This window comes from Salmo trutta, chromosome 26, assembly GCF_901001165.1.
Source record: "Salmo trutta chromosome 26, fSalTru1.1, whole genome shotgun sequence".
In the NCBI taxonomy this organism is placed as follows: domain Eukaryota; kingdom Metazoa; phylum Chordata; class Actinopteri; order Salmoniformes; family Salmonidae; genus Salmo; species Salmo trutta.
Genome location: NC_042982.1, coordinates 48,568,623 through 48,681,122, shown reverse-complemented (window position 1 = coordinate 48,681,122; position 112,500 = coordinate 48,568,623). Strand labels below are relative to the sequence as shown.

Below are 112,500 nucleotides of genomic sequence, written 5' to 3'. Positions count from 1 at the left end.
AGATGAGCATTTCCATCTAAGTAAAACCATTTTTCAATAAACATGTATAATAGAAAATCGTGTTTTAAGTTGGCGAAAAAAAGTGTAGGTGGCGGATCTAATAGCTTCCTATGGATGCAAACTTTTTTACTTCCCGAGGGACATCTAGCCCCTCGGAAAGTATTTTTAATCATTATTTGAAAATTTCTGAAATTGTTTGAAAATGTGACAAGTCCAACTGCGGTCCTGGTGTTTTTTTGGGTTACCAAGACCGATTTTTAAAACGGTTTTAAATGCATTTAGGGGGCATCCAGACCTCCTTGCCCGCTATTGGGAGCACCCTACTACAGGCCCAAGTCAATGGGGGCCGGCCTGAATGATTTATGGAGGTTTGAAAAATAAAATGTCTGTCCATCGCCACACCTTTGTGGGCCTGGTGATTGAATGGTAACAACATTTTCAAAATGATTTTAAATGCATTTAGGGGGCATCCAGACCTCAATGCTCACTATGGGACCACTCTACTACGGGCCCAAGTCAATGGGGGCCGGCCTGAGTGATTTATGGAGGTTTGAAAAAAAGTTCAGAAAAACGGCTAAGTCCCCGCTTCTCAGAAATCAGGCTATGTTCTACTTCTCAAAAATTGCACTGTTTTATTTTTGGGTAACCAGGCAAAAATTTGCAAAACGGTTTTAAATGCATTTAGGGGGCATACAGACCTGGTGATTGAATGGGTTACCATGCCCCAATTTTAAAAACGTTTTTTAATACTTTTAATGCATAATGACACAAATACAAGAGTGAATTTCAAACAAATATACTTTATTTAATCAGTGAATCATGGATTGATTTGTCCCTCAATTAGTGACCGGGCCTGGCTGGCGTTAGGAGGCAAATTATGGTACCAGTAGTGCCTTGCCTGTGTTTCAAGGGAATGGCACATATGGCTGGCAATGGATCCACGGTCTGTAACCGATTCTTGATTGAAGTTCATTGTAGCAACGTTTTGTCGAAGTGTACCGAAAGTCACTTTACTTCCAATGCCAAACTCGACAAATATCTGGCCCACATCCTGACCTAGATTCATGTATGTTTTGCCGCAGGACGTGAAAAAGAATGCTTCTGTGTCTGAGCAGATTCCACTCAGATGAGGCCTGATCTGATGGAATCGTTTAAGCCAAAGCCAAGTGTATTCCTCCTCCGACATCACAATTATGCACTCACCGAAGCTATAATTAATTTTGTGACTTGAAACACAGAGCTGAAAACCCCCACTTTCCTGGGTTACTTCCAGAAAATCCCTCTCACTGAACATCATCACTGGGGATCTAGTGCCATTAAATACGGCCAACCTGCTGGTGATGAGAGCCGCAAACCTTGTGCTCTGTACTTTGCCTGAGTCTGCCGGGAATCACAAACCATCTTTGCCAGGTAGAGTAACACCAATCTAATTGCACTGGCTTTAGCCCGCATACTTTTCGGCTTAAACTGAACAACATATTTGAGGAAACTTTGAACATCGGCACGGTACATTTTTAATGTGGATGGGGCTATACCACCCAGAAACAAGTATGTAATTATCAAGGGAACACAGTCCTTTATCGGCCTTGCCCTCTGACATAACACGGAGGAATCCCTTTACTCGGGAAACACTACTGCGAGTGTTATCAATTCATTTCAATTAAGGGTTTTTACCCAGAATAAAGTGCTCATATTCAGTCAAAATTGCATTTCTCTCACCCTCAATGCTGGATGACTCAGCAAATTCATCACTCTCGCTGTTTGTTGAAGTCTCCCCAACGCAGACTTGCTGCATCGGTTCCAAACGTGGTTCACTGGGCTGCCCTGATTCGGCCTGCTGTCTTGCGGTAGAATACTGGCTAGCTAGCATAGCTTGCTTCCATTCGATAGTCCCAAACTTAAGAGCATGGGCGGACTTGAAATGTTTGCCTATCCGCACGATATTCTGCTTGGAACAGAGCCCACAATCACGTTTTTTCCCTGCTCTTCATAGCTTCTTTTTCCTGCCTTCCCGCGCTTCCCTTTGTTTACTCGAACGGCCGCCAACGAACTAATCAACACGCAAATTATTATTCTGGGTGTGCGCCAGCTCACCATGGTAACAAACTATACTTGGCTGTTGGTTTATGTCAAAACACACCATGGACTGGTGATAAATTACACGCGGTATATGTCAAAACATACCATGGTAATAACCTATACTGTTGGTTCATGTCTAAACAGACCATGGTAATAACCTATACTGTTGGTACATGTCTAAACAGACCATGGTAATAACCTATACTGTTGGTACATGTCTAAACAGACCAGGGTAATAACCTATACTGTTGGTACATGTCTAAACAGACCAGGGTAATAACCTATACTGTTGGTATATGTCAAAACATACCATGGTAATAACCTATACTGTTGGTTCATGTCTAAACAGACCATGGTAATAACCTATACTGTTGGTATATGTCTAAACATACCATGGTAATAACCTATACTGTTGGTTCATGTCTAAACAGACCAGGGTAATAACCTATACTGTTGGTATATGTCTAAACAGACCATGGTAATAACCTATACTGTTGGTATATGTCTAAACATACCATGGTAATAACCTATACTGTTGGTATATGTCTAAACAGACCATGGTAATAACCTATACTGTTGGTACATGTCTAAACAGACCATGGTAATAACCTATACTGTTGGTATATGTCTAAACAGACCAGGGTAATAACCTATACTGTTGGTATATGTCTAAACAGACCATGGTAATAAGCTATACTGTTGGTATATGTCAAAACAGACCAGGGTAATAACCTATACTGTTGGTATATGTCTAAACAGACCATGGTAATAACCTATACTGTTGGTATATGTCTAAACAGACCATGGTAATAAGCTATACTGTTGGTATATGTCTAAACAGACCATGGTAATAACCTATACTGTTGGTATATGCCTAAACACCCAATGGACAGGTAATAAAGTATACATGGCTACATGAGCAAATATATTGGCAATTACTTTAAAGTGGGTCAGTTTCTTGACTCAAAACAGAATCATTGTTTCCCTCTAGTGTCCGGATGCAGGCCCTGTGTACTGACATTTCAACAACAAAAATATTTCATTCAAAATCATTGGACTTAAAGTTTTTTATTGAATAACTTTTTTTCCCAAACATGTACACAGAATGTATTTTAAATGATACAGTATATATATATATACACACATACATACACTTCAGTGTATAGAATGATCTAAAAAGTTGAGGGGACACGGCAGCTGGACGTCTGAGCCATACATCTGCAAATGGGCAGAGTCACTGGTAGACTAACAGTGGAGCGGATTGGAGCATCACACCAGTGCTTGGCCTTGTAGCAAAGCAGGTCGGGAGAGAAGAGGGGTTGTGCAGGAGCTACCAGGAGACTGACTGGCTGAGCTGAAGAGTTAACATGGAGAGCAGCAACAGGTAAAGAAAAGGGGAGAGAAGAGGTGCAGCAGTGCAAAAATAACAACAGAACAAGGATCAGCTTTGTTGAATGTGAAGAACAACATACATGTAGAACATGTGTCTAAACCATCTGACTAGTAGGAATGAACAGCACCGTGCAGAGTGAGACGAGCCAAATAACCAGGTTCATGTTTTCTCCTGAAGATGGAATCATAGCTACATTTTCTACTGTAAAAAAGAAGACTTTAATAAAACTATGTACCAATACTGTAGTACATACTGCTCTCACTCCCCAACCAGAGACACTATAAACTGAACAGTATAGATATACTGCTCTCACTCCCCAACCAGAGACACTATAAACTGAACAGTATAGATATACTGCTCTCACTCCCAACCAGAGACACTATAAACTGAACAGTATAGATATACTGCTCTCACTCCCAAACCAGAGACACTATAAACTGAACAGTATAGATATACTGCTCTCACTCCCCAACCAGAGACACTATAAACTGAACAGTATAGATATACTGCTCTCACTCCCCAACCAGAGACACTATAAACTGAACAGTATAGATATACTGCTCTCACTCCCCAACCAGAGACACTATAAACTGAACAGTAGGTCAACCAACAGTATGTTTTACAGTAGCAGAACAGTTTTACTGCTGTGACAGTGCGGATCATTCCAGTTCTTTGGTCCAAACCAGCTCCATACAGTATCAAAACTGTACCATGGAGGCTGCTGAGGGGAGGACAGCTCATCATGATGGCTGGAACGGCATCAACCACATGTTACCCTAATCAACCATTATGATACAGTATGATTAGGGTCAGAGCCAGTATTGAGCCACATACAGTATGGTTAAGGTTAGGTACAGTATGATTAACCAGTCTAATCACTTCAAACCCAGCAGCTCCAAAATGGATGCTTCAACACCAAACTGGCAGGGGTGGTTGGTTATCAATAGCCAGGAATTGGCCATACACTACCATGTTGTCTCTTCCTACCTACCATGTTGTCTCTTCCTACCTTAAATACCATACCCTACCATGTTGTCTCTTCCTACCTACCATGTTGTCTCTTCCTACCTTAAATACCATGACCCTGCCATGTTCTCTTCCGACCTTAAATACCATTACCCTACCATGTTGTCTCTTCCTCCCTACCATGTTGTCTCTTCCTACCTTCAATACCAATACCCTACCATGTTGTCTCTTCCTACCTTAAATACCAATACCCTGCCATGTTGTCTCTTCCGACCTTAAATACCATTACCCTACCATGTTGTCTCTTCCTACCTACCATGTTGTCTCTTCCTACCTTCAATACCAATACCCTACCATGTTGTCTCTTCCTACCTTAAATACCAATACCCTGCCATGTTGTCTCTTCCGACCTTAAATACCATTACCCTGCCATGTTCTCTTCCTACCTTAAATACCATTACCCTACCATGTTGTCTCCTCCTACCTTAAATACCATTACCCTACCATCTTGTCTCTTCCTACCTTAAATACCATCACCCTACCATGTTGTCTCTTCCTAACTTAAATAACATTACCCTGCCATGTCTCTTCCTACCTTCAAAACAAAATACCCTACCATGTCTCTTCCTACCTTAAATACCATTACCCTGCCATGTTGTCTCTTCCTACCTTAAATACCATTACCCTGCCATGTTCTCTTCCTACCTTAAATAACATTACCCTGCCATGTCTCTTCCTACCTTAAATAACATTACCCTGCCATGTCTCTTCCTACCTTAAATACCATAACCCTGCCATGTTGTCTCTTCCTACCTTAAATAACATTACCCTGCCATGTTGTCTACTCTGAAAGAAACAGGAGGGATTATCGGAAGTGGACACAATTCGCTTCCCATTTCTTCCCCTTAACAATAACCCTTTGATTTCTGCAGAGCAGTAAGGTGACAGTCATATGGTGAAAGCTCCATCACTACAGTGCTGCTCTAGAAAGATCAAAGAGTTTGGGCCAAGGGGAAGGGAGCTACTCAGGACTGGCTGGGTGAGAGATATCCCATGGAGCACAGTATGGACCAGTAGATAAGGGCATGTTGTTGTGTAAGGGCTGGAGGGAGTGGTGGCTGTTGTTGGCCAGGGTCAGGGGTCAGACTGAGTGACTTGGGCTTGGCCTCTACATCATCCCCATCTGCATCAGGGAGTTGGCGTACGCCATGGGCTTCACATTCGGATGAGGCTGTGGAGGGGAGAGAGACCGAGACAGAGAGAGAGACAGAGAAAGAGACAGAGAGCGCGAGAGAGAGGTTCATGAGAGTAAGGAGATGTACTGACCACAGCAGTGAACTGGGTTAGTATGGACTGGCTCACAGTAAGGACATATCATATATAATAGATGTACTGACCACAGCAGTGAACTGGGTTAGTATGGACTGGCTCACAGTAAGGAATATATCATATATAATAGATGTACTGACCACAGCAGTGAACTGGGTTAGTATGGACTGGCTCACAGTAAGGACATATCATATATAATAGATGTACTGACCACAGCAGTGAACTGGGTTAGTATGGACTGGCTCACAGTGAGGACATATCATATATAATAGATGTACTGACCACAGCAGTGAACTGGGTTAGTATGGACTGGCTCACAGTGAGGACATATCATATATAATAGATGTACTGACCACAGCAGTGAACTGGGTTAGTATGGACTGGCTCACAGTGAGGACATATCATATATAATAGATGTACTGACCACAGCAGTGAACTGGGTTAGTATGGACTGGCTCACAGTAAGGACATATCATATATAATAGATGTACTGACCACAGCAGTGAACTGGGTTAGTATGGACTGGCTCACAGTAAGGACATATCATATATAATAGATGTACTGACCACAGCAGTGAATTGGTGAAACTGTGGTTTGAGGTCTGATCCACTGAGATGGATGTACGCCCCTTTGTTACACATCTGATCACTTTGGTGGTGGTGGGGGTTGGGGGGGACGAGAGGGAAGGAGAGAGTGGAAGGGTGAGAGGTGAATGGGAGGGAGAGAGAGAGGTGAATGGGAGGGAGAGAGAGAGGAAGGGAGGGAGGGAGGGGAAGAGAGGAAGAGAGGGAGGGAGAGGAGGAAGAGAATACTGTTACTGTCATCTTAAACTAAGGCTTTAGAGGGGGGTGACATTTGAAAGTCTTACAATATATGTTATTATTTTAAATATGGCAATGCAGATGGAAACACTAAAGTAGGATTGAATAGTGAGTCTGTTGCCATAGTTACCAGTAGTTGGGCGCTGAGAAGACTGTGATGCACTTCCCTGAGTGTGTGACCTCATAACCCTCTGCCTTGACCTCGTGACTGCGGACGATGTAATCCAGATTGTTCTGGTCTAGGAACCGCTCGGTGACGTCAGGACCAAACTGACAGCTCACACCTCGCTTAGAGACACACCGGCCATTCTGAGACAGATGGAGCCGAGGAGAGAAAATATTCAGGATTATCATTTAAGTAGATAACTGTACTACATGATGTCATCTATTTGAAGCAGATTATTGTTGATGACAGTGTATTTCGAGTGTGGTGCTGGACACCAAACCTGTGGCTGTGGATCTGACCAGAGAAGATCACACATAGGACCTGAAGAAAACAACAACAAACAAGCTTATTCCTAGGTACAGGACAATAAAGATATTGATAAAGATATTGATTAATTGATTGATTTTACCAGAGTCTGGGGGCTGTCTGTTCCTGTCGATCTTCCTCAGATCATCCAACGTCACGCCGTCCTCACTGAAGAGCCCCCCGTGCATCACCTGGCACAGATAACACAGCTATAGACAACAGTCTTCAAATGTCCAGTTGTACCACTGGAAGCCTAACAGGGAACCTACCATGTCCAGTTGAACAACTGGAAGCCTAACAGGGAACCTACCATGTCCAGTTGAACAACTGGAAGCCTAACAGGGAACCTACCATGACTGTTGAACAACTGGAAGCCTAACAGGGAACCTACCATGTCCAGTTGAACAACTGGAAGCCTAACAGGGAACCTACCATGTCCAGTTGAACAACTGGAAGCCTAACAGGGAACCTACCATGTCCAGTTTAACCATTGTAAGCCTAACAGGGAAGCTGCCATGTCCAGTTGTACCATTGTAAGCCTAACAGGGAACCTACCATGTCCAGTTGAACAACTGGAAGCCTAACAGGGAACCTACCATGTCCAGTTGAACAACTGGAAGCCTAACAGGGAACCTACCATGTCCAGTTTAACCATTGTAAGCCTAACAGGGAAGCTGCCATGTCCAGTTGTACCATTGTAAGCCTAACAGGGAACCTACCATGACTGTTGAACAACTGGAAGCCTAACAGGGAACCTACCATGTCCAGTTGAACAACTGGAAGCCTAACAGGGAACCTACCATGTCCAGTTGAACAACTGGAAGCCTAACAGGGAACCTACCATGTCCAGTTGTACCATTGTAAGCCTAACAGGGAAGCTGCCATGTCCAGTTGTACCATTGTAAGCCTAACAGGGAACCTACCATGACTGTTGAACAACTGGAAGCCTAACAGGGAACCTACCATGTCCAGTTGAACAACTGGAAGCCTAACAGGGAACCTACCATGTCCAGTTGAACAACTGGAAGCCTAACAGGGAACCTACCATGTCCAGTTGAACAACTGGAAGCCTAACAGGGAACCTACCATGTCCAGTTTAACCATTGGAAGCCTAACAGGGAAGCTACCATGTCCAGTTGTACCATTGGAAGCCTAACAGGGAACCTACCATGACTGTTGAACAACTGGAAGCCTAACAGGGAACCTACCATGACTGTTGAACAACTGGAAGCCTAACAGGGAACCTACCATGACTGTTGAACAACTGGAAGCCTAACAGGGAACCTACCATGTCCACTCGTACCATTGTAAGCCTAACAGGGAACCTACCATGTCAAGTTGTACCATTGTAAGCCTAACAGGGAATCTACCATGACTGTTGTTGTTGTTACACTGTGCCAGAGATTAGGTGTCAGAGATTAGAGGTCAAGGTTACCTACCAGGGGAGAATCTCAATTGCATACTCCTCACCTCCTTTTCAGTCCACCTGGCCATGCTGCTGCTCCAGTTTCAACTGTTCTGCCTGCGGCTATGGAACCCTGACCTGTTCACCGGACGTGCTTGTTGCACCCTCGACAACTACTATGATTATTATTATTATTTGACCATGCTGGTCATTTATGAACATTTTAACATCTTGACCATGTTCTGTTATAATATCCACCCGGCACAGCCAGAAGAGGACTGGCCACCCCTCATAGCCTGGTTCCTCTCTAGGTTTCTTCCTAGGTTTTTGGCCTTTCTAGGGAGTTTTTCCTAGGGAGTTTTTCCTAGCCACCGTGCTTCTTTCACATGCATTGCTTGCTGTTTGGGGTTTTAGGCTGGGTTTCTGTAAGCACTTTGAGATATCAGCTGATGTACGAAGGGCTATATAAATACATTTGATTTGATTTTGATTTGAATAGAGAGGTTCAGAGGGACCACTGGCTTTCTCATCTAATGGGTTTTGAGGAGGAGGCGAGTAGAAAGGATGCGAGGAGTATGCAATTGAGATTCTTCCCAGGACTTTGCAGTTGATACGGTATGTGAGAAAACAACTGCTTCAAAGGGGGTGTGACAGTTATCAAAACTTCTGTGAAGGACTCCTATCCTCGATGAGGGGAGGACTTCTGCCCTTCGCCTACTAACAAATTGACACTCTTCTTGACTATTGGACTACTATTTGTTTCCGGGTCACGGAGGAGAGACGGACGGACCTTTGCCCAAATGAGAAAAGGCCCAGGACTTTGCCATTGATGCATTGTGCCAAAGGTTAGGGGTCAGAGGTTAAAGGTCAGGGTAATGCTGCTTTCACAACATCTCGTAAATACCAGCATACGACTGGGAAAAATCCACTTGAACGGCCCTCCAACTGGTGATTACTAGTGAGAAACTCCTATCATCCAACAAGTTTACCACTTGCAGCTCTTCGATGTCATTTGTCAACAAAAAAGACAGCAAGCATGGCGGCATCTTCAGCAGTTGTTTATGGTAAGAACAAAATATAGATGGTTGATATATTAATTGTTATTTTTTTCTTCTGATTTAGAAAGCAGCTTGAGATATACTTATGGTTAATGCTAAATTGTAATTATTTCGCCTCTATGGCCTATTTAATGCCTTACCTCCCTACTCTTCTACATTTGCACACACTGTACATAGACTGTTCTATTGTGTTATTGACTGTACGTTTGTTTATGTGTAACTCTGTGTTGTTTTTGTCGCACTGCTTTGCTTTATCTTGGCCAGGTTGCAGTTGTAAATGAGAACTTGTTCTCAACTAGCCTACCTGGTTAAATAAAGGTGAAATAAAATAATTAATTGTAAAAAACAAGCAAAACAATCACAAGCCTTCATGTTTGATAGTATTTCCCCGGGCTCCCGAGTGGCGCAGCGGTCTAAGGCACTACATCTCAGTGCAAGAGGCGTCACTACAGTCCCTGGTTCGAATCCAGGCTGTATCACATCCGCCCGTGATTGGGAGTCCCATAGGGCGGCGCACAATTGGCCCAGTGTCGTCTTGGTTTGACCGGGGGTAGGCCATCATTGTAAATAAGAATTTGTTCTTAATGTTCTTAACTGACTTGCCTAGTTAAATAAAGGTTAAATAAAAAAATAAAATGAGGGTTGTCAACCTTGGCTCTATGGCATTAAAGTACCCATAAAAACACTGAAATACAATGGTATCGGCCCCTTTTTAAAATGTTGTTTTTTAAAAGATGTCAAAAGGAGACAGCTAAAAAGGAGCGCTATCGTAAGCTTGCCTGCTATGGGAGGGACGAGAGGAATCATGACAAAATATATTTTAGAGCCAAATCTGTTTATTTGCGCAAGTGGCCTCACTGGCTGTGCGTTGTGTGATGGGTTGTAAATCATCAAGGGCCCGGCTACAGAGCACACAACTCTGCTGTCCCCAGAACTGGATCATTATACAATGATATGCATTTTTATCTAATCTTCCTCTCTTATTAGGCCTAGGCATCTGTATGTTGTAGGTAGGTTGTAGCCTACATTGTTAATAATGGAAATAGGCCTACTATACACGTTGTTCCTTCATAAGCTTTGCTCAGCTTTAAGTTCTTTGGACAAATCATTCCAGATGTCTTCATATTGTTTGCTCAATTTCACTTCTTGTTACCTGTAATATTTGTAATTCAAAATAAAGCTGTGAGAGAGGCTTGCCAAAAGACTGACTTTCAGAATTGTTCCTATTTGAAAGCTGCAACTTTAGGACAATACCTTTAACTTGTCTTAATGCTTTTGATAGGCCATTTAAAATTAGCACGATTTGGCTTTTGGCCGTTTGGTTAGGGTTAGGGTGGAGGGATGCATGATTAACTGTAAGGTTTGTTCAAACTACTCGTTCGATTTTTCTATCTTGCTATTGTTTGTTGTACCCCTCATTATTACCTTAGGCCTATCATGTTTTTAGGTTATTCAAAAACAACTTCAACTAAAGAGCCCAAAAGTCTATTAGATAAATTGTTTGCCGGCATGCATAAAAACTTCACTCATATTCATATCAAATGGAGAGAAAATACAAAATGTAGCGTTTAAAATAATAACACATCAGCAAAAAAAAAAAATGTATCTGTCCGAGATCATCCGACATCATAGAAAAAGACTTCTGACTGGGCATTCTGCTCTGCTTTAGGGAACAGTTTAGCTCCGCCTACATTGTTCTCCGGAATTCTGTAAAAGACTTACGCCATATTTATTCAAATAGGTTATGCAGGCTATAGCAAAGGAATAAGCCACTTGACATGGCCCTGCTGTGGGCTGCCTGGCCAGCTCTTTAATGTGCGGTGCCAGACAAGTTGAAATACGCTATACACCGTCTGTCACATCACGATATCGGACAGTCATCTTCGATATCGTAATATGGCCCAACCCTATTTCCCAGTTCAAAACGTGAATGTACCAACTCGTATTTACGACATTCCCACTTGGTTATGAACGCAGCATCACCTACCAGGACTTGCCGTTGATGCACTGGGCTAGAGATTAGGGGTCACAGGTCAGGGTTACCTACCAGGACTTTGCCATTGATGCACTGGGCTAGAGGCAGCCACTGGAAGACCTCACTGAAGAGCGTGAACATCTGAGCGGTGTACTTGGCCTTCACCTCCCCCTCAAAACCATACATCTGGTTCATGTTGTCAGTCTCGTGGTTACCTAGTTACACAGGAACATATGGACATTAGTTAAAAATACAATTTACCCTTCTCTAAGCCCCGCCCCAGAATTTTGGGCAAAATTAAAAATGGCAATGCTCTGATGGATACCAACTGTCGTCGAGTCCGACACCTCAGACAAGCTTACATTTCAAACCCTTGGAAGCACAGGAGGGCAAAAACAGAGTTTCCATCCCAAAATAAATGGTTTAAAAATGGCTAAATAATTGAACAGTGCATATAGTTAAATACATAAAATACAGCCTGTTGAAGCGTTTTTTTTTTATCCTAAATGATACTGTTGAATTGTTTGTTAGCTAGCTGGTCAGCTAGCTGGTCAGCTAGCTCTCATTGAAAACAATGCCAGTGCTAGTAGCTAGCTAGCCATAGTTAATATAACTTGTTTTTCTCCAAATGCATGTTAGCTAGCTAAATTGGCTTTATTAGGAATAGAACTTTCATCTGCTGTCGACATGGACAAACAATTTAAGAGAAGCTCCAAAATGAGTTAGTCGTTTGACTGCAGTGCATTGAGCCATCCAGTGGCTAGCCACACTACAAACTTAATTTGACCAGGTTCCTGTGAAGTAATTGTAATAACAGTCCACCACAACATACCCAAGAGTCTCCTGATTGGCAAGGGGTAATCTGTGTTTCATTTCATTGTGTATTAAAAACACCATTTGAGATCATTGTGAGGTGTTTTCTCCAGTGGTTTGAAAGGGGAATTGGGTTTCCTGGGAAAATGTTGACCAAGGTTGCAACAGTAACCAAGGGGGCAGGGCTTAGGGAAGGGTCAATTACACATGGGAATAGAAGACTGGACACTGACATACAACACTTTTTTATCAACTTTAATGTAAGAGCAGGTAGAAGGATTCAGGGAGCAGCATACTGACCACTGAGGAGGTAGAAGGAGTCAGGGAGCAGCATACTGACTGACCACTGAGCAGGTAGAAGGAGTCAGGGAGCAGCATACTGACCACTGAGCAGGTAGAAGGAGTCAGGGAGCAGCATACTGACCACTGAGGAGGTAGAAGGAGTCAGGGAGCAGCATACTGACCACTGAGGAGGTAGAAGGAGTCAGGGAGCAGCATACTGACCACTGAGCAGGTAGAAGGGATCAGGGAGCAGCATACTGACCACTGAGCAGGTAGAAGGAGTCAGGGAGCAGCATACTGACCACTGAGCAGGTAGAAGGGATCAGGGAGCAGCATACTGACCACTGAGGAGGTAGAAGGAATCAGGGAGGAGCATACTGACCACTGAGGAGGTTGAAGGAATCAGGGAGGAGCACCCTTTAATGGTTCAAACAGCCGACCAATCAGCCTGTTACAATTGCTTAGTAAACTTTTGGAAATAATTGTGTTTGATCAAATAAAGTTATTTTACAGAAAACAAAATAAAAACACTTTCAGCATGCTTATAGGGAAGGGCACTCCACATGCTCGGCACTGACACAAATGACTGATGATTGGCTGAAAGAAATGTATAGAAGATAGGGGAGCTGTTCTGTTAGACTTCAGTGCAGTTTTTGAGGTCATTGATCATAAGCTATTGCTGAATTTTGTTTTTAGGTGTTATGGATTGCGAGTTACCCATCTAATAGAACACTGAGGGTTTTCTTTAATGGAAGCCTCTCTCATGGAAATTTTGTTGAGTGCGGTGTACCGCAGGGCAGCTGGTTAGGGCCATTATTTTTTTCTATTTTTATTAATGACCTTCCACTGACCTTGAATAAAGCCTGTGTGTTTATGTACGCTGATGACTCAACAGTATACACGTTGGCTGCAACAGTCAAATAAACAACAGACACTTAACATAGAGCTTCAGTCCATTTTAGAATGGGTACCTAGCAATAGGCCAGATGTGTAGCAAACTCACCAGAAGTGGCATTAATAAAGCCTCACTTGAAAAAGCCAAACCTTGACACAGAAAATATTTAAAAAGAATAATAAATAATAAATCCGCCTGTATCGAATCTCCCATTCCTCTGAACTTCTTTTGAAAAAGCTGTTGAGCAGCAACTCACTGCCTTCCTGAAGACAAACCCATTATAGCACTGAGACTGCACTCGTGAAGGTGGTAAATGACCTTTTAATGGCATCAGATCAAAGCTCTGCATCTGTCCCCGTGCTCCCAGACCTTAGTGCTGCTTAGTGATACCATCCATCAACACATTCTTTTGGAGATATTGGAAACCCAAATTGGTCTACACGGACAAGATCTGGCCTGGTTTAGATCTTATCTATCGGAAGGTCGCAATTGTAAATGAGAACATGTTCTCAACTGGCCTAACTGGTTAAATAAAAGGTGAAAAAAAAGATGTTTGCCTCTGATGAGCCTCTGACAAATTAACTTTAAATTTCGGTGTTCCTCAAGGTTCCGTTTTAGGACCACTATTGTTTTCACTATATATTTTACCTCTTAGTGATGTCATTCGGAAACATAATATTAACTTTCACTGCTGTGCGGACGATACACAGCTATACTTTGATGAAACATGGTGAAGCCCTGTTCCCCTCTCTCCACTGGGATTCTCTGCCTCTAACCCTATTATGGGGGCTGAGTCACTGGCTTACTGGTGTTCTTCTATGCCGTCCCTTGGAGGGGTGCGTCACTTGAGTGGGTTGAGTCACTGACGTAATCTTCCTGTCCGGGTTGGCGCCCCCCTTGGGTTGTGCCGGGGCGGATATCTTCATGGGCTATACTCGGCCTTGTCTCAGGGTAGTAAGTTGGAGGTTGAAGATATCCCTCTAGTGGTGTGGGGGCTGTGCTTTGGCAAAGTGGGTGGGGTTATATTTATATCCTGCCTGGTTGGCACTGTCCAAGGGTATCGTCGAACAGGGCCACAGTGTCTCCCGACCCCTCCTGTCTCAGCCTTCAGTAATTATGCAGCAATAGTTTGTGTGTCGGGGGGCTAGGGTCAGTCTGTTATATCTGGAGCATTTTTCCTGTCTTATCCAGTGTCCTGTGGGAATTTAAGTATGCTCCTGCTAACTCTCTCTCTCTCTCTCGCTCGCTCTCTTTCAGAGGACCTGAGCCCTAGGACCATGCCTCAGGACTACCTGGCCTGATGACTCCTCGCTGTCCCCAGTCCACCTGGTCGTGCTGCTGCTCCAGTTTCAACTGTTCTGCCTGCAGCTATGGAACCCTGACCTGCTACTTTGTCCTGGATCTGCTGTTTTCGACTCACTCTCTCTACCGCACCTGCTGTCTCTAACTCTGAATGATCATCTATGAAAAGCCAACTGACATTTACTCCTGAGGTGCTGACCTGTTGCACCCTATACAACCACTGTGATTATTATTATTTGACCCTGCTGGTCCTCTATGAACATTTGAACATCTTGGCCATGTACTGTTATAATCTCCACCCAGCACAGCCAGAAGAGGACTGGCCACCCCTCAGAGCCTGGTTCCTCTCTAGGTTTCCTCCTAGGTTCCAGCCTTTCATGGGAGTTTCTCCTAGCCACCGTGCTTCTACACCTGCATTGCTTGCCGTTTGGGCATTTAGGCTGGGTTTCTGTATAGCACTTTGTGACATCGGCTGATGTAAAAAGGGCTTTATAAATACATTTGATTGGTGCTAAATATCTCAAACGAAAAGTATAATGTTTGGGACAAATCACTCGCGCAACGCTAAACCTAATAATAATGTGGTGATTGATCAAGTTGAGGAGACTATACTGCTGGGTGTAATCCTAGATCGCAAGCTGTCATTGTCAAAACATATAGACTCAATGGTGGCTAAAATGGGAAAGAAGGACATAGGTAAATTGCAGTTGGTCCAGAATAAAGCAGCACCTATTGCACTTAGATGCACACAAGAGGGAAAGTAACATGCATGTCAGTCTCTGCTGGCTTTAAAGTTGAGGACAGATTGACTGCATCACTATTGGTCTTTGTGCGAGGTATTGATGTATCTAAAGGTACCGAACTGTCTGTTCACGCAATTTGCACATACAGTACCAGTCAAAGGTTGGTACACACCTACTCATTCAAGGGTTCTTCTTTATTTTTACTATTTTCTATATTGTAGAATAATAGTGAAGACATCAAAACTATGAAATAACACATGGAATCATGTAGTAACTAAAAAAAAGTTAAACAAATCAAAATATATATTAGATTCTTCAAAGATGCCACCCTTTGCCTTGATGACAGCGTCGCACACTCTTGGCATTCTCTCAACCAGCTTCATGAGGAATGCTTTTCCAACAGTCTTGAAGGAGTTTCCACATATGCTGAGCACTTGTTGGCTGCTTTTCCTTCACTTTGCTTTCCAACTCATCCCAAACCATCTCAAATGGGTTGAGGTCGGGTGATTGTGGAGGCCAGGTCATCTGATAAAGCACTCCATAACTCTCTTGGTCAAATAGCGCTTACACAGCTTAGAGGTGTGTCTGGTCACTGTCCTGTTGAAAAACAAATGATAGTCCCACTAAGCGCAAACCTGATGGGATGATGTATCTCTGCAGAATGCTGTGGTAGCCATGCTGGTTAAGAGAGCCTTGAATTAAAAAAAAAAAAATGAAATCACTGACAGTGTCACCACAAAACACCCCCACACCTCCTCCATGCTTCACGGTGGGAACCACACATGCAGAGATCATCTGTTCACCTACTCTCACAAACACACGCCGGTTGGAACCAAAAATCTCTAATTTGGACTCATCAGACCAAAGGACAGATTTCCACTGGTCTCGTGTTTCTTGGCACAAGCAAGTCTCTTCTAATTGGGGTCCTTTAGTAGTGGTTTCTTTGCAGCAACTCAACCATGAAGGCCTGATTCACGCAGTCTTCTCCGAACAGTTGAAGTTGAGATGTGTCTGTTACTTGAACTCTATGAAGCATTTATTTTGGCTGCAATTTCTGAGGCTGGTAACTCTAAAGAACTTCTCCTCTGCAGCAGAGGTAATTCTGGGTCTTCCTTTCCTATGGCGGTCCTCATGAGAGCCGGTTTCATCATAGCGCTTGATGGTTTTTGCGACTGTACTTGAAGAAACGTTCAAAGTTCTTGAAATTGTCCAGATTAACTGACCTTCACGTCTTAACGTAATGATGGACTGTCGTTTCTCTTTGCTTATTTGAGCTGTTCTTGCCATAATACGTACTTGGTATTTTACCAAATAGGGATATCTTCTGTATACCACCCCTACCTTGTCACAACACAACTGATTGGCTCAAACACATTAAGAAGGAAAGAAATTGCACAAATTAACTTTTAACACCTGTTAATTGAAACTGGTTGAGAGAATGCCAAGAGTGTGCAATGCTGTCATCAAGGCAAAGAGTGGCAACTTTGAAGAATCTAAATGAATAGGTGTGTCCAAACTTTTGACTGGTACTGTAGTTTTGACACTAATCGGTACAACAAGACATACAACCAGATGTCTCTTCACAGTCCCCAGGTTCAGAACAGAGGCTGGGAAATGCACCATTTTTAAATAGAGCCATGAATATATGGAACTCTGCCAGCCCAGGTAACGCAAGCTAGCAATAAAACATTAAAAAAAACAGATAAAAGAACACCTTACGGCACAAAGGGGACTTTAGAGAGACAGCCATTTTATATACACTATCGTTCAAAAGTTTGGGGTCACTTTGCTTTTCTTTCAAAAACAAGGACATTTAAAAAATGTTGTCCATTAAAATAACATCAAATTGATCAAAAATAACAGTGCTGACATTGTTAATGTTGTAAATGACTATTGCAGCTGGAAACGGCAGATTTTTTATGGAATATCTACATAGGCGTAGAGGCCCATTATCAGCAACCATCACTCCTGTGTTCCAATGGCATGTTGTGTTAGCAAATCCAAGTTTATCATTTTAAAAGGCTAATTGATCATTAGAAAACCCTTTTGCAATTATGTTAGAATTGAAAACTGTTGTTCTGATTAAACCACATCACCTCCCCCCTACCTGACACCCTAGACCCACTCCAATTTGCTTACAGACCCAATAGGTCCACAGACGACGCAATCTCCATCACACTGCCCTAACCCATCTGGACAAGAGGAATACCTATGTAAGAATGCTATTCATCGATTACAGCTCAGCATTTAACACCATAGTACCCTCCAAACTCGTCATTAAGCTCGAGACCCTGGGTCTCGACCCCACCCGGTGCAACTGGGTCCTAGACTTCCTGACGGGCCGCCCCAGGTGGTGAGGGTAGGTAACAACACCCCGCTGATCCTCAACACTGGGTCCCCACAAGGGTGCGTTCTCAGCCCTCTTCTGTACTCCCTGTTCACCCACGACTGCGTGGCCATGCACGCCTCCAACTCAATCATCAAGTTTGCAGACGACACTACAGTGGTAGGCTTGATTACCAACAACGACGAGACGGCCTACAGGGAGGAGGTGAGGGCTCTCGGAGTGTGGTGTCAGGAAAATAACCTCGCACTCAATGTCAACAAAACAAGAGATTATCGTGGACTTCAGGAAACAGCAGAGGGAGCAGCCCCCTATCTACATTGACGGGACAGTAGTGGAGAGGGTGGAGAGTTTTAAGTTCCTCGGCGTACACATCACGGACAAACTGAAATGGTCCACCCACACAGACAGCGTGGCGCCTCTTCAACCTCAGGAGGCTGAAGAAATTCGGCTTGTCACCAAAAACACAAACTTTTACAGATGCACAATCGAGAGCATCCTGTCGGGCTGTATTACCGCCTGGTACGGCAGCTGCTCCGCCCATAACCGGAAGGCTCTCCAGAGGGTAGTGAGGTCTGCACAACGCATCACCGGGTGCAAACTACCTGCCCTCCATGCCACCTACACCACCCGATGTCACAGGAAGGCCAAAAAGATCATCAAGGACAACAACCACCCAAGCCACTGCCTGTTCACCCCGCTAACACCCAGAAGGCGAGGTCAGTACAGGTCCATCAAAGCTGGAACCGAGAGACAAAAACAGCTTCTATCAGACTGTTAAACAGCCATCACTAACATTGAGTAGCTGCTGCCAACATACTGACTCAACTCAAGCCACTTTAATAATGGGAAAATTGATGTAATCAATTTCACTTGCCACTTTATATTATTTATATTAGATAAATAATATAACCTACATTATTCATCTCATATGTATATACTGTACACCATACCATCTACTGCATCTTGCCATCTTCATGTAATTAGATGTATCATTAGCCACTTTAAACAATGCCACTTTATATAATGTTTTCATAACCTACATTACTCATCTCATATGTATATACTGTACTCTATACCATCTACTGCATCTTGCCATCCTGATGTAATGTATCACTAGCCACCTTAAGCAATGCTGCTTTATGTTTTCATACTCTACATTACTCATCTCATATGTATATACTGTACTCCATACCATCTACTGCATCTTGCCTATGCCGTTCGGGCATCACTCAGTTATATATTTTTATGTACATATTCGTATTCATTCCTTTACACTTGTGTGTACAAGGTAGTTGTTGTGGAATTGGTAGATATTACGGCATGGTCAGAACTAGAAGCACAAGCATTTCGCTACACTTGCATTAACACCTGCTAACCATGTGTATGTGACAAATAACATTTTATTTGAAGAAGCAATAAAACTGTCCTTCTTTAGACTAGTTGAGTATTTGGAGCATCAGCATTTGTGGGTTCGATTTCAGGCTGAAAATGGCCAGAAACAAAGAACTTTCTTCTGAAACTCGTCAGTCTATTCTTGTTCTGAGAAATGAAGGCTATTTCATGCGATAAATTGCCAAGGAACTGAAGATCTCACACAATGCTGTGTACTACTCCCTTCACAGAACAGAACAAACTGGCTCGAACCAGAATAGAAAGAGGAGTGAGAGGCCCCGATGTACAACTGAGCAAGAGGACAAGTACATTTGAGTGTCTAGTTTGAGAAACAGACGCCTCACAAGTCCTCAACTGGCAGCTTCATTAAAATAGTACCCGCAAAACACCAGTCTCAACGTCAACAGTGAAGAGGCGACTACGGGATGCTGGCCTTCTAGGCAGAGTTCCTCTGTCCAGTGTCTGTTCTTTTGCCCATCTTAATCTTTTCTTTTTTATTGGCCTGTCTGAGATATGGCTTTTTCTTTGCAACTCTGCCTAGAAGGCCAGCATCCCGGAGTCACCTCTTCATTGTTGATGTTGAGATTGGTGTTTTGCAGGTACTATTTAATGAAGCTGCCAGTCGAATTTACTTTTCTTTCAAAAACAAGTGACACCAAACTTTTGAACGGCAGTGTATATTGTATTGTAATTTACACTGTACCATGTATTAGACCTAGATATTGTGTGTACTGATATGTAGGCTGTGTGTGACATTTTAAATGTATGTATTTCAGTCCTTGACTAATAATGTTCTGTACTATGTATTATGTCATGTTTCATGTGGACCCCTGGTAGAGTAGCTGATGCTTTTGCAGCGGCTAATGGGGATCCTAATGAATACCAAAAATCCAAATACTGACCTCTGAGGAGGTAGAAGGAGTCAGGAAGGAGCAGCTTGAAGCCAAACAGAGTCAGGATGACCTCTAGGGAGAACGAACCACGGTCCACAAAGTCTCCATTAAATAGCTGTGTTTTATTGTTAAGTGTTATAATGTACATTTCAATGAATACTAACACACACAGTTTTACTGCACATGTCACTGAACAGGATACATAGGGGTTGGTCTCAGAGGGTAAGCCGTTCAGCTCAAAGATGTTTATAAGATCGTAGAACTGTCCATGTGTGTCACCACAAATGGTTATCTTTTCTGTCTGTTGGGGAGAAAACAGAGGACAGGTTTAGACACAGGACAGTTCATCTGCTGAAGGGGATAATCATCTTGACAATTGGAGGACAGGAGGGGAGGCAGAGCAATACCAGGAAGTCAACATATATCATGGATGTCTCACCTCTTTTAATGTGATCTCAATTAGACTGGGTAGTTTGGATAAGAGTTCTTTGACTTGGATCAGAATCTGAAAGGATACATTTTATTAGGTAACACAAATACAGGATTACATGTTTTATAGAAGGATTTGTATTTCATAAGGTTTAGGGCAATGCGTAAGTTTAGTAAACTAGGGGCCTCCCGAGTGGCGCAGTGGTCTAAGGCACTGCATCGGTGGTGCTTGAGGTGTCACTACAGACACGGGTTTGATCCCAGACTGTGTCACAGCCAGCTGTCAACGGGAGACCCATGAGGCGGCGCACAATTGGCCTCAGTCTACACACAATACCCCATAAAGACAAAGCAAAAACAGTTTTTAGGAATTTTTGAAAATGTATACAAAAAAATACGGAAATATTACATTTTAATAAGTATTCAGACCCTTTTTCCAGTACTTTGTTGAAGCACCTTTGGCAGCGATTACAGCCTTGAGTCTTCTTGGGTATGACACTACAAGCTTGGAACACTTGTATTCTTTGCAGATCCTCTCAAGCTCTGTCAGGTTGGAAGGGTGCCAGGTTTCCTCCAGAAGCGACGCTTGGCATTCAGGCTAAAGAGTTCAATCTTGGTTTCAACAGACCAGAGAATCTTGTTTCTCATGATCTGAGAGTTCTTTAGGTGCCTTTTGGAAAACTCCAAGTGGTTTGTCGTGCCTTTCACTGAGGAGTGGCTTCCATCTGGCCACTCTACCATAAAGGCCTGATTGGTGGAGTGCTGCAGAGATGGGAGAACCTTCCAGAAGGACAACCATCTCTAGAGCTCTGTCAGAGTGACCATCGGGGTCCTTGGTCACCTCCCTGAACAAAGTCCTTCTCCCTCGATTGCCCAGTTAGGACGGGCGGCCAGCTCTAGGAAGAGTATTTGGTGGTTCCAAACTTCATCCATTTAAGAATGATGGAGGCCACTGTGTTCTTGGGGACCTTCAATCCTGCAGAAATGTTTTGGTACCTTTCCCCAGATCTGTGCCTTGACACAAACCTGTCTTGAAGCTCTATGGACAATTCCTTCGACCTCATGGCTTGGTTTTTGCGCTGACATGCACTATCAACTTTGGGACCTTATATAGACAGGTGTGTGCCTTTCCAAATCATGTCCAATCAATTGAATTTACCAAAGGTGGACCCCAATCAAGTTGTAGAAACATCTCAAGTATGATCAATGGAAACAGGATGGACCTGGGCTCCATTTCAAGTCTCATACCAAAGGGTATGAATCATTCTGAAAAATGTTTTCGCTTTGTCATTATGGGGTATTGTGTGTAGATTGATGAGGAAAAACATTTATCTAATACATTTTAGAATACGGCTGTAACGTAACAAAATGTGGAAAAAGGGAAGGTCTCTGAATACTTTCCAAATGCACTCTATAATATTTAGCAAATGTAAAGAAAACATTTAAATTAACAAGTCTGACAATATTAGCCCATCACTTGTGAATGATGTAATTCTCCTGTCTTATCTGGTGTCCTGTGATCTTAACTGTATATATCTCTCTCTCATTTTTTATTAATTTGTAAACATTTCTAAAAACATAATTCCACTTTGACATTATGGGGACTTGTGTGTAGGTAAGTGACGCAAAATCTCAATTGAATCCATTTTAAATTCAGGCTGTAACAACAAAATGTGGAAAAGGTCAAGGGGTGAGAATACTTTCTGAAGGTACTGTATGTGTACCTGATAAGCACACTTTCTGTGCAGTTTCTTCTGGTCTTTGAAGCACTCCATCATCTCTTTCATGAACCTCATTGTCACCTTCCCTTCTTCCAGCTTCGGTCCTGTGTACTGGTCCTCGATCACTGCATGGTGGCACAATCAATCAAACAAACCATCAAATGTATATAGCCAATTTTACAGCAACATTTGTCACTAAGAGCTTTACAGTAACTTGGCCTTGAAGGGTCGATTAAGCACCATGTATACAGGCAGTAGCCCATTATTTATAGACATTAAAATGACTGGTGGATAATATATAGTTTTACAACAGTTACGACAACAAATATTTTACAAAAGTAATTAATCATAAAATATGAGATAAGAAACCACTCACTCATGTTTTCAATGTCTAGGGAGTCTACAACTGATCTCTTCATCTCGTCGCTAGCAATGGCTCTCTCGAAGGCTTTCTGTTTCACGATCTTGTTGCACTCCTGGTACTTCATCTTAGCGTCCTTATCGTTGGGCCGCACACGCACTACCTAACCCCACACCAACAGTCAGACACACAGGGACAGGGGGAGGAGCAGAATTAGTCAGTCTCTCACACAGCAGCATAACACCCTGCATCCCACTGTTGGCTTGCTTCTGAAGCTAAGCAGGGTTGGTCCTGGATGGGAAACCAGATGCTGCTGGAAGTGGTGTTGGAGGGCCAGTAGGAGGCACCCATTCCTCTGGTCGAAAAAAATATCCCAATGCCCCAGGGCAGCAATTGGGGACATTGCCCTGTGTAGGGTGCCATCTTTCAGATGGGACATTAAACGGGTGTCCTGAGTCTCTGTGGTCACTAAAGATCCCATGGCACTTTTCGTAAGAGTAGGGGTGTTAAACCCGGTGTCCTGGCTAAACTCCTAATCTGAACCTCATACCATCATGGTCACCTAATCATCCACAGCTTATAATTGGCTCATTCATCCCCCCCTCCCCATATCGTTGCTATAAATGAAAATGGGTTCTCAGTCAACTTACCTGGTAAAAATAAGGGTAAAAGCACTATTACATAAAAGGTCAGTCTCACACATAAACAGTATAACATAAGGTCAGTCTCATATAGACAGTATTACATAAAGTCTCACAAACAATATGACAGTATTACAAAGGTCAGTCTCACATAAACCACTATGGCAGTATTACATAAAGGTCAGTCTCACATAAACCACTATGGCAGTATTACATAAAGGTCAGTCTCACATAAACCACTATGGCAGTATTACATAAAGGTCAGTCTCACATAAACCACTATGGCAGTATTACATAAAGGTCAGTCTCATATAGACAGTATTACATAAAGGTCAGTCTCATACAGACAGTATTACATAAAGGTCAGTCTCATATAGACAGTATTACATAAAGGTTAGTCTCAAATACTATATCAATACGCTGCTCGTCCTAGCACACGCGCAGTTCAAAAACACTGCTATAACTCTGATGAATGTGTTTACATGTCCTAATAATTCAGTTTAATATCTCATTATTAGTGTGCAGGTAAACATACTCAATAATGTCATCTTGAAGTAGTACCTTTAAGCCTCCTCTCCTGTCATCTGCTGAGTCTAACTTGAACTCTACTGTCTCGTCTAACCCTGTCCTGTCTTACCGTCTCGTAGTCTTTGAGTGCAGCCTTGAACTTTCCCAGGGCCATGTTGGACGTGGCTCGGCGGTAGTAACCCTTGATGTAGTTCTGGTCAATCTCCAGACACTTGGTGGCGTCGGCCAGGGCGTAGCCATAGCACTCTGTCCGCAGGTATGCCAGGCTGCGGTTGGAGAAGTAGATGGCGCTGGACGGGTTGAGCTCCAACGCCTCCGTGTAGTATTTGATCGCATTCTCATAGTCTCTCTCTAGAAAACATCACATTTATTCTCATACTCTTTCTCTAGAAAAGGGTTCAAAGGTTGCATTGTAATGTATACCACTGCAAGACACATACCCACAATAGGAAGTAGGGATGCACAATATAATCGGTGAACATATCGGAATCGGGCGATATTAGCTCAAAATGCCAACATCGGTATCGGCCCGATGTCTAGTTAAACGCCCATGTGAAAAACCAATGTCAACGCATACATGCATACCTAAACTCAACAAAAAAAGAAACTTCAAAGATAATTCGTAAAAATCCAAATAACTTCACAGGTCTTCATTGTAAAGGGTTTCAACACTGTTTCCCATGCTTGTTCAATGAACAATAAACAATTAATGAACATGCACCTGTGGAACGGTCGTTAATTAGGGCCGATTTCAGGTTTATATAACAATCGGTAATCGGCATTTTTGGACACCAATTGTGGCCGATTACACTGAACTCCACCAGGAGACTGTGTGGCAGGCTGATTACCTGTTACGCGAGTGCAGCAAGAAGCCAAGGTAAGTTGCACGCTAGCATTAAACTTATCTTATAAAAAAAACTATCAATCTTAACATAATCACTAGTTAACTACACATGGTTGATGATATTACCAGTTTATCTAGCTTGTCCTGCGTTGCATATAATCGATGCGGTGCCAGTTAATTTCTCATCGAATCACTGCCTACTTTGCCAAACGGGTGATGATTTAACGAGCGCATTCGCGAAAATAGCACTGTCGTTGCACCAATGTGTACCTAACCATAAACATCAATGACTTTCTTTATAATCAATACTCAAGTACAGTGAGGGGAAAAAGTATTTGATCCCCTGCTGATTTTGTACGTTTGCCCACTGACAAAGAAATGGTCTATAATTTTAATGGTAGGTTTATTTGAACAGTGAGAGACAGAACAAAATAATCCAGAAAAACGCATGTCAAAAATTGTAGAAATTGATTTGCATTTTAATGAGGGATATAAGTATTTGACCCCCTCTCAATCAGAAAGATTTCTGGCTCCCAGGTGTCTTTTATACAGGTAACGAGCTGAGATTAGGAGCACACTCTTAAAGGGAGTGCTCCTAATCTCAGCTTGTTAACTGTATAAAAGACACCTGTCCACAGAAGCAATCAATCAATCAGATTCCAAACTCTCCACCATGACCAAGACCAAAGAGCTCTCCAAGGATGTCAGGGACAAGATTGTAGACCTACACAAGGCTGGAATGGGCTACAAGACCATCGCCTAGCAGCTTGGTGAGAAGGTGACAACAGTTGGTGCGATTATTTGCAAATGGAAGAAACACAAAAGAACTGTCAATCTCCCTCGGCCTGGGGCTCCATGCAAGATCTCACCTCGTGGAGTTGCAATGATCATGAGAACGGTGAGGAATCAGCCCAGAACTACACGGGAGGATCGTGTAAATGATCAAGGCAGCTGGGACCATAGTCGCCAAGAAAACAATTGGTAACACACTACGCCGTGAAGGACTGAAATCCTGCAGCGCCCGCAAGGTCCCCCTGCTCAAGAAAGCACATATACATGCCTGTCTGAAGTTTGCCAATGAACATCTGAATGATTCAGAGGACAACTGGGTGAAAGTGTTGTGGTCAGATGAGACCAAAATGGAGCTCTTTGGCAGCAACTCAACTCGCCGTGTTTGGAGGAGGAGGAGGAATGCTGCCTATGACCCCAAGAACACCATCCCCACCGTCAAACATGGTGGTGGAAACATTATGCTTTGGGGGTGTTTTTCTGCTAAGGGGACAGGACAACTTCACCTCATCAAAGGGATGATGGACGGGGCCACGTAGCATCAAATCTTGTTTGAGGACCTCCTTCCCTCAGCCAGGGTATTGAAAATGGATCATGGATGGGTATTCCAGCATGACAATGACCCAAAACACACGGCCAAGGCAACAAAGGAGTGGCTCAAGAAGAAGCACATTAAGGTCCTGGAGTGGCCTAGCCAGTCTCCAGACCTTAATCCCATAGAAAATCTGTGGAGGGAGCTAAAGGTTTGAGTTGCCAAACGTCAGTCTCGAAACCTTAATGACTTGGAGAAGATCTGCAAAGAGGAGTGGGACAAAATCCCTCCTGAGATGTGTGAAAACCTGGTGGCCAACTACAATAAACGTCTGACCTCTGTGATTGCCAATAAGGGTTTTGACACCAAGTACTAAGTCATATTTTGCAGAGGGTTCAAATACTTATTTCCCTCATTAAAATGCAAAACATTTTATAAAATATTTTACATGCGTTTTTCGGGATTTTTGTTGTTCTGTTTCTCACTGTTCAAATAAACCTACCATTAAAATTATAGACTGATCATTTCTTTGTCAGTGGGCAAACGTACAAAATCAGCAGGGAATCAAATACTTTTCCCCCCCCTCACTGTATACATTTTTAAACCTGCATATTTAGTTAATTTTGCCTGCTAACATGAACTTCTTTTAACTAGGGAAACTGTGTCACTTCTCTTGCGTTCCGTGCAAGCAGTCAGGGTATATACAGCAGTTTGGGCCGCCTGGCTCGTTGCAAACTGTGTGACGACCATTTATTCCTAACAAAGACCGTAATTAATTTGCCAGAATTGTACATAATTATGACATAACATTGAAGGTTGTGCAATGTAACAGCAATATTTAGACTTAGGATGCCACCCGTTAGATAAAATACGGAACGGTTTCATATTTCACTGAAAGAAACTTTTTTTTCGAAATGATAGTTTCCGGATTTGACCATATTAAGGACCTAAGGCTCGTATTTCTGTGTGTTATTATGTTATAATTAAGTCTATGATTTGATATTTGATAGAGCAGTCTGACTGAGCGGTGGTAGGCAGCAGCAGGCTCGTAAGCGTTCATTCAAACAGCACTTTCATTAGTTTGCCAGCAGCTCGTCGCTGTGCTTCAAGCATTGAGCTGTTTATGAGTTCAAGCCTATCAACTACCGAGATTAGGCTGGTGTAACCGATGTGAAATGGCTAGCTAGTTAGCGGGGTGTGCTAATAGCGTTTCAAACGTCACTCGCTCTGAGACTTGGAGTAGTTGTTCCCCTTGCTCTGCATGGGTAACGCTGCTTCGAGGGTGGCTGTTGTCGATGTGTTCCTGGTTCGAGCCCAGGTAGGAGCGAGGAGAGGGACGGAAACTATACTGTTACACTGGCAATACTAAAGTGCCTATAAGAACATCCAATAGCCAAAGGCATATGAAATACAAATCGTATAGAGAGAAATAGTCCTATAATTCCTATAATAACTACAACCTAAAACGTCTTACCTGGGAATATTGAAGACTCATGTTAAAAGGAACCACCAGCTTTCATATGTTCCCATGTTCTGAGCAAGGCACTTAAACGTTAGCTTTCTTACATGGCACATATTGCACTTTTACTTTCTTCTCCAACACTTTGTTTTTGCATTATTTAAACCAAATTGAACATGTTTCATTATTTATTTGAGGCTAAATTGATTTTATTGATGTATTATATTAAGTTAAAATAAGTGTTAATTCAGTATTGTTGTAATTGTCATTATTACAAATAAATAAATAAGTAAAAAATATAAAAATATTGGCCGATTAATCGGTATCGGCTTTTTTTGGTCCTCCAATAATCAGTAACGGCGTTGAAAAATCATAATCGGTCGACCTCTACTGTGTACTGTAGCGTACCAGTGTAGTATAGCAGGGTACTGTAGTGTAGCAGGGTAATGTAGTGTACATGTGTACTGTAGCGTACCAGTGTAGTATAGCAGGGTACTGTAGTGTAACAGGGTAATGTAGTGTACCTGTGTACTGTAGCAGGGTACTCTAGCATACCAGTGTAGTATAGCAGGACACTGTACTGTTGCAGGGTACCATAACAGCGAACTGTTGTGTACCAGTGTACTGTAGTGGACCAGCTTGTCTAGCTTTACATATTTTCTCATCTATTTACCAATAAACTTAGATGGTTGATATGACAAATGTGCAGACACTTGCATATCAAGTTATGGCCATGTAGCTAGTTAGCTATTGCAATCAGTGCACTTAAATGTTTTGGAAACTCTGATTTGCCTTTAACATAAACCATGATCTAGCCATTCACTTCAACCTATTGACGTGGCATCCCGAGTTACTCTGAACACACTGCAAGAGAATTGTATTACTTAATTTGCTAGATAAATACCAGAGCTTATCCTCCTGTTAGCTACAGAAGTAAAGGCAGCGAGCTAGCCAACGTTAGCCGATCATTATGCGGGAGATAAGCTATGTGCCAAGCTACCACTAGTAACCATTTGTTGTGATTTAGGCTATTATGTGCAAAGTTAATGATTTCTCGGGTGAGACAGGTTTTGTTTTCAAACGGCAAAGCTATTTTGACGGGTGTCAAATTCCAAAATGAAAACCAAAACAGTGCTAGCTACAGTAGCTAACGTTGGGAATGAATGACTTGATATGTGTGCACGCGCCAGTGTGATAAAAGTTTCTGATACAACACATACCGTTAGCTAGAAAATTCTGGTTGGTGTCATCAAGATAAACTACGACATACTGGATGATCATATCATTTCACACAATTATAAATATTACATGGAATATGAATGGATCGTGTTTTTTACAAGACCCGAGCTGACGACAACGCCACCACACAACTCTGAGGTACTTTTTCACAAGCGTTGGCTAGCATAGCATACCGCAACTGTCCATTAAAAGCAATGCGCCGTTCAGCTAGTTAGCTACTTAACGTTAGCATAGCAACCGTCTCATGTGTGCTAGAAAAATCCACTGTTGTTGTCCATATGAAGGGCACTGGATTTTGATCATTACAGACTTTTTCCATATTGAAAGATAACTTTACATGGTTGAAATCCTACCTTTAAAGTAATTATTCGCTTTCTCCTTGAATTTCTCTGCATTTGTATCTTCCTCCGCCATCTTCTCCCTTCTACCCCTTGCGGACGTTGCCGTATCGTTCGCCATTGACAGTATAGTCGCAAAGGGCGCACGCTGCAGTCCTATGGTCTCAAACTGTACACAGAGTTTCTAAACCCAGAGGTGCTACACCACGAGACTTCCGGGAACGCTAACGAAACAGACCAGGTCGGGGTTTGACAAGTAAAAATGATTCCTTGGTTGTTAATTTTCTCAAAATCTTAAGGCACAACCTAGATTCGAGTCAATGCAGCCAAGTAGTTGAACATGTTATTATTACATCATCGTGAGTGACAAACTGACACGTTTTCATTTTCGTAAAAAACAACTATCGAACGAGTGCCTATGATTTTTGACGGTTTGCCCATGCGCAGTTTGGTGCGAGACGACCGGGAGACGTATCTACGCATGAATTTCGCTAGCCAACGTCACCATTAAAAACGCCTACAAGTGTGATCAGGGGATTCTATTGGAGAAGCAGTTTAAGCTTATCTTCATACTGTAATGTCTTTTTTTTGCAATACTTTTCCAATGAGGCCAGATCCGTGGTCAGTTTTCAATCGCTTCCCTAAAGTGTGAACTGACTGGGGTACCAGAGTTGTCCTAATTTAAAAAATAAAATAACAATAATTATCTCAATTATTGAGACTAGGTTTTCCCAGAAATAAGCAGATTTTTTGGGATGTTATTTTTTAAAGACGTGAAACTGAAAGAATGTGTAGTCTACAATGACGTAACAGATTGGAATTTGCCAAATGTTACATCCACTGTAGCTGCCTGTCATTTCATGATAATTCAGAATAAAACAACAGCCTTTACTGTTTTGTATATATTACCTATACTAGCTCATTATTAGGCCATACAGAATTATCACAGAGGCTGCAAGTAACAGGGGGAAACAGTGCGAATCAACCTCCAGGGGGCAGAGATCTGCAGAAGATAAACCTGGACAGATTGTAAAGTGTGGAGGTTAGCTATAGGTTTAGAGAGGGTGGAGCAGGTAAAGGAGATACACCTGACCAGATTGTAGTGTGTGCGTATGCCCCTTAACCCATGTCCTACCCCTTGCCCCATCCATGACCCCTCTACCTCCTACCCCATGTTCTACCCCTTACCCCCTCTACGCCTGCCCATTACCCCCCTCTACCTCCTGTCTTATGTCCTGACCCCTCTACCCCATGTCCCTTACCCCCTCTCCATTACCCCTCTACCCCCTGTCATACCCCCTATCCCTTACTCCCCTCTACCCCATGTCCCTTACCCCCCTCTACCCCCTGTCCTGCCCCATGTCCTACCACTTACCCCTTCTACCCCCTGTCCTACTTCTTACCCCCTCTACCCCTGCCCCATGTCCTGACCGCTCTACCCCCTTCCCCCATGTCCTACCCCTCTACCCCTACCCCTGCCCCATCCATGACCCCTCTACCCCCTGCCCCTTACCATGTCCTACCCTTACCCCCTCTACCCCATGTCCTGACCCCTCTACCCCCTGCCCCATCTATGACCCCTCTACCTCCTCCTGCCCCTTACCCCATGTCCTACCACTTACCCCCTTCTAGCCCCTGACCTGCCCCATGTCCCTTACCAGATTGTAGTGTGTGGTATACACCCCCTACCCCCTGTCCCTTACCCCCCCTCTACCCCGTGCCCCATAACCTGACCCCTCTGCCCTCTGTCTCTGCCCTTCGCGTCTGGTCCATCTGTGCTGACTGAGGTATGAGGATGTTGTGCGTTTCCTGCCAGATGGGCTCAGCACGTGGACCATGATGCTGCGAGAGGAAGAGAACAGAACTACACAGGTGTCTCTCTCCATACCCTGAGTCACCTGACATCTAACACACCCTCGCCACAAATGACTGGCTGGCACAAACAGCACGCATCCTTTAACCTGTTGGGGATAGGGGGCAGTATTTGCACGGCCGGATACAAAACGTACCCGATTTAATCTGGTTACTACTCCTGCCCAGTAACTAGAATATGCATATAATTGTTTGATTTGGATAGAAAACACCCTAAAGTTTCGAAAACTGTTTGAATGGTGTCTGTGAGTATAACAGAACTAATTTGGCAGGCCAAAACCTGAGAAGATTCTGTACAGGAAGTACCCTCTCTGACCATTCCTTGAGCTTCTTGGCTCTGTTTATTGAAAATGTATGATCTTTGCTGTAACGTGACACTTCCTACGGCTCCCATAGGCTCTCCGAACCCGGGAAAAAGCTGAATGATGTAATTCCAGCCGCTGGCTGAAAAACTTTAGCGCCTTTGGTAAGTGGCCGATCAGAGGACCATCAGACTGAGGCGCGTGCACGGGGCGACCTCATGTTTTTACTTTCTCTCTCTTTGAACTAAAACACAGATTCCCGGTCGGAATATTATCGCTTTTTTACGAAAAAAATTGCATAAAAATTGATTTTAAAACAGCGGTTGACATGCTTCGAAGTACGGTAATGGAATATTTAGAAATGTTTTGTCACGAAACGCGTCGGGCGCGTAACCCTTATTTACCCTTTCGGATAGTGTCTTGAACGCACGAACAAAACGCCGCTATTTGGATATAACTATGGATTATTTGGGACCAAACCAACATTTGTTATTGAAGTAGAAGTCCTGGGAGTGCATTCTGACGAAGAACACCAAAGGTAATAACATTTTTCTTATAGTAAATCTGACTTTGGTGAGGGCTAAACTTGGTGGGTGTGTAAATAGCTAGCCCTGTGATGCCGGGCTATCTACTTAGAATATTGCAAAATGTGCTTTCACCGAAAAGCTATTTTAAAATTGGACATAGCGAGTGCATAGAGGAGTTCTGTATCTATAATTCTTAAAATAATTGTTATGTTTTTTGTGAACGTTTATCGTGAGTAATTTAGTAAATTCACCGGAAGTTTGCGGGGGGTATGCTAGTTCTGAACGTCACATGCTAATGTAAAAAGCTGTTTTTTGATATAAATATGAACTTGATTGAACAAAACATGCATGTATTGTATAACATAATGTCCTAGAAGTGTCATCTGATGAAGATCATCAAAGGTTAGTGCTGCATTTAGCTGTGGTTTGGGTTTATGTGACATTATATGCTAGCTTGAAAAATGGGTGTCTGATTATTTCTGGCTGGGTACTCTGCTAACATAATCTAATGTTTTGCTTTCATTGTAAAGCCTTTTTGAAATCGGACAGTGTGGTTAGATTAACGAGAGTCTTGTCTTTAAAATGGTGTAAAATAGTCATATGTTTGAGAAATTGAAGTAATAGCATTTCTAAGGTATTTGAATAACGCGCCACAGGATTCCACTGGCTGTTACGTAGTTGGGACGATTTCGTCCCACTGGCCCAGAGAGGTTAAAAATATTTCTACAATGCATACTTTCAGTTTTTACGAACTCACTTGCGCAAAAGAAGGACGCTATCGCTGCTCGTCCTAGCACATGCGCAGATCAAATACACCGCTATAACTCTGATTAAGGTGTTTAAATGTCCTAATAATTTGAAAGATTAGTACAGAAAATCTGGTGTTTTAATCGGTGTATGTTTACTTCGATTATGACCCTACGCCGAGGAAGATAAGTAGAGTAAGGTGTTCACGTGACTAATGCCATAATCGGTATCTAGTTATTAGTGTGCATGTAACCATACTGATATAGCTACTGTAGCACAGCACAGCAGGAAGGCTCTGGTCTGGATACTGTAGCACAGCAGGAAGGCTCTGGTCTGGATACTGTAGCACAGCAGGAAGGCTCTTGTCTAGATACTGTAGCACAGCAGGAAGGCTCTGGATACTGTAGCACAGCTCTGCTGCAGCAGGTGCAGCTTTTCAACCATATTTTTTTACCTTTATTTAACTGGGCAAGTCAGTTAAGAACAAATTATTATTTTCAATGACAGCCTAGGAACAGTGGGTTAACTGCCTTGTTCAGTGGCAGAATGACAGATTTTTATTTTGTCAGCTCAGGGATTTGATCTTGCAACCTTTTGGTTACAAGTCCAACACTCTAACCACTAGGCTACCTGCCACCCCAGTGTTTCACTCATCTATACACCCTCTTTTATTTAACCTTTATTAAGAACAAATTCTTATTTTACAATGACGGCCTACCCCTAACCCGGACGGCGCTGGGAAAATTGTTCGCCGCCTTATGCAACCCCTATATTATCTATGGAAATTGTGTTTCCATAGCTAGGGCTGACACTGAGGACTTGTGAATAGGGAGAATCAACAACCAAACAATTGCTTTGTGAGAAGGTGTTAAAGTTCAGTTAGCCATTGTTATGTTAACTCCATCTGCCGGCCTTTGGGCTATTGTTATGTAAACGCAGGCTGAAAATACCAGTGGCCTGGCTTTGGTCCTAAGTGAGAGCAGGTCTGCCGGAGCCATGGCCCAGTGAGACATGAATGTTGGCCGGCGTAAACTGAAACAGAAAAGTCTGAGCCTTTAATTTTGGATAAAACACGGGTAAATCCTGTATGGAAATAAATCAAAACATGTACTTGGTGCTGAAATCGATCCGTCTGCGCCCTCTAGTGGAGAATGTATGTAAAATAGAGGCGCAGAAGAGCTGAATACATCATTGTCCATGTTTTATGCATTACCGAAAGTCTCTAAATGCATGGTTAAACATGCATTGATATCAAGGAAATATCTCGAAAAATACCTTTGCTAGTCACAGCATGCTGAGCGATGTGACCTTTGGTCAGATATTCTACATTTCCTCTAAATGCATGCTTCATTCAACTCCATAGGAATAGTATTTTATGAAAAGGCCAATGTGTGTTCATTTTTATATACTATATGATTTGACTCCAGCGTCAAAATGAACTAGAACCTTCTGTAACGACACACAATTTGGCCAATTATTTCTAGTCCCCATTCAAATTCAACCAATCACTGAGTGTAAACAACAAAACATACCACGCCCCCAGGGAAAGTATATATTTCAACTTCCTAAACTTTCCCTGTATGCTGGAGGTAATTTCCCCTTGTCATGAGTTAAATGACCACCGCCTTTTTATTTGCTGGATATTTAGCTTTCGGCCAATCACATAACAAGCTATATTTAATCACAAATAAAAGAGCTTTATCACGAAAGCAGCTCTGACTGAGGCAAAGGAGGATAGCCGTGTATTTGCCTGTAACTTCAGTATGGTGGTATTTAAATCCTGTTTACCCCAATACCCTGGTTATTACCACAATTTCAGACATAACATGCAAATAGCATAACCTCAACCCAGTTAAATGAAGTGATAATGTTTCCATTCGTTTCTAACAGTGGATATAAGCTTATAAAGCAATAACAACAATAATGCATTACAAAACTGCACAATGTTTCAATATACTTTGTTTGCGGCTATATAATTATCTGTATGACAGAGCATTCCTTTTTACGTCTATGGTATAAACTGGATCATTGCCTGTTGCACGGGGATAAAGGAGTTACTATGACGGATAAACTGGGTTTAAGGTTCATGGAAGGTTGAGGGATTTGTGAATTGAACACAACAATGAATTTGAACAGGCGAACAGAACAGTCGTCTGTTTCCTGCTGTAGCTGGGTCCTGTATGGAAGCCCGTGCGAGGCTGTCCTGGAGACCCCGCGCTGCCTGCACCTCTCGTCTTGGGTGAGTTTGTGACAATGTAGCAATTTCTCTATTAATCTCAATAACTAGAATAAAGCTGCAACATTTGCAGACTGCAAACCTCGATCAAAATTCCGTAGTCCTTGCATGGCAAGGCGTTTCATTTTCCAACAAATTCCCAAGCACACCCCCTTGTCCAAGACTATTCCAACATTAACTCATATTTTGCTTGCAAGGAGATAGCTACGCAATTGCATTTAAGGCAAACGAAATAATGCGTCATGCAAGCTGAAGTGCAACATAAATGTGTTGATACTAAACCCGCTTGTGATGTTTTAAATGTCAAATGTATACTACGTCGTTATCTGTTAACACGAATGTTGATAGTCAGTTAGCTACCTAGCAGCTAATGCTAACGAAAAGGAAACTGCACCAAAAGCTTCAAATAGTTAGCAAATTCAGACAATTAGCTACATGCATCAAACGAACATGCGAATTATTTTAGAGGACACTGTAGTTAGGGAAAAACGACTATCATGTAAATACATTAGATACATTCAACACTAGTTAGCGTCTCGCAGTGTCAATCCTTTCATATGCTGTGCACCGCTCTTCTCTGCCCTGCTGGCTGTGCAATGGCTCCGACTGCTTCAGCCTGCTAGCAACGTTCTGGAGAGCTGCAGATGGACCTTTCTGCCCTTTATATAGGACACTGGTGTTATCAATGGCTCCGACCGCTTCAGCCTGCTAGCAACGTTCTGGAGAGCTGCAGATGGACCTTTCTGCCCTTTATATAGGACACTGGTGTTATCAATGGCTCCGACCGCTTCCGCCTGCTAGCAACGTTCTGGAGAGCTACAGATGGACCTTTCTGCCCTTTATATAGGACACTGGTGTTATCAATGGCTCCGACCGCTTCAGCCTGCTAGCAACGTTCTGGAGAGCTGCAGATGGACCTTTCTGCCCTTTATATAGGACACTGGTGTTATCAATGGCTCCGACCGCTTCAGCCTGCTAGCAACGTTCTGGAGAGCTGCAGATGGACCTTTCTGCCCTTTATATAGGACACTGGTGTTATCAATGGCTCCGACCGCTTCAGCCTGCTAGCAACGTTCTGGAGAGCTGCAGATGGACCTTTCTGCCCTTTATATAGGACACTGGTGTTATCAATGGCTCCGACCGCTTCAGCCTGCTAGCAACGTTCTGGAGAGCTGCAGATGGACCTTTCTGCCCTTTGTATAGGACACTGGTGTTATCAGCGTTAATCTGCTGCTCTAGTGTCCGCCTCCCTACACTCACAACCTCATCTACCGTTAGCTTGCTACTACTCGACTTGTTTTTATCAATACTCGATAAGATCATAGTAGAGATATTTAAAACAGCTGGTTTCAGCAACATCTTTGTACAGCTTGCATCAATATTTGGCAACTCTGAGTTGAGCTTCTTTTCTTTGCTTGTATTAAAAAAAGCTATAAAAGGAATGATGACGGAGTGAGTGTGAACCCCACATTTTTACCTCGAGTGTATTTGACGTTAATCTATAATCTGTTGTTGACAACATATTTGTTATGGCTTTTCAATGTCTGCCATATTGTATTTGGTACAAATCATTCCCTAAATTATAGACTTCTAGAATCTGGTAATATTGTGTGGTTGAACAAGTTGAGATGACTAAATTACTTGGTTTTACCTTAGATTGTAAACTCATGATCAAAACATATAGATTCAGTGGTTGTAAAAATCAGGAGAGGTCTGTCCATAATAAAGAGATGCTTTGCTTTTTTGACACCACACTCAACAAAGCAAGTCCTGCAGGTTCTAGTTTCATCTTGATTGTTGTCCAGTCATATGGTGAAATGCTGCAAAGAAAGACCTAGTTAAACTGCAGCGGGCCCAGAACAGAGCGACATGTCTTGCTCTTTATTATAATCAGAGGATTAATATTAATACTATGCATGCCAGTCTCTCTTGGCAAAGAGTTGAGGAGAGACTGACTGCATCACTTATTGTTTTTGCAAGAAATATTAATTGCATAGTCAACTAACACACAGCACTGACACACACACACACTTATCCCACCAGACATGCCACCAGGGGTCTTTTCACAGTCCCCAAATCCAGAACAAATTCAAGACAACGTACAGTATTATACAGAGCCATGAGTACATGGAATTCCCATCTTATATAGCGCAAGTGAACAGCAAACCTGGTTTCAAAAAACAGATAAAGCAACACCTCACGGCACAACGTGACCTACTTGTTGTGTGTCTGTTCTGACATGTGTAACTGTAACACACCACATGTTCCCTTGATGTTTTTAAATGTACAATACCAGTCAAAAGTTGGGCACACTTACTAATTCCAGGGTTTCTTTATTTTTACTATTTTCTACATTGTAGAATAATGGTAAATATATCAAAGCTATGAAATAACACATGGAATCATGTAGTAACCAAAAAAGTGTTAAACAAATCAAAATATATTTTATATTCTTCAAAGTAGCCACCCTTTGCCTTGATGACAACTTTGTACACTCTTGGCATTCTCTCAACCAGCTTCATGAGGTAGTCACCTGGAATGCATTTCAATTAACAGGTGTGCCTTGTTAAAAGTTAATTTGTGCAATTTCTTTCCTTCTTAATGCGTTTGAGCCAATCAGTTGTGTTGTGACAAGGTAGGGGTGGTATACAGAAGATATCCCTATTTGGTACAAGACCAAGTCCATATTATGGCAAGAACAGCTCAAATAAGCAAAGAGAAACGACAGTCCATCATTACGTTAAGACATGAAGGTCAGTTAATCTGGACAATTTCAAGAACTTTGAACGTTTCTTCAAGTGCAGTCGCAAAAACCATCAAGCGCTATGAGGAAACTGGCTCTCAGGAGGACCGCCACAGGAAAGGAAGACCCAGAATTACCTCTGCTGCAGAGGATAAGTTCATTAGAGTTACCAGCCTCAGAAATTGCAGCCAAAATAAATGCTTCAGTAGCAGACACATCTCAACATCAACTGTTCAGAGGAGACTGCATGAATCAGGCCTTCATGGTCGAATAAGAAGAAGACACTTGCTTGTGCCAAGAAACACGAGAAATGGACAGACATTAGACCAGTGGAAATCTGTCCTTTGGTATGATGTGTCCAAATTTGATATTTTTGGTTCCAACCGCTGTGTGTTTGTGAGACGCAGAGTTGGAGAACCATGATCTCCGCATGTGTGGTTCCCACCATGAAGCATGGAGGTGTGATGGTGTGGGGGTGCTTTGTGGTGACAATGCCATTTTATTTTTTTTATTTTTAATTCAAGGCTCTCTTAACCAGCATGGCTACCACTGTGTTCTGCAGCGATACGCCATCCCATCTGGTTTGCGCTTAGTGGGACTATCATTTGTTTTTAAACAAGACAATGACCCAACACACCTCCAGGCTGTGGAAGGGCTATTTGACCAAGAAGGAGAGTGATGGAGTGCTGCATCAGATGACCTGGCCTCCACAATCACCAGACCTCAAACAAATTGAGATGGTTTGGGATGAGTTGGACCACAGAGTGAAGGAGAAGCAGCCAACAAGTGCTCAGCATATGTGGGAACTCCTTCAAGACAGTTGGAAAAGCCTTCCAGGTGAAGCTGGTTGAGAGAGAATGCCAAGAGTGTTTCAAAGTGGTCATCAAGGCAAAGGATGGCTACTTTGAAGAATCTACAATATATTTTGATTTGTTTTACACTTTTGGGTTACTGCATGATTCCATAAGTATTATTTCATAGTTTTCATTATTCTACAATGTACAAAATAGTTAAAAAATTAAGGAAAAACCCTTGAATGAGTAGGTATGTCCAAACTTTTGACTGGTACTGTATGTACATTGTAAAGTATTTTGTCTGTAATGTCTTTTTCGTTGTCGGACCCCAGTAAGACTAGCTGTTGGCTAGTTCTTAGACTCAATGTGCTTATTGATGAATCCTGTGACTGTTGTGGTAAACTCCTCAATGTTATGGGATGTGTCCCGGAACATATCTCTGTCTTTACTAGCAAAACACTTGTAACCCCACATCACTTTCATATTGTGCGCATCACTGGTACTTCCTGTTTGTAAACAGAAAGCAGAAGATTATGTATGTCATTTGCCCTGGTCTGTGTGAGTAAAGTTAATCAATCAAATGTATTTATGAAGCCTTATGAAGCCTTTACATTTTACATTTTAGTCATTTAGCAGACGCTCTTATCCAGAGCGACTTACAGTAGTGAATGCATACATTTCATACATTTTTTTTTTTTCTGTGCTGGCCCCCCGTGGGAATCGAACCCACAACCCTGGCGTTGCAAACACCATGCTCTACCAACTGAGCTACAAAGATGCCACAAAGTGCTGTACAGAAACCCAGCCTAAAACCCCAAACAGCAAGCAATGCAGGTGTAGAAGCACGGTGGCTAGGAAAAACTCCCTAGAAAGGCCAGAACCTAGGAAGAAACCTAGAGAGAAACCAGGCTATGAGGGGTGGCCAGTCCTCTTCTGGCTGTGCCGGGTGGAGACTATAACAGAACATGGCCAAGATGTTCAAATGTTCATAGATGACCAGCAGGGTCAAATAATAATAATCACAGTGGTTGTCGAGGGTGCAACAGGTCAGCACCTTAGGAGTAAATGTCAGTTGGCTTTTCATAGATGATCATTCAGAGTATCTCTACCGCTCCTGCTGTCTCTAGAGAGTTGAAACCAGCAGGTCTGGGACAGGTAGCACATCTGGTGAACAGGTCAGGGTTCCATAGCTGCAGGCAGAACAGTTGGAACTGGAGCAGCAGCACAGCCAGGTAGACTGAGGACAGCAAGGAGTCATTAGGCCAGGTAATCCCGAGGCATGATCCTAGGGCTCAGGTCCTCAGAGAGAGAATTAGAGAGCATGCTTAAATTTACACAGGACACTGGATAAGACAGGAGAAATACTCCAGATATAACAGACTGACCCTAGCCCCCCGACACAAACTATTGCAGCATAAATACTGGAGGCTGAGACGAGGGGTCAGGAGACACTGTGGCCACATCTGATGATACCCCTGGACAGTGCCAACCAGGCAGGATATAACCCCACCCACTTTGCCAAAGCACAGCCCCCACACCACTAAAGGGATATCTTCAACCACCAACTTACCATCCTGAGACAAGGCTGAGTATAGCCCACGAAGATCTCCGCCACGGCACAACCCAAGGGGGGATGCCAACCCGGACAGGAAGATCACGTCAGTGACTCAACCCACTCAAGTGACGCACCCCTCCTAGGGTCGGCATGGAAGAGCACCAGTAAGCCAGTGACTCAGCCCCTGTAACAGGGTTAGAGGCAGAGAATCCCAGTGGAGAGAGGGGAACCGGCCAGGCAGAGACAGTAAGGGTGGTTCGTTGCTCCAGTGCCTTTCCGTTCACATTCACACCCCTGGGCCAGACTACACTCATTCATAGGACCTACTGAAGAGATGAGTCTTCAATAAAGACATAAAGGTTGGGACCGAGTCTGAATCTCTCACATGGATAGGCAGACCATTCTATAAAAATTGAGCTCTATAGGAGAAAGCCTTGCCTCCAGCTGTTTGCTGAGAAATTCTATGGACAGGAAGGAGGCCTGCCTCTTGTGACCGTAGCGTACGTGTTGGTATGTACGGCAGGACCAAATCGGAAAGATGGGTAGGAGCAAGCCCATGTAATCCTTTGTAGGTTAGCAGTAAAACCTTGAAAGTCAAGTCAATCTGGAAAGTTACAATTTTTCCTGTCAATATTTAAACCAGTTGTTTCTTCAGGTGATTTTAGTCAAGCTTTGCCTACTAGCCATGTTTCCCTTATGTTCTGCTCAGGTCTGTGGGTGGGCAATGTTCTGCCCAGGTCCGTGGGCAATTTTGATTCGATTGTATGGTTACAGATTATTTTCTCAAGGGAAAAAAACTTTCTAATGTTGCAAACACAGCCTGCTTCCTGTTGTCACCCAGATTGAAATGTATTTTTCCCTAAGCATATTGTAGATACTTTACATCATGATTTTAAAGGCCCGCCGACTTGATGTTTAGTCTGCTTCATGTTTTCTGTTTTGGCATAGAAAATCAAGTTTAGTGGTATGCTGTGATTAGGTTCAGGATGCAATGAGGAACATGTAGCCTATGATTAGGTTCAGGATGCAATGAGGAACATGTAGCCTATGACCTTGGTGGAAGTCTGTTCTTTCGGCCAGAACAGAAAATGGAGAGAAATACCACAACTTCCCCCTAAACGATTATCACACTTTTAGTGCAGCCAGTTGGGTTGTCTGTGGAGGGATTTCAGTTTTCCTAGAGTGTGACGGAGAGCCGTCTCCAAAGCATGTCACCGGCTAACCCATTCCTAGACGCTGACTACTTTTAGTGCCTATTGACAATATTATCTTCTGGCCGGGGGAGTTCTGTTGCGAGCCCCGACACTCTTTGTGAAAGTTAAAATGTTATGGTGTTGGAAACATACATTCCGTATCTTTCATATCAGCAAAACAAAACAGTAACATTACTACTTTAAGGTTAGGTTAGTGTTCTCACACGGCCGTACTTCTGTGTTACAGCGCTTGTTTAAGGAAGAACTAGGCAGATACCTGTGCTAATTATCTATCTAGCGTGCTCTGAACGCCTGTGTCTAAGCTAACTGGGGAGGAAGTGATGCTGCTCAGCTGGAGCTTGTGGATCTGTGCTAAACTGCTTCAGCAAGTGGTTTTATTTTTATTTGAAAGATTCTTTCTTGCTGATATGAAAGATAAGGGACATATGTTTCGAAAAGCCATTTCGCAAGCGATTATTGACATTTCTAAACGTTAAAACACAGCATTGGAATTATAGTAAACACGCAGCCAACCATGGGTGAAGCTAACCGCTGAAAAGCCGACCCTACAGCGAAGGGTTTTCCTGAACTAGTCACTGCCTAGCTGGTTGGATTCTATGAACTGATAGCCCACTGAGAAAGATATACATTTGATATTGATGCAGTGAAACTGTGAGCATCATATGCCTCTTGAGATATATATATATATATATTATTATTATATTTATCTATGACTTTAAATATGTATTTTATTAAACCTTTATTTAAACGGAGTCACATTGAGAAGGATTTAGATCTGTATCTATTTAATAATAGCAATCCCATTCAACTACATAGAGGTCCTCAATCAATAATGTAAACTGTCTGAGTGACACCAGCCCATCTAACTGCCTTGAACTCTGCAGATTGTTCCACAAATTAGGGGCAAAAAAACTAAATGCAGATTTTCTGTGGAGACTGGAGGGATCTCTAGTGTTCTCCATTCCTATCAACGGGTTTGGTAATTTAGGATTTTTATCTTAATGAATTATGTTACATATAGAGGGAGTTTGTCAGATTGCTTTGTAATTAAATAAGAGTATGCAGCTCTCTTCTTAGACAGAGAGGTCTGCATGCACCCTGTCGTCTGCATGCACCCTGTCGTCTGCATGCACCCTGTCGTCTGCATGCACCCTGTCGTCTGCATGCACCCTGTCGTCTGCATGCACCCTATCGTCTGCACAGTGAGGGGGAAAAAGTATTTGATCCCCTGCTGATTTTGTACGTTTGCCCACTGACAGAAATGATCAGTCTATAATTTTAATGGCAGGTTTATTTGAACAGTGAGAGACAGAATAACAACAAAAAAATCCAGAAAAACGCATGTCAAAACTGTTATATAAAATGCAAATTAAAATGCAAATAATTTTATATATATATATATATATAGACATATTTTGTAAATGTTTATTTCAATTTTATTTAACCAGGCAGGCTAGTTGAGAACAAGTTCTCATTTACAACGCCGACCTGGCCAAGAATAAAGCGAAGCAGTTCGACACAAACAACACAGAGTTACACATGGAGTAAACAAACATACAGTAGAAAAAGTCTATATACAGTGTGTGCAAATGAGGTAGGATAAGGGAGGTAAGGCAATAAATAGGCCATAGTGGTCAAGTAATTACAATTTAGCAATTAAACACTGGAGTGATTGATGTGCACAAGATGAATGTGCAAGTAGAGATGCTGGGGTGCAAAGGAGCAAGATAAATAAATGAATAAATACAGTATGGGGATGAGGTAGTTGGATGGGCAATTTACAGATGGGCTATGTTTAGGTGCAGTGATCTGTGAGCTGCTCTTACAGCTGGTGCTTAAAGCTAGCTATATAGATAGTTGATAGAAGCTTTGTGTCCCATATACACATCTTCTTGATACTATGTTTGTTTACCAAAAGTATTACACAAACTCTGTTTGATATGATATATAGCCTACCACTTTACACAGAGTTACACTGCAGTGACTTCCCCGTCCTTCAATAGACAGGCAGTACTGTCATCAGTCTGTTTCCCACTCTCTGAATAGATCATCTGAAGGAAATTGTTTGAAGAACCTCTGTATACGGGTGGTGAATATAATGATTGATGTAATGAACTAAATATTGTTGGATGTTAATGTGTTTTCAGTTGACATGGACGATGAAGATGGCAGGTGCCTGCTAGATGTCATTTGGTGAGTTCATATCCAAGCTGTTATACGTTTATCCTCTTCAAAGTATTGATAATGTTCTAATATCCACACTACACACCATCTAATATACCTGGCCAAGACATTGGTTCACACCGATAGGTTGCTGGATCAAATCCCCGAGCTGACAAGGTAAAAATCTGTCGTTCTGCCCCCTGAACAAGGCAGTTAACCCCACAGTTCCCTAGTAGACCGTCATTGAAAATAAGAATTTGTTCTTAACTGACTTGCCTAGTTAAAAAAAATGTTTATATGTGTGTGGATACTGGGAGAGGGTAATACACTGACTTCAGAATGTATTCACACCCCTTGACTTTTTCCACATTTTGAATTTTATAATGGATTACATTGAGACGTTGTGTCACTGTACCCCATCTTGTCAAAGTGGAATTATTTTTATTTTTACAAATTAATGAAAAGTGGAAATGTCTTGATTCAATTAGTTTTCAACCCCTTTGTTAGGGCAAGCCTACATAACATCAGGAGGAAACATTTGCTTAAGTCACATGATAAGTTGCATGGACTCACTCTGTGTGCAATAATAGTGTTTAACATGATTTTTTAATGACTACCTCACACACACAATTATCTGTAAGGTCCTCAGTCGAGCAGTGAATTTCAAACACATATTCAACCACAAAGACTAGGGAGGTTTTCTAATGCCTTGCCAAGAAGGGCACCTAAAAAATAGCAGACATTGAATATCCCTTTGAGCATGGTGAAGTTATTAATTACACTTTGGATGGTGTATCAATACACCCAGTCACTGCAATGGTACAGGCGTCCTTCCTAACTCAGTTACCAGAGAGTAAGGAAACCACTCAGGGATTTAACCATGAGGTCAATGGTTACGGAGTTGCAGAGTTTAACGGCTGTGATAGAAAACTGAGGCTGGATCAACAAATCAAATTTATTTATATAGCCCTTCTTACATCAGCTGATATCACAAAGTGCTGTACAGAAACCCAGCCTAAAACCCCAAACAGCAAGCAACAACATTGTAGTTACTTCACAACACTAACTTCATTGACAAAGTGAAAAGAAGGAAGCCTGTACAGAAAATAAAATCTTCCAAAACATGCGTCCTGTTTGCAACAAAGCACCAAAGCAATACTGCAAAATATGTGGCAAAGCAATTCACTTTTTGTCCTGAATACAAAATGTGACTACCATATTTTCAAGCATGGTGGTGACTGCCCTTGAGCAAGGCATTTGCTCCTGTAAATTGCTCTGGTTAAGAGCGTCTGTTAAATTACTGAAATGTCAAATGTGAATGTAAATATTGTACAGTCCAGGTGTGGTAAGCTCTTAGAGACAGACCCAGAACGACTCGCAGCTGTAATCAAAGATGATTCTACATGTATTGACTCAGGGGTATGAATACTTCTGTAAATCAGCTTGTAACTCAACAAAATGTATAAGTCAAGTGATATGAATACTTTCTGAAGGCAATGTAGATGTGACCTCAGTGAGTAATGTTTGTCTGACCAATGTTCCTCTCTTCACAGTGACCCAGAAGCACTCAACGATTTTCTTCATGGATTAGACACCCATGTAAGTGGCTGCTATTTCACTGCAAGCATGGTTATGATGCCTCTATTGTACTTGCCAAGCTAAGGAGTTACCTGGATTATTTCATAGCGGTTGACCTGACGTAGTGAGGATGGACGACGTGGTTGACCTGACGTGGTCAGGGTGGACGACGTGGTTGACCTGACGTGGTCAGGGTGGACGACGTGGTTGACCTGACGTGGTCAGGGTGGACGACGTGGTTGACCTGACGTGGTCAGGGTGGACGACGTGGTTGACCTGACGTGGTCAGGGTGGACGACGTGGTTGACCTGACGTGGTCAGGGTGGACGACGTGGTTGACCTGACGTGGTCAGGGTGGACGACGTGGTTGACCTGACGTGGTCAGGGTGGACGACGTGGTTGACCTGACGTGGTCAGGGTGGACGACGTGGTTGACCTGACGTGGTCAGGGTGGACGACGTGGTTGACCTGACGTGGTCAGGGTGGACGGCGTGGTTGACCTGACGTGGTCAGGGTGGACGGCGTGGTTGACCTGACGTGGTCAGGGTGGACGGCGTGGTTGACCTGACGTGGTCAGGGTGGACGGCGTGGTTGACCTGACGTGGTCAGGGTGGACGGCGTGGTTGACTTACTGGCACCAGATAGAATTAGAGGTTATTGAGCATGGAGACAAAGTGACCAGTTAGTTCAACAAGATCACTGGCTACTGCACACACATCTTGTGCATTAAAGGGATGTGTGTGTTTCTGTTTCAATGGGCTTTGCTGCTGCTTGTGGTTTCTTGCTTTATGAGAGATCTATATGTGAGGGATCTTTAGGATTTCAGCTGTGCCTTTTCACTTTATTAATCCACAATGACCAGTACTAATCTAACACTAGCCCTCTTCTGATTCTGTTTGTTCCTTCCTTTCTGTCCCTCTCACCTCTAAACCACTTTGCTGCCCCTCCTCAACCCTGGGTCACTGGTGGGTCTGCCCGGCTCTCTCGTTGTCTGTCTGCCCGGCTCTCTCGTTGTCTGTCTGCCCGGCTCTCTGTCTGCCCGGCTCTCTGTCTGCCCGGCTCTCTGTCTGCCCGGCTCTCTGTCTGCCCGGCCGGCTCTCTGTCTGCCCGGCCGGCTCTCTGTCTGCCCGGCCGGCTCTCTGTCTGCCCGCCCGGCTCTCTGTCTGCCCGCCCGGCTCTCTGTCTGCTCGGCCGGCTCTCTGTCTGCCCGCCCGGCTCTCTGTCTGCCCGCCCGGCTCTCTGTCTGCCCGCCCGGCTCTCTGTCTGCCCGCCCGGCTCTCTGTCTGCCCGCCCGGCTCTCTGTCTGCCCGGCCGGCTCTCTGTCTGCCCGCCCGGCTCTCTGTCTGCCCGCCCGGCTCTCTGTCTGCCCGCCCGGCTCTCTGTCTGCCCGCCCGGCTCTCTGTCTGCCCGCCCGGCTCTCTGTCTGCCCGCCCGCCCGGCTCTCTGTCTGTCTGTCTGCCCGGCTCTCTGTCTGTCTGTCTGCCCGGCTCTCTCGCTCTCTGTCTGCCCGGCTCTCTCGCTCTCTGTCTGCCCGGCTCTCTCGCTCTCTGTCTGCCCGGCTCTCTCGCTCTCTGTCTGCCCGGCTCTCTCGCTCTCTGTCTGCCCGGCTCTCTCGCTCTCTGTCTGCCCGGCTCTCTCGCTCTCTGTCTGCCCGGCTCTCTCGCTCTCTGTCTGCCCGGCTCTCTCGCTCTCTGTCTGCCCGGCTCTCTCGCTCTCTATCCTTGTGGGGTGTGTCTCCCTCTGGCCTGTTTGTCTGTCATTCTGTTTCCCCTCTGTCCTGGCTTTGTCTGTCGTTATGTCTGTCTAGCTGGACACTGATGACCTATTGGATGGCACGAGCGATCCCTCCAGCTCTTTCTTCTCTAGCGCTGGGGTGAGTAAAGGCCCTCTAACCTCTGACCCTCCTGTAGCATGCATCTCTCTCCCACCATGTCAACTCACACTTCCCCCTACTGGCTGGGAGGCCTAACACTATAGTGTTCTAGGAGGGCCTGTCTGGGACATCTCCACGATTGGAGCCTGTGTCAACCCCTTCCTTCTCTACTCTACTCAGTTCTCCTTCTCATCCCTTTGCTTCTTGACCTCCATCACAGACCTTCTCCCTCGTCGCCTCGTCCTCCATCAAAGACCTTCTCTCTCTCTTCTCGTCCTCCATCAGACCTCCTCTCTCTCTTCTCGTCCTCCATCAGACCTCCTCTCTCTCTTCTCGTCCTCCATCAGACCTCCTCTCTCTCTTCTCGTCCTCCATCAGACCTCCTCTCTCCTTCTCGTCCTCCATCAGACCTCCTCTCTCCTTCTCGTCCTCCATCAGACCTCCTCTCTCCTTCTCGTCCTCCATCAGACCTCCTCTCTCCTTCTCGTCCTCCATCAGACCTCCTCTCTCCTTCTCGTCCTCCATCAGACCTCCTCTCTCCTTCTCGTCCTCCATCAGACCTCCTCTCTCCTTCTCGTCCTCCATCAGACCTCCTCTCTCCTTCTCGTCCTCCATCAGACCTCCTCTCTCCTTCTCGTCCTCCATCAGACCTCCTCTCTCCTTCTCGTCCTCCATCAGACCTCCTCTCTCCTTCTCGTCCTCCATCAGACCTCCTCTCTCCTTCTCGTCCTCCATCAGACCTCCTCTCTCCTTCTCGTCCTCCATCAGACCTCCTCTCTCTTCCTCGTCCTCCATCACAGACCTTCTCTCTCTTCTTCTCGTCCTTCATCACAGACCTTCTCTCTAGTCCTCCGTCACAGACCTTCTCCCTCTTCTCTCATAGTGCCACGTTCCAGAGGTCCTGCCCCCAGTCCATCTGCCGTCCAATGAGCAGCCAGTCTTGCCCCGGGTCAGTGTGGACCTGGACTTCCTGGAAGATGATGTCATCCTGGGCGGGTCGCCGGGCGGTAGCGGTAGCAACACCATGGAGCCATGTGACATCCTGCAGCAGAGCCTGGCGGAGGCTAACATTACAGAGCAGAGCCTGGCGGAGGCCGAGGCAGAGCTGGACCTGGGCTCCTTCGACCTCACCATGCCAGGCCTGACTCAGGTTGTCCAGACCCTGCCCTGTACAGACAGCCTGACTGGGCCTGGAGGGACCGCTGTGGGGGTGGGGCTCCCCATCTTCCCTGAAGCTCCAGGCTCCTCCGCCACCCCTCCCCAGGCCACAGCTGACATGCTGGACTCGGTGCTGGCCCAACAGGGCCTGGAGTTTGGGCCCCAGGTCATGAACAAGGCCCAGGCCATCAGTATGCAGCCGTTCATGCAGCAGGTGGCAGGCCTGGGTAACGTCACCCTTCAGCCAATCTCCTCCCTCCAGGCTCTGCCGAACGGCTGTCAGTCAGGACACCTGGGACTGGGACAGATACAGGTGATGGGCCAGCCCACTGTGATGACTATGAACCAATCAGGACAGCCCATCCTGGCCAAGGCTATGGGAGGATACCAGCTGCACCAGCCTGGCCCCGAGGCACAGGGGGCAGGTGGGCAGGGCGTACTGGGAGGGGGACTTCTGATCCAAGGGGGCAAAGCTACTCTGGGATCTCCAGTTTTAAACGGCCCAGCGTTGTGCACTAACAGTAACAGTAGCACCATAACTGCTACTGGAAGCTTGGGTCAACAGGGGCAGAACCATCCCCAAGGACAGGTCATGCAGAACCTGATCATCCAGCGAACCCCGACCCCCATCCAGCCCAAACCCCCCCAGGGGGGCGCAGCCATCCAGCCCAAACTGTTCAAACAGCAGCAGGCCCAGCCCCACACCCTCCAGAACGATGCCAACAAGGCTCTTGGGGCTCAGGTCCCAGTCTCCGCTGCCCAGAATGTAGCCTTCCTGACAGGGAAGCCTGGCTCTAACGTGGTCCTGACTTCCCAGGCAGGGGTTCCCCAGCAGGCTCTGTTCAAACAGCAGACAGCCCACCACCCCTCTGGGAAAGCGCTCAGTGTCCACCTGCTCAACCAGCCCGGCAGCATCATGCTGGGGGGACAAAACCACCAGTTCCTCCTGCCGCAGCAGCTAGCTGGGGGTCAGATCGTCACGCAGCACCCTGGGGGCCACATCATCACCTCCCGGGGGCCTGGGGGCCAGCTGATAGCCAACCAGATCCTGGCTCAGCACCAGAACATCAACCTGGGCCAGGTGCTGACGTCTCAGGGCCACCCTCTGCTCCAGGGCCACATCCAGCTGCAGCCGGGCCAGATGGGGGTGGGACATCAGCTCTTCCAGATGCCTGTCACCCTCTCCCAGAGCCAGACCCACCCGGTCACGGGCCACCAGGCCCACACAGTGATCCAGGGCATGCCCTTGCACAACTCCCTGGCCATGCTGAGCCAGGTAGAAGGATTGAGTCCTGCTGTCAGCCTGCAGCCAGCTCTGCAGCCACAGCCTGGGGGCGTTCCCAGCAGCGGGGTGGGTGGGGCTGCTTCCATTGCACAGGGCCAGCCTGGGGGGAGTGTGCCGATGCTGGGGAGTTCTACAGACCAGGCAGCCCACCCTGGACAAGCCCCCCAGCACTCCTCCATCCTCTCTATGCAGGCTGTGCCCTCTGTCTCCATGGCCATGTCTGTCCCCTCCTCCTCTCCGTCCTTATCGGTGTCCACCACACTGGTCCCCCACCTAGCCCAGCAGCACAGCCCCGGGAGCAGGGTGCTCTTCACGGGCCACCAGGGCTCCAGCATGATCCTCAGCCAAGAACAACTCCAGATGTTCCTCCAGCAGGTCAGTATTCCTCCCCGCTCTCTCTCTGCCTCTCCCCGCTCGCTCTCTCTCTGCCTCTCCCCGCTCGCTCTCTCTCTGCCTCTCCCCTCGCTCTCTCTCGCTCTCTCTCTGCCTCTCCCCGCTCGCTCTCTCTCTGCCTCTCCCCGCTCGCTCTCTCTCTGCCTCTCCCCGCTCGCTCTCTCTCTCTGCCTTTCCCCGCTCGCTCTCTCTCTGCCTCTCCCCGCTCGCTCTCTCTCTCTGCCTCTCCCCGCTCGCTCTCTCTCTCTGCCTCTCCCCGCTCGCTCTCTCTCTCTGCCTCTCCCCGCTCGCTCTCTCTCTCTGCCTCTCCCCCGCTCGCTCTCTCTCTCTGCCTCTCCCCGCTCGCTCTCTCTCTCTGCCTCTCCCCGCTCGCTCTCTCTCTCTGCCTCTCCCCGCTCGCTCTCTCTCTCTGCCTCTCCCCGCTCGCTCTCTCTCTCTGCCTCTCCCCGCTCGCTCTCTCTCTCTGCCTCTCCCCGCTCGCTCTCTCTCTGCCTCTCCTCTCCCCGCGCTCTCTCTCTCTCTGCCTCTCCCCGCTCGCTCTCTCTCTCTGCCTCTCCCCGCTCGAGCTCTCTCTCTCTCACGCCTCTCTCTCTCTCTCACGCCTCCTCTCTCTCTGCCTCTCCCCGCTCGCGCTCTCTCTCTCTGCCTCTCCCGCTCGCGCTCTCCTCTCTCTGCCTCTCCCCGCTCGCGCTCTCTCTCTCTGCCTCTCCCGCTCGCGCTCTCTCTCTCTGCCTCTCCCCGCTCGCGCTCTCTCTCTCTGCCTCTCCCCGCTCGCGCTCTCTCTCTCTGCCTCTCCCCGCTCGCGCTCTCTCTCTCTGCCTCTCCCCGCTCGCGCTCTCTCTCTCTGCCTCTCCCCGCTCGCGCTCTCTCTCTCTGCCTCTCCCCGCTCGCGCTCTCTCTCTCTGCCTCTCCCCGCTCGCGCTCTCTCTCTGCCTCTCCCCGCTCGCGCTCTCTCTCTGCCTCTCCCCGCTCGCGCTCTCTCTCTGCCTCTCCCGCTCGCTCTCTCTCTCGCCTCTCCCGCTCGCTCTCTCTCTCTGCCTCTCCCGCTCGCTCTCTCTCTCTCTGCCTCTCCCGCTCGCGCTCTCTCTCTCTGCCTCTCCCCGCTCGCGCCCTCTCTCTCTGCCTCTCCCCGCTCGCGCCCTCTCTCTCTGCCTCTCCCCGCTCGCGCCCTCTCTCTCTGCCTCTCCCCGCTCGCGCCCTCTCTCTCTGCCTCTCCCCGCTCGCGCCCTCTCTCTCTGCCTCTCCCCGCTCGCGCTCTCTACTTCTACGTCTCTACAGTGGGGAAAAAAACTATTCGATCCCCTGCTGATTTTGTACGTTTGCCCACTGACAAAGAAATGGTCAGTCTATAATTTTAATGGTAGGTTTATTTGAACAGTGAGACAGAATAACAACAAATAATAATAATAATAATAATAACAACAAATCCAGAAAAATGCATGTCAGAAATGTTAGAAATTGATTTGCATTTTAATGAGGGAAATAAGTATTTGACCCCTCTGCAAAACATGACTTAGTACTTGGTGGCAAAACCCTTGTTGGCAATCACAGAGGTCAGACGTTTCTTGTAGTTGGCCACCAGGTTTTCACACATCTCAGGAGGGATTTTGTCCCACTCCTCTTTGCAGATCTTCTCCAAGTCATTAAGGTTTCGAGGCTGATGTTTGGCAACCCGAACCTTCAGCTCCCTCCACAGATTCTGTATGGGATTAAGGTCTGGAGACTGGCTAGGCCACTCCAGGACCTTAATGTGCTTCTTCTTGAGCCACTCCTTTGTTGCCTTGGCCATGTGTTTTGGGTCATTGTCATGCTGGAATACCCATCCACGACCCATTTTCAATGCCCTGGCTGAGGGAAGGAGGTTCTCACCCAAGATTTGACAGTACATGGCCCCGTCAAATGATGCGGTGAAGTTGTCCTGTCCCCTTAGCAGAAAAACACCCCCAAAGCTTAATGTTTCCACCTCCATGTTTGACGGTGGGGATGGTGTTCTTGGGGTCATAGGCAGCATTCCTCCTCCTCCAAACACAGCGAGTTGAGTTGATGTCAAAGAGCTCCATTTTGGTCTCATCTGACTACATCACTTTCACCAGTTGTCCTCTGAGTCATTCAGATGTTCATTGGCAAACTTCAGACAGGCATGTATATGTATTCTTGAGCAGGGGGACCTTGCGGGCGCTGCAGGATTTCAGTCCTTCACGGCGTAGTGTGTTACCAATTTGTTTTCTTGGTGACTATGGTCCCAGCTGCCTTGAGATCATTGACAAGATCCTCCCGTGTAGTTCTGGGCTTATTCCTCACCGTTCTCATGATCATTGCAACTCCACGAGGTGAGATCTTGCATGGAGCCCCAGGCCGAGGGAGATTGACAGTTCTTTTGTGTTTCTTCCATTTGTGAATAATTGCACCAAATGTTGTCACCTTCTCAACAAGCTGCTTGGCGATGGTCTTGTAGCCCATTCCAGCCTTGTGTAGGTCTACAATCTTGTCCCTGACATCCTTGGAGAGCTCTTTGGTCTTGGCCATGGTGGAGAGTTTGGAATTTGATTGATTGCTTCTGTGGACAGGTGTCTTTTATACAGGTAACAAACTGAGATTAGGAGCACTCCCTTTAAGAGTGTGCTCCTAATCTCAGCTCGCTACCTGTATAAAAGACACCTGGGAGCCAGAAATCTTTCTGATTGAGAGGGAGTCAAATACTTATTTTCCTCATTAAAATGCACATGCGTTTTTCTGGATTATTTTGTTGTTATTCTGTCTCTCACTGTTCAAATAAACCTACCATTAAAATTATAGACTGATCCTTTCTTTATCAGTGGGCAAACGTACAAAATCAGCAGGGGATCAAATACTTTTTTCCCCCACTGTACCTCTACGTCTCTTTCGCTCTACCCCTACGTCTCTACCTCTACGTCTCTATGTCTACCGCTACACGTCTACCTCTACGTCTCTACTTCTCCGTCTCTACCTCTCTCTACGGCTCTACCTCTACACGTCTACCTCTACACGTCTACCTCTACACGTCTACCTCTACACGTCTACCTCTACGTTTCTACTTCTATCTTTACGTCTACGTCTTTGTCTCTACCTCTAATTTTACGTCTCTACCTCTTCCTCTCTACCTCTACGTCTCTACCTCTCTACCTCTACGTCTCTACTTCTTCCTCTAACTTTACGGCTACCTCTCTACGTCTCTACCTCTCTGCCTCTACCTCTCTGCCTCTACGTCTCTGTCTCTGCCTCTACGTCTCTACCTCTACGTCTCTGCCTCTACGTCTCTGCCTCTACGTCTCTGCCTCTACGTCTCTGCCTCTACGTCTCTACCTCTCTACCTCTACGTCTCTACTTCTCTACCTCTACGTCTCTACCTCTCTGCCTCTACGTCTCTGCCTCTACGTCTCTGCCTCTACGTCTCTGCCTCTACCTCTCTGCCTCTACCTCTCTGCCTCTACCTCTCTGCCTCTACCTCTCTGCCTCTACCTCTCTGCCTCTACCTCTCTGCCTCTACCTCTCTGCCTCTACCTCTCTGCCTCTACCTCTCTGCCTCTACGTCTCTACCTCTACGTCTCTACCTCTACCTCTCTACCTCTACGTCTCTACCTCTACGTCTCTACCTCTACGTCTCTACCTCTCTACCTCTACGTCTCTACCTCTCTACCTCTACCTCTCTACCTCTCTACGTCTCTACGTCTCTACCTCTACCTCTACCTCTCTACCTCTACGTCTCTACCTCTCTACCTCTCTACCTCTCTACGTCTCTACGTCTCTACGTCTCTACCTCTACCTCTACCTCTCTACCTCTCTACCTCTACGTCTCTACCTCTCTACCTCTACGTCTCTACCTCTCTACCTCTCTACGTCTCTACGTCTCTACGTCTCTACCTCTACCTCTACCTCTCTACCTCTCTACCTCTACGTCTCTACCTCTCTACCTCTACGTCTCTACCTCTCTACCTCTCTACGTCTCTACGTCTCTACGTCTCTACGTCTCTACCTCTCTACCTCTCTACCTCTCTACCTCTACGTCTCTACCTCTCTACGTCTCTACGTCTCTACCTCTCTACCTCTACGTCTCTACCTCTCTACGTCTCTACGTCTCTACCTCTCTACCTCTCTACCTCTCTACACCTCTACCTCTCTACACCTCTACACCTCTCTACCTCTCTACCTCTCTACCTCTCTACCTCTCTACGTCTCTACGTCTCTACCTCTACGTCTCTACCTCTCTACCTCTCTACCTCTCTACCTCTCTACCTCTCTACCTCTCTACCTCTCTACCTCTCTACCTCTCTACCTCTCTACCTCTCTACCTCTACGTCTCTACCTCTCTACTTCTTCTAACTTTACGGCTACCTCTCTACCTCTACGTTTCTTTCTCTCTGCCTCTACGTCTCTGCCTCTACGTCTCTGCCTCTACGTCTCTGCCTCTACGTCTCTGCCTCTACGTCTCTGCCTCTACGTCTCTGCCTCTACGTCTCTACCTCTACGTCTCTACCTCTACCTCTACGTCTCTACCTCTCTACCTCTACGTCTCTACCTCTCTACCTCTACGTCTCTACCTCTCTACCTCTACGTCTCTACCTCTCTACCTCTACGTTTCATTCTCTCTGCCTCTACGTCTCTGCCTCTACGTCTCTGCCTCTACGTCTCTGCCTCTACGTCTCTGCCTCTACATCTCTGCCTCTCTACCTCTACGTCTCTGCCTCTCTACCTCTACGTCTCTGCCTCTCTACCTCTACGTCTCTACCTCTCTACCTCTACGTCTCTACTTCTTCTAACTTTACGGCTACCTCTCTACCTCTACGTTTCTTTCTCTCTGCCTCTACGTCTCTGCCTCTACGTCTCTGCCTCTACGTCTCTGCCTCTACGTCTCTGCCTCTACGTCTCTGCCTCTCTACCTCTACGTCTCTGCCTCTCTACCTCTACGTCTCTGCCTCTCTACCTCTACGTCTCTGCCTCTCTACCTCTACGTCTCTGCCTCTCTACCTCTACGTCTCTGCCTCTCTACCTCTACGTCTCTGCCTCTCTACCTCTACGTCTCTACTTCTTCTAACTTTACGTTTCTTTCTCTCTGCCTCTACGTCTCTGCCTCTACGTCTCTGCCTCTACGTCTCTGCCTCTACGTCTCTGCCTCTCTACCTCTACGTCTCTGCCTCTCTACCTCTACGTCGCTTCCTCTCTACGTCGCTTCCTCTCTACGTCTCTTCCTCTCTACGTCTCTTCCTCTCTAGGTCTCTCCTTTCCACCGAGCGTCTCCCCTCCACCTTGCGTCTCCTCTTCACCTCTGCACGCTCCGTCCCACCCTCTGCTCTCTGCCTATCTCTGCCCCCTTCTGCCCCCTGCCTCTCTCTCTCTGCCTCTCTGTTCTCTCTACTTCCTGTCTTTGCTGGCATTGTGTTGTTGATCTGAAGTGAACAGTTAACAATGACCAACTAGATAAGACTGATGCCTTGGTCCCCTGGTCTGAACTGTCCAATCTTTTTTTTTTACTATTTTACTCTCCTTTCCTCTCTCCTTACCTCCTCCCTCCCTCCCTGACTTGGTAATGTGCTCATGTCAGGACCAGCGACAGACAGAGAATGGCCCCGTCCCCACTGTGTCAGTGGGCGTGCCAGCGTCCGTTATCGTCAGCAGCAACAGCAGCTTTGGCCAAGCCTCCTCGGGCCATGACAGCCAATTAGCTGAGACAGCAGTGGTAAACCAGGTAGACAACAAGCCCCTTTATGCTAAGCCCCACCCCCTGTTGCTGCTACTGCCACTCTGCGTTAGGACGTTGTGTTTACCTGCAGGCTTCTCTCGCTCTCGTTCGCCAGCTAGATCTCTCTCTGTGTGTTTCTCATCTGTACCTTCCATCTCAGTTCATCCTGATCATAGACCTGGAGGTTGTCTCCTCTCTAAATCACCATGCCAATCCATCTGTTTCCTCTCTAAATCACCATGCCAATCCACCTGTCTCCTCTCTAAATCACCATGCCAATCCACCTGTCTCCTCTCTAAATCACCATGCCAATCCACCTGTCTCCTCTCTAAATCACCATGCCAATCCACCTGTCTCCTCTCTAAATCACCATGCCAATCCATCTGTTTCCTCTCTAAATCACCATGCCAATCCACCTGTCTCCTCTCTAAATCACCATGCCAATCCACCTGTCTCCTCTCTAAATCACCATGCCAATCCATCTGTCTCCTCTCTAAATCACCATGCCAATCCATCTGTCTCCTCTCTAAATCACCATGCCAATCCATCTGTTTCCTCTCTAAATCACCATGCCAATCCATCTGTTTCCTCTCTAAATCACCATGCCAATCCATCTGTCTCCTCTCTAAATCACCATGCCAATCCATCTGTCTCCTCTCTAAATCACCATGCCAATCCATCTGTCTCCTCTCTAAATCACCATGCCAATCCATCTGTCTCCTCTTTAAATCACCATGCCAATCCATCTGTTTCCTCTTTAAATCACCATGCCAATCCACCTGTCTCCTCTTTAAATCACCATGCCAATCCACCTGTTTCCTCTCTAAATCACCATGCCAATCCATCTGTTTCCTCTCTAAATCGCCACGCCAATCCATATGTTTCCTCTCTAAATCGCCATGCCAATCCACCTGTCTCCTCTCTAAATCACCATGCCAATCCATCTCAGTTCATCTTGTGTGTGTGGGTATTTCCCTGGACTTCACATACGATATGATGATGATGAGTGCCTTTAGAAAATATTCACAACCCTTTATTTCCACATTTTGTTATAATGAAGGTTCCACGTTCATCTGTACAAACAATAGTACGCAAGTATAAACACCATGGGACCACGCAGCCGTCATACTGCTCAGGAAGGAGACGCGTTCTGTCTCCTAGAGATGAACGTACTTTGGTGCGAAAAGTGCAAATCAATCCCAGAACAACAGCAAAGGACCTTGTGAAGATGCTGGAGGAAACGGGTACAAAAGTATCTATATCCACAGTAAAACGAGTCCTATATCGACATAACCTGAAAGGCCGCTCAGCAAGGAAGAAGCCACTGCTCCAAAACCGCCATAAAATAGCCAGACTACGGTTTGCAACTGCACAAGGGGACAAAGATCGTACTTTTTGGAGAAATGTCCTCTGGTCTGATGAAACGCAAATATAACTGTATGGCCATAATGACCACCATTATGTTTGGAGGAAAAAGGAGACTTGCAAGCCCAAGAACACCATCCCAACCGTGAAGAACAAGGTGGCAGCATCATGTTATGGGGGTGCTTTGTTGCAGGAGGGACTGGTGCACTTCACAAAATAGATGGCATCATCAGGAAGGAAAATTGTGGATATATTGAAGCAACATCTCAAGACATCAGTCAGGAAGTTAAAGCTTGGTCGCAAATGGGTCTTCCAAATGGACAATGACCCCAAGCATACTTCCAAAGTTGTGGCAAAATGGCTTAAGGACAACAAAGTCAAGGTATTGGAGTGGCCATCACAAAGCCCTGACTTGAATCCCATAGAAAGTCTGTGTGCAGAACTGAAAAAGTGTGCGAGCAAGGTGGCCTCCAAACCTGACTCAGTTACACCAGCTCTGTCAGGAGGAATGGGCCAAAATTCACCCAACTTATTGTGGGAGGCTACCCAAAACGTTTGACCCAAGTTAAACAATTTAAAGGCAAGGTTACCAAATACTAATTGAGTGTATGTAAACTTCTGACCCACTGGGAATGTGATGAAATAAATAAAAGATGAAATAAATCTTTCTCTCTACTATTATTCTGACATTTCACATATTTCAAATAAAGTGGTGATCCTAACTGACCTGAGACAGGGAATTTTTACTTGGATTAAATGTTAGGAATTGTGAAAAACTGAGTTTAACCTCTCTAGGGCAGGTGGCACCAAATCGTCCCACCTACGTAACAGCCAGTTGAATCCTGTGGCGCGATATTCAAATACCTTAGAAATGCTATTACTTCAATTTCTCAAACATATGACTATTTTACAGCATTTTAAAGACAAGACTCTCGTTAATCTAACCACACTGTCCGATTTCAAAAAGGCTTTACAACGAAAGCAAAACATTAGATTGTCAGCAGAGTACTCAGCCAGAAATAATCAGACACCCATTTTTCAAGCTAGCATATAATGTCACAAAAACCCAGAAGACAGCTAAATGCAGCACTAACCTTTGATGATCTTCATCAGATGACACACCTAGGACATTGTTATACAATACATGCATGTTTTGTTCAATCAAGTTCATATTTATATCAAAAACCAGCTTTTTACATTAGCATGTGACGTTCAGAACTAGCATACCCCCCGCAAACTTCCGGCGAATTTACTAACAATTTACTAAATTACTCACGATAAACGTTCACAAAAAGCATAACAATTATTTTAAGAATTATAGATACAGAACTCCTCTATGCACTCTATGTCCGATTTTAAAATAGCTTTTCGGTGAAAGCACATTTTGCAATATTCTGAGTAGATAGCCCAGCATCACAGGGCTAGCTATTTAGACACCCAGCAAGTTTAGCCTTCACCAAACTCCGATTTACTATTAGAAAAGTTTGATTACCTTTCCTGTTCTTCGTCAGAATGCACTCCCAGGACTTCTACTTCAATAACAAATGTTGGTTTGGTCCCAAATAATCCATAGTTATGTTCCAACAGCGGCGTTTTGTTTGTGCATTCAAGACACTATCCGAATGGTAAATAATGGTCATGCGCACGGCGCATTTCGTGACAAAAGATTTCTAAATATTTCATTACCGTACTTCGAAGCATGTCAACCGCTGTTTAAAATCAATTTTTATGCCATTTTTCTCGTAAAAAAGCGATAATATTCCGACCGGGAATCTGCAATTAGGTAAACAGACGAAAGAAAATACAGGATGGGGTTGACTCGGGCACGCGCCTAAGCCCTTTGTCCTCTGATCGGCCACTTGGCAAAGGCGATAATGTGTTTCAGCCAGAGGCTGCCTCGACATCGTTCAGCTTTTTCCCGGGCTCTGAGAGCCTATGGGAGCCGTAGGAAGTGTCACATTACAGCTAAGATCCTGAGTCTTCAATAAACAGAGGCAAGAACAACAACACCTTGTCAGACAGGCCACTTCCTGCATGAAATCTTCTCAGGTTTCTGCCTGCCATATGAGTTCTGTTATACTCACAGACACCATTTAAACAGTTTTAGAAACTTTAGAGTGTTTTCTATCCAAAGCCAATAATTATATGCATATTCTAGTTACTGGGCAGGAGTAGTAACCAGATTAAATCGGTACGTTTTTTTTATCCGGCCGTGTAAATACTGCCCCCTAGCCCTAACAGGTTAAATGTATTTGGCTAAGGTGTATGTAAAATTCCGATTTCAACTGTTTGTGAAGCTAGCCACAATAAGGATTAGCCACAATAGCCTTCAAAATAAAAGTATGGCATAATTCTGTTTGTATTCATTTGCATCACTGTCAATGACACTTATTTTGAAGGCAAACTGCAAATTCCACTATTGTGCCTAATCCTTATTGTGGCTAGCTTCACAACACAACCCGGTCCAGTTAAGCCTCACTAGCCAGGTGAAGCTAGCTGGCTGCTTGTAACGTTAACGTTGGGCAACAGGGTTAAGTAGCTGGCTAGCTATTTATTTTCATGAGCTGAAGTTCAATTTCAATAGGTGAACAACTAGAGGCTACCTAGTTAATACTTACAAGGATTCCTAAATCATTGCTAAGAATAATGAAAATGACTGCAGTTTTTACTGGTAATTGTTTTCAGGCTGGTTGTATTGGGTCTACCTAGGTACCAAGCTAAAGCTAGCTACCCCAGAAGTTGTGGTCAAACAAATGATGCTTTATTACCAACGCGGTATTGTAAACACATCGTTCGTGGCCGGTGTTTGCTTGTTTGTATAGCTTTGACAGTGCTACTGTATCTTTTTTGACACGCAAAGACCCAAACGGCGTTCCGTAGTATGTATGTCGTGAAGCTAATAGCAGTGACGCTATTACTGTGTAACTCCGGTAGGGCAACATCTGAAAAATAGCGCACTTGGTAGTGTGTACCGGTGCTCGACCAGTCGGCGAAAGCCAACGTCACCCACAATGGAGAACGGTTGATTGTCAAGGGCAATGAATTCCATTATCTTGGCGTTATTGGATTTCGCCTTTTGAGTTGTCTTGCTGAAGTTTTGTTAATCTTTCAAATGACTGTGCGTGTGCAACCTGTAGACGGTTCTTGGTCTCGTGTATCGTGTGAGTCAGTAGCTCTGGTCCAGGGCGTCAGGGTGCTACGCACATACCAGTCGGCCCAGTGGCTCTGGTCCAGGGCGTCAGGGTGCTACGCACATACCAGTCGGCCCAGTGGCTCTGGTCCAGGGCGTCAGGGTGCTACGCACACACCAGTCGGCCCAGTAGCTCTGGTTCAGGGAGTTATGTAAACTACTGTTGCTTGTGCAGCTAGCGAGTACACGCTAGCTAGTACACGCTAGGTAGTTGGTTAGTACACACTAGCTACCCTATTCAAATATTTTATGCATTTTCACCACCCATGCTGTTGGTGACAGTGACGCACCGTCCTCTCTCGTGTCTCAGTGTCTGTGGCGTGACTAGGTAACTGACTAGGTAACTGACTAGGTGACTGCTGGAGCCAGACCCTATTAGAAATTCTAGGCTTCAATAACCCCCCCTCCTGCTGCAGACCTGTACCACTACTACTTTAAATATTACTATTTACTACTACTACTACTACTACTACTACTACTACTACTACTACTATCAATACTACTATTAATACTTTTTGCTTGATGTCCTATAGCTGCCTGGCCTGTTTAAAATGCTGTTCCACATGTTCTAGCATAACTTGTATTATTTGGAACCTGTGTTGGTTTCTGACGTGTTTCCTGTTTGTTTTGACCTCTAACCCCAGATGCCCCAGGCGGGTGGTCAGCAGCAGCAACTGAAGCTCCAGAGCCTGTCCCCCTCCCAGCCCCTGGCATCCCACACTGCCCTCCCTCTGTCGGACAGCCCCCAGCCCTCCCCCCTCCCCATGCATTCCCCCCAGTCCTGGCCCCCTTCTCAACCCCAGACCCCCGCCCGATCCTGCACCCCCTCCTCTCTTCCCCCAATGTTCATTATCCAGAACCAGATCCCAGGCCCCTCCCAGCCTGCCCCACAACAACAACAGATACACCTCCAGCCCCGGCCCCCCTCCCAGCCTGCCCCACAACAACAACAAATACACCTCCAGCCCCGGCCCCCCTCCCAGCCTGCCCCACAACAACAACAGATACACCTCCAGCCCCGGCCCCCCTCCCAGCCTGCCCTCTACCAACCGGACGTCCCCCCTCCCTCTCGCTCCCCCAAACCCCCCCAGAGCCTCCAGTTCACTGCTAGCCAGGTGGGGGACCCCGGAGGTGGGGTGGTGAAGACCCAGGTCTTAACAGCAGACCATCTGCAGCTGGTTGGTGCTCAGCCCTCTCCACAACAGAAACACCAGGTGTGAAGGAACACACTTCTCACTGCTCAGATGTTTTGACTTGCTGCTATCTGAGTGTTTATCAAAGTATTCGAATAATCAATTTGCTCTCTTTATTCACGCTCAGGTCCAACAGAAAATTCTACTACAGGCCAAACGGCAGCAGCAAAGCCAGCCCCAACAACATCGTGGTCAACAACAAGACGTGCCTGCTCCTCAGTCTTCTGTGCTGGTCAAGACTCCTGCCACAGGTCAGAAAGAAACATTACTACTGTGAAATGTGTTCCTGATCTGACTCCCCTCTCTCTTTTTAGCATCCAATGACGTGTTGTCAGGAGCTCACATGACCCAGGGGGGCGTGGCTCCAGCTAGCCTTAACCAGTCAGCACACCAGTCTGGTCAACAGTCAGTACACCAGGCTGTGCAGGTAGGTAACACCTACTGATGCTCAACCCTCATCTCAAACATTTTGACTAACCCTCATCTCAACCATTTTGACTCCTTTAAATTCAAAAAGCTTTATTGGCCATCAAATTGAAATAAATCTGAATTTGTTCTTAACTGACATACCTGGATAAATAAAGGTTCAATAGTATTCTTTTACTATCCCTCTTTCCTCTGCCAGGTGGGAGGGGTGGAGTCCATGTCAGGTCTGGGTCAGATGACCTCTACACAGCAGACTTTCAGCCCTGGTCTGGCCTCTCTACAAACACAGGTCAGGAGACCCGCAACCAATCCTGCTGGCTTCCATTTCTGACTCTATTTAATCACCTGTCTAACCAATCTGGGTGTGTGATGGTCATGGATGCTGTGTCTTGTTCACCTGACAGACTGATGCTGTGACGATGCCTTTCAGTATGGCTAAACCCAGCAAGGAAGCCAGGTATGTATCATTCTCCTGGAACAATGTTTTTATGTTTGTTTGTGCGCGTGAGTGTTGTCCTACCGCTTGTTAAAAGTATGGCAATTCAGTCTTGTGACCCATCTTCCTCGACCCTGTGTGGTGTGTGTGTAGGATGTTGGAGCAGCTGAGGAAGCAGCAGGGCTCAGTCCTCCACCCAGACTACAGCTCTTCCTTCCAGTGCTTTGAAGACACCCTGACCCGCCTGGTGCCTTACCACCTCTACCAGGGCACTGCCACCGCACCACACGACTACCACAGAGGTACACACACCATGACCCGCCTGGTGCCTTGCCACCTCTACCAGGGCACTGCCACCGCACCACACGACTACCACAGAGGTACACACACCATGACCCGCCTGGTGCCTTGCCACCTCTACCAGGGCACTGCCACCCCACCACACGACTACCACAGAGGTACACACACACACACTGCTGTTAACATGTGTATTAGTGATTGGGGGGATTGATACAGTGTTATAAACTGGGTGGTTTAAACCCTGAATGCTGATTGGCTGACAGCCGTGGTATATATTGACCGTATACCACGGGTATGACAACTTATTTTTACTGTGGTAATTACGTTGGTAACCAGTTTATAATAGCAATAAGGCTCCTCGGGGTTTGTGGTACATTGCCAATATACCACGGCTACGGGCCGCGTTGCGTCGTGCCCAAGAACAGCCATTAGCCGTGGTATATTGGCCGTATACCACACCCCCTCGGGCCTTATTGCTTAATTATATCGCAATATTATTTTGGGCAATATTATATTGATACTTTGACTCCAAGTATCGATTTGTAAAAAAAAAGGTAGGTAGCGTTAGCTAGCACTAGTTTTCTGTACCTGCGCCAAAACTCCTGTTAACTACAATGACCATAATCCATTTCGCGCTCCGCTTAAACTTGTTCGGTCTGTACGGAGCAGACGCGCGGACTAACAGAAGAGAATCGCAATACATGTAGAATCGTGAGAATCGCAATACATGTCGAATCGGCACCTAAGAATCGTGATACCATCGTATCGCGATGTCCCTGGCATTTCCCAGCCCTAATATGTATGGTCGGGCGTGACCACATGACCTGACCAGAAACTCCAAGCCCTAATTATGTACCATTGGTTCCCACTGTCTGATCTCCACCTTCCCTGTTCCATATTCTCTCTCCCCCAGTGGATGATGAGTTTGAGAGGGTTTCCAGCCAGCTCCTGAAGAGAACGCAGGCTATGCTGGATAAATACAGACACCTGCTTTTTGAGGAATCAACGGTAAGTTATTATATTACCTTATTATCAATGGTAAGTTATTTAAGTTCTGTCTCCTGCTACAGCCCTCCCTCACTAGGGTTCCTTCTCCAGGTGATTTACCTGTTCTGTCTCCTGTTACAACCCTCCCTCACTAGGGTTCCTTCTCCAGGTGGTTTACCTGTTCTGTCTCCCGCTACAGCCCTCCCTCACTAGGGTTCCTTCTCCAGGTGGTTTACCTGTTCTGTCTCCCGCTACAGCCCTCCCTCACTAGGGTTCCTTCTCCAGGTGATTTACCTGTTCTGTCTCCCGCTACAGCCCTCCCTCACTAGGGTTCCTTCTCCAGGTGATTTACCTGTTCTGTCTCCCGCTACAGCCCTCCCTCACTAGGGTTCCTTCTCCAGGTGATTTACCTGTTCTGTCTCCCGCTACAGCCCTCCCTCACTAGGGTTCCTTCTCCAGGTGATTTACCTGTTCTGTCTCCCGCTACAGCCCTCCCTCACTAGGGTTCCTTCTCCAGGTGATTTACCTGTTCTGTCTCCCGCTACAGCCCTCCCTCACTAGGGTTCCTTCTCCAGGTGGTTTACCTGTTCTGTCTCCCGCTACAGCCCTCCCTCACTAGGGTTCCTTCTCCAGGTGATTTACCTGTTCTGTCTCCCGCTACAGCCCTCCCTCACTAGGGTTCCTTCTCCAGGTGATTTACCTGTTCTGTCTCCCGCTACAGCCCTCCCTCACTAGGGTTCCTTCTCCAGGTGATTTACCTGTTCTGTCTCCCGCTACAGCCCTCCCTCACTAGGGTTCCTTCTCCAGGTGGTTTACCTGTTCGGTCTCCCGCTACAGCCCTCCCTCACTAGGGTTCCTTCTCCAGGTGATTTACCTGTTCTGTCTCCCGCTACAGCCCTCCCTCACTAGGGTTCCTTCTCCAGGTGGTTTACCTGTTCTGTCTCCCGCTACAGCCCTCCCTCACTAGGGTTCCTTCTCCAGGTGGTTTACCTGTTCGGTCTCCCGCTACAGCCCTCCCTCACTAGGGTTCCTTCTCCAGGTGGTTTACCTGTTCTGTCTCCCGCTACAGCCCTCCCTCACTAGGGTTCCTTCTCCAGGTGGTTTACCTGTTCTGTCTCCCGCTACAGCCCTCCCTCACTAGGGTTCCTTCTCCAGGTGATTTACCTGTTCTGTCTGTTCAGTGTCTACTCTTTCTCCCTCACTAGGATTGTCTTGTGTTATGGTTGGTTGATTGATTGATTGATTGATTGATTGATTGATCGATTGATTAGCTGGCTGTGTTGCTGCTGGGTTTCACAGCGCCTTGGCCCGTCAGCTGAGATGGTCATGATGGACAGGATGTTTATTCAGGAAGAGAAGATCTCTCTGGGACAGGACCGCATCCTCGCCAGAGACAGACCTGGTAACAAATCTATATTTAATATACATTCCTATATCTAATATACATGCCTATACATACCTATATCTAATATACATGCCTATATCTAATATACATATCTTTTTTATATATATATATATATATATATATATATATATATATTTTATGTATATATATATTTTATGTATATATTTTTTGTGTGTGTATATATAGTATATATATATATATTTTTTATATATTATATATATATATATTTTATATTTTTATATATATATTTTATGTATATATTTTTTATGTGTGTATATGTGTGTGTGTGTATATATGTGTATATATATATGTATATATATATGTATGTGTATATGTATATATATATATGTATATATATATATATATATATATATATATACTGCTCAAAAAAATAAAGGGAACACTTAAACAACATATCCTAGATCTGAATGAAAGAAATAATCTTATTAAATACTTTTTTCTTTACATATTTGAATGTGCTGACAACAAAATCACACAAAAATAATCAATGGAAATCCAATTTATCAACCCATGGCGGTCTGGATTTGGAGTCACACTCAAAATTAAAGTGGAAAACCACTCTACAGGCTGATCCAACTTTGATGTAATGTCCTTAAAACAAGTCAAAATGAGGCTCAGTAGTGTGTGTGGCCTCCACGTGCCTGTATGACCTCCCTACAACGCCTGGGCATGCTCCTGATGAGGTGGCGGATGGTCTCCAAATCCAGACCTCCATGGGTTGATAAATTGGATTTCCATTGATTATTTTTGTGTGATTTTGTTGTCAGCACATTCAACTATGTTTGAGTTTATTTTATTTTTACAGGGACAGTGCACATTAATCAACGTTTCAGTAAAAGTGCCGGTTTTAGCCAGCCGGCTAATTTTCAACCGCAGTCCCTGGGCAGGTTATTAAAAACAATTACAATATAGACAATCATAGAACAGTGAGCACACGCAGAGTAACATAGGACAAGCAAGACATAGCATACAGACAGAGCAACATAGGACAAGCAAGATGTAGCATACAGACAGAGCAACATAGAACAAAAAGCAACAAGACAAAATCCATAAAAACAAAGTGTTTCCACACCTCACAAGCTACAGACAACATGGAAAGCGGCAATACACAGCTAGGGATTATGTTCACAAATCTGATTGACCTTTAGCCATGTCTTCATGCATTTTGTGAAAGTGTGATATGTGGTGCAGTTATGTGTGTCTGATGGCAGTGTATTCCAGACATGGGACGCTCTCACAGAGAAAGCGGATTTACTAAAGGTGCTTTTCCTTAAGGGAACTATACAGTCACCTCTCATGGCAGACCTTGTGGATCTGCTGCCATATGTTTGGATTTTCTGTTTAACAAAAGTACTGAGTGGAGGGGGAGCCAGGCCATTTAGGATCTTGAATACAAGACATGCGTCGGTGTATTGCACCAGATTTTCCCAACTCAGGAGCTCATGCTTTCTGAGGATGTAACAGTGATGATGGCTATTGGGCTTCCTATGGAGCACTTTGAGAGCCTGTTTGTAGACAGACTGAATAGGTTTTAATGTTGTATAGCAAGCTTGGGTCCAACTAGTCAAGCAGTATGTTAAGTGGGGGAGTATCATCGATTTGAAGTAGTCTTGCTACCTCTGTGGTCAAACAATTTCATATAAATCGGAAATTAGCTAGGTTGAATTTGGTTATTTGAATTACCTTTTTCACATGCTTTTTAAAAGAGAGGTTGGAATCAAGTATGATTCCAAGGTACTTAAAATCAGATACCACCTGGAGCTTCTCCCCTGACACATAGACATCTGGCTCAGTAGCATCTGTTGCCCTCTTTGTGAAGAACATGCAAACAGTTTTTTTCACATTGAGATGCAAACACGAGTCACTGAGCCACTTTGTAACCTGGACCATTACAGTAGTGAGTTCTTGTGCAGCTTGTTGTTTGCTCTTTGCATGCACATACATCACTGTATCATCTGCATACATTGTAAAGGAAAACGTATTTAATATAGATATCTAACATGTAAAGGAAAAAGTATTTAATAAGATTATTTCTTTCATTCAGATCTAGGATGTGTTGTTTAAGTGTTCCCTTATATATATTATTAGATATAGGTATGTATATCTAATATACATGCCTATATCTAATATATATATACATTCCATTATAGATATTGATATATATATGTAGATATATAGATATATATAGATATATATAGATATATATCTATATATATATATATATATATATATATATATATATATATATATATATATATATATATATATATATATACATACCTATATCTAATATACATGCCTATATCTAATATATATATACATTCCTATATAGATATACATTCCTATATAGATATACATTCCTATATAGATATACATTCCTATATAGATATACATTCCTATATAGATATACATTCCTATATAGATATACATTCCTATATAGATATTGATATATATATATATATGTAGATATATAGATAGATAGATAGATATATAGATATATATATATATATATATATATATATATATATATATATATATACATACCTATATCTAATAATATATATATCTAATATACATGTCTATGCGTACCTTTATCTAATATACATACCTATATCTAATAAACATGCCTATATCTAATATATATATCTAATATATATATATATATATATATATATATATATATATATATATATATATATATATATATATATATATATATATATATATGTAGATGTGTATAGATATTTATATATATTTAGAGATATATAGATATACATACCTATATCTAATATATATATATCTATCTAATATACATGCCTATGCATACCTTTATCTAATATACATGCCTATATCTAATATACATGCATATATATATTTACATTTTTGTCATTTAGCAGACGCTCTTATCCAGAGCGAATTACAGTAGTGAATGCATACATTTCATTTCACACATTTTTTTATTTTTTTTGAATATATATATTTTTTTGTACTGGCCCCCGTGGGAATTGAACCCACAACCCTGGCGTTGCACACACCGTGCTGGCGTTGCAAACACCATGCTCTACCAACTGAGCCACAGGGAAGATATAATATATATATCTAATATACATGCCTATATCTAATATACATACCTATGCATACCTTTATCTAATATACATACCTTTATCTAATATACGTACCTATATCTAATATGCGTACATATATCCAATACCTAAATCTAATAAACATGCCTATGCCTATACATACCTAAATCTAATATACATGCCTGTGCCTATACATACATATATCTAATACACATACCTATATCTAATATGCATGCCAAAATCTAATATGCATGCCTATATCTAATATGCATGCTTATATCTAATATGCATGCCAAAATCTAATATGCATGCCTATATGTAATATGCATGCCTATACATACCTATATCTAATATGCATACATATATCTAATATACATGCCTATGACTATAAATACATATATCTAATATACATACCCATACCTATATCTAATATGCGTGCCTATGACTATACATACCTGTATCTAAGCATACCTATAATCGGAAGTTTACATACACTTAGGTTGGAGTCATTAAAACTAGTTTTTGAACCACTCCACACATTTCTTGTTAACAAACTATAGTTTTGGCAAGTCGGTTAGGACATCTACTTTGTGCATGACACAAGTAATTTTTCCAACAATTGTTTACACAGTCAACTTAGTGTATGTAAACTTCTGAATGTGATGAAATAAATATAAGCTGGAATAAATAATTCTCTCTACTATTATTCTGACATTTCACAATCTTCAAATAGTGGTGATCCTATCTGACCTCAGACAGGGAATTTTTACTAGGATTAAATGTCAGGAATAGTAAAACTGAGTTTAAATGTGTTTGCCTAAGGTGTATGTAAACTTCCGACTTCAACTGTACATACCTAAATCTAATATACATATCTATATCTAATATACATACAGTGGGGGGAAAAAGTATTTGATCCCCTGCTGATTTTGTACGTTTGCCCACTTACAAAGAAATTATCAGTCTATAATTTTAATAGTAGGTTTATTTGAACAGTGAGAGACAGAATAACAAACCCTATCCACAACAAAAATATCCAGAAAAACGCATGTCAAAAATGTTATAAATTGATTTGCATTTTAATGAGGGAAATAAGTATTTGACCCCTCTGCAAAACATGACTTAGTACTTGGTGGCAAAACCCTTGTTGGCAATCACAGAGGTCAGACGTTTCTTGTAGTTGGCCACCAGGTTTGCACACATCTCAGGAGGGATTTTGTCCCACTCCTCTTTGCAATCTCTCCAAGTCATTAAGGTTTTGTGGCTGACGTTTGGCAACTCGAACCTTCAGCTCCCTCCACAGATTTTCTATGGGATTAAAGTCTGGAGACTGGCTAGGCCACTCCAGGACCTTAATGTGCTTCTTATTGAGCCACTCCTTTGTTGTCTTGGCCGTGGGTTTTGGGTCATTGTCATGCTGGAATACCCATCAACGACCCATATTCATCGCCCTGGCAGAGGGAAGGAGGTTCTCACCCAAGATTTGACGGTACATGGCCCCGTCCATCGTCCCTTTGATGCGGTGAAGTTGTCCTGTCCCCTTAGCAGAAAAACACCCCCAAAGCATAATGTTTCCACCTCCATGTTTGACGGTGGAGATGGTGTTCTTGGGGTCATAGGCAGCATTCCTCCTCCTCCAAACACGGCGAGTTGAGTTGATGTCAAAGAGCTCCATTTTGGTCTCATCTGACTACATCACTTTCACCAGTTGTCCTCTGAGTCATTCAGATGTTCATTGGCAAACTTCAGACGGGCATGTATATGTATTCTTGAGCAGGGGGACCTTCGGGGCGCTGCAGGATTTCAGTCCTTCACAGCGTAGTGTGTTACCAATTGTTTTCTTGGTGACTATGGTCCCAGCTGCCTTGAGATCATTGACAAGATCCTCCCGTGTAGTTCTGGGCTGATTCCTCACCATTCTCATGATCATTGCAACTCCACGAGGTGAGATCTTGCATGGAGCCCAATGCCGAGGGAGATTGACAGTTCTTTTGTGTTTCTTCCATTTGAGAATAATTGCACCAAATGTTGTCACCTTCTCAACAAGCTGCTTGGCGATGGTCTTGTAGCCCATTCCAGCCTTGTGTAGGTCTACAATCTTGTCCCTGACATCCTTGGAGAGCTCTTTGGTCTTGGCAATGGTGGAGAGTTTGGAATCTGATTGATTGATTGCTTCTGTGGACAGGTGTCTTTTTTTTACAGGTAACAAGCTGCGGTTAGGAGCACTCCCTTTAAGAGTGTGCTCCTAATCTCAGCTCGTTACCTGTATAAAAGACACCTGGGAGCCAGAAATCTTTCTGATTGAGAGGGGGTCAAATACTTATTTTCCTCATTAAAATGCAAATCAATTTATAACATTTCTGACATGCGTTTTTCTGGATATTTTTGTTGTTATTCTGTCTCTCACTGTTCAAATAAACCTACCATTACAATTATAGACTGATCCTTTCTTTGTCAGTGGGCAAACGTACAAAATCAGCAGGGGATCAAATACTTTTTTCCCCCCACTGTATATCTAATATACATATGTATATCTAATATAAACTCAGCAAAAAAAGAAACGTCCCTTTTTCAGGACCCTGTCTTTCAAAGATAATTTCTAAAAATCTAAACTTCACAGGTCTTCATTGTAAAGGATTTAAACACTGTTTCCCATGTTTGTTCAATGAACAATAAACAATTAATGAACATGCACCTGTGGAACGGTTGTTAAGACACTAACATCTTACAGACGGTAGGCAATTAAGGTCACAGTTATGAAAACTTAGGACACTAAAGAGGCCTTTCTACGGACTCTGGAAAAACACCAAAAGAAAGATGCCCAGGGTCCCTGCTCATCTGCGTGAACGTGCCTTAGGCATGCTGCAAGGAGGCATGAGTACTGCAGATGTGGCCAGGGCAATAAATTGCAATGTCCGTACTGTGAGACGCCTAAGACAGTGCTACAGGGAGACAGGACGGACAGCTGATCGTCCTCGCAGTGGCAGATCACGTGTAACAACACCTGCACAGGATCGGTACGTCTGAACATCACACCTGCGGGACAGGTACAGGATGGCAACGACAACTGCCCGAGTTACACCAGGAACGCACAATCCCTCCATCAGTGCTCAGACTGTCCACAATAGGCTGAGAGAGACTGGACTGAGGACTTGTAGGCCTGTTGTAAGGCAGGTCCTCACCAGACATCACCGGCAACAACGTTGCCTATGGGAACAAACCCACCGTCGCTGGACCAGACAGCACTGGCAAAAAGTGCTCTTCACTGACAAGTCGCGGTTTTGTCTCACCAGGGGTGATTGTCGGATTTGCTTTTATCGTCAAAGGATTGAGCGTTACACTGAGGCCTGTACTCTGGACGGGATTGATTTGGTGGTGGAGGTCCGTCATGGTCTCGGGGCGGTGTGTCACAGCATCATCCTGACATGACCCTCCAGCATGACAATGCCACCAGCCATACTGCTCGTTCTGTGCGTGATTTTCTGCCAGACAGGAATGTCAGTGTTCTGCAAGTGGCCAGCGAGGAGCCCGGATCTCAATCCCATTGAGCACGTCTGGGACCTGTTGAATCGGTGGGTGAGGGCTAGGGCCATTCCCCCCAGAAATATCCTGGAACTTGCAGGTGCCTTAGTTGAAGAGTGGGGTAACATCTCACAGCAAGACCGATGCACTGCAGTACTTAATGCAGCTGGTGGCCACACCAGATACTGACTGTTACTTTTGATTTTGACCCCCCTTTGTTCAGGGACACATTTGTACATTTCTGTTTGTACATGTCTGTCAAACTTGTTCAGTTTTTCTCAGTTGTTGAATCTTATGTTCATAGACATATTTACACATGTTAAGTTGCTGAAAATAAATTCAGTTGACAGTGAGAGGATGTTTCCTTTTTAGCTGAATTTATATTAGATATAGATATGTATATTAGATATGTATATTAGATAAAGATATTTATTTTTATATATATATATATATATATATATTAGATATATATTATATGTGTGTGTCTATAAACATATACACAGTTGAAGTCGGAAGTTTACACCTTAGCCAAATACATTTAAAAACAGTTTTTCACAATTCCTGACATTTAATCCTAGTAAAAATTCCCTGTTTTAGGTCAGTTAGGATCACCACTTTATTTAAAGAATGTGAAATGTCAGAATAATAGTAGAGAGAATGATTTATTTCAGCTTTTATTTCTTTCATCACATTCCCAGAGGGTCTGAAGTTTAGATACCTATACAAGAGTGTGCCAAGCTGTCATCAAGGCAAAGGGTGGCTGTTGAAGAATCTACAATATAACATTTATTTACATTTGTTTAACACTTTTTTTGGTAACTACATGATTCCATCCATATGTGGTATTTCATAGTTTTGATGTCTTTATTATTATTATTATTATTATTATTATTATTCAATGTAGAAAATAGTACAAATCTAGAAAAACCCTGGAATGAGTAGGTGTCCAAACTTTTGACTGGTCAAACTGGCCCTCCTGTGTACAGCTGAGAAGCACAAAGCCAGATTAGTTTTTGACAGAACTGTGGAATATGTGGAACAGCTTTACCTTTGGTCTGGTCTGTCAACTCTGATTTATCTGATAACTTCCATATCTCTCTCTCTCTCCAGAGGAGTATGTGGCCAACTCAAGGATGATGGAGGTTGAGAGTGGAGCTGCCAACATGGCCCAGACCAAGCCTCAGCTCCAGCCCCACCCTAAGCCTCAGCCCCATCCTGAGCCTCAGCTCCAGCCTCAGCTCCAGTCCCAGCCCCATCCTGAGCCTCAGCTCCAGCCTCAGCTCCAGTCCCAGCCCCATCCTCAGCCCCTATTCCAGCCCCATCCTCAGCCCCTATCCCAGCCCCATCCTCAGCCCCATTCTCAGCCCCTACCCCATCCTCAGCCCCTGTCCCAGCCCCGTCCTCAGCCCCATCCTGAGCCCCAGCCCCATCCTCAGCCCCTGTCCCAGCCCCGTCCTCAGCCGCAGCCCCAGTGGTTTGAGCCCAGCACCGTAAGGAGTGGCGTTGCCCCTGCTCCAGCCCCAACACCGATACCGGCCCACTTCCCCTCCACCAAGCTGGTGATAAAGCAGGGAGGAGCGGGGGCATCTGTCTCCTGGTCTAGCTCCCCAGCTCCTGTGGCCAGGTCGGGGTCAGGGGTTAGACAGACAGCCGACACCCAGAGTCACAGCTCCTCCTTCAGCCGCGCTCCTCCACCTCCCTCCCGTCACTCACCCCACCACCCTTTCTCCTCCTCTCGTCCAGCTGAGGATGATGATCCTCTCCCCCGGAGGACCAGTAAACCCCCCATGAAGACGTACGCCGCCCGCCCACGCATCGGCTTGAAGCTCAAGATCAAGCAGGAGGCGGGGTTTAGTAAGGTGGTGCATAACACCGCCCTCGACCCGGTCCACACACCATCCACACCCCACCCTACCACCCGGCCCCAACCGGCGCCGGCACACCCAACGACCCGGCCCCAACCGGCGCCGGCACACCCAACGACCCGGCCCCAACCGGCGCCGGCACTCCCTAAAGCCCAAACAGCAGCACTAGCCACGCCGCCTTCTATAACTGTCATTAGGACTCCTCCCCCTAGCTGTAACACAGCCTCCTCAGCAACAGTCTCCATAGCAACCACACAGGCGACCCCCAGCCCACAGAGAGTCCCAGCGCCCGCAACCTCCTCCACGGCTCAGATGAACGGAGTGTTAGAACATCACAATGTGGGTGGAGTCAAGCGTAACCCCGCCTCCACGGCCACTTCCCCTCAGACCACCTGCCGCCTGCCTCTACGGAAGACTTACCGGGAGAACATCAGCCCCCGCGTCCGACCGGGCGTACCGGGAGGAGGAGGAGACAGTGTCCCATACCCCCGTCCCTCCCCCTCGCCCCCCAATTCCCCCCCCCCACCCTCCTCACCCTCTCCCTCGGAGGGGACAGTGATCGCCAGCATCAAGCTGGAGAAGAGAGGAGGCAGCCCCAGGGAGGGGGGCTCCCACACAGAGCTCAGCCGGGAGGCCCTGAGGCAGGGCATCACAAACACCCAGCAGTATCTCTCAGACAGAGAGAAGGAGGAGAGGGGGAGAGAAGGGGATCATTGGGACAGAGGGGCGGACATGGGGAGGTATAAGAGGGTGAGCAGTAAAAACCACCAGTGGTCAGGTGGGGGTGATACGTTCAGAATGGACCAGCATGCCCCTGGGCCCCCTTCCTCGCCGCCAGACACTTCTTGTTACAGAGACTCATCACTTCCTGCTAAGCGCTGTAAGTCAGACTCTCCTGTCATGGACAACGCCTCCTTCTCCTCCGGCTCCCCGCCACACGATGAGTCTCTTAACGAGCACCTGCAGTGTGCCATCGACACCATCCTCAACCTGCAGGGCCAGGCCCAGGGGCCCACGCCGCGCAGGGCCAAAGGGGGCTCTGGCAGGCCACACCACCACAGCCAGCGACCCGCAGCCCCCCAGCCCTCCTCACACGCATACAGACCCTCAGTCTCCTCTTCATCTTCATCCTCTCTGGCCCATCACTCTCAGGTTGGAGGCAGAGGACTGGTGCCACAGACTCACAGCAGATAACACACACAACAGTTGGGACTTTAGAGAGGGATAACACTCTCACTGTGCTCAGGCCTTGTTTGTCCATCTGAATGTTGTTTACTTTACAACATGACCCAATGCTCACAGTCACTGGATGGATGGAGGGATGGATGGATGGAGGGATGGATGGATGGATGGAGGGATGGGTGGATGGATGGATGGATGGATGGATGGATGGATGGGTGGAGAGAGGGATGGAGGGATGGAGGGAGGGAGGGGTGGATGGATGGATGGATGGAGAGATGGGTGGGTGGATGGATGGATGGAGAGATGGATGGAGAGGTGGGTGGGTGGGTGGATGGATGGTGACTTTCTCTGTAAAAAGGCTTTACTCTGTGGCAGTACCCTCTGCTCTCTCAACTACGCTCAATCATCAATTTGATTCATTTGTCTCCAGTTTTTTTGTATTATTGAAGGTTTTCCTTTTTAATTCCAGCTGTATTCCATTCCTTAGTCATCATGTTGTAGCTGCTGCCCACCTGTCTGTATAACCAATAAGACCTGGGTCATGTTCAGTAGGTATAAAACAGGAGAAAACTACAGGAATTTGTCCAATAATAAGAGATTTGTTTTTCTGTGACTAAATGTTTTGCTACGGTTTGCTCTACTGAATATAATCAAGGCATCACTACATAGAACTCCCTAAAGCCTCTCTTCAGTAGGTAAACCACACATGGAGAGAGGCTTGTTTTAGCGATCTCTCTTCAGTAGGTAAACCACACATGGAGAGAGGCTTGTTTTAGCGACCTCTCTTCAGTAGGTAAACCACACATGGAGAGAGGCTTGTTTTAGCGATCTCTCTTCAGTAGGTAAACCACACATGGAGAGAGGCTTGTTTTAGCGAACTCTCTTCAGTAGGTAACCCACACATGGAGAGAGGCTTGTTTTAGCGATCTCTCTTCAGTAGGTAACCCACACATGGAGAGAGGCTTGTTTTAGCGACCTCTCTTCAGTAGGTAAACCAGTCATGGAGAGAGGCTTGTTTTAGCGATCTCTCTTCAGTAGGTAAACCACACATGGAGAGAGGCTTGTTTTAGCGATCTCTCTTCAGTAGGTAAACCACACATGGAGAGAGGCTTGTTTTAGCGATATCATCATTACAGATCCACGTCTCTTTTTCCATATTCTGACGTCTATCATCACCACAAATATACTTTCTGGTTCCAGCTGTTCAATTCTTCTTAGCTAGATGGTTAGGTTGTGTTTCTTTCAAATACATGTTGTAGTATGGTTAAATGTTGAGGTGGTTGACTGTTGAGTCTGCCGCTCTCTTTAAGAACCCTTTTACTGTAATGACGATGAGCTGTCAATGAAACATGTAATTATGGAGTCACCTTTACATGTTAAAACATGTCCTCTGGTTTTCCTGACCATGGCTGATGTTCAGTAGGCTAGGATGCATTTCAGTTAACATGGCCACATTTATCAAATCTCTTATTCTCTCCTTCGCCCCTCTGTCACTGTTCATCCCCCCCATCCCTATCTTCAAAGCCTGTTGGACAATTCAAACCCAAACGCAGCAAGAGCAACAGCGACATGGACAAACGAACAATAATGTACAAAAAAAGAGAATTTGAAGTATAGTATTAGATTAATTTTGTATTGTATTTATTGTGTATAATGACACTTTTAAAAAATAAATAAAACTGTAAATTAAATCATTTATGAAAGAGTTGGTGCTTATAATCCTTTTAGGTGGGTCTAATCCTGGCTGCTGATTGGTTAAAACCGTGTTCCAGCCGGTATCTATATGGCTATGACATTGAAATGCCTGTTTACTGTTCCATTTCCCTCACCATGTTCAGTCTACGGCGTCATTTCCCTCACCATGTGCAGTCTACGGTGTCATTTCCCTCACCATGTGCAGTCTACGGTGTCATTTCCCTCACCATGTTCAGTCTACGGCGTCATTTCCCTCACCATGTTCAGTCTACGGCGCCATTTCCCTCACCATGTTCAGTCTACGGCGCCATTTCCCTCACCATGTTCAGTCTACGGCGCCATTTCCCTCACCATGTGCAGTCTACGGCGCCATTTCCCTCACCATGTTCAGTCTACGGCGTCATTTCCCTCACCATGTGCAGTCTACGGCGTCATTTCCCTCACCATGTGCAGTCTACGGCGTCATTTCCCTCACCATGTTCAGTCTACGGCGCCATTTCCCTCACCATGTTCAGTCTTCGGCGTCATTTCCCTCACCATGTGCAGTCTACGGCGTCATTTCCCTCACAATATGAAGGCCAAGGGGTGCATAACAATCTCAACAGCGCAGAGGATCATGTTGAGGAGCTGACTGAGTTCAGAGAGAGGTGTGTGTGTGTGCCCAGAAAGTGGAATTGAGAGCAAGAAATGAAGTGTGGAGCACGCATCTCTCTGCTCATGGTGCACTTGATATAGGATCTCTGTCTGCTCACAAATCTCCAATGACATCAAAGAAGGTACAGTATTTAGAAACTCTGACATGGTACTCAAATATGATTGGCAGCCTTATTGACCAATCATAGCACTGCTTTTTGTTACAATGCCATTGATTTGCTAGCTAAATGGAAGGTGGGACTCGTACATCATGATGTTTAGGTCCCCAGGTAGCTAACCAGAAGAAGTCATGTGAATTTGTTTTTGGGGGATATTTTACTTATCCATACAGTAGATGGCGGCAGTAACCAATTTATGGGTGTAGTCTGCCAATAAACCTTAAAGAAGAAGGTAGCTAACCAACAGAACAATGAGACATATTTCATTGGATGAACAGTATAAATGTGAAGCATCCGGTTGGCGTTTCCACTTACTACCAAATATGGTGCTGAGAGGAAGCCCAGTGGCTGGCAGTGGGAGAAGATGGAACGAGATGGATTTTGGACGATATTCTGCTAATTTCATCATCGATTTGAAAAAATTCTCAATACAGTTTTCTGTTCCCAAAACGACAATATGTTACGAACAGAATGGACTAACTTTGCCAAAAATTGCGTTGTTTAGAAGACGGGCAATGGCGAATTGAGTCATTGCACATGCTCACTTCACAGATTAGGCATTCCCCAATGGAAATATGCAAATGATGCTAGAACGCGCCAATAGGATTCCGCTAGCTCGTGCATGTTCTGCTCACTTTGGCTCATTTGTTCCCATGTGAAACAACAGGCTGTGGTCTATCCTGGTATATTTATGGTAAGTATTATGCTCACCAATAGATGGCAGTATTGACAATACGGGATTTGCTTTCCGCTAACCGTAGCCATTTAAATGTCTGCCATATAACCATGCTCGGAAAAGCCTCAGGTAGCTTACGCCAGGTGTGTTCCGGTAATGTTATTCTAAGTTACAATGAAATACTAAAACGTGCTTAGGTGTCCGGTGACATCAATCTAAGATGCCGTCTATAGTCTCCTCAGAAAGCATTTCAGCTGCAGTCAATACTTTTATTTTTATTTATTTAACCTTTTATTTAACTAGGCATGTCAGTTAAGAACAAATTCTTATTTACAATGACGGCCTACCACAAGGCAAAAGGCCTCCTGCGGGGACGGGGGCTGGGATTAAAACAAAAAAAATAAATACAATATAAATATAGGACAAAATACACATCACAACAAGAGAGACAACACTACATAGAGACCTAAGACGACAACATAGCAAGGCAGCAACACATGACAACACAGCATGGTAGCAGCACAAAACATGGTACAAACATTATTGGGCACAGACAACAGCACAAAGGTCAAGAAGGTAGAGACAACAATACATCACACAAAGCAGCCACAACTGTCAGTAAGAGTGTCCATGATTGAGTCTTTGAATGACGAGATTGAGATCAAACTGTCCAGTTTGAGTGTTTGTTTCAGCTCGTTCCAGTCGCTAGCTGCAGCGAACTGAAAAGAGGAGCGACCCAGGGATGTGTGTGCTTTGGGGACCTTTAACAGAATGTGACTGGCAGAACGGGTGTTGTATGTGGAGGATGAGGGCTGCAGTAGATATCTCAGATGGGGGGAGTGAACGGGTGTTGTATGTGGAGGATGAGGGCTGCAGTAGATATCTCAGATGGGGGGAGTGAGGCATAAGAGGGTTTTATAAATAAGCATTAACCAGTAGGTCTTGCAACGGGTATACAGAGTTTACCAGTTTACAAAGGACTATAGAGTGCAGTGATGTGTCCTATAAGGAGCATTGGTGGCAAATCTGATGGCCGAATGGTAAAGAACATCTAGCCGCTCGAGAGCACCCTTACCTGTCGATCTATAAATTATGTCTCGAATCTAGCATGGGTAGGATGGTCATCTGAATCAGGGTTAGTAATAGAGTAATACTCATATATCCCACTCCAACATATCTACACGACTCTACCCAAAGAACAAGAGGACCCATAGAAATACTGGCTAAGACTGAACCGTGCAGGGAAAGACACATGAGGATCTTAGGACAGACATCACACGCATGTTCATCCGGAACTGCCTGAGCAAAGAACTAGCCTTCATGTTCAGAGCCAAAACAAGTGGTCTGCACATGAAGTGCAAGATGTGTTAAATGACTACCATGCAGAGATGAGCTTCAAATCCACCGCAGAAGTACAGAGAAACAAGTGAGAGAATCACAGTGAACAGAGTCAAGGTTAGTTCCACTTCAGTCCCATCTGCAGATATACAGGAGCCACAGCAACCTAAGAGCTCAGATCATTCTGCTCTAGAGCGAGTAATTTATATGCTAGAGAAGGTCTTACTGTGGCCCTAGCCCAGCTCAGAACTCAGGGAAATGGACAGCTAGTAATCTACCCAAGATTAAAGGCCTGAATGCCACACCATGTTCTGTGTGCAAAGATTGCACTCACCCTGCTGTCACTCATTGCTGTGAGAATAGGCTGTGTTTTCAGTGTCATTCAGCTCACCATTCCAGACGCAACTATCTGGAGAATAAAATAACCTCAACTCGGATGGAGCAGGGAAACTACCCAGTCTGTGCATAGGGGAGGACAGTGCAGGTCATGAGAGTAAACCTCCCAACAACACCACTGATGATATGGAAGATTGTGAGTCCCTGTACAAGCTTTACAGCAAAAGTATCCCTGACAACAAAACTGTCATTTTTCAAACGGCACAGAGAATTCCAAGAACTGACCGTTTATTTTACACATCTGTATCTGTTGAGAATGGCCATACACTAAAAGCAATGATTGACAGTGGATCAATGGCATGCTCTCTGAGTGAGGCAGCCGGAGCAAACCGTTACAATCCAGTCCGGACATGAAAAGATATTCGGCTGATGTTGTTATTGTGTTGGCTGTGGCGGTCTTCAGGTTACCCCTAAAGCGTTGTATGATCTTGACGTCACAGTTTACGGATGTAAAATCATAATTCCTGCACTAGTCGTGCCAGGCCAAGCTGAAGAGATGATACTGGGCAGCAATGCCATCAATAAACTAATAAAGCTACTGAAGGAAACTGACGGTTACTGGAGACTCATGTCCATGCCCGACAACAATCAAATCAGAGTGAACATCTTGTTTGGGGCAAGGTACCTGCATTCACAGTCATATCAGTAGGTAGTTCAGTGATTGTTGAACCCACTCAATCCAAGTCCAGACCAAAACACATACTGATAGGGGGGGTTATCACTCCATTATGGGGAGATGGTTCTATCCAAACAAGATAATCATTCAGAAGAGAAATGCAAGAATCGCTGATGTGTCTCCTTGCATCGCAGTAAAGGACTATGACAGCATACAGTCTAATGTGCAGTGTGCACAGAGCTTTGATGTCCCATCAAGAACAAAAGAAGTGATAGCAAGTATCTTGAGAGATCTGGGATTGCAGGCTATAGACTTGGAGTCCTGTGAAGTCTCACTGGAATGGAAGGACAAACTGCTGCACCTCTTTGAAAATCATAAGTCCACCTTTTCTAGGCACAAAATGGATTTCGGTGAGGCCAAGGACTTTGTCCACAGAAAGAATCTTGTCGATGACAAGCCGTTCCGTCTGCCTTACCGATGAATACCTCCAAGCCACTATGAGAAACTGAGAACTGCCCTAAATGAGATGGAAGAAAGAGGCGTCACTCCAAGTCCAGGAGTGAATATGCATCTCCAATTGTTCTGGTGTGGAAGAAAAATGGTGATCTCAGGATTTGCACTGATTTCCGGTGGCTCAATGCCAGAACAATAAAAGATGCCCATCCCTTGCCCCACCAGGCCGATGCCCTAGCTGCACTCGGAGGAAATGCATTTTTCTCAACAATGGATCTCACGTCAGGCTTCTATAATGTTCCTTGACACGTAGAGGACAATAAGTATACAGTGTTTTCATCACTGTTTAGACCCCCATGAATACAATAGGTTACCGCAGGGCCTAACGAACAGTCCAGCAACGTTCATGTGCATGATGATGTCTATATTTGATGATGAGAACTTCACAAGCCTACTGTACTATCTTGATGATGCAATGGTCTTTGCACCATACTGAGCAGTTAGCACTTGAACACCTCCAGATGGTGTTTTCTTGTCTGTCAAAACACAACCTGAAGCTAGTTCCCAAGAACACCCGAACAGGCCCTCATCCCTGTCATTCGCAGGAGAAAGATACAGAGGTTTCGCGGAAGGAGATCGGGGTGCCTTGTGAGGATCAGGTGACGAGTGGGTAATCTGCCTTTGCCATCAGTACTATTGGCCAACGTACAATCGCTGGATAAGAACTCAAAGCACGTATATCCTACCAAAGGGACATTTAAAAACTGTAATATCTTATATTTCAGTCCTGGCTGAACGACAACATGAATAACATACAGCTGGTGGGTTTTACACTGTATCGGCAGGATAGAACAGCTGCCTCTGGTAAGACAAGGGGTGGCGTTCTATGTATATTTGTAAACAACAGCTGGTGCACGATATCTAAGAAAGTCTCAAGGTTTTGCTCACCTGAGGTAGAGTCTCATGATAAGCTGTAGACCACACTATCTACCAAGAGAGTTTTCATCTATATTCTACGTAGTTGTCTATTTACCACCACAAACCGATGCTGGAACTAAGACCGCACTCAATGAGCTGTATACGGCCATAAGCAAACAGAAAAATGCTCATCCAGAGGTGGCGCTCCTAGTGGCCGGGGACTTTAATGCCGGGAAACTTAAATCCGTTTTACCTAATTTCTACCAGCATGTTAAAATCGCAACCAAAGGGAAAAAAACTCTAGACCACCTTTACTCCACACACAGAGACGCATACAAAGCTCTCCCTCCCCCTCCATCATATTGCTCAAAAAAACCGCAAACCTGTTTTAAAAAAACAGATAAAGCAACACCTCGCAGCACAACGCCTCTCCCCTATTGGATCTAGATAGTTTGTGTGTATGCATTGATATGTAGGCTACATGTGCCTTTAAAAAAAAAATGTAGTTCTGTCCTTGAGCTGTTCTTGTCTGTTAATGTTCTGTATTATGTATTTCTGTATTATGTATTTCTGTATTATGTATTTCTGTTAATGTTCTGTATTATGTATTTCTGTATTATGTTTCATGTTTTGTGTGGAACCCCAGGAAGAGTAGCTGCTGCTTTTGCAACAGCTAATGGGGATCCTAATAAAATACAACAAAAGAATGTTGGCAAATCTGACCATAATTCTATCCTCCTGATTCCTGCTTTCAAGCAAAAATTAAAGCAGGAAGCCCCAGTGACTCGGTCTATAAAAAAATGTTCAGATGAAGCAGATGCTAACCTACAGGACTGTTTTGATCGCACAGACTGGAATATGTTCTGGGATTCTTCCGATGGCATTGAGGAGTACACCACATCAGTCACTGGCTTCATCAAGTGCATCGATGACGTCGTCCCCACAGTGACTGTAAGTACACATCCCAACCAGAAGCCATGGATTACAGGCAACATCCGCACTGAGCTAAAGGGTAGAACTGCCGCTTTCAAGGAGCATGACTCTAACCCGGAAGCTTATAAGAAATCCCAATATGCCCTCTGATGAACCATCAAACCGGCGAAGCTCCAATACAGGACTAAGATTGAATCGTACTACACTGGCTCCGATGCTCGTCGGATGTGGCAGGGCTTGCAAACTATTACAGACTACAAAGGGAAGCACAGATGCGAGCTGCCCAGTGACACGAGCCTACCAGACGAGCTAAATTACTTCTACGCTTGCTTCGAGGCAAGTAACACTGAAACATGCATGAGAGCATCAGCTTTCCGGATGACTGTGTGATCACGCTCTCCGCAGCCGATGTGAGTTTGACCTTCAAATAACAGGTCAACATTCGCAGGGCCTGACGGATTACCAGGATGTGTACTCCAAGCATGTGCTGACCAACTGGTAAGTGTCTTCACTGACATTTTCAACCTCTCCCTGTCTGAGTCTGTCATACCAACATGTTTCAAGCAGACCACCATAGTCCCTGTGCCCAAGAACACAAAGGTAACCTGCCTAAATGACTACGGACCCCTAGCACTCACGTCTGTAGCCATGAAGTTCTTTGAAATGCTGGTCATGGCTCACATCAACACCATTATCCCAGAAACCCTAGACCCACTCCAATTTGCATACCGCCCCAACAGATCCACAGATGATGCAATCTCTATTGCACTCCACACTGCCCTTTCCTACCTGGGCAAAAGGAACACCTATGTGAGAATGCTATTCATTGACTACAGCTTAGCACTACCCATAGCACTCACGTCTGTAGCCATGAAGTTCTTTGAAAGGCTGGTCATGGCTCACATCAACACCATTATCCCAGAAACCCTAGACCCACTCCAATTTGCATACCGCCCCAACAGATCCACAGATGATGCAATCTCTATTGCACTCCACACTGCCCTTTCCTACCTGGGCAAAAGGAACACCTATGTGAGAATGCTATTCATTGACTACAGCTTAGCATTGACTACAACACCATAGTGCCCTCAAAGCTCACCACTAAGCTAAGGACCCTGGGACTAAACACCTCCCTCTGCAACTGGATCCTGGACTTCCTGACGGTCCACCTCCAGGTGGTAAGGGTAGGTAACAACACATCCGCCATGCTGATCCTCAGCATCATGAAGGAGGAGCATCTCAGAAACTTGGGTGAAGTTTTGAGGAAGATGGAAGAGGCCGGTCTCCGGCTGAAGAGGAGCAAGTGTACACTGTTAGCTGATGAAGTGCAGTACCTGGGTCACAAGGTGGACGCCAAGGAGTTACACAGTGTCAAAGCTAAAGTGAGGGCTGTCATGGAGCTCCAGCTCCGACAAACGTTACAGAGTTGAAAGTCTATCTAGGCTTACTGAATTATTATAATCGCTTCCTCCCTAACCTCTCTACCCTCTTAGCTCCTCTGCATCAACTGTTAAGGAAGGATGTGGCCTGGAGATGGTCAGAAAGACAGGCAAAAGCTTTTGCAAAGGAGTTACTGCAATCAGCAGAAGGGCTGGTGCTCTACTCAGCAGTCAGAGACCTCATCTTATCGTGTGATGCCTCATCGTATGGTGTGGGGGCAGTTCTATCACTCCGGATAGAGAATGGTGCAGAGAAACCTATTGGGTTCATGTCAAGAACATTGTCGCCAGCGGAGAAAAAGTGTTCCCAACTGGACAAGGAAGAATTGGCTGTCATATTTGGAATACAGAGATTCCACAAGTACTTATCCACAAGTTATTTTGTTCCACGAACAAAGCCAGTACCACAAATGGTCTCTCCAAGAGTTCAACATTGGGCTGTGTGGCTCAGGGCCTATGAGTACAGAATAATTTACGAGACGGGTAGATACCATGGGAATGCTGATGCTCTGAGTAGACTGCCCGTTCCACAAATCATCGCTCAGGAAGGAGAAAATGACCAGGTTTTGATGTTCGATGTGTTGGATGATGCACCGGTGAACACAGCCCAAATCAGGCAATAGGACTGATGATCAATGTGTTGGATGATGCACCGGATGTTACGCTATCACAAGTGCATTAATTTATCCTGAAAGGATGGCCTACGGTGACAGAGCCTCAGATCATGAATTTATCCTGAAAGGATGGCCTACAGTGACAGAGCCTGAGATCCTGCCTTACTACGCTCATCGCTTGGCCTTGAGTGTTGGAGATGGGTGTATTATGTGGGGTTCAAGAGTAGTTATCCCATTGCAAGGGTGGGGTATGCTACTGAAGTTGGTTCACCAGTCACATCCAGGTATGTTGAGAATGAAAGGCCTAGCAAGGTCATACACCTGGTGGCCAAAGACCAGGATGTGGAAAATTAGGTTAGCCTGTGTATAGATTAACAGGAAGTCACCCCCCATGGGTAAAAAAACCATGGACATGACTAAAATGCATGCTCTTCAACCGATCGCTGCCTGCACCTGCCCGCCTGTCCAGCATCACTACTCTGGACGGTTCTGACTTAGAATATGTGGACAACTACAATTACCTAGGTGTCTGGTTAGACTGTAAACTATCCTTCCAGACTCACATTAAGTATCTCCAATCCAAAATTAAATCTAGAATCGGCATCCTATTTCGCAACAAAGCATCCTTCACTCATGCTGCCAAACATACCCTATTAAAACGGACTATCCTACCGATCTTTGACTTCGGCGATGTCATTTACAAAATAGCCTCCAACACTCTACTCAACAAATTGGATGCAATCTATCACAGTACCATCCATTTTGTCACCAAATCCCCATATACTACCCACCACTGCGACCTGTACGCTCTCGTTGGCTGGCCCTCGCTTCATACTCGTCACCAAACCCACTGGCTACAGGTCATCTACAAGTCTTTGCTAGGTAAAGCCCCACCTTCTCAACTCACTGGTCACTATAGCAGCACCCACCCATAGCACGCGCTCCAGCAGGTATATTTCACTGGTCACCCCCAAAGTCAATTCCTCCTTTGGCCGCCTTTCCTTCCAGTTCTCTGCTGCCAATGACTGGAACGAACTGCAAAAATCACTGAAGCTGGAGACTCATATCTCCCTCACTAGCTTTAAGCATCAGCTGTCAGAGCAGCTCATAGATCATTGCACCTGTACATAGCCCATCTGTAAATAGCCCACCCAACTACCTCATCCCCATACTGTATTTATTTATTTATTTTGCTCCTTTTCACCCCAGTATCTCTACTTGCACATTCATTTTCTGCACATCTATCACTCCAGTGTTTAATTGCTATATTGTAATTACTTCACCACTATGGCCTATTTATTGCCTTACCTCCCTTATCTTACCTCATTTGCACACACTGTATATAGACTTTTTCTACTGTATTATTGACTGTATGTTTGTTTGTTCCATGTGTAACTCAGTGTTGTTGTATGTGCCGAACTGCTTTGCTTTATCTTGGCCAGGTCGTAGTTGTAAATGAGAACTTGTTCTCAGCTAGCCTACCTGGTTAAATAAAGGTGAAATAATTTTTTTTTAAAGAAACATGTGAACTACGCTGGACCCTTCCTAGGGAAAATGTTCCTTGTGGTGATTGATTCTCATTCAAAGTGGATGGATGTTTACCCCATGAACACGTCAACATTGCACGTTACGATTGAGAAGTTGAGACAAAGCTTCAGTGTCATGGGATTGCCTCAAATGTTGGTTAGCGACAGTGCTACTTGTTTTACAAGCACTGTATTCACAAGTTTCATGAAACAAAATAGAATTCTGCATGTAACGTCGGCCCCTTTTCCCCCATCTACAAACAGATTAGCAGAACGTGCGGTCCAGACCTTGAATGAGGGGATGAGGAAGATGCAAGGGGACAGCATTGAAACAAAGGTGTCCAGATTCTTGTTTAGCTACAGGATCACTCCTCAAGCTACACCTGGGTTGTCACCTGCAGGTCAAGGAGGTTAAGGTCAACCTTGGATCTCATCAGGCCAGACCTGAAAGTGAAAATACAACAAAAGTAATGGAATCATGACAACTGAGGCAAACTCTGAAGTATCTCACCTGGAGACTATTTTTTTAAATTTGATTTAACCTTAATTTAACTAGGCAAGTCAGTTAAGAACAATTTCTTATTTACAATGACCAAAAGGCCTCCTGCGGGGACGGGGGCTGGGATTAAATGTAATAAATAAATAAAATATAAATATAGGACAAAACACACATCACGACAAGAGAGACAACACATCACCACATCAAGAGAGACCTAAGACAACAACATAGCAAGGCAGCAACACATGACAACACAGCATGGTAGCAACACAACATAACAACAACATGGTAGTAGCACAACACATGGTACAAACATTATTGGGCACAGACAACAGCACAAAGGGCAAGAAGGTAGAGACAACAATACATCACACACTATGTCGACTATGTCTACACAAGAAACTATGGGTTTGGTTCCAAATGGATTCCAGCTACAATTGAGGATTGCTCAGGACCGGTTTCATATACTGTGATCCTCGGAAGAGGACAAAGACTAATGAGACACGTGGATCAGATCAAGCTCAAATTCCAGTTCCATCCATGGACTTGGGTCAATGCTTAAACGAACAGGACAGGACATCGGAATGTTCCCCAGAGTTGCAGTTGGACAAACAACCTGCGGCCAACAAGTCTCAACATCCTGAGACCACCAATCCGGGACGACCTCCTCCTGTCAAGTCTCCACAAAAGGACTTTGTTTCACCATCAAGGAGTGAAGTGCTGGTGGCACCAGCTACAACACCTCTGAGACACTCTATTAGAGAGAGATGTCTGCTAGACTATTTCAGATCCTAAGGGAGATCATGTTCCTAGAGACGCTCTATTAGAGAGAGATGTCTGCTAGACTATTTCAGATCCTAAGGGAGATCATGTTCCTAGAGACGCTCTATTAGAGAGATGTCTGCTAGACTATTTCAGATCCTAAGGGAGACCATGTTCCTAGAGACGCTCTATTAGAGAGAGATGTCTGCTAGGCTATTTCATATCCTAAGGGAGATCATGTTCCTAGAGACGCTCTATTAGAGAGAGATGTCTGCTAGACTATTTCAGATTGTAAGGGAGGTCATGTTCCTTCCTAGAGGTCACGAACAAAGTAACAAATAAATTAATTAATAAAAATGACGTGATTGTTATGAGAAAATCATAAATGTTTAGTTGGCAGCCTAGCTTAAAGGAATGATGTTGAGTTATAAGCCTTAAAGGGGGAATGTAGTAACCTGGTATATGTATGGTAAGTATTATGTTCACCAATAGATGGCAGTATTGACAGTACGGGATTTCCTTTCCGCTAACCGTAGCCATTTAAATGTCTGCCTTAAAATCATGCTCGGAAAAGCCTCAGGTAGCTTACGCCAGGTGTGTTCCGGTAATGTTATTCTAAGTTACAATGAAATACTAAAACGTACTTACGTGTCTGGTGTCATCAATCTAAGAAGTATCCCAAGATACTACAGTTTAGTTATAAAACATATTTGATAGAACAATGAGAATCTTTGCATAGAACAATGGGTTAGTTATAAACATCTTTGGCTATTATAGTCCTTTCCATTCTATTGTGGTTAAGTTTCATAATTTTTGGAGAGGTATTGTGGAGGTTTATTGTTCTTGGCCCTATGGCATCAGTGCAGTCTGCTGACAGAATCTTTCTTTCACTCAGTACAACACAACGCAGGAGAGGCCTGCTGTGAACACTGGCTTGGAGCCCTCAGTGTTCCTGCCATGGTGGGACCACGGAACGCTCCTGAAGAGGCCTGCTGTGAATACTGGCTTGGAGCCCTCAGTGTTCCTGCTATGGTGGAACCACGGAACGCTCCTGGAGAGGCCTGCTGTGAACACTGGCTTGGAGCCCTCAGTGTTCCTGCTATGGTGGGGCCACGGAACGCTCCTGGAGAGGCCTGCTGTGAACACTGGCTTGGAGCCCTCACTGTTCCTGCTATGGTGGGGCCACGGAACGCTCCTGGAGAGAGCTGCTGTGAACACTGGCTTGGAGCCCTCAGTGTTCCTGCTATGGTGGGGCCACGGAACGCTCCTGGAAAGAGCTGCTGTGAACACTGGCTTGGAGCCCTCAGTGTTCCTGCTATGGTGGGGCCACGGAACGCTCCTGGAGAGAGCTGCTGTGAACACTGGCTTGGAGCCCTCAGTGTTCCTGCTATGGTGGGACCATGGAACGCTCCTGGAGAGGCCTGCTGTGAACACTGGCTTAGAGCCCTCAGTGTTCCTGCTATGGTGGGACCATGGAACGCTCCTCAAGGACTTTTAAAATAGGACTTTTACATTTGATATTTTTTGACTTGTCCACTCGGGACTTTCAGCTATTGTTAAATAAATATTGTGGAACACCTTTCTGTCTCTGTGCTTTTATGAAGGTCTACATATCTTGGAACCACTCATTTATACAAACTGATACAAATGCAAGAACTTACTTATATTCACGTGTCTATTGTCCCATTCTTCAAACTGGTCTTTGATATATATTTTAGTTGATAACCCTGTGTGTTGTCTGCTATAATAAAAATGTATTCACCCTGGACATGAAACTTAATTTTTAGAATCAAGTGTTGTCTTGATTGACATGAAACTTAATTTTTAGAATCAAGTGTTGTCTTGATTGATGGTCTGCATGTTGGCAGATGTTTAAGTTACCATAGTAGTTACCATAGTAGTTACCATAGTAGTTACCATTGTGGTGTCATGACATTGGCCTGTGGGTGAGGTTTATGACCCCCCCCATAAATAGCTTTCTCCCTTTCCTCTCTTGACTCTTGAAAAGCCTTTGTTAAACATAGAGAGTCTGGGAACATCAAAAGGTGGGGGGAAAGGAACCATATTTCGGTAATCCAACCAGCTGAAAATATGCGATGCTACTAAATGAATATGATGCCAGGTCAGTTGGCGTCTGAGACATTATTACTGATGATAGGATGACATAAACTGCATCTTGGAAAGTCTACACATTCTAGTTATCAGATTCACATGGAATTGTTGTGCAATTTAAATGTTTAAATATAAACAATTTGTGAAAAGATTAAATGTAATTTAGCTTCTTAATGAGAGAACGGTTTGTCAAAGAGTAAACTATGCTCAACTCAGTGGCCCCGCCCATGTGAACAGACATTGGTTATAAACTATGAAACACGCCCTTCTCTCCCCTCCTATATAAAGCCCTTGACGAAAATGTAACTTTCTGTTCCGAGGACGTTAGGGCGACAGTCCTACGTTAAAAGGGCTCAGATAATAAGCTGTTCCAAGGACGTGTGTACTTGAGGTCCCCATGTTGAAAGGACAAAGACCACCTACAGAACTAAGCCAACCTTAGAGAACCTAACGAAATTAGCCTCGAATTTCAATGTGAAGGTGACGACCTACACCCCGGAATATAGCATGAGCTTAAAGTATGGCAACTTGGTATGAACTTTGAACTCTTATTCACTAAAGAAGTGATACCTCGGACAGAGTATCTGTTCTACCACACGACGACAGGACGGACAGAGTATTCATTATACCACGCTCCAGTTCACCACTAGACATTCTTCAGAGGACCAGAGATCCATAAAGGACAAACCGGCCTTCCATCGACGACCAATCTACCGAAGCGCAGCTCAGAATAAATATTTATTGCATTCTCCTTTTTCAAATGGGCGGTTATTTAGAATACATAAGATTCTGTATTTACGATAGCATAGCTTCTCCCTTTGTTACTCAGTCTTCCCGCTCTTTCACTCAAAACCAACCCCCTCTCTTTGTGTAACCAGCCGTCGTATCTGTTCCTTCCACCAGGGACGTTTTCTTTGACATCATCTGTAATCGATGTATGATACATTCTGTTTGATTATTTAGGTATTTAGTAAATAAATAATTAAACCAAATTTTGTATTGCTGATTCAACTTGTTAGCCAGGGTTCGTGAAGATAACCAAGAATTTACCACTTTCAGATGAGACTAAATAAAGTGACGATGAATAATTGACTGCTATTGATGTAAAAGATTATCAGGTCTTTAAGAGTTTATTCGGAAGATAACAGCTCTATAAACATTCTTTCGTGGTGCCCCGACTTTCTAGTTAATTATTTACCTGATTAGCTTAATCAGGTAATATTAATTACAGATATATTATTTTATAGAATAGCATGTCATGTCACTTAATCCGGCATAGCCAAAGACACGACAGTAGTTAGTAAAAATGAGAATAATAACCGGCCTTTGAATGCCTTCACCATTTTCTCCTTCATTAGGGAACAGCCTGCTGACAGCTGACAACCGAGTGGCATGTTTAGTGATGTGCTGCTCTGACCATGTCCCAGCAGGCACCTGGGGATAATGTGCTGCTCTGACCATGACCCAGCAGGCACCTGGAGACAAGGTGCTGCTCTGACCATGGCCCAGCAGGCTCCTGGGGGCGATGTGCTGCTCTGACCATGGACCAGCAGACACCTGGGGACGGGGAAAGTCTGGGAGACTTAGAGGGAGGAGAGGGCATGAGTTTTTAAGTGAGTACAGTAAATAACTTGTGGTTCAATAATCCAGACGGATACCAAAGAAAGCTCAGGCTAGGTGATACATTTATAACCTCTGACTAGGACCCCCTTCCCAAACAGCCCCCACTCTGTGTCTAGGATGAACAATACATCTCTGGGGCTGTGCAGGTTGTCTTATCGTCCCAACTTGAGTCCGGTACTCCTCCACGCCTATCACAGGACTTGTTATCAGTCAGGAGAGGCCTTCAGTTATTGGGAGTACATTCTTACAGTCTACTACAAAGTGTCGAAAGCATTCCACAGGGATGCAAGCCCATGTTGGCTCCAATGCTTCCCACAGTTGTATCAAGTTGGCTCAATGTGTTTTGGGTGGTGGAACAGTCTTGATACACACGGGAAACTATTGAGTGTGAAAAACCTAGCAGCATTGCAGTTCTTGACACACTCAGACCGGTGCGCATAGCACCTACTAGCATACCCTGTTCAAACGCACTTCAATCTTTTGTCTTGTCTATTCACCCTCTGTATGGCACACATACACAATACATGTCTCAATTGTCTCAAGGCTTGAAAATCCTTCTTTAACCTGTCTCCTCCTGTTCATCTACACTGATTGACATGAATTTAACAGGTGACATGAATATGGGATCATAGCGTTTACCTGGTCAGTCTATGTCATGGAAAGAGCAGCTGTTCTTAATGTTTTGTATACTCAGTGTACTCTACATGACCAAAAGTATGTGGACACCTGCTCCTCGAACATCTCATTCCAAACTCATAAATAAATAAATGAAGTATGTAATTGTTGTCTTATTTTTTCACCCAGGTTCCCTTGATCTAATATTAGGTTTTGGTTGAAGATCTGATAACATTCAGTATACAAAATATGCAAAAATAGAGAAAATTTGAAAGGGGGCAAATACTTTTTGACAGCACCGAATAAACCCAATCCCCAACCCCCCCATCCCAGTTGATTTCCCTAACCGGTCCTATGCCTTGCAACCAGCCTGGGAGGACTCCTTCCTTCAACACCTTCTGTAACTCTGCCATAAAATCTTTCACTCCCAATAACTTTTCTGCTGCTGCTACTACTGTTAGGTGGCTTCTGCGACTTCCTTTCCATTTGTGCAGTTAATTATCATAGCAGTGAACGCCAAGAATCCAACCTTGCTAAAACAAATTCTTCAGGTCAGTCCTGGCCTACTCCTTACTGGTATCCCTAGCAACCTCAACCTGTCTCACTCACACAGGACATGTCGGATCCAACATGGCTCCACACAGGACATGTCTGATCCAACATGGCTCCTCCACACAGGACATGTCTGATCCAACATGGCTCCTCCACACAGGACATGTCTGATCCAACATGGCTCCTCCACACAGGACATGTCTGATTCAACATGGCTCCTCCACACAGGACATGTCTGATCCAACATGGCTCTTCCACACAGGACATGTCTGATCCAACATGGCTCCTCAACACAGGACATGTCTGATCCAACATGGCTCCTCCACACAGGACATGTCTGATCCAACATGGCTCCTCCACACAGGACATGTCTGATCCAACATGGCTCCTCCACACAGGACATGTCTGATCCAACATGGCTCCACACAGGACATGTCTGATCCAACATGGCTCCTCCACACAGGACATGTCTGATCCAACATGGCTCCTCCACACAGGACATGTCTGATCCAACATGGCTCCACACAGGACATGTCTGATCCAACATGGCTCCTCCACACAGGACATGTCTGATCCAACATGGCTCCTCCACACAGGACATGTCTGATCCAACATGACTCCTCCACACAGGACATGTCCGATCCAAAATGGCTCCTCCACAAAGGACATGTCTGATCCAACATGGCTCCACACAGGACATGTCTGATCCAACATGGCTCCTCCACACAGGACATGTCTGATCCAACATGGCTCCTCCACACAGGACATGTCTGATCCAACATGGCTCCTCCACACAGGACATGTCTGATCCAACATGGCTCCTCCACACAGGACATGTCCAATCCAACATGGCTCCTCCATACAGGATCATAATATTGATGTGATTGGCCTAACTGAAACATGGCTTAAGATTGATGAATTGACTGTGTTAAATGAGGCCTCACATCCTGGTTACACTAGTGACCATATCCCCCGTGCATCCCGCAAAGGCGGAGGTGTTGCTAACATTTACGATAACAAATTTCAATTTACAAAAAAAGAAAATGACTGCGTTTCTGTCTTTTGAGCTTCTAGTCCTAAAATCTTTGCAGCCTACTCAATCACTTTGTATAGCTACTGTTTACAGGCCTCCTGGGCCATGTACAGTGTTCCTCACTGAGTTCCCTGAATTCCGATCGGACCTTGTAGTCATGGCAGATGTAACAAGGCCTCCTAGTAGAAAGGGGGTGTGTAGGAATCAGGAGCAGGAGAGCAGAGAAGTTCCAGTGGCACACAACTTTTAATCAGGCGGTCCCGAAGGCACAATACAAACACATGGGAAAAACCGCACAAATGTAGTCGCCACCCACAGGGAATAAACTAGGCACACGGAGGAGAAACCTCGACTCCACAAACAAAAGCGCGTAAGCACACGGTAAACATATACCGAATAATAAACGAAACCCCATGGTGCAGGCACACACCCCTTACAAGCAAATACACAACAAATAATCCTGCACAAAGCCTAGCCTGCAGCGGGGTGTATATAAACCCACCGAAATCAACTAAACTGAACACAGGTGTGAAAAAACAGACAGACACAAACGAAAAGGAAAATGGGATTGGTGGCAGCTAGTAGGCCGGCGACGATGACCGGTTAACCACCTAACTGAGGAACTAAATGTAACCTTGCGTAATACCCTAAATGCAGTCGCACCCCTAAAAACAAAAAACATTTGTCATAAGAAACTAGCTCCCTGGTATACAGAAAATACCCGAACTCTGAAGCAAGCTTCCAGAAGATTGGAACGGAAATGGCGCTACACCAAACTGTAAGTCTTCCGACTAGCTTGGAAAGCCAGTACTGTGCAGTATCGAAGAGCCCTCACTGCTGCTCGATCATCCTATTTTTCCAACTTAATTGAGGAGAAGAAAAACAATCCAAAATTTATTTTTGATACTGTCGCAAAGCTAACTAAAAAGCAGCATTCCCCAAGAGAGGATGGCTTTCACTTCAGCAGTGATAAATACATTAACTTCTTTGACAAAAAGATCATGATCATTAGAAAGCAAATTACGGACTCCTCTTTAAATCTGTGTATTTCTCCAAAGCTCAGTTGTCCTGAGTCTGCACAACACTGACAGGACCTAGGATCAAGGGAGACACTCAAGTTTTTAATCCTATATCTCTTGACACGATCATGAAAATAGTAATGGCCTCTAAACCTTCAAGCTGCATACTGGACCCTCTCTTGAAAAAGCCAAACCTTGACCCATTAAAACTAAATTGGCCTATATCAAATCTCCTATTCCATAGCAACTATATCTCGAGTATGACTCAATTCATAAAAAAAAGTTTTGAATTAAAATATGTCAATCATTATTTTCATATGTTGGTAACCTCTTGTATAAAAGGGATAATGCCCTTCAAGCTGGTGTTTGGAGGATATATTGCCAATATGGCATTATCACTGAATTATTACAGTGACTTGTGATTATTGATGTAAAGGGACAGGAGTTTTTCACTAATTTGACATGACCAGGAAGAGCTCTGGGCTTTTCTTATAGGCTTATTTCGTTTTTTTCCTAGTCAGGTTATGTGGTCAGATAGAAATCCATGTCTCTATTGATGATAAACCCTTTGTACTCTTTTCATACTACTGGCACAGTACAGTTCAGGTCTGCATGATGGTGTGAAATGGCAATCATTTCCTGTCACGCTGGTATAAATGATTCGGGAGACAGGCGCAAGAATGCTTAATATATTTTTTTTAATTTAGCCCGAATTACGGTGTGCCGTGTAAAGGCACAGGGACGAAGACCAAACAAACACATAACAAAACACAGGATAAAAACCCAAACAAAAGAGTGAGGAGTACCTCGAATAAATAACACACGCACACAATGATTATCACACGGGATGAGACCCGTAATCATCTGAGCAATCCACAATGGCACAAAATCCAAAACCCACAGCACAGGTACTCACACACACCAACGGAAATTGCAACAATAATGGACAGCCCAATGGAAACCAAAGGGCACACTTATACAAGTACTAATCAGTGGCAATAGGGGACAGGTGTGCGTAATGAAAATTCCGGAGGGATCCGTGACATTTTGGGACAGTCGGTGTAGCTTACATCTAGGGCTGTGGGGTCATGCCATTTTGGGACAGTCGGTGTAGCTTACATATAGGGCTGTGGGGGTCATTACATTTTGGGACAGTCGGGGTAGCTTACATCTAGGGCTGTGGGGTCATGACATTTTGCCAGCCGGTGATTGTCAGGCAAATAACTGCCGGTCTCACGGTAATTGACCGTTAATTAACATAAACACATTTAGCATCTCCTGGCTTCCACACATAGCCTACAAGCCACTGATGCAGACCTTTGGAACATCTACATTTTAAAAAGTCTAATAAATCCATGTAATATGGCCTACACCATCACAATAAATCCATTATTTACTTTAGACAGGTCTAAAGAAACAGGTACTCCTTAATTTAGAGTTATTTATGTAACATTAGTTGTGATACAAACGTTGGGCTATATGTTTTGATGTTTAATACATTCTAAAGCTTCATGATATGACTCTAATGATGATTTGAAAAAAGTATCATGAAAGGCATGAGCTCTGCTTTGTTTTTGTGCAGGCTGTACACACTTCATCAGTCTCTCATTCACAATGAGACAAACACTTGATAATGATAATGATAAGGCCTTGAATTTCCCGGGTGCGTCTCTTTTGTGTGGCCATAATCCCCCTAAAACAATCCATGCCTTTTGCAGCCAGTAGCCGTTATGCCCTTGTAATTCCCTTCTCCCCACTGCATGCCGAAGCACCTCTCACCCACAAGGCTTTCAGTCGTGATCAGGTCTTTCTCACAGGCTACAAGTTTTTTTATTTTATTTATTTCACCTTTATTTAACCAGCTAGGCTAGTTGAGAACAAGTTCTCATTTACAACTGCGACCTGGCCAAGATAAAGCAAAGCAGTGTGACACAGACAACAACACAGAGTTACACATGGAATAAACAATAAACAAGCCAATAACACAATAAACAAGTCAATGACACAGTAGGAAAAAAAAGTCTATATACAGTGTGTGCAAATGGCGTGAGGAGGTAGGCTATAAATAGGCCATAGTAGCGAAGAATTACAATTTAGCAGATTAACACTGGAGTGATAAATGAGCAGATGATGATGTGCAAGTAGAGATACTGGTGTGCAAAAGAGCAGTAAAGTAATGAAAAAGCAGTATGGGGATGAGGTAGGTAGATTGGTTGGGCTATTTACAGATGGACTATGTACAGCTGCAGCAATCGGTTAGCTGCTCAGATAGCTGGTGTTTAACCTGTTGGGGCTAGGGGGCAGTATTTGCACGGCCGGATAAAAAACTTACCCGATTTAAACTGGTTACTACTCTTGCCCAGAAACGAGAATATGCATATAATTAGTAGATTTTGATAGAAAACACTCTAAAGTTTCTAAAACTGTTTGAATGGTGTCTGTGAGTATAACAGAACTCATATGGCAGGCCAAAACCTGAGAAGATTCCATACAGGAAGTGCCCTGTCTGACAATTTGTTATCCTTCTGTTGCATCTCTATCGAAAATACAGCATCTGTGCTGTAACGTGACATTTTCTAAGGCTTCCATTGGCTCTCTAAAGCCACCAGAAAGTGGAATGGGGTGTCTGCTGTCTCTGGGTAAAGAACAGCAGCAGAATTTGTAAGTGGTCAGCCTGGGGACAGTGACACTGAGATGCGCGTTCACGAGACTACTCCATTTTTTTCTTTCAGCCTTTGAATGAATACAACGTTGCCCGGTTGGAATATTATCTCTATTTTACGAGAAAAATAGCATAAAAAATTGATTTTAAACAGCGTTTGACATGCTTCTATGTACGGTAATGGAATATTTTGAATTTTTTTGTCACGAAATGCGCTCGCGCGTTACCCTTCGGATAGTGACCTGAACACATGAACAAAACGGAGCTATTTGAATATAACTATGGATTATTTGGAACCAAAACAACATTTGTTGTTGAAGTAGAAGTCCTGGGAGTGCATTCTGATGAAGAACAGCGAAGGTAATCCAATTTTTCTAATAGTAATTCTGAGTTTAGTGAGCCCCAAACTTGGTGGGTGTCAAAATAGCTAGCCGTAATGGCCGAGCTATGTACTCAGAATATTGCAAAATGTGCTTTCACCGAAAAGCTATTTTAAAATCTGACCCCGCGATTGCTTAAAGGAGTTCTGTATCTATAATTCTTAAAATAATAGTTATGTATTTTTTCAACATTTATCATGAGTAATTTAGTAAATTCACCGGAAGTTTGGTGGGTATGCTAGTTCTGAACATCACATGCTAATGTACAAAGCTGGTTTTTGATATAAATATGAACTTGATTGAACAAAACATGCATGTATTGTATAACATAATGTCCTAGGAGTGTCATCTGATGAAGATCATCAAAGGTTAGTGCTGCATTTAGCTGTGGTTTTGTTTTTTGTGACATATATGCTTGCTTTGAAAATGGCTGTGTGATTATTTTTGGCAGGGTACTCTCCTGACATAATCTAATGTTTTGCTTTCGCTGTAAAGCCTTTTTGAAATCGGACAATGTGGTTAGATTAACGAGAGTCTTGTCTTTAAAATGGTGTAAAATAGTCATACGTTTGAGAAATTGAAGTTATAGCATTTTTGAGGTATTTGTATTTCTATTTGGCTCGCCCATAGAAGTTTAAACATATTGGACTATGGGCTAGGCTACATGAGGTGTGCGACTATGATTTGAAAAAATCTCAAAAAAAGCATGCGCTGTTTGACTTAAGCTGGTCATCATTCACAAGTGATAAAATGTAATTCACAAGTGATAGGCTAATATTGTCACCCATCACACTATTCTTTATTTAATCTTGTCTTTACATATACTAAATAATATATATGTGAAATTTGTTTTGATTCAGAATGGACCATTATCATGCACCTGTCTCGAAACAGGTGGGAAAAAATACATGTCATCTATGCCCTTAAATAGTGAATGCTTTTCCTGTGGTTCATTTTCATGCCAGCCAGGTAGTCTATACTCCTGATGTAAAGAAACGCATTGTGCTTAATATTAAGAAAGTTGAGAAATAAATATATTAGGACTAGCCCATAGAAAGCTGATGGAATCCTCCTCTTTTTAATAGAGGCCATAACTCTGTTTTCACACAATTGTATAGCCTATATAAATGTTGCACAACATGAGCTCATGGGCTCTCATGAATTGTTTGATTAGATTTTCGATTACATTTGCATTGATGTTAGTGATTAGAGCAACAATATAGTACGGAGTACCAGTCAGCAGGTTTGGTAGGCTACTAATGATAATCAGCAGCATCAGAGCTTGGTGAAGACTAATTGCCGTGACTAAACGGTCACAAAGAATTTGACTGCCATCATGACTCGTGACCACCGGTGTGGCGGTAATACGGTTACCGTAACAGCCCTACCTACAGATCATTAGATGGGTAACTGACTGAGGTGGTGTTAAATGGGGGAAAAGGGGGATGTAATGTGTATGTGAGCCAGCAGGGGGTGTTGTTGGTAGTGGACTGGAAACTGCCTGGGTGCTGTGATTGGCCTGCAGGGTTCAGAGAGTTGGGGAGGAGGTGCAGAGAGAGGGGAGGGGGATTAGAGAGAGGGGAAGAGGAGAGAAGAGAGTAGGAGCAGAGAGAGGGGAGAAGGAGCAGAGAGAGGGGAAGAGGAGAGTAGAGAGTAGGAGTCGGAGAGAGGGGAAAAGGAGCAGAGAGAGGGGAAAAGGAGCGGAGAGGGGAGAGGGGCAGAGAGAGGGGAATAGGAGCAGAGAGAGGGGAAGAGGAGAGGAGAGAGTAGGAGTCGGAGAGAGCGGAAGAGGAGCAGAGAGAGGGGAAGAGGAGAGAGTAGGAGTCGGAGAGAGGGGAAAAGGAGCAGAGAGAGGGGAATAGGAGCAGAGAGAGGGGAGGGGAGGGGGATTAGAGAGAGGGGAATAGGAGAGGAGAGAGTAGGAGTCGGAGAGAGGGGAAAAGGAGCAGAGAAAGGGGAAGAGGAGCAGAGAGAGGGGAAGTGGAGCAGAGAAAGGGGAAGAGGAGCAGAGAGTGGAAGAGCGAGGAGGAGGAGCAGAGAGAGTGGAAGGGGGGGTGAAAAGGGGGGTGTAAATGTGTATGTCAGCCAGCAGGGGGCATTGGTGGTAGTGCACTGGAAAATGTCTTAGTGCTCTGATGGGCCTGCAGGGTTCAGAGAGTTGGGGAAGAGGAGCGGAGAGAGGGGAGGGGGATTAGAGAGAGGGGAATAGGAGCGGAGAGAGTAGGAGTGGAGAGAGGGAAGGGGGATTAGAGAGAGGGGAATAGGAGCGGAGAGAGGGGAGGGGGATTAGAGAGAGGGGAATAGGAGTGGAGAGAGGGGTGGGGGATTAGAGAGAGGGAAAGAGGAGAGGAGAGGAGAGAGGGGAGGGGAGGGGGATTAGAGAGAGGGGAAGAGGAGCGGAGAGAGGGGAGGGGGATTAGAGAGAGGGGAAGAGGAGAGGAGAGGAGAGAGGGGAGGGGGATTAGAGAGAGGGGAAGAGGAGCGGAGAGAGGGGAGGGGGATTAGAGAGAGGGGAAGAGGAGAGGAGAGAGTAGGAGCGGAGAGAGGAGGAGTGGAGAGAGGGAAGGGGGATTAGAGAGAGAGGAATAGGAGAGGAGAGAGTAGGAGCGGAGAGAGGGAAGAAAAGCGGAGAGACGGGAAGTGGAGGAGGAACGGAAAGAGGGTAGAAGCAGAGAGAGGGGAAGAGGAGAGAGGGAAGAAGAGCGGAGAGATGGGAAGAGGAGGATGTGTGGAGAAAGGAGGAGCGAGGAGAGGGGACGAGGAGAGGAGAGCGGGGAAGAGGATTGGAGAGGGCAGGAGGATTGGAGAGGGCAGGAGGAGTGGAGAGAGGGCAGGAGGATTGGAGAGGGCAGGAGGAGTGGAGAGAGGGCAGGAGGAGTGGAGAGAGGAGAGAGGGCAGGAGGAGTGGAGAGAGGGCAGGAGGAGTGGAGAGAGGAGAGAGGGCAGGAGGAGTGGAGAGAGGGCAGGAGGAGTGGAGAGAGGAGAGAGGAGTGGAGAGAGGAAAGAGGAGTGGAGAGAGGAGAGAGGAGTGGAGAGAGGGCAGGAGGAGTGGAGAGAGGGCAGGAGGAGTGGAGAGGTGAGGAGCAAGGAGAGGGTAGACTGATGAGGGGAAAATATGTGAAGTCTGTAAATGCTGTGTACTAGGGGTGAGTCATGGGGTGGTCTAGGACTGCTAACAACCAAAGAATGGACTATAGATATTCTAGAATGCACCACACTACAAAAGTGAAATATTTTGCAATCCTAAATATCTTGTATTGAGCAATAATTCACAATTATCTAACGTCTTAATACAAGTAATTTATCTTATTTCAAGATATTTTACCTTAATACAACAGTTAAGTAAAATATTTTGAAAAATATCTTGAAATAAGATAAATGACTTGTATTAAGCCTTTTTTAAACTGTCTGCCAATGAGCTTGGTACAGTCAAGGACTGTGTATAAAGATGCTTGTAAATCTTTACACCCAGAGAGAGAGAGACTGAGAGAGACGGAGAGAGATGGGGGGAGAGAGAGAGAGAGAGAGAGAGAGAGAGAGAGAGAGGGAGAGAGAGAGAGAAAGTGATTGTGAGTGAGAGAGAGAGAGAGAGAGAGAGAGAGAGGGAGAGAGTGATTGTGAGAGAGAGTGATTGTGAGTGAGAGAGAGAGAGAGATTGTGAGAGAGAGAGAGAAAGAGGACCCCTTCATCTGAAACATATTAAACTCTGGAGACGTACCATCCCACAGACTGACAGTCTTCTGGCTGCTTCTGGCTGCCACACCCACAGATGAGCTGCAGCAACTCTATAAAGTGAGACTATTCCGCAACTTCCTTTAGGGAAGAGACTCTTCTCCCATCTTCACCAGGTATGGGTTTCTTTTCTTTTGCTTGAACTTAATGTAATGGTCTATTTCTGCCTCTGACTTTAAACCTTGTGTTTCCAAGTTCCCATCAAACAGCCTTTGTATTAAATGGAAATTGTGAGGCACTGGCTGGATATTTGTTTTGTATTGAGTGTTTGATCAGTGAAATCAAATGGGTTTGGTGAAGGGCCGCTCTAATGCAATCAACAAGGGTCATACTGTTCCTACGGTTATAGTGAACTCAAACCAACATTTCCCTTTCTTTAAACTATCACACGCTGTGTCTTTGTAAACTTCCCGACTGCGCCATCTCTGACTTCAGATCCGCTTTGCTACCAGAAACAGTTTTGCATAGATTCTATTTGGCTCTGCCAATACTCTAGAATGTTAACTTTAGATTCTATTTTTCTCTGACACTACTTTAGAATGTTAACTATAGATGGGATTTGGCTACACCTGTACTTTAGAATGTTAACTTTAGATGGTATTTGGCTCTGCCAGTACTTTAGAATGTTAACTATAGATTCTATTTGGCTCTGACACTACTTTAGAATGTTAACTATAGATGGTTTTTGGCTCCACCTGTACTTTAGAATGTTAACTTTAGATGGTATTTGGCTCTGCCAGTACTCTAGAATGTTAACTATAGATTATATTTGGCTCTGCAAGTACTCTAGAATGTTAACTATAGATTCTATTTGGCTCTGACACTACTTTAGAATGTTAACTATAGATGGGATTTGGCTCTGACACTACTTTAGAATGTTAAATATAGATGGTTTTTGGTTCTGCCAGTACTCTAGAATGTTAACTTTAGATTCTATTTGGCTCTGCCAGTACTTTAGAATGTTAACTTTAGATTCTATTTGGCTCTGCCAGTACTTTAGAATGTTAACTTTAGATTCTATTTGGCTCTGCCAGTACTTTAGAATGTTAACTTTAGATTCTATTTGGCTCTGCCAGTACTCTAGAATGTTAACTTTAGATTCTATTTTTCTCTGACACTACTTTAGAATGTTAACTATAGATTCTATTTGGCTCTGACACTACTTTAGAATGTTAACTATAGATTCTATTTGGCTCTGACACTACTTTAGAATGTTAACTATAGATTCTATTTTTCTCTGACACTACTTTAGAATGTTAACTATAGATGGTATTTGGCTCTGCCACTACTTTAGAATGTTAACTATAGATTCTATTTGGCTCTGACACTACTTTAGAATGTTAACTTTAGAATCTATTTTGCTCTACCAGTACTCTAGGATGTTAACTATAGATGGTGTTTGGCTCTGCCAGTACATTTACATTTACATTTAAGTCATTTAGCAGACGCTCTTATCCAGAGCGACTTACAAATTGGTGCAATCACCTTATGATATCCAAGTACTTTAGAATGTTAACTTTAGATTCTATTTGGCTCTGCCATTACTTTAGAATGTTAACTTTAGGTTCTATTTGGTTCTGCCAGTACTCTAGAATGTTAACTATAGATGGGATTTGGCTCTGACACTACTTTAGAATGTTAACTTTAGATGGTATTTGGCTACACCTGTACTTTAGAATGTTAACTTTAGATGGTATTTGGCTCTGCCAGTACTTTAGAATGTTAACTTTAGATTCTATTTGGCTCTGCCAGTACTTTAGAATGTTAACTTTAGATTATATTTGGCTCTGCCATTACTTTAGAATGTTAACTTGAGATTCTATTTGGTTCTGCCAGTACTCTAGAATGTTAACTACAGATGGGATTTGGCTCTGACACTACTTTAGAATGTTAACTTTAGATGGTTTTTGGCTACACCTGTACTTTAGAATGTTAACTTTTGATGGTATTTGGCTGTGCCAGTACTCTAGAATGTTAACTTTAGATTCTATTTGTCTCTGCCAGTGCTTCAGAATGTTAACTTTAGATTATATTTGTCTCTGCCAGTACTTTAGAATGTTAACTTTAGATTCTATTTGGCTCTGACACTACTTTAGAATGTTAACTTTAGATTCTATTTGGCTCTGCCACTACTTATGAATGTTAACTATAGATGGGATTTGGCTTTGCCAGCACTTTAGAATGTTAACTTTAGGTTCTATTTGGCTCTGACACTACTTTAGAATGTTAACTATAGATGGGATTTGGCTTTGCCAGTACTCTAGAATGTTAACTTTAGATTCTATTTGGCTCTGACACTACTTTAGAATGTTAACTATAGATGGGATTTGGCTTTGCCAGTACTTTAGAATGTTAACTATGGATTCTATTTGGCTCTGACACTACTTTAGAATGTTAACTATAGATGGGATTTGGCTCTGACACTACTTTAGAATGTTAACTTTAGATGGTTTTTGGCTCCACCTGTACTTTAGAATGTTAACTTTAGATGGTATTTGGCTCTTCCAGTACTCTAGAATGTTAACTATAGATTCTATTTGGCTCTGCAAGTACTCTAGAATGTTAACTATAGATTATATTTGGCTCTGACACTACTTTAGAATGTTAACTATAGATGGTATTTGGTTCTGACACTACTTTAGAATGTTAACTTTAGATAGTTTTTGGTTCTGCCAGTACTCTAGAATGTTAACTTTAGATTCTATTTGGCTCTGCCAGTACTTTAGAATGTTAACTTTAGATTCTATTTGGCTCCACCTGTACTTTAGAATGTTAACTTTAGATGGTGTTTGGCTCTGCCAGTACTCTAGAATGTTAACTTTAGATGGTATTTGGCTCTGCCAGTACTTTAGAATGTTAACTTTAGATGGCATTTGGCTCTGCCAGTACTTTAGAATGTTAACTTTAGATTATATTTGGCTCTGCCACTATAGATGGGATTTGGCTTTGCCAGTACTTTAGAATGTTAACTTTAGATGGTATTTGGCTCTGCCAGTACTCTAGAATGTTAACTTTAGATGGTATTTGGCTCTGCCAGTACTTTAGAATGTTAACTTTAGATGGTATTTGGCTCTGCCAGTACTTTAGAATGTTAACTTTAGATTCTATTTGGCTCTGCCACTACTTATGAATGTTAACTATAGATGGGATTTGGCTTTGCCAGTACTTTAGAATGTTAACTTTAGATTCTATTTGGCTCTGCCACTACTTTATAATGTTAACTATAGATGGGATTTGGCTCTGTAGATGTGATTTGGCTCTCTATATATGGTGTGTATATAGTGTTTGTATATAGAGTGTGTATATATAGTGTGTATATATAGTGTGGGTATATAGTGTGGGTATTTAGGGTCTCAGTGTGCGCAGGGTCAGTGCAAGACATTATAATGCTGATAGTTGGCACCATTCATTGACTAGTGAGTGTATGTACTGTGTGTATGTAGTGTCTGAGTGTGTGTATATATATGTATATTGTGACAGTATAATTCTGATAGTTGCCACCATTCATTGACTAGTGAGTGTATGTACTGTGTGTATGTAGTGACTGAGTATGTGTGTATATATATATATATATATATATATTGTGACAGTATAATGCTAATAGTTGCCACCATTCATTGACTAGTGAGTGTGCACGCAGGGCTGGGTGTGTGTTACTTTTCCACTGCGAGGAACACCAGGTTTTTCCAGATATGCTCTGACAATGCACAGTGAGCTGAATCCAACGCCACATCACAACAGCAGGCAGGAGTTCCCTAAGGAAGCACTGCTCAATCCCCTGACCTTTACCAGGCCTGTATTCAGTAGGGCGGAATGTTCACAAGGTAGCAACAGAATTCTAATGTCTAGATGGTGTAATATTCACAAGGTAGCAGACAGAATTCTAATGTATAGATGGTGTAATATTCACAATGTAGCAGACAGAATTCTAATGTATAGAGATGAAATCCTTCTGACCTGTTCTTGAGTATCATAGCCTTTCTATGCTAGGCCCCTATACAGTTCTACCTGTATGACTATCATAGCCTTTCTATGCTAAGCCCCTGTACAGTTCTACCTGTATGACTATCATAGCCTTTCTATGCTAGGCCCCTATACAGTTCCACCTGTATGAGTATCATAGCCTTTCTATGCTAGGCCCCTATACAGTTCTACCTGTATGACTATCATAGCCTTTCTATGCTAAGCCCCTGTACAGTTCTACCTGTATGACTATCATAGCCTTTCTATGCTAGGCCCCTATACAGTTCCACCTGTATGAGTATCATAGCCTTTCTATGCTAGGCCCCTATACAGTTCTACCTGTATGAGTATCATAGCCTTTCTATGCTAAGCCCCTATACAGTTCTACCTGTATGAGTATCATAGCCTTTCTATGCTAGGCCCCTATACAGTTCTACCTGTATGAGTATCATAGCCTTTCTATGCTAAGCCCCTATACAGTTCCACCTGTATGAGTATCATAGCCTTTCTATGCTAGGCCCCTGTACAGTTCCACCTGTATGAGTATTATAGCCTTTCTATGCTAGGCCCCTATACAGTTCTACCTGTATGTTCTGTGTGTGGAATGTGTTCTGAACATACTCTTTTTTAGGTTGTTTAATAGTAGTCTCCTCTCATTGGACAATGGCACTGGAACATGTTGACAATTCATTTCGGATTGTCTTTTGCAGCAATGTGTCCGTGTTTCTCTAGAGACATGTTTATAATTGACATTTCATTCATTCCTTCTTTTTTAGGTCGTTCAGGAGGCAGAGTGGTCTCTATAGAAGAGGGAAGACCCAGACCAGAGCTCTAACATACTGCAGACATCACAGCCCTACAGTAACATACAGGACCATCTTCTGAGAGGAGGCTCAGAGGAGAAGAGCAACATTCACAAAAACACAGGAAATACCTGAAGACAGGTTCACCCTCAGAAAACAGATGTACACCGACAGACGCAACACGCACACTTCCACACACAGACAGATAACTCAAGGAACTCCCAAGCTCACTCATTCATCTAGTCAGATAATTTCCTCTTGAAGGACAACAATCAATCAACCAACTGACAAATCAATCAACCTATCATCCAATCAGGATGTCTCGTTGGGGCCGTAAAGACGTGAAGAAGACTCCTGAGGTGATCAGGACGGTGACAGAGGGGTTAAAGTCTCTGTATCATCAGAAGCTCCTCCCCCTTGAGCAGCACTACGGTTTCCATGACTTCCACTCCCCCTCTCTGGAGGATGCAGACTTTGACAACAAACCCATGGTACTGGTGGTGGGGCAGTACTCCACTGGAAAGACTAGCTTCATCAAGTAAGAGTTTAAACAGACAGCTTGGTGCATTCAACATGTAAATACTTCTTACAAAAACAAGTAGTGATGAAGTCAATCTCTTCTCTACTTTGAGCCAGGAGAGATTGACGTGCATATTAGCACTCAGTATACAATTAGCGGCCAACTGTGCTGCCCTGTTCACGCCAATTGTATTTTTCCTAAGTCCCTCTTTGTGGCACCTGACCACACGACTGGACAGGAGTCCAGGTGTGACTAAACTAGAGCCTGTAGGACCTGCCTTGTTGATAGCGTTGTTAAGAAGGTAGAAACTAGGGCCTGTAGGACCTGCCTTGTTGATAGTGTTGTTAAGAAGGTAGAAACTAGGGCCTGTAGGACCTGCCTTGTTGATAGTGTTGTTAAGAAGGTAGAAACTAGGGCCTGTAGGACCTGCCTTGTTGATAGTGTTGTTAAGAAGGTAGAAACTAGGGCCTGTAGGACCTGCCTTGTTGATAGTGTTGTTAAGAAGGTAGAAACTAGGGCCTGTAGGACCTGCCTTGTTGATAGTGTTGTTAAGAAGGTAGAAACTAGGGCCTGTAGGACCTGCCTTGTTGATAGTGTTGTTAAGACCAAAGGACAGATTTCCACCGGTCTAATGTCCATTACTTGTGTTTCTTGGCCAAAGCAAGTCTTCTTCTTATTGGTGTCCTTTATTAGTGGTTTCTTTGCAGCAATACGACCAGGTGTGGAAACACTGTTGCGCATTTTGTTTTGTTGCTTTTTGTGCTGTTTCTCTGTCTGCGTGCTACATGTTGCTTGTTCTATGTTTCTCTGTCTGCGTGCTACATGTTGCTTGTTCTATGTTACTCTGTCTGCGTGCTACATGTTGCTTGTTCTATGTTTCTCTGTCTGCGTGCTACATGTTGCTTGTTCTATGTTCCTCTGTCTGCGTGCTACATATTGCTTGTTCTATGTTCCTCTGTCTGCGTGCTACATATTGCTTGTTCTATGTTCCTCTGTCTGCGTGCTACATATTGCTTGTTCTATGTTTCTCTGTCTGCGTGCTACATGTTGCTTGTTCTATGTTCCTCTGTCTGCGTGCTACATATTGCTTGTTCTATGTTCCTCTGTCTGCGTGCTACATATTGCTTGTTCTATGTTTCTCTGCCTGTGTGCTACATGTTGCTTGTTCTTTGGTTGATCTGTCTGTGTGCTACATGTTGCTTGTTCTATGTTGTTCTGTCTGTGTGCTGTCTGTGTTCTACGTGTTGCATGTTCTATGTTGTTCTGTCTGCGTGCCATGTATTGCTTGTTCTATGTCGCTCTGCATGTGCTCACTGCTCATTGTTTGTCTGTATGGTTTATTGTAATTGTTTTTAATTATCTGCCCAGGGACTGCGGTTGAAAATTAGCTGGCTGGCTAAAACCGGCACTTTTACTGAAACGTTGATTAATGTGCACTGTCCCTGTAAAAATAAACTCAAACTTAATTCCTCATAAACTCACAGGGATTTAACAGATTAATGACATTTTCTTAATGGGTGCTTATTAGTAACTGGAATAAGCAATTTCATAAATGTGTCAAGTGCAGCATCTGGTTGCTCTAGCAAATATTATTTATCATCAACATAGGAATCACTACAAAACTTATTGTATGACCTGTTATACACTTTGGTTTTCCTAGATATGGCTACTATATTGTGATCACTACATCCTATGGCTTTGGATACTGCTTTAAAGCAGATTTCTCAAGCAGTTTCATCAAGTAACCATTCAGATATACAGTAGCTGTCAAGTTTATTACAGGGACAGATATTTTTCCTGAATGTTTTTTTTTTAATCTGTGTTATACTTCAAAACAAACATTGCTTTGTAATGTTTTGTTAAGCTCCTGCTCCAATGTGTGCGTCTGGCTAACGTGGTGGTATTTGTTTCTGTGCGAGTCTGTCTCAGATAAAAACCCTGATTTAAGGCTACACGCCGAAACAAATTGGTTTTAACAATAGAGTTTAATGTGAATATGTTCCTCTCCCTCAGGTATGTGTTGGAGCAGGATATCCCAGGAAGCAGGATAGGACCAGAGCCCACCACTGACTGTTTCACAGCCATCATGCACGGTGAGGTGGAGGGGGTTATCCCAGGCAACGCTCTCATCGTTGACCCCAACAAACCCTTCCGCAATCTCAACCCCTTCGGAAACACCTTCCTGAACAGGTGAGTACAGGACAAAATCCATAATGAATGTTTTTGAATATTCTAGAATGGTCCTTCTGAAGGAAGGGGGAGATGAGGATGAAAAACGAGAGAAACTGAGCCAATGACAACCACCCCCTGCCCTCACCACCTCCTCCAATGAAAGGAGAGCCAGGAAGGGAGAGAACAGAAAATCTGTTTATTGCTCTATGGAATCTCAAGTGTCCGTCCCAAATTTCAGAGTGGGGAGTGACTTGAGAAAAGGAGCGATATCTGGCGTTACGGGGCTGAATCACCCTGAGGTACTTTCCTCTGCTCTAGTGTGTTTATCCTGTTGTCTGGGATGCCCTATTTCAGAGGGATACCTTCTATTGAGGCAAGCTGTGGCAGCTATGTTTGTTGTTATACTGAAGCCATGTCAACTATAAGAGTCAAACACTAGAATTACTGAAGCCATACCAACTATAGGAGTCGAACACTAGAATTACTGAAGCCATACCAACTATAGGAGTCGAACACTAGAATTACTGAAGCCAACCCAGACAGGAATCACGTCAGAGACTCAACCCACTCAAGTGACGCACCCCTCTTAGGGTCGGCATGGAAGAACACCAGTAAGCCAGTGACTCAGCCCCTGTAACAAGGTTAGAGGCAGAGAATCCCAGTGGAGAGAGGGGAACCGGCCAGGCAGAGACGGCAAGGGAGGTTCGTTGCTCCAGTACCTTTCCGTTCACCTTCACACCCCTGGGCCAGACTACACTCAATCATAGGACCTACTGAAGAGATGAGTCTTCAATAAAGACTTGAAGGTTGGGACCGAGTCTGAATCTCTCACATGGTTAGGCAGACCATTCCATAAAAATGGAGCTGTATAGGAGAAAGCCCTGCCTCCAGCTGTTTGCTTAGAAATTCTAGGGACAATGAGGCCTGCGTCTTGTGACCGTAGCGTACGTGTAGGTATGTATGGCAGGACCAAATCGGAAAGATGGATAGATAGGAGCAAGCCCTTGTAATGCTTTGCAGGTTAGCAGTAACTGAAGTTTATTTAGTACTTTATCTAGGTAGCCGGAAAGTAGAGCATTGCAGTTGTCTAATCTAGAAGTGACAAAAGCATGGATATATTTTTCTGCATCATTTTTGGACAAAAAGTTTCAGATTTGTGCAATGTTATGTAGATGGAAAAAAGCTGTCCTTGAAACAGTCTTGATATGTTCGTCAAAAGAGATCAGGGCCCAGAGTTACGCCGAGGTCCTTCACAGTTTTATTTGAGCCACCTGTACAACCATCAAGATTAATTGTCAGATCAAACCGCAGATCTCTTTGTTTCTTGGGACCTAGAACAAGCATCTCTGTTTTGTCCGAGTTTAAAAGTTAAACATTTGCCGTCATCCACTTCCTTATGTCTGAAACACAGGCTTCCAGGGAGGGCAATTTTGGGGCTTCACCATGTTTCATCAAAATGTACAGCTGTGTATCGTCCGCATAGCAGTGAACGTTAACACTATGTTTCCGAATGACATCACCAAGAGGTAAAATATACAGTGAAAACAATAGAGCTCCATCAACGGAACCTTGAGGAACACTGAAATTTACTGTTGATTTTTCAGAGGACAAACCATCCAGAGACAAACTGATATCTTCCCGACAGATAAGATCTAAACCAGGCCAGAACTTGTCCGTGTAGACCAATTTGGGTTTCCAATCTCTCCAAAAGAATGTGGTGATCGACGGTATCAAAAGCAGGACGAGGACAGATGCAGAGCCTTGATCTGACGCCATTAAAAGGTTGTTTACCACCTTCACGAGAGCAGTCTCAGTGCAACAGCTTTTTCAAATGTTTTTGAGAGGAATGGGAGATTTGATATAGGCCGATAGTTTTTTATATTTTCCGGGTCAAGGTTTGGCTTTTTCAAGAGAGGCTTTATTACTGCCACTTTTTTAGTGAGTTTGGTACACATCCGGTGGATAGGGAGCCGTTTATTATGTTCAACATAGGAGGGCCAAGCACAGGAAGCAGCTCTTTCAGTAGTTTTTTTGGAATAGGGTCCAGTATGCAGCTTGACGGTTTAGAGGCCATGACTATTTTCATCAATGTGTCAAGAGATATAATACTAAAAAACTTTAGTGTCTCCCTTGAGCCTAGGTCCTGGAAGTGTTGTGCAGACTCAGGACGACTGAGCTTTGGAGAAATACGCAGATTTAAAGGAGTCCATAATTTGCTTTCTAATGATCATGATCTTTTCCTCAAAGAAGTTCATGCATTTATCACTGCTGAAGTGAAAGCCATCCTCTCTTGGGGAATGCTGCTTTTCAGTTAGCTTTGCGACAGTATCAAAACTAAATTTAGGATTGTTCTTATTCTCCTCAATTAAGTTGGAAAATAAGATTATCGAGCAGCAGTGAGTGCTCTTCAATACTGCACGGTACTGTCTTTCCAAGCTAATAGGGAAGACTTACAGTTTGGTGTAGTGCCATTTCCGTTACAATTTTTTGGAAGCTTGCTTCAGGGCTCAAGTATTTTCTGTACACCAGGGAGCTAGTTTCTTATGACAAATGTTTTTTATTTTTAGGGGTGCGACTGCATCTAGGGTATTACGCAAGGTTACAGTTAGTTCCTCAGTTTGGTGGTTAACTGATTTTTGTACTCTGACGTCCTTAGGTAGGTGGAGGGAGTCTGGAAGGGCATCTAGGTATCTTTGGGTTGTCTGAGAATTTATAGCATAGCTTTTTTTATAGCACAGAATATTATTTGCCATGACTACAAGGTCCGATAGGAATTCAGTGAGGAATGCTGTATATGACCCAGGAGGCCTGTAAACAGTAGCTTTAAAAAGTGATTGAGTAGGCTGCATAGATTTCATGACTAGAAGCTCAAAAGACAGAAACGCAATCATTTATTTTTTTGTAAATTGAAATTTGTTATCGTAAATGTTAGCAACACCTCCACCTTTGCGGGATGCGCGGGGGATATGGTCACTAGTGTAACCAGGAGGTGAGGCCTCATTTAGCACAGTAAATTCACCAGGCTTAAGCCATGTTTCAGTCAGGCCAATCACATCAAGATTATGATCAGTGATTTGTTCATTGACTTTAATTGACTTAAGTAGCCCTATTTTGAGATGTGAGATATCACAATCTCTTTCAATAATGACAGGAATGGAGGAGGTCTTTATTCCAGTGAGATTGCAAGGCGAACACCGCCTTGTTAAGTTTTGCCCATCCTAGATGGAGGCACAAACACGGTCACAATGGGGATAGCTGAGCTTACTACACTGACTGTGCTAGTGGCTGACTCCCCTAAGCTGGCAGGCTGGCTGGCTAACAGGGTGCAGGCCAGGGTGCAGGCCAGGGTGCAGGCCAGGGTGCAGGCCAGGCTGCAGGCTAGGCTGCAGGCTATCTCATTGTGGAGCTAGAGGAGTTAGAGCCCTGTCTATGTTCATAGATAAGATGAGAGCACCCTTCCAGCTAGGATGGAGTCCATCACTCCTCAGCAGGCCAGGCTTGGTCCTGTTTGTGGGTGAGTCCCAGAAAGAGGGCCAATTATCTACAAATTCTATCTTTTGGGAGGGGCAGAAAACAGTTTTCAACCAGCGATTGAGTTGTGAGACTCTACTGTAGAGCTCATCACTCCCCCTAACTGGGAGGGGGCCAGAGAAAATTACTCGATGCCGACACAACTTTCTAGCTGATTTACATGCTGAAGCTATGTTGTGCTTGGTGACCTCGGACTGTTTCATCCTAACATCGTTGGTGCTGACGTGGATAACAATATCACTATACTCTACACTCACCAGTTCTCGCTTTAGCCAGCACCATCTTCAGATTAGCCTTAACGTCGGTAGCCCTGCCCCCTGGTAAACAGTGTATGATCGCTGAATGATTCTTTTTAAGTCTAATATTGCGGGTAATGGAGTCGCCAATGACTAGAGTTTTCAATTTGTCAGAGCTAACGGTGGGAGGCTTCGGCGTCTTAGACTACATAACGGGAGGAGGAAAGACTAGAGATGGCTCGGCCTCTGACTCGTTGCTTAATGGGTGAACTGGTTGAAAGTTTGTCGGCTGAATGAGCGACACCGGTTGAGCATTCCTACAGCGTTTCCTTCCAGAATTCATGAGAAAATTGTCTTGCTGCTGGGACCGTGCGAGGGGATTTCTACTACAATCTGTACTTACTGGTGGCACAGACACTGTTTCATCCTTTCCTACACTGAAATTACCCTTGCATAACGATTGCGTCTGAAGCTGGGCTTGCAGCACAGCTATCCTCACCATAAGGCGATCATTCTCCTGTATATTATTAGTACAGCGACTGCAATTAGAAGGCATCGTGTTAATGTCACTACTTAGCTTCGGCTGGTGGAGGTCCTGAGGAACCATGTCCAGGGTGAAAAAGTAGAGTGGGGGAAAAAATGTAAATCTAAAACGGTAATTAAAAAGTAAAACCGTAAAGTTGGTATCTAGCAAAGTAATGCTAGCAACAA

General features: G+C 44.3%; 3 protein-coding genes and 2 long non-coding RNA genes across 14 annotated transcripts in view; 3 read left to right on the top strand and 2 right to left on the bottom strand.

Annotated features, from left to right (window-relative positions):
- Nucleotides 1–3,131: 3,131 nt before the first annotated feature.
- Nucleotides 3,132–29,439, bottom strand: LOC115163873 (serine/threonine-protein phosphatase 5). Of its 8 annotated transcripts, none has more exons than XR_003869827.1 (13): nucleotides 29,062–29,439; nucleotides 23,955–24,196; nucleotides 22,692–22,839; nucleotides 22,319–22,440; nucleotides 20,605–20,670; nucleotides 20,175–20,466; nucleotides 11,571–11,713; nucleotides 7,164–7,251; nucleotides 7,035–7,075; nucleotides 6,719–6,897; nucleotides 6,334–6,415; nucleotides 4,637–5,669; nucleotides 3,132–4,481 (listed from the first exon to the last, which is right to left on the bottom strand). XR_003869827.1 is itself a non-coding variant. In XM_029716086.1 (13 exons), the coding sequence occupies exons 1-13, from the start codon at nucleotides 29,165–29,167 to the stop codon at nucleotides 5,607–5,609; spliced, it is 1,485 nt and encodes a 494-aa protein (XP_029571946.1). In that variant the 5' UTR covers nucleotides 29,168–29,435; the 3' UTR covers nucleotides 3,132–5,606. The 8 variants fall into 8 exon arrangements, 2 of the variants coding, with proteins under 2 accessions (XP_029571946.1, XP_029571945.1); XR_003869830.1 differs by having other exon boundaries at nucleotides 4,773–5,669; XR_003869826.1 differs by having other exon boundaries at nucleotides 3,132–4,884; nucleotides 4,961–5,669.
- Nucleotides 7,505–8,571, bottom strand: LOC115163875 (uncharacterized). Its single transcript, XR_003869832.1, has 2 exons — nucleotides 8,345–8,571; nucleotides 7,505–8,304 (listed from the first exon to the last, which is right to left on the bottom strand). It is a non-coding gene; the product is annotated as an uncharacterized LOC115163875 (long non-coding RNA).
- Nucleotides 29,440–34,644: 5,205 nt separating the features above from the next.
- On the top strand, nucleotides 34,645–74,171 carry LOC115163941 (BRD4-interacting chromatin-remodeling complex-associated protein). The gene is made up of 15 exons (XM_029716132.1): nucleotides 34,645–34,733; nucleotides 43,184–43,229; nucleotides 44,753–44,798; nucleotides 46,585–46,650; nucleotides 47,534–49,468; nucleotides 55,047–55,190; nucleotides 60,384–60,953; nucleotides 61,060–61,183; nucleotides 61,247–61,359; nucleotides 61,558–61,647; nucleotides 61,763–61,815; nucleotides 61,948–62,252; nucleotides 63,008–63,102; nucleotides 64,381–64,483; nucleotides 72,223–74,171. The coding sequence occupies exons 2-15, from the start codon at nucleotides 43,189–43,191 to the stop codon at nucleotides 74,169–74,171; spliced, it is 5,634 nt and encodes a 1,877-aa protein (XP_029571992.1). The 5' UTR covers nucleotides 34,645–34,733; nucleotides 43,184–43,188.
- Nucleotides 74,172–74,467: 296 nt separating this feature from the next.
- LOC115163872 (uncharacterized) lies at nucleotides 74,468–75,855 on the top strand. 2 transcript variants are annotated; one of them, XR_003869825.1, is made up of 2 exons: nucleotides 74,468–74,854; nucleotides 74,953–75,855. It is a non-coding gene; the product is annotated as an uncharacterized LOC115163872 (long non-coding RNA). The 2 variants fall into 2 exon arrangements; XR_003869824.1 differs by having other exon boundaries at nucleotides 74,904–75,855.
- Nucleotides 75,856–100,564: 24,709 nt separating this feature from the next.
- The window catches only part of LOC115163871 (EH domain-containing protein 2), a 64,944-nt gene continuing 53,008 nt past the window's right edge, over nucleotides 100,565–112,500 (top strand). For both annotated transcript variants that reach the window (XM_029716084.1, XM_029716083.1), the window contains exons 1-3: nucleotides 100,565–100,680; nucleotides 105,304–105,868; nucleotides 107,864–108,040. In XM_029716084.1, the coding sequence (XP_029571944.1) occupies nucleotides 105,648–105,868; nucleotides 107,864–108,040 (398 nt within the window). In that variant the 5' untranslated portion in view covers nucleotides 100,565–100,680; nucleotides 105,304–105,647. The remainder of the gene's footprint in view (nucleotides 100,681–105,303; nucleotides 105,869–107,863; nucleotides 108,041–112,500) is intronic.

Coding starts and splice junctions, on each gene's coding strand:
- LOC115163873 (XM_029716085.1), bottom strand. CDS start 29,167: ATGGCGAACGATACGGCAACGTCCGCAAGGGGTAGAAGGGAGAAGATG. Junction 11,714..20,174: donor CTCCTTCTACCTCCTCAGAG/GTCAGTATTTGG, acceptor CTGTGTAACTAG/GTAACCACGAGACTGACAAC. Junction 7,076..7,163: donor CAGACAGCCCCCAGACTCTG/GTAAAATCAATC, acceptor TGTTTTCTTCAG/GTCCTATGTGTGATCTTCTC.
- LOC115163941 (XM_029716132.1), top strand. CDS start 43,189: ATGGACGATGAAGATGGCAGGTGCCTGCTAGATGTCATTTG. Junction 55,191..60,383: donor AGACAGCAGTGGTAAACCAG/GTAGACAACAAG, acceptor CTCTAACCCCAG/ATGCCCCAGGCGGGTGGTCA. Junction 61,648..61,762: donor TGGCCTCTCTACAAACACAG/GTCAGGAGACCC, acceptor TTCACCTGACAG/ACTGATGCTGTGACGATGCC.